This window comes from Lemur catta, chromosome 25 (assembly GCF_020740605.2).
Source record: "Lemur catta isolate mLemCat1 chromosome 25, mLemCat1.pri, whole genome shotgun sequence".
NCBI classification, from domain to species: domain Eukaryota; kingdom Metazoa; phylum Chordata; class Mammalia; order Primates; family Lemuridae; genus Lemur; species Lemur catta.
Genome location: NC_059152.1, coordinates 12,509,023 through 12,637,350, shown reverse-complemented (window position 1 = coordinate 12,637,350; position 128,328 = coordinate 12,509,023). Strand labels below are relative to the sequence as shown.

The following is a 128,328-nucleotide window of genomic DNA, read 5'->3' as shown; positions in this document are numbered from 1 at the left end:
TTGCTCTAGACCAGAGGGTCTTGACCTTGGCCTAGGGGTGGGCCCAGTGATTCCGTGGAGTTGCACGGCTGTCCCTCTGCTTAGAGCTTGCTCCAGTCTGACCTCGCAGGGAGCCCGACCGCACCGTCCCGCTGCTCCCGCCCCAACCCTGCTCTGCATTTTCTTCTTTCCGTAGCACTTGATATCCTTTGAGAGAGTACACAGCCCTCTCTGTGTTTATCCTGCACGCTGGCCTCCTGCTGGGACCTCCCTGTCATTAAGGGTCCCCAGAAGTGCCAGGCCCCTCACAAACCCTGGTGGGTACCGGCTGGATGAATATATGTCACAATCAGCAAGTCCCTTTCCCCGGCCTGCCCCCGTCACTGGACAGTGCTGCGGCCTTGAGGGTTTGCCCCTTGTTCTCTCTCCTCCCTCTGGACCAGGGGAGACCCTGTGTCTCGCTTCCCGCTGAGTCTGCAGCGCCGCCCGCGGGCACCTGCAGTGGGTGCTCTGGCTGGCGGCGCCTCCAGGCTCATGAGCTGCGCTCTGCTGCCCTCTGCCGGGGGAGCTCGGGAAAAGCCTCATCTCGGAGGACAGGGACAGATTCCGAAAAAAGGTGGCGAGGGCGGGGGTGGGGGGTGGGATTTGGTTTGGGAGGCCCAGGTAATACCAAGTGGTTAAGTATTTCCTTTTTGCTCTAACACTGTTGAAATCAGACAAAGCTGCGTACACCTCCGCGCTTTCCCAGGCCCTTCTTCAATTCATCCACGCTAGCAACAATCCTGGATTTTTATTTTATCATGAAAAAAAAAATTTTTAATAAGACAGTGTTTTTTATCGATACATAATAGATGCACATAGTTTCAGGGACTCCTGGATTGTTAAATACAGCATTTTGTTATCTCCATGAATATACCTCGGCTTGCAGGCCACGGATCTCAGTTTTGGGGGTGGATGATGCCCTCCTGGTCTCTACCCTCTGCTTTGCGGGGTGGTGACTGCAACCAAGGAGCCCCTGCTACCATCAGGCTTAGCTCAGGCCGCAGGAGGTCGGGCCCTGCTGAAGGCTGGGCAGCCGGGCGAGAGAGACTCTCGGGGAACAGCCTCACCCCGTCTGTTTCTGGGCCCTGGGGCTGGGCGGGAGGGAGCGAGGCAGAGAAGACCAGCCGACCACAGACTCCTGCCTGGGAGCACTTGGCACAGGGAGTCCTGGTCCGGTTACCTTTGGCTTCTGCAGGATCCAGAGCCACCTCCCTCCACACCGGTCACTATTCCTTTAAGCAGAAATTTTTAATGTGTGCAGACTCCGCATCCTCTTGCCCTGTAGCATCAGGGGCAGAACTGTCGGGCTGGTGCCTGTTGGCCCAAGATCCCCCCAGTGGCAAATCCTGGGGCTCTTTGGCCCCAAATTAGCCAGTGTCGTGTTGGTTTGCTCCAAGAAACAGGCCTGTTCGCCTCATGAAACAGCATTCGAGCCCACCCTCTCTAACCCCTGCGGGTCCCCATATCAAGTCCTTTCCGAATATTCTGTCCCTGCGTCAGGGCATCATTCAGCCCACGCGCCCCATGTGTGGCTGAGAAAATACGGTCATCATTCCTTGCTTGTTTACATACTGTCACTACGCTGGCCACATGGGGTGTTTGTGTGTGTCTCTCCAGCTAGACAGTCCCTGATGGCGAAGACTGTCCTTCCACCCGGTGTTTAGCGTAGGGCCGAGGGATTCAGACGAGCTCAGCAGAGGTTTTTCACGAGTGACTTTCAGTCCACTTGCCCTCTACCCTGCTCTCGCTCAGACCAGCACACAGCTGGTGGATTTCTCTGTGCCCCTGCGGGCCCCACAGCGGCCACAGCACTGGGACGCGTGATCACAGTGCAGCAAACGTGGCACAGAAGGCTGGGCCCCGGGGGTCAGCGAACCACGTCCCTGAGCACTGTGGGAACCCTGAGGCCTGAGACCTGCCTGCCAGACAGTAGGGTGGGGACACAGAGCAGCCCCCCGCATACAAAGGGGAAAGGCTGGGGACACTGATTATTCTGGGCTCAAGGGAATGTGGGGAGGGCAGGAGGAAGGGACCGAGGGAGGAGGGGGAGGGTGGGGGGGGGTAGAGGCTGGACGAGAAGGAGCAGATATTTGCAGAGGGAAGAGTCAGAGGCAGCTGTGGAAAGGGAGAAAGGAAGACGAAAGGAAGAGATAGAAAAGGTGGTGGCAGAGGGAAGTCACCAATTTTATTAAAGATTATGACATCAGGAGTAAAACAAGTAAAGGTAAATTTAGTGCTTAATAGCAGGTCTGGTGAACAAAGATTTGAAATCACTGAAATTTTAAAAGGATATTTGAAAATTATTTTTGACTTACAGCAAAACGTAAAGCCTTGTTCTAATGTGCTGTAAAAAGATTTGAATTCCTATTTTAGATTGAAGAGCACATGCTTCTCAAAATCTCATTCTCCTGAAATGCTGTGTTTAAAAAAAAAGCCCGGCCACAGAGCCAGTGTCATCTTGGTTTATGTGATGGTTTTCAGTGTTAATGAAAACCGTTCCCAGGTCGTGACCTTTTAGGGCAAGGCCATCAAAGCCAAAGTCACGTCCTTTTTCCCTTTGATCCCCAATCATGAAAGCCTCCCGCTGGGGTGGCACTTGCTGGGGACTGTCCACCAGAGGTGGGGGCAGTGGGGACGCCCCGTCACGAGTGGGCAGTGGAGTCTCTCGTGGCGTCCTTGACCCTGCACACACCCGCGCTCTCAGACGTTGCTTCCTCCTGTTTCTCCAGCTTCTGACAACAGCAGCTCACCCCCGATTCCAGAACCTTCTCAGGAGGGGAGGAGGACGGCAGAGGCCTGCCTGCAGGGCAGTGGTGCCGGCATGCTGGGAGGTGCAGGCTGCACAAGCCAGTCTCTGCCAGTGGGAGGAGGAGGGGAAGGGGAGGCGGGGGAGGACCCCGCGGGGCACAGGCCTGGGCACCGGGGACCCCTTTACCTGTCATTCCCTGTCTGTCTTCCAGAGGGCACCAGGGCGGTTCCCAGGCCCAGCCCCACCTCTGCCATCACTCACGTCGATACCAGAGCCCACCGCGTCTTTGCCCACACCCTCCTCCTCCCTCAGGAGCCCCCCAGAGAAAAACTGCCAGGGAGAATCCAGCAGAACGTACCTGACTGTATTTCAAAGTTGCTGATGTAAACAAACTTCGTTGAAGAACTAAAAACCACACAACAAGATTACTTAAGATACCTGAATTAAATCTTTTTTTTTTTTTTGGGCCACACTTTACATTTGAGAACCCAAGCTCAGCTCATGGTGTACAAAATTTGCAGAAATTTATCGCGAGTGTGGTCTTGGTGTAAAATCAGATATGCTCTGTGTCACCAGATGGGAATGTAGTTGTGTGACGTTTATGCAATTCTTGATAAGATTAGGAATTTTCTGTGGAAGATTCTTAAATGGAAATTGGGAGGGAAGACAAGGAAAAACAATGCAACAGTGGGAATAAGATTTTCAAACCGAGTAGCGGTCTTTCCAGATTCTTTGACTCGGATTTCCCTGCTGCGGCTGGCGGCTCCCTGGAGCTAGAGCAAGTGGGACCCTCCATCCTTGGGAGAACTGGGAGGGGAGGGAGGGCAACCCCTGGAGAGAGTCACCTGTGTCCATGATTTTGGTTCCTTCTTCATCTCTACTGGCACCTCCCCAGGAGCCGGGGCTTGGCCTCCTGGCTATTTCCTCCTCTTAGTTATGACAGGCAGTGCCAGCCAGGTGTCCTGCCCAGACCCACAAACTGGAGGTAGGGCCACCCCCTGCCCACCGAGAACCAGCACCTTCTGGGAGCTTCCCCTGGGGCGAGCTGGCTCTGGTGAGAGACAGTAAAGGCAGAGTGTCCCATTTTTGAGACGCCCCTTGCGACGCTGGGCAGCTCTAAGTGCTGGGACTGTTACCCGCCCCCAGCCGAAGGGGTGGGGCACCCAGCACTGACCACTGGGCCGGGGAGCCCCTCAGGCTAAGTCTGACTGCATGGGGGGGGCAGGAGAGCCAGGCGGGCTGCGTGTCCTGGAGTCCGTGCGTCCCCAGGAGAATCACCCCGTCCTTTCGACACCCCTTCATCTGGTTTCCACGTGGACGCCCCGTCCTCCATCTCCCGGCCCCTCCAACTGGCCACTGGTCAACACCTCTTGTTGCACATGCGGGCTTCACTGCAGCGCGGGGCCAGGGCTGCACACGCGTCTAGACCGCTGGGGACCCAGCAGAGTCTTGTTGCCCTCTGCACTGTGTGTGTGTATACATATATATATTTTTTAATTAAGTGGACACTGTATTTCCGTTGATGCTGATAAGGTGACGAACTTAAAAAGTCACATTATACTATGACATTATGTTGAGATGGATCAAAGTGACCAAAAAAATGCCTCAAACAAAAATCCTGAAACTCCAGATCTTCAATATATAGCAAAAAAATGTACTCAAATTGTTCTAGGTCCATCTTTCTAACCTGCTGAAATAACAGAGACCCCCATCCCCCTTCCCCGGCACCTGTTCATGCCTTTTGCGGTCTGCCCCCGGCAGGACGCTCTCAAGGGGGAGGTTAGATGAATCTTGAACCAGACGGCAACGTCCAGGGAAAGGACCAATCAAAAACCTAAAAACTTCACCTGCCCAATTACTGATTTTTTATTTTTATTTTTATTTTTTTTTACCACTACCTTTGCCAAAGCTGCGGCTCTTTCTTAGCAGAGAAAGGCAGAACATTAGACGTTGACTGGGGACAAGGACACCCAGCGTTACCTGGGAGCAGGGGAGCTCTCACACTGGCTGCCAGGCTGAAGGTCAGTACCCTGTTTCCCTGGGAAAACCAGAACCAAGGACAAGCCACTGGCGGAATGAATAAAATTTTGTAACTTCTATTAGTATATGTGAGATAAACTGTTCACTCTAGCTTGGGTGCGGGAGCGCAGGGACCACGTTTTCCTGGCCACGTCCATGATGTGCTTCTCCAAGACACGGACGTGGCCGGCTCGCAGGCCCAGCTGGCAGGTTGGCGAGTCCTGGTCCCCTGTGGTTGGGCTGTGGCCCCTCGCCGAGGCTCAGACATGCTTTGTCAGGAGGAGCTGAGCCCGGTGCACGCGGGCGGCCAAGGTGAGGTGTTCTCCTTCCGGAGGGTGTGGGTGCTGCTGGATCCGGCCCCTGCCACCTCCACCCCACACAGTCCTGGTCCCTCAATTTTATGTTGGTAGAGCAGCTAGTGAAGATGAGAACGTATGACCAAACATCTTATGGGAATCTCTTCTTCCTTTTTTTATTTATTTAAAAAAAAATTTTGTTTTTGAAACAGAGTCTTGCTTTGTTGCCCAGGCTAGAGTGAGTGCCGTGGCGTCAGCCTAGCTCACAGCAACCTCAAACTCCTGGGCTCAAGCGATCCTCCTGCCTCAGCCTCCCCAGTAGCTGGGACTACAGGCATGCGCCACCATGCCCGGCTAATTTTTTTTCTATACACATTTTTAGCTGTCCAGATAATTTCTTTATATGTTTAGTAGAGACGGGGTCTCGCTCTTGCTCAGGCTGGTCTCGAACTCCCGAGCTCAAACGATCCGCCTGCCTCGGCCTCCCCGAGTGCTGGGATAACAGGTGTGAGCAGCCGCGCCCGGCCTGGGCATCTCTTCTTCAGGGAGACCCAGACGTGGTGCTACATTGACGGGCAAATGTGCTTCAGGCCTGCGGGCTGTGGAGAAGCAGCAGGGGCGATTCACAGACAGCGGCCACCAGCGCCAGCCCCGCCAGCCCGCACCCGAGGACGCTCCAGGTCACCACTGGACAGAGGTGAGAGCCAGGAGTGTGTGCCGGGACTGCAGGGACACGGGGAGGGACACACACCCGCTAAGGGGTGGACACTGGTGGGCAGCTGCCGGCCAGAGGGCGACCGACACGTCCCCACTGTCTGCTGTTTTATGGCCACAGCTCCAAGCGCCACTTTGGTACCTGATACACTTATTTCTCATTGGGAGAGAATGACGGACTTAAAAGTTTTAGAAATACTTTCAAAGATGACACACACACAGAAGCCACCCTGAAAACAACGACTAAATAATGGAGTCAAAAGTGAGAAGTCTTGGGAAGACTCCTAATGAAGACAGGTGTTTGGGACGACAGCCAAGCCACACGGCTGACCCGGGGCCCTGACGGGACATTTCTTCAGACAGAGCCTTTCCAAAGCAGCTGCAGCGGCCACCGTGCGGAGGGGGCTGGGGCATGTTCCCAGGTAACGACGACATCGTGACCTTTGGACAGTTCTTTCCTCTCGTCCCCCGACTACGCAGGCCACGGCTCCCTACGCCGCGGCCCCGACGAGCCCTTGCTCGAGGGAGAGCCGGAGCGGGCACCGGGAGGCTGGCGAGCGGGTGGAGACGAGGAATCGAACTGTGGCATTTTGGGGAACAGCCACTCTGGCCCGGTCTCGGGGCGCCGTGGTGAGCTCCCATGGCTGGACCTCCCGACCCCCTCCCTGGTGCCGTGGGCTGTCTGGGGAGGGAAGCCCAGCTGTTCGGCTCAGGGCCACCGCAGCAAAGGACCTGTCCCCGTCCCGATGTCCTCTGAGATTGCGGCCCCCTGCCAGGTACACCCGGGCGTCATTAGTTGCGAAGGCCCCACACACCTGCTCAGTCTAGGCAAGAACGGGTGGAGAGCAAAGCCGTGGGGCTCACGGTCATTCGCAGTATTGGGATCTGAGGACGGGCTTGGGCTCCTTTCTACAAGGCTCTGGGAAGACGGAGACCCCCCCCCAAGGGCACTGCGTAAATCGGGGATGAATCGCCCCGTCCCCCTGATGAACCCGAGAGCCAGCGCCCGCGGTGGCCTGGGTGTGAGACCCTCCCCCTTAGCTGGCTCACCGGCTCGGCCACTGGACCCCACGGCCACCTCTCCACCTGTAGCCTGGGGGCGAGGACAGCGCCTGCCTCGTCGGGGTCCCTGTGCAGGAGAAAGGCAGGGGCAGGGGGACCGCTCTGAGCCTTCCAACTCGGCAGCTGTGGCCAGTGAGCTGCAGGGGCGCAGGCGACGTGTCAGGGAGGTGAGTACGGCACCCGCGGTCACCTCCTCCCTCCCCATCAGCGTGTCACTGGCTTGTTCTCACCCGTTTCTGGGGCCCGTGGGGAACGTTTTGCGCCATGAATGCAGCCTGGGAGAGCCAGAGGCCGGAGGAGCTGCAGCCCCCACGTCCACCGTGGGTCTGCTGGCTCCCCCGGCCTGAGGCTCGGTGCCCCCTCATGGTCAGACGCTACGGCTGGGTCCTCGAGGAGGATGGCGGTGCATGGGTCACACGCGAAGGACTCAGAACCTTCCGGGCCCTGTCCTGGGGGCCTGCGACCGTCTTGCCTCTGGCTGCTGCACAGTTAGTTCGATTGTGGTGGCCAGGCCTTGTCTAATGTACTTGCTAAACTGAACGTCTTTGCTTAGAAAGACTCAGACACCACGATTTCCCCATGTGACTCGCCTGATTTCGGAAGAGGACCCGAGCACAGTGTTCCGTTGGCCACAGGAAGACGGCCTTCAAAACTGAGGCTCTTCAGGGAACACAGTGTGGGGAAAGAGACAATGCAAGTCACAGGTGGAACCTGACAAAGGCGGCAGGAAACTGACAGAAATTCACTCGGCTAGGTTCGGCTAAGAACGACCTCACCCGACCCTGCACACGGCTGCGGCCACGGGGCTCACAAACCACGCAAAGCTGAGCGCAGGTGCGGTCCCCAGCAGTGGGGTCTAATGCGGGTTTTCTCCAGAGAAGCCTGGAAGCTTTTGTTGGTGTTTGGTTTTGCATAAGGGTTGGGAAGCTCATTGTTCTGTCTTTCTTTTCCAGGTCCTATAGCAAAGGCATCTCACAGGGGCCTAGTTTGTCACAGTGGCAGGACCTGAGTGGAAATGCCGTCACCAGCCATGGGGTGCAAAGGTGCCCACTGGCCTCGTACTCTTGGCCAGGGCCGTGCTGGTCCCTCTCATGAGAGCCACACGCTGGGTCCTCTCCGGTCCCCAGGGACGGCCAGCTAGTGAGCAAGCCAAGCAGTGCCAACCCTAGAGCCGTCAAACCTAGGGAGAGATACCGGAGCCAGATGCATTTCAATTCCTCAAGGGACTCCACATCACATCCGAAAGGTAAGGTTCCGGCCCCTGGAGGGTTCCCGATCAGTACACACGTGTGCCATTCCGGGAGGGGAAACTGTTTTCTCACAACACGCCCCGTGAGCCTGACACGGTCTCCCCTAGAGCAGCTGAATGGCTTTTTCTAGCACTTACCAGAGAACAGGTGGCTACCACTGTAGAGCACTGACATTGTGTGACTAATTACTTCGGCATGCAAGGTCACCCGCTGCCCTGTCGGAGCAGTGTCCCTTCGTGCTAATCTGGAACAACATGACACAGCCCAGAAGCAAAGAGGCTGGAAGGCAGGCCTGGCAGTTTTTCAGTGAAACAGGTGCCTCAATACAACCGCACTCACCCAACTGCAGCCTCAGCACGGATTTGTGAGTCAGCACTTAGCTGGATTCCTTTCATGATGTGCTCAGCGATTCGACATACCAAGCACAGTTAAGGGCACAGACAACAGATCATATAACCACAAATCAAGTCGTAAAAACAACAGCCTGTATTTTTGTTCCCTGACCTTTTAAACAAATTCACATATTAACAATCAATCAACATCTAAATAGATTTTTATTTTACTTGTTTGGACAGAAAAGAAAAATTCATCGGCTTTCATTAGAGCCTCCCTAAAGTTGTTGGAAACACATTAAACTCAGAAATAGTGAACCTTGTAGAAAAGCATCACAAATTAAAAATATATTTCTCCATGTGGTAAAAGTGCTTTCAATCCAACCTTAAAGAGCATAGCAAAGGTGTCTGGAAACACCTTTTCCAAAATTTGGCCTACAGTCGTGGCACGGAAATGGAACCCCAGGGCGCGGGGCGGGCCGTGAGCTGGAGGACGGAACAGCGGGCTGGGAGCATGCGGACAGCGACACTTCAGCAACCAGCGTGGACGGGGACAGTCCCAAAGCCTGAGTAGAGTAGATGTGCATTTGTAAAAACAAGGTGGTTACACAAAGTGGGTTGGAAGCAGAACAGGTAATTCCAGAACCACTTGTTTCTTGCCTGTGGGGACAGCCAGACCAGTCGGCCACGCTGGTGCTGAGGTTTCCCTCCGAGACTCGTGAACCTTGGTTGGCAAAGAGCCGCAGATGTTGCCAGATGACAGAGCCCTGGCTTCCAGCTGCTGGTTGCGCGGTGAGCAAGCCCCGGCCCCAATTTCAATCCCCTGCAGGTTCTTACCACGATCCCATCGCCAGACCGGCTGCACCATCCCGGGGGACACTCGGACAGCAAATGCCACCAGAGCCGGTGCACACGGTCCCCGCAGAGTCTGCCTATTTAGCAACGCTACATAGTTTTCAAGACAAGTAGTTCTGCCAGGGATGACAGAGCCTGTGACAAATGTCCACGGAGCGCAGCCACGTCTGTTCTGGAGGCGAGCCGCCCTCCCCGGCCTGCTGCACAGGTGTGATCATGCAAGGAGCCGTGACAGAGCTGGGAAGGTGGGAGGGGGGGACATCTGCCTCTTACATTAGATCTGAAGCAACAGTAAGAAAATAACCTGAAGATATATTTAAAAATAAAAAATAGCATCACCCTTCACTGTAATTCTTTTGGCGTTTCCCTTCCCCCCACCCACCAGCCACACAGAAAGAGGAGCAGGAAGGCCTCACTCAGTTCCGCATCGGCACTGTGCCCCCGGGCTGTTTCCTCTGAGAGACCTGCCAGAAGCTGCCGGAAGCCCCTGTGGCCTCCCCCCACACCAGAACAACCTTGACCGAGCAGAGCCAACCCCCGCTGGCTTCTTCCACCTTGAACTTGAACATGTGCAGTCCCCGTAGATCCTCAGGAAGCAGGCGTTTCTCTCTGGATGCTGCAGCTCACCCTGCTGCGGTACCTCCGCCATCGTCACCTGTGCTAGGAGCTGAGGCTGCCCTGCAGGCCTCACGGCGTCACAGAGACCCTGTGCTGGGGACCTGGGTGCGGCCCACACACCAGGTGTCTCCGCGTCTCTAACGGGGCAGGTCGGCTCGCCGGCCCTCCTCCTCCTCCTGCCCTGCCTCGGCCTGGGCCGGCGCCCCCGGCATCAGTGGGTGGGCGAGGCGTCCTCCAGGCCCAGCAGCTCCCTGACGAGTCTCTCTCCGAACTGCGCCCGGCTGTACCTGGTCACGTGGTAGGCGTCCGACATCTTGTACAGGATGTAGGCGTTGTTGACGGCGATGCTGACGGCGAACCAGAAGACCTGCTGCCAGGTCTTGCTTGGTTTGTGGGAGATGAAATACCTGCGGGCAAGCGGACGAGAAAGGCTGCGGGTGGCTCACGGGCGCCCGGGAGAGACGCGCCCCGGCCACTGCGATGCCACCGACTCTCCTCCCGCAGAGGGCGGGGCCAGGCTGGGCGGGGTGGGGGCTCTGGCGCGGGGCTTTGCCACCGTGAACTGTGTTCGAGACAACGGAAGTGAAAACAGCTCCTCCCACAGGATCAGAAGGGCAGACTGGATGCTGGAGGAGGCGTCAGGTGCTCCGTGGGGTGGTTTGCAGGCCCCAGCGTGAACGGGCCCGGCGGCCGCTCGGGCGTCCCTGCTTGCGAGATGCCCTTCCCAGGCTGTGCTCTGTGCACACTGAACTGCTTCCACCTCCCCAAGGTCAAGCCCTTCCTGGGCTCCAGGTCCCTGCAATGCGTTTCCTTGCCCCAGAGCAAACCTGCCCTGCCTCCGCTTCCCTTTAGATCAAGGTACGGAGGTCCCCGTTCAGGGAAGCTGGCTCGGACCCTGAAGACGCTGCTCCTCCCGGGAGAACCCACCTAGGACTCACTGTCCGTGTTCTCTGCCTGTGTCCTCGTCTCTGCACCCTGACTGTGAAGTGAGGACGGGCAGCCTCAATACGACCAAAATGCCCAGCGCAGGGCAGGCACCACGGACATCTGCTGAACAAACGTCACTTTCTTTGCAGCCTCCTAGAACTAGCAAGCGGCTGGTACGTGACAGGTGTTCAGTGAAGCAAGTGCTGGTGTCTTTGTAACGACCTCCTGGAACCCAGCAATGTGCCGGGACGGGGTGGGTGCTCGGTGAGACTTGTTCAGTGAGTCCCTAAGGAGCGGGCCTGCCCTGCACATGGCTGAGTGTTTCAGGGAGAACCAGGCCCCTGTTTTTCCTTCCTCACCATGAAAAAAGACCAGGAAATGTAGGTCAGCCCTCCTTGAGGGCTGTGTATATTTAACACGAGGCCATACCCAGACCCTGGGCGGCATCCGTATTTGAGAACACTGAGGAGCCAGAGCTGGGACACACACGGCTCAGGGTAAGACATGGGGCTGATGCTTGTGTGTTTCGGGCGTGGGGGGCTCGGGTCTGCGCTGGCTGTTGAGACAGCATGACATAGGTAAGCGGAGGGAAGACTTTTGGGCAAAGCGAATGTTAACCTGGAGCAGGGGGAGGCCAGGTGTGCACTCACTGAGCTGAGAAGGCCAGGATGAGGGCTCAGGATTCTGCCTCCCAGGGTCTTCATCCTTCAGTTCTCAAACTGGGGAGGCTAATGACCACCTACCAACTTATCTATCCCATGTCTGCGAGGCTACAAGACCGTGGTCACTTACTTGCTGTACTTGTCATCGTATCTGCAGATGTAGCTCAGGTGAGCGGCAAACGCCTCCACGGCCAGCGGGCAGGGGATCTCCCCACTCTTCCTCTTGATGATGACTCCTGCAGGGGACAGAGAAGGTGAAGCCCCTGGCCTGGACCGCTGCCTCCAAACACCCGTCTACACACCCACCAGCTTCATCCAGCCTGGCTGCCCCGACTCAAAATGAGGAACGGAAGGTGGGGGTGAAGACCCAGCAGTACCAGCCACCAGATGCTTCAGAGGACTCGAGGCAAACATCGAAGACGGGTGAGTGCAAAGGTGTGCACTGGCTGGGACAGTGCCCCAGGTCACAGGGGCGGTGCAGAGTATCCAGGGCTGTGACAGGCCTAAAGGTGGCTCTGAGCGGCACCGGGCAGGGGGGGGGACACAGGACTTACTCTCTTCCCCCCAACCCTTCTGCCAGGCTGGGGGAAGCGGTGCTGGAAAGAGCAGGAGGCGGCCGAGGTCAGGGGGCACCACAGAATCATTTCCGTCTGCTTCAATCGAAGCCAAAGGGTGGCTTTAGAGGCTCAGCAGAACAAGGAGCTTGCCCTCCCCACCCTCCCAGGACTTTGGGGTACGTGTGTGGGGGTCCCAGGGGCACAGCCAGGGTCACAGCAAGATACATGAATCCACCAGCAGGGCCTGGGGAGCCAGTGGGAATGGCTTAGCCGCCTCTTGCTGCGGCCCAGGGTTCCCAGCCTGCCTGACGCACGGTCCCCCGCAGACCACGCAGCAGACGGGGTTGGGGTTGGGCTGGGGTTGACCTCCCGTTGCTTCCGACAGCCCTCCCCCCACCCCAGCATGACGAGGTCACGGGCACGGTGCCATCTTTTGCATGTGCTTTAAGAGATTACTTCATAGGATTGTGAATTTTTACTTAACTGGACAAGGTCAAAGTTAAACGGCCATGTCTCTGCAGGCCCACATCCATCTGGGGCCAGCCCCTCCTGCCTCTCACTGAGGGACGCGGGTAGACGACCAGGGTCGCACAGGTGCGTGTAGAGCCGGAGCTGGGACCTTTCTTCTCCCCCCAGCAATCGTGGCGTTTCACACCGAACAAACACCCAGAGAGCCCTGGGGGAAATCCAGCGGCCAGCGCCTGTCCCCAGCGACTGGGGCCCAGGGCAGGGCCCGGGCAACGCATTTCCTTAAGTTCTCCAAGTGCCAGGGGACCACGACCCACACCATGAGCTTTAAACATTGGAAATGCCAACGAGAGGTTGCCTGATGGTTGTTGTCTTTGCTGACTTCACAACCGGCAATGGGGTGCACGTTGTCCACAGGTTCAAACGTTTATAGCAGCACAGGCATTTATACGCAGGTCTCTCGTGTCTCTCTCTCTGACACTGCAGGTCTACACGGCTGTGTCCTCCCATTCTAGCAGCTGTTCCACCACCCTCCTTAGCTTTTGGTGGCTTGGCTGACCTTCTTGCGGCCGCTCTGCACGTCTGAACGAACAATGGTCCAGACCTGACTCACATTCACATGCAGACATCTGCATTCTCATCGGTCTTGGTGAATCTGAATCTCACATGGGCAAAGAGGAGACAGACTCAAAACGGATTTTGGAAGGAAAGCAAAAGGGTCTGGCCCACAGTGGAAATGCAATGAATTTTTAAAAGCCCTTGTCTGTGCTCACAGTCTGTGGAAGAAGGTTCTGCTCCCCTAGAACCTGGAGTGAAGAATAAGAAACCACTTCCTGAATGTTCACACCCAGTTATCTATTTGCGAGGGTTGGAAATTCTGTGCAACTTCAAGCAAAGCACACGTGGTCATACTGGAACAGCACATAACGCAAAGCTGAGAAGCCGTCTTCAGAGTCTAGGAGGTTTCAGTGTATCCCATGGGTGACATTTAAGCTAAGCAGAGAAAGGGGGAATGGTTGGACAAAGGGTTCAGGCACAGCGGTGGGGCTGTGTGGTTGACCCCCCTGGCCACTTAACAACAGCGGGTCAAAGCCCACGTGATGCCACGTGCCAAGGTAATTTGACCTGGATTATGATGACGAGCACAAACTCACGCTGCAAAACAGCCAGTGAACGAACGCTCTCTGGCCTTGGCACCAGGCAGAGTTTCACAGCATGACAGCAGTGGGTGTGACCAACAGACCCGCCTGTGTGGAAAATGACAAGCTTTGCATGGCAAAAAATACTTATCATAGGTAAAAACAAAAGGAAAAGAAATACAGGAAAAATTGCTGTAGGCAGACAATTTGCTTTCAAATTAATGAGAAAAAGACAAATACTTCAGAAGGAAAAGCGTGAAGAACATGAAGAAACCATTTGAAATCAGCCAATAAACATGTGGAGAGATCGGCTCCGGCTGACCCACAGCCACGGCAATTTCTGTTTAAAAATTTGGAGCACTGTTACCTGCCATATTGACAAATTTAAACAAGAAAAAATGCAGTGTTGCTGAAGCTGGGGACGGCGGTCCCTGGCGGCCCATCGCAATGGCACGGAGCACAGACCCTAACCATGTTCCTCCCCTTGGCCTGGCGCTCCCACTTTTAGATTCATCTTCAGGAAACAGTCAAAGATGAACCCAGATATTTAGGTCTGAGGACACCTGCTATATCGCGTTCACACGGTGAAAACACGGATCGCCAAGAACGGAGTAGGAGAGATTATGGCACATCTGAAAGGAGGGAGTCCTAGGTGGCTTTTTGAAAACCACATTTTTACAGCACACTAAGAAGAAAACTCTCTTTACTAAAGAAGAAAAAGAACTCTAAGATGTGAACTAGAAAAAGGATTTCCAGTGTGGAGGGGCAGCTGTGAATCTCATCCTCCCCAAGGCGGTTCCTGCCTCGGTCCAGCCGCCTGGCCTGTCTCACCTGAGCCTCGACTTCCCCCAGGGGGCTTCCTGGAGGCACTGGGGGAGGCCCAGGGTCCCCCGGGGTGGGGAGCAGTGATGCTGCGGAAATGCTCCTCGGGATGTTTGAGGGCGGCCAGGATTCGGGACTCCACGATGTAAGTAGAGCACTTTGGGACTGACAATTGCAACCACATTCAACACCGAATTTCAGCGGATTTAGACATCAGCCCCAGCAGCTTTCTCTGCCCCCCCATCAGCCCCCGCTACTTGTCCCCCTGCTGTCTGCTTTGACCCCTGTCCTTCAGACGGGGGTGAACCCCACTCGGGGCTTCCTTCCAACCGTCCAGATGCGTTCTTTTCTCTCCAGGGCATTCTCTCACTAAACTCCGACGAGTGCAACGTCCGGCTTCGGGACACCTTTTCAGAGACCTCCCATAACTCAGTGGGAATCGGCTCTTGTCCCCAACTCCCGAACATGCTGCCCCCAATTCCCTTGCCCTGCACTGAGGCCCCGGCCACCAAAGTCTCGCAGTACAATCCAAACTCTGCCTTCAGCGTGCGAGGCCAACTCTGACCTTCCTTCTAAGGGCCTTGGACACAGCTGTCACGAATGCCAGCTTCAGCCAGCCTCCAGGCCTCCGCAGGGCGAGGACAGCCGCCTGCCGGAGTCCCTCGTTCGTGATCTCCAACGTAACGCAACGTGTGTGAGGGGGAAGGGTGGGAATAAGTGGACAATGTTCATTAAACATGCACACACCACACCACAGAAACATGCGCTCCATGCACACAACAGCACATACAACATACACACCACACCACAGCACACAAGACGTATATAGACACACACACACCGCTACTAGACACACACCTGCACACATCATACACATAACACGACATACTAAACACACTGTACCACATCATATACACCCCCCCATGCACATACACCTCAGACACACACCATGCAAACTTATACACCACACACACACTGCACACTTACACACACACACTGCACACTTACACACGCACGCACACACAGACACACCACTGAGCCCCTCGAGCACGGGCAGGCAAGACACTGCTCTCTACACTACGCAACTATAACTATTTCCAAAATGCCCCTCTGTCCTTTTAATTTTCTTTTCAGCACTTTCCCAATGTTTTTGCTGCAGGTTACTTTAAATACAGACTCCTCACTAAATAAGCCAGTCCCTTTGTTATGAATGGATTTTAAATCCCGAAGAAAATTAATGAAGAACTCAAGGGACCAGTCGGCAAAGCAGACAACCAGGAGCTGAACGTCCACGGAAGACACTGAAAGAGAAGAACGGTAGATTTCTCCCTCCCATCAGAATGGATTTTCGCAGAATCCCGGATGATAAAGTGAAACGCCACTCACACGCAGCCAACTGTCACTCCCCGTGTACAGCCCGGGCGCTCCCAGAAGCTGCGTGAGTCACCCGCAAGCCCGTCAGCCTGGCATCTTCCACAGCTCACGAGTGACGGAGAAAATGGCTCGGGAAACTCCGTCCTCCCCGGCCTGTTACTGGCGCGGACCCAGAGCTGACGAATGACCGAGGTCGACAGCGGACTTCCACCCCCCCAACATCTCGGCCAGGCTCACCGAATCTCCTCACGGGCCTGCGCTCACCTTGCTGCACCGGGGAGTAGGCGTTGGTCAGGAAACGGAAGTGTCCTTTGTTGTACCAGCAGATCAGGGACATGTTCCCCTTCGTCTTGATGTGGTACTGGCCCCGGGCCGGTGGGGTGGCCGGGTTGGTCAGCATGGACAGCGGGAGCCCGGTGCAGTCGCTCTTCCGGGGGCTGAGCAGGCCACAGCAGTAAATCTCTGTGGGGACAGGGACACAGAGTCACACACACGCCATCGTCAGAGATGCCAGCGGCTCCCTGCCCTGTGCTTCCCCAGGGAAAGGACCAGAGTGCCCCTGCCTGAGGCTGATGCTTGGGAGACGGGTCCTCTAGAAGTTCCTCTAGAGGAGACTGCCAAAGTTGTGGGGTCTTCTGTCCCTCTGCTGTCTCCCCTGGTGACAATCTCCCCGGGTTCTTTCATAAGCACACAGTGTACTAAGATTGTGTGAGGCCGTAGGATAAGCAATGGGTCCACAGCACTACAGTAGCTCTCGTTAGAGCGTTTCTTCATTAGGGGTCAGCACAGCACTAAGCACGTGCACCCATCACCCCATCTGCGTCCGGAAGCTTCTGCAACTCCAGAGGTTACGGCATGCACAGAAGGTGAGGCCTTCCAGGCTCACAGCTGGGAGGGCAAAGACGGGCACAGAGGCCAGGTGTGTCTTGATGTCCACACCTCACCGTGGCTGTCACCCTAACAGCCTCGCCAAGACCTGGCCCGCCATGGCCGGTCCACACAGCACCCAGGAAGCTGTGTCTGACGGAACCCCCTTCTCAGAAAGCGAAGTGGAATGCAAAAGCAGGAATCATCAGACAATATGGACGAAAGCAAGTGTTCCTTCCTCGGGTGGGCGGAGAGCTCCCTTAGGGACGAGGAGCTGCAACCTGGCCTCTCAGAGCCGGAGACTCCCGTGGAGTCAAAGGTGGGTCACAGGGACCAGTATGAACAAACCCAGCTAGGACTCACTAAATTCCACCCCGGACGCCCGCTTCGTGGGCCTGCCCCTGTCTGCCAGGCCACCAGGCAGACTGACTGCCCAGAGGGGGCGTGGGGACCCTGGGGACAGGCTCCTGCCCGCTCCTCTCGGCTCACTGAGGACCAACACAGTGCTATCAGTCACCTGAGCACACTGTGTGCGCCCCGCACACGCTTTCCACATTACTGTGTCTCCCCCGCACTGGGAGGACAAGTGGACGAATCCTTTCCCGATTCCTCTTCTCGGAACCCCTGCCCTGCGTGCAGCGGCCGGCACGCTCGAGTCCTGCACGCTCGAGCCTGGCACGCTCGAGTTCTTGAGTCCTCCATGCTCCAGTCCCACATGCTCCAGTCCCGCACGCTCGGGTCCCGCACACTCGGGTCTCGCACGCTCGAGCCCGGCATGCTCGAGTCTTGCTGCTGGAAGAAGAGGCCTCCCTGTGTCTCGTAGCTCCCCTCCCAGCAGTTGGATGGAACCACCCAAACTACTCTAATCTCAAGATCTAAAAAGAAGAATCTGTTTTTAAAAACAGGGAGGAGGATTACGTGAACAAGAATGTTTTGAATCGTGCATCTGGGCTCGGTCTCCTCTACCAGCCGCATTTTCCTGGGAGGGAGAGAACACACAGGCAGCACCCTGAGTTTTCCTGCATCCAACCCTACAGGAAAACGGGGGTCATGCTCTGAGTGTCCTTTCCAGCATTTATTTCACGTAGTCGTCTGCGTACACCCTTGGAGGGACAGCCAGACTCTTGCTGTGACATCTTTCCCCAACCTCGGCTGCCTGTTAGAACCCCAGGGTGGGCGCAGCAGCCCAACATGCTCCGGGACCGGGGGTGGGCGCGGCCCTCAGGGACCCCCACGTGGGCAGGATGAAGAAACCACCTCCCTCTGTCATCGCAGAGGAAGCACGTGACGCCATGTGTGAGGTGCTTAATAACTTCAGATGCCTCTAAAAATAGGCAAGGAGATCTTTTAAATCTATTACCTAACCTCTTGGGGAAAAAATCCAAATTCCACGTCTAATTATTTTCTTCCAGCTAGAAGATTCTCTATCTTTCCCCGAACTCCCTGAACTAGGCAGTGTCTCCTTCCTCTGGGAATCACAGGAGCAGCAGCCAGTTCTCTGAGAAGCAGGACTGATGGCCCAGGACTGTCCTCTGGCATCCCCACACTGCCTTCCTCCGGGAGCCCGTGTGCACGACATCACCTCCGCCCAACACACACATGTGCACACAATGAGCTGCCACGGAGCATACCACCCGGCTCCTGGCCTAGGGCGTTGGCCCCATAACACGCACGTCACCAGGGCCGCATCGCCATGCACGCTGTACCTGCACGCGGCTCACACAAGCAGCAGGAGAGGGTGCCAGCCCTGGTTCTCACCATGTGCTCGAACACGGAGAACCCACCGTTCTTCCAAAGTGACTGGTTAACGTGCACGAGGGCCAATTTTCTCTAACTTTACTTCCACGGTCCCTCTTCACAGAGTCTGATCTCTCTACGCTTGATTCTTTCAACAAATAAATATCGGGCTGTGCTGGGCACCAGTTTGCAGGTAAGTAAGATGCAGCCCAGGCCGGCAAGGAGCGCAGGGTCCCGGGCTGCTTCCCCACCGCAGCTGCCGACGCCCCGGACGTAAGCCATCTGCTCCCTGTTGTTCAGCGGGGTCTGGTTCTGAGGCCAGACGTCAGGTCTGTGCCGAGCCAAAGGGCTGCAACGCTAGCGACTGCCGTAGGTGAGAGGGAGCTTTCTGTGCGTCTCCTGCGTGGACTGGACATAAATCCCCAGATGCAGGACAGGGAGACGAACGCAGCTTGCCGCCACAGGGCTCCCTGACCTGGTCCCGATCCTCCTCCTCTGCAGTCACCAGTTCTGCCAGAGCCACGGAGGGCCTGCCCAGTCTCTTTGCAGTGAATGAACCAAGCATCTTAGAACGCAGGGACCCAAGACCTTCTGAAGCCGCTGTGTCACTCCCTGTCTTCACACAGTTCTCGTATGTCCACTGGGAGGGGGACACACTACAGGCGGTAGGTGAGTTCAGGAGACCTTCCTAGAGCCCTGCTAGGAGCCGTGCCCGGGAAACACAGGCTTGGCCACAGCTTTACGACAAAGGACACAAAGAAAGAAGTGCCCTGAAGACTGGGCCTCGTGCCAACACATCCTCCAGGCTGGGAACCCACGACTCTCACACCTTGACATTTCTAGTGCCGGAGGGTCCAGGCACGCAGGGTGGCACGTGCATCTGTTCCCTCGAGGAAGGGCCACCCGGCCCCGCCACACCTGCACCCCACCCAGACCTCTCCCACCACATCCCCAGGGGAGGCGGGGGCCCTGTTCCCACTGGCCCCGCACTCAACACACCTTGCTTCTCAAACTCTTCAAACAGGGTCAGGCTGGTGATGCTGGGCCCCGTGAAGATGATGTAGTTCTTGCCCGCCGCGTTCCGGCACAAGCTCCGGGCCACCATGCTGTGCAGCTGCGGCTTATTCTTCAGCGCATCCAGGCCGTCCGGGCCCCCGCCTTCCTTCAGGTGGACATAAATCTGCAACACACACACACAGGTCAGGAGCCCAAGAGTCTGGGAAGCACAGGGCTGTCTCAGGCAAGGGCTCGTGGAAAAGCCACCCCCCATCGTCCCCTCGGCTCACAGAGGCCTCAGGTCACCCCTAAGCCCACCCTGCAGCGCAGGTGGCTGGTGACTCAGCCCCAGAGGCTTCTGTCTGGACAGCCCACGGCAGAGAAGGAAGAGGACAAGCGGTTACAAGGACCCAGCAGGCCAGGTTGAGGGCGATGCAGACCCATCCTCTAGTTCTGCCACATGACAGCGACTTGAATTTGCCATAAATGAAATTACAGCCTAGCTCACCTGTTAGGAACACACTTGTCTGTGCACCTTCCATTTGAACACAGCGTTTTAATTCGCAAAGTGTGTTCACGGTGACTGTTTTGTTTGTTCTGTACGGTGACTCCACAAGGCAGGGTAGCAGAGAAGACAGGATTGAGGGTTAAAGATCCATGTGAGGGCTCAGGGCCAGCGAAGGGGACGTATTTGACTTAGTAAGAAATTGGGTCTTTTTGTGGACTTACGTAAAGTAAGCAATTGCTAAACCGTGTCCCATGCTGCCCCCATGAACATCAGAGGGGCAGACACGGGAAAGGGAATGGATTCGAGAAGCTCCGGTACTCCCGAAGGCTGATGGAGCCGTGAGGAATTAACCACGTGGGTATTAACTGGCACCTCCTTTAGGGAGAACAGCTGTTCTCATGGAATGTTCTGGGTGCCTTTGGGGGCAGCAGTCCACAAGCTAATAGTGCTCATCTGTGCCTGTCCCTGTGTTGGAGGAGCACACCGACCCTTGCAGGGTGTCACGGTGAGACAAAACTGTCCCGGAGGCTCAGACCGGCTACGTGAAAGGCTGCTCCGTGCAAAGCGCCAGCTACGCCTCCGCTGAGAAACACGGAGGTGGCCGCGTGGAGGACCCAGTTCACCCACTTGCACCTGTCCCTGGTCAAACGACTCTGGGGGATCGCTCGCAAAACACGGGCGACTGATGCTGTTAAGGCAGAGGAGGGCAGGCAAGCAACGGTCTCCTTCCACAGCAGCCCCCGTGGGAGGGCAGACCCTGTCCCTACACGCGCCTGGGTGTCCTCGGGGAGAAGCGACTCTCGGCCAGGCCACGGCTTGGTGGCACTGCACGTTTCTGGAGGCACCTCGGCAGATCCCAGTGGTTTATCTGGGTCTCTGTGCCTTTTCCAAACATTACCTCACTTCCCAGAAGGAATCTCTTGACGGAGATCAAAACACTGAGATTAGGAAGGCAACTGCCTCTGCCACACGACCCTCCCGTCTTCAAAGTCAGCAACGGAGACTCTTCCTGAACCCCTCCCGAGCGTGCCATCTCTTTCTGCCAGGAAGAGCCCAGTTCTTTCTAAGGGCTTACCTGGTTAGGTCGGCCCACACAGGGTGATTTCCCTGTAGCTGATTTAGGACCTAACACACTTGCAAACTCAGAGCCGGTTCACAGCAGCACCTGCGTCAGTGCTCACCAGCGGGCAGGAGTCCCGTGGGCATCTCCGAGTTCTGTCTCCCACGTGCTGGGCGTACTGCTGCTACACCGGGCACTTCTATGCACCTGAAAACCCCAGACCCACAGGTGACAGACGGAGTGCCCTCCCCTCTCACTAAAACCAGCTGTGTGGAGGCGACATCAGTGGTATTCCCTGGGAAACAGACTGATTTCAACGAACTTCCACGTAGACCAACAGTGAACACCACCTTCCCTGCCCAGACACCCGAGTTAGTGGGGATTTGGGGAAATGAGCACTGAGTTAATTTCATATAAACATGTATAATCTTTCCATAGGAAAATTTTCACATATGAATCAAAAACCTTAAAGTACGGTCATTGTGGAAAACAGTACAGAAGTTCCTCAAAAAATTAAAAATAGAAAAACCACATGATCCAGCAACCCCCCTTCTGGGAGATGAAATTGGTATGTGGAAGAGATGTCTGCACTCCCATGTTTACCGACACATTGCTCACGACAGCCACGACACGGAGTCCACCCGAGTGTCCACCAGTGAACCAACGGATAAAGAACCGTGGTGTATGTATGTACAATGGGATACAAGTCATTGACAAAGAAGGAAATCTTGCCATTTGCAACAACGCAGATGAACCTGGAGGACATTGAGCTCAGTGAAATAAGCCAGGCACAGAAAGGTAAATATTGTAATAACCCACTTCCATGTAGAATCTAAAAACCTGAACTCATAGAAGTAGAGAATGGCATGGTGTTTACCAGGGGCGAGGGGGGTGGAGGTGGGCTGGGAAAGATGTTGGTCAAAGGACACAAAGGTTCAGTTAGACAGGAGGGGTAAGTCCAAGAGATCTACTGTACAACATGATGACTTTGGTCAGTAACAATGTATTCTTGGAAGTTGCCAAAAGAGTAGATTTTAAGTGTTCTCATCACAAAAAATAAGTATGTGATATAACACATGTTAATTAGCTTAATTTAGCCATTTCACAATGTATACATATTTCAAAATGTCATGTTGTACATAACACATATAATTTTTATTTGTCAATTAAAAAATAAGTTTAAAAAATCTTAAAGATATTCAAGCTAGTTTACTTCTAAGTTCTACTTTTAGGAATTCAATCCAAAACAACGATCAGAGATGTGCCAGAGGATTTATATATATAACACCATGTCCATCCTACAGATTTTTATTATTGCAAAAAAAATTAGGAGTAACCTAATGAAGAGGAGACTGGTTAAAATTATATATACAGGTATAATGGAATCTGGTATACTTTTAAAAAATCATCCTGTAGAAAAAATATTTAATAACATAGAAAACATTCACAGTATATCCTTGGAAGTGAAGTGGCCAGATTATAAAATGGTTCAAATGTTATGTGTCTGTGTTTGTAGATGTATGGTGACTATATCTCGAGTGGCTACTTCTGCACAATAAGGTGTTTATTGGAATTATAGATATTCTGGGCTTTTTATGTTTTTGATGCTAAACATAGAATACAATTTAATCAGAAGAGACACCAAATATAATTACAAAAGAACTTCCCTATCAGGATGACCCCAGTAAAGGCATTGTTGGAACTTGCTGTACTTGCAGGATCTAGGTGAGACGTCGTTAATGTGCCCTGTGCATAGCACATGGCTGGAGACAATGACTCTCGGGGGCAGCCTCTCCTCCCCTGAGATGAACACATTTTCCCTGACGCCAGTGACGGCAGCTGAGGGCTCATGACCCTGGGGCATTCAGGCAGTCCTGTTGCGGGACCGCCTTCGAGTTACTCAGCCTCCTGCGTCCACACTGGCACGTCTGAACAAACACCGGCATTTTTCCAGACTCCAGCCAGTCTCTTCCCATGGAGCCGACTCAGCTGGGAGGTCACAGAAGGGAACAGTCACTGAGCCAGAGGCCTCCCTGCTCTTATTAGGGAACCTGGAAGAAAGCTGTGGCCAAAAAGTGGCACTGGTGAGAGTCCAAAGAGAGTCCCAAATTTGTGGTATACGTTAGTATAAAATAATGAGGTTTTTTAAAGTGAATATAAAATAGAACCTACATTTAAAATAAGTAACAAAAAACGGTAACCTTGAAAGTCCCAGCTGAGGAGCACGGTTAGAAAGCACTGTTAGTAGGAGTCCAAATCTGGCCAAGAAGGCTCAGCCCAACAGGTGCCGCATGGTCTGATGGTCACCCGGGTCCAGCACCCACGGCTCTTGGTTTGCTTTGAGTAACTTCAGCTGGTCTAGACGGCAATTTGTTTCCCTTAGGTAGGTGAGTGACCTCCAATGGAGTCTCACCCAACCAGGCACATTGCTACGACTGCTAAAGACAGACCAAGGGCTGCATCCAGTTTTGAGGCTAACCCCAAGAAGCCTGTCGGCAATCTGGGAAAAGGCAGCGTCGCTGGAAACCCACACGCACATTCAGACGCTGTGCTGGGTGAGTTCTATGAGAGCTCCCCAAAAACAATGCAGGAGGGAAACACCATTCGCCTGGATGTGTCATTGCTCGCCAGCCTGCTAGTCTGCTTTTTAAAAAGTTAGGTCTCTCCCTAGACACCTTTTCAGAGAGAACCATCATACTAAATAGTTCTACCAACACGCACAGACATAGCTGATCGCCCATCACTGGGCAGAACGGAGTTGGTACAGATACTTTCACCATGTGGGCTGCAGGCTCGTTTGACAAGTGTCTCATGGCAGGAGAATGTAGCTTTCGGTTGCCAAGTTTTCACTTTTCCTAAGGAAGCTTTTCTTGCTCCTGTGATTTCTTAATTTCTAAATACATAGATTTAGGAAAGTAGGGATGAAAGTTTACTGATATATGGTATTAAACTTTGCCCCGGGATGTTATTACTAATGTTGCATATTTTACACTGACATTACAACACAAAGAGTCTTAGGAAATACAGATTATAGTAGTTATACCCCGGGGGACACACACAACACACGGCATTTGTCTTAGCCCTGCTCCTGAAATGCCCCAAGACCCTGAGGGGCGGGACCCAGTTCATCTTTTCCCCCAACTTCTCAAGAAGACACTAGGGCCAGCGGCAGTAACTGAGGGACTCAGACGTCATCAAGACACATCGATGGATACTTCCACGAAGCTGTCACTAGAGTGCAGGTGGCCGGCCTCCTGACTCTAAAGAACTGGAGAAAACCCTGCTCAGCTGTACTGGTCTTGACCAGTGGCCCTACTTCTCTTCCAGCAAAGAGAATCCGGGGGAAACCCTGTTGGTACAGAGCACATCTGGGGACACGGACAGCACATATTAGGGACTGGGGGTCCTTTGCTTGGGACCTTCGTTGCTAGCTGTGCAAGGGGCCGTGGGGAAACAGCACGAGAGTGTGTGATCGGCATGCACTGAAAGGATGCAGAACGAGATCACGGAGACATGTGTGGCTGTCACCTGGGACAACTGTGTGGCACAGCCACGAAATTCAAATGATATTCACTCACCACGAGAGGAGCTGGAGACAGTGGGGTGAGTGTGGGAGCGGGTGGGCACGGCTCTGTCATTTACTGGCTTGTGGGACGTGGAGCACGTCATTTATTGCTCTGAGCCTTGGTTTCCTCGTCTGCAAGGACAGGAATATCGTACGGACCTCACAAGGCCACTGCCTTTAAGTGGAAGTTGTGCACATAGAAGCGATTTTTAATATAGCAGAGTTCTGCAGCTACGCTGCCCAGTGTGATCACCTCTAGACACATGTGACTGCTTTAATCTACATTTAAATAAACTAAAATGAAAAATTCAGTTCCTCAGTCACATCGGTCACTGCAAGTAGTCAACGGTCACATGAGGCTGGCGGCTGCTGTCGTGGAGAGTGCAGATTTGAAACACTTCCATCATCACAGAGAGTCCCACTGGACGGTGCTGCAGATGCCAGCCTCCCTCCCCAGCCGGGGTTTCCAGCAAAGTCTCTAAGCTGCCACCGCATTGACACCTTCGTCTCTCATGGCCCGTTTTCTCTCTCGCTGCCTCTCACCCTGACCATGACTGGGGAGAACCATGCGCTGAGTTCTTCTCGGCCCCCCTCCTCCCTAGCTGCACCGTCCACGCTACTCACCCCTGCGGGGCCTGGCTCCCCACTCGTCCCAGAGCTCAGTGCCTGGGGAGGCTCTTCCAAAGTGACAGGGTGGAGGAGGGCCAGGTGCCAGCACACCCGGGCTCTTCGTTTGCACTCATGTCAGTGCAGTTACAGAGTCTAAGTTCCCGGGGACAGGCCCAGGGTTTAGTCTGACCCAGGCAGGCCCTGTCGCCCTTATCTGGGCATTAATAATTTATTACCATCTTTGAACCCCTATTTAGTAAGGAGGCCTGGGAAGATCAATCCCCTTCGAAAGACCAGGGAAGAGGGTAATTCTCAGCTACTTGCTCAAGGACACACAGAGAGGTTCCCAGTGTTGTCCTGTAACCCAGCCAATTCCACCCGGGAACATCCCCACACCTGACGGGAACAGACAGGGTTTCACACCAGCATCCTCTGCGCTGCACCATGAGACAAACGGACAGGTGTCCTGCCCTGCCCGGCGTCCGAATGCACAAGGACAGTTCACGCTACCCAATCAGTTCTGCTCTGACCCTCACTTTTCGAGCTGATCCAGTTAGTTTTATGTCAGGAGCAAATGATCTCCTTCACTTCATATATAAAAAAGATTAAAAGTCAAATAAGGGGGGAAAAGCCCTGTTGTGCAACTTCACTAAATTCCCTCCACATAGTAAGTGCGAGGCTGTCCGGACAGTATCCACCCGCAACCGTCGCGTTACGTCAGCAGTGGCTGGACGCTTCCGGACAGCCCTGTGTGTCTCAGAGGAAGGGAAATCAGAGACAGCTGATGCTAGAACACTGTCCTACCAGTGAGAAAGCGATGTTTGGCTTTTGGTCTAAATTGGGAAAAGCTTCCTCCTTAGGGAGACAACACAGGTGAGCGGTCGGGGGCGTCAGGGCGGGAAAGACTGGTTTAACCCCAGGGCTGCTGCTCTACACACGTCACCTTGGCAAGGGAGTCAACCTCTCCGTGCCTCGGTTTCCTCACTGGGAAACAGGGGCAGTGACATCACCTACCTCAGAAGGCCATTGTGCATGTGCGTGTGGTGCTTAAGCCCAGTGCCTGGCGCACAGCAGAGCCCGTGAACCCTCCTCTCCTGAACGCTGGATGCCGCCACGATCCACAGACCAGGCTGCAGAGAGGAAAGGGGCTTCCGGATCGGCTAGTTTGGCCACACGGGGCACACAGACCCCTCAGAGTGTCCCTCACGGGCCGCCCAGGATGCCCGCAGCGGGCAGCAAGCAGGCTCCTTGGCTGAGTTTCCATCTCAAGATCTCCCTGCCGAAGCCCACGTGCTCCGCGGCATGCCAGTTCCAACAGCGAGCCCACACCCCTCCTGCGTCGCGCAGGCGTGCCACTCAGAATCGCTCTGCCCTCCAGGAAACAACGGCCACCAACCCTCAGAAGACAGGGCAGCTCCGGGTGCCTTCCCGGTGCCTGCTTCTCTGCCAGCCGCTTCTCGGTGCCGCCGGCCGACAGCCCTCGCTGGAAACCACAGGGCTCGCGTTACAGAGGCAGGCGCCGAGCCCAGCACAGTTGGACGGGAGACACCTGCTCCTTTAGACCATTCTTCTCCCCCCTGAGAATCTCAGGGTTCCATTCATCACCGAAGGTCGACAGACGCTCACTAACCTGCTGGCCGATTTTCCCCACTGGGTTCTCGATCTTCTTGACGCTGCAGAGCCTGAGCTGCAGCCTCTCCAGAGATGGTCCCTGTTCAGCCCCCAGGAAGGTCACGAGGCTTCCAGGACGAGCAACCCTGACATCTTGGACTAAGGAATGGCAGCCGCCCAATTACATGACTTTCCCCCAACACCGGAAGCTTCATCCTCTGTCTTGAACTCCTGGGTTCAAGTGGTCCTCGGTCTCAGCCTCCTGAGTAGCTGGGACTATAGGCGTGGGTCACTGCGCCCGGCCACTATACTGGAGTTCTGAACACCATCATCGTCATTATCTCTGTCCAGCTGTCACTTTGCAGCCTCCTCACCCAGATGCCTTTGTGGGACGAATTCACCCCGTCTGAGCAGCAGGTAAGACGAACGGGCTATTCTGAGCTCCTGCTCAACTTTCCTGCTGACCTCTTCTGGGACCACCGACCAATTTGCAGTTTCTTTTTCTCACTTACCCCTTGATCTAGAATCTTCCACGTGGAGCTAATCTCACTCTGGCCCTACTTCACAGGAACACAGTCGGGCCAAAGGTTTAGAGTCCTGGCAGGATGAAGCCACAAAGCTGACGCAAGACCTTGGTCCCTCCTGGCCCACCCCTTCCTGGTCTGCAATGGAGAGTAGCTGGGAGAAGCTTTCGGCCAGCTGTGTAGACCATAACCGTAGGCCCCTGGGTCGGTTATGGCACACACCGAACCACCACGCAATCTTTAACCTTTCACTAAACTCTTGGGATTTCAGAACTCAGGTGATGCTGCCTGGGCGTCTTCTCACGGCCAAGGCAGCGAAACCGGAGGATAACCATGCACGTGACCCTTCAACCTTCACGCACCCTGCATCTCGAGGCCAAGGCAAAACATACGGGCAATCTGCACGCTGGGGCAGGGGGCAGCCGCCGTCGCCAACGAGCAGCACAGTGGCCGGGAACACAGCCGGCAGCAGCTGCGCTGCTCCAGTGCAAAGTCCTTCAGAAGAGCTCAACGTATCTGAGAAACTACAGTCGTGAAAACATCCTTGTGTATGCAACCCCAGTGTAACACTTACAAAGAGCCACGGACTCTTGCAATAGCAGGGACCTCTCTGGGTACCTAATCCCATCCCCTCAGTTCCCAGAGAAGGACACCAAGATCTGGAGAGATGGTGGGGACAGCCAAGTCCATGGGAAGCAGTGGCAGGTGCTCCGGGGAAGGTGCCTTCACAGCTGGCTGTCAGTGGCTGGGAAGAAGGCATCCTGCACGCTGGAAGGCAGGCAGACTCCTCGCAGGGGCAGGGTGTGGGGAGGGACTGCCTGGCCACAAGTCTCAAAGCCACAAGTCCACAGTCTTGAGGGACAGCCTCCAGGGAGATTGGAGTCACCCCTTATGACTATAGGTTTGGGTGACGCCTCTGGCCGACGCTGCTAGGGCCTGAGGCTTGCGTCATTTACCCAGATGGGCCAGAGAGTGAAGGCACATGCAGGGGACACAGCCGATCATGGCAGTGGCCTTGCCAGGACTGGCTACCCTGCTGCCTCGGGGCTGGGGGAGGGGACAGCCCAGTCCCAACCCCCGCTGGCGCATCTGGGTGGACTTTGACACACACCAAAAAGGCCAAGTGACCGAGTTCTTGGTCACCGAATGAGCCCAAGGTCCCCTGCCTGCCTTCCCTGACCCTCCCCGGGCCCTGGGCTCACCTGGATGATGAAGCCAGTGGAAGAGCATTGTCTGACCCAGAGGCTGAATTTCCGCTTTTTCCTCTTCCGCAGCTCCCGCTCCGTGCACGTGGCAATGAACACGGGGTCCTCGTCGATCAGGGGTTCATGTAGCACCTACCGGGAGGGAAAGGCAGAGGCTCGAACGAAAGGCAGAATGAGCTCCGATCCAGTCTCTGCCTTTGAGCAGCTGTGTGACTTCAATTAAGTTACTGTACCTCTCTGATCCTGGCTCTCCTTGCCTATGAAAGGGTAGTATCAATACCTACACTGATGTTTTAGGGAGGATTCAGTAAGAAACTGTATGCAAAGTACTTGGCACAGGGCCTGGCATATGGCAGATATTGTCAATGGAAATTATTATTATTGTTGTTGTTGTTACTGGCCTAAGGTTCCTACTCCGACTCTCACTTGGTAGCGGGACCTCCGGCAGGGGTCCTCTGGCAGGACACATCCAGGGGTGGGCACCTGCTTCGTTTCAAGGAAGCGCTTTCCACTGCTGGGCAGCTCCAGCTGCTAGAAAGTTCTTCCCCGCACTGATTCAAATTTACCTGAATCTCACTGAAGCCTACTGATCTGGCTTCTGCCCTGAGAGAAACAACGAAACATACTTTCTAAAAGATTTTCGAGACAGCTCTCACGTCAGCCCACAGCCTCCCTCTTCCAGGCTGAGCATCCTCCTTCCAGAAACCACCTGTCAGATGACCCAGTTCCCGTGGCCTCGCCGGGACACACGGCTCCGGCTCCCCCCTGGGTGTCCTGTCCTTTCTGACCAGATTCCCGGGGCAGGTTTCAAATTTATCTGTTTCAAATTCTTCACAACATGGCTCATGACTTTTTCGATGGCAAGACAACAGAGTAAAAAGAAATGGCTTAATACAAATAGGCTCCGAGGGGCGTCAAAGTTTTATTTCTTCATGCTAAAGCTTTTTTGTGATATTTTCTGGTAAGTTTTAGGAATGTGCTACAATCCCCTCCCTAATCCTATTTCAAGCTTAATTATGAATTAGAGCACATGTCTGTAGTTAACTGAGATAAGGAGTTTAGGAAATGACGTGATTCCAAGAGCTCTACATGATGCGCTGGGTCAGGGGTCAGCAAGCCGCGGCCGAGTCTGGCCACCACCTGTCTCGTAAGCAAAGTTTTACTGGACACGGCCTTGTGCCTTCGTTTACATGTTATCTACGGCTGCTTTGGGGCTACAATGACAGAAGTGACAAGATGCAGCAGAGGTCATGCGGCCCATACAAAGTCTAAAATACTACCTGGCCATTTACAGAAAACGTGTGAGCAAACTAATCACCTGCGGATCTTGCTAAAATGCGGATTCTGATTGAGCAGGTCTGGGGCAGCACCCGAGACCGTGAGTGTCTGGCAAGCTCCCAGGTGAGGCCAGGACATGGCCTCCCGAGGGCAGGGCAGACGGTGACACTGACAGCTTGCGAGGTGGACAGTACCCTCCACTCTTCTGTCCATAATCCTTCAAGTTCCATTTTAAAAAATAACACCATATGGTTCGGTCTTAGTTGTGCAACTTGCCCCCTTCAGTTTTACCGCTGGAAGCATGGGGACATCACGCCTGGCCTCCCGCCTCGTGCTCAGGAAGGGAGGGCTGGGGGCTGGCCTGGCTGCAGCACCTCCCGGGCCTCATGCCCTGCGTTTGGCACTCGCTGGCTCTTGGTGGCTCATAACACATTCGAAGCCCCATTTGGAACCAAAGCCCCACGCGCGGAGAGGGGTGGGAGCGGATGGGGAAGGGAAAGTGAGGCATAAAGAGATCCTTCCTGCCTGCCCCTTCCCTCCCACTACCCCTGCCAAAGACGTGCATCCTACTCTTCCTCCCCTGCGGCCACGGTAAACGCAACTGCCTTCTTCCGTCCTCCTCTTCAGAAACAGCGCACACCTCGGCTCTGTTTGCGCCAAACACATCATCAGGTACAAACTGATACTTAATCACATGTCTCATCAAAGCAAGAAGGCCAGCAAGGGTTTCCAGCCCTCAGTGACGTGTTTTCCCTCTTCTGTCATTATCAGATGAACGGTGAAGGGGTTGTCACTAAACGCAGCCCATGGCCTGCTCCCCAAACTCCGGACGCTGCGTGCCACAGAAGCCACTCCGTCTCCCCAAGGCTGTGGGCTGACCAGCATTTCTGTTACCTGGCGGGGTGTCCCCAGTGCTCTTCTGTGTGACGAGCTATCTGGGGTATGGCAGGTGGTATGTACGATGGGGAAAGACAAAACATCATTTATTTGCATAATCCCTCCCCAAAATATTTCTCTAATAAATTTGGCTCTACTTTTTTTTTTTTTTTTGAGACAGAGTCTCATCCTGTTGCCCGGGCTAGAGTGCTGTGGCATCACCCTAGCTCACAGCAACCTCAAACTCCTGGGCTCAAGCAATCCTCCTGTCTCAGCCTCCTGAGTAGCTGGGACTACAGGCATGCGCCACCATGCCCGGCTAATTTTTCTATATATATTTTTAGTTGTCCAGATAATTTCTTTCTATTTTTTAGTAGAGACAGGATCTCGCTCTTGCTCAGGCTGGTCTCGAACTCCTGAGCTCAAATGATCCTCCCACCTCGGCCTCCCAGAGTGCTGGGATTACAGGCGTGAGCCACCGTGCCCGGCCAGGCTCTACTTTTGAGGAAATGTAGTGCCTTCCCATTGTGTATTTGTGTAAACACACACACACACACACACACACACACACACACACACACACACACGGGGCTCTGGTTACTGTCAGATCCTGGGAGTCCTCTGAAGACTTTGGAAAACTGAACTGATACCAAAAGGCTGCGTTTGACAGGATACAGGGCAGAGGGTGTGGGTGCGCGGTGGGGCACAGAGGGGTGGGGCACAGAGGGGTGGGGTGCAGAGAGGCAGCGTAAGAGGATGGGGCGCAGAGCAGTCCATGGGAGTCCAAGCAAGCCCACCTGCACACATCAAGGATCAAGACAAGAACCCTCTTCCTTCTCTAAGGGGCAGGCGTGTCTCTGAGAAGAGCAAAGATGCCACAGCCAGGCGGTTGTGGCCGATGCTGGCAGCCGAGGGAAGGCTCGTCCCTCAGCGGACGGGCAGGCCCTGCTCCGGGAGGACGGGGCGCTGGTGCCTTGCAGGAAGCCCCAGGACCACGAAGCCCCAGTCACCTTAAATACCAACCGCACGCTGCCGTTATGGTTCCTTCTCCTTCGGTTTCCCCGGCTCCCTACCCACTGCCACCAGCTGGGACCATGGGCCTCCTGCCCCAGGCTGTGAGACGGGAGCGCTGGGGTGCACCGGGTGTTTTCTGCTTATCCCCTGGGGCCACTTCTCACCACCCCGCTCCTGTGCCCTGGCCTGGAGGCCAAGTGTCACGACCTGCCCGGCCAGCTCCTTTGCCTCTAGCTGCTGGCTTGGGGGCCAATGAGAGGCAGCAGCAAAAGGCCACAGAGTGAGAGTGGGGTGAGGGCACCTATTCCTGCTCCCTGCCCGCTGGTCCCAGGCCTCCCCCCAGGACACAGCCTTCTAGACGGCTCCCTGCCTCCCCCTGGCCCACGGGGGCCGCGGGCTTCCCGCTGCAGCTGGCCTGGGGGCTGCACCGCCCTCCTGGTCTGCCTTAACCCGACCGCACCCGGCAGTGGTCCCTGCGCTCAGTCTTCACCTGCACTTCCAGAGCACGGCGCTAGTTTCTCGCTCGGATCTTTACGAACACAGAGGAGCACTGAGTAAAAAACGGTAGCAAAAAGAAAACATAACTTTGCAAATATAAAGGAAAAATAAAAGTTAAATACAAAGAAGGAGAAACAAAAAAGTAAAGGAGTGGGAGGGTAGAAAAATCCCCAAATGTGACCTGAGAGTCCGTCCCTACACTGAGCCACGTCTCAGACCACTCTTCTCCAAGCCCCGACCCCGTGTTCCAGGACACACAAACAGCACGGGCTCGGCACATACAGGAGACATGCGACAGACATGAGCACAATGCGGGTGAGGCCTGCCTCGGCTTGGAGCTGGAAGGGGCTTCAGCAGCCCGATCTCGAGGCTGTTGAATGGCAACCATCCAAGTAGCTGGTTGTTTGATTCTTGAGAGACACTGAGGCACAGCGAGCCTAGAGTCTTCTGCGGCAGCTCTTCAAACATGTGACCCCAAGGATGGTCAGAATGTGGTTTTTTCCCTTGTGTCCAGCCAACATGCCTCTGATTTGGATCATTTTCAACCAAGCATTCAGTGAAACAAAAAATAATGTGCCCAGGCTTGTCCTTGGTACCACAGGGCCTGTTACAAGGCAGGGCTCCTGGCCCCAATAGGCTCTGCCTCTTGTCAGGAAGGCGAGCGACACCCGGCTAGAGGAGACACGAGGGTGTGTGGCTGCCCTGTGTGAACAGTGGGGGATTCAAAGCACAGGGGAATGCGGGCCTCACACTGGGCCCCAGGGCCCGGGTAAACCTGCACAGCAGAGAGAAGAGGAAAAGCATCCTAGGCCAGAAAGCGTGCTGCAGACACCTGGAAGTCATAACGAGCCCGGCAGGTGCACGGAACAGCAGGGAGAACTATTCAGACCTGGTTTCAAGGCTCCCACAGACCTGAGACAGGCGATCTCTGCCTCCACAAAAACCCTGCGGTTTGCAGCCATGTGGGGAAGAGGCACCATCTAGACTTGGGGACAGGACGCAGGAGGGAACCTCGGAAAGAACTGCAGTTGTACTTAGAAGGTGCTTACAGGAAAAGCACAAGATGAAGAGATGGAATGATGGGTCTTTACACAAATAAAAGCAACGTTAGCATCTCTGTCCACATAGAACAGTCAAGGGAAACTGGGCTAAAGTGGCTAAGATCTTCCTGGTTTTGGTTAGAGAAATCTCTAGAAAGTAGCCAGCTCCTCAGTTTGCTAGACCAGCAGAGCAATTCTGAGGAGGGTTCTGGAATTCTGTCTCACCACGGTGTGACTGCAGGTGGTGCAGCTGCTGCAGGCACCGGCCGGAGGGAGCTGAGAACAGCCAGGGACGCTGGGGAAGATGTTAGGGACCCTGACCGTGAAGTTTGGGGTCTTCCAAACCCTCCTGCAAAGGCTCCGCCCCCGGGTGGCCAGGGGCACATGAGTAACCCCCGATAGATCCAATCACCTGAGAACGTTTAAATCCCAGCTCACCCCCCACCCCCACCTCCCAGGAGGCTTCTCGCCCGTATTCGCCAGCAACAGGTGAGAACGTACTCAGAAAACACAGTAAGAAACTGAACACCAGCCTGAGCAAAACCTAATTTGGAAAGAAAGTGTAACTAAAGGAGAGGAAGGATGGGGAGAGGAGGAGGGAAACTGTATCTCAGAGCAACGGGACTGAATTCTGACTTGTCTGTGGGATGGAGCTTTTGCTACCGTTACCCTCCAATGTAATTCGGATTTTATGGGTTCACAGAATGGAAGAATAGTGCAGGTGACCACAAAGTCACTTCAGAGGACAGGCAGGGCAGGAAAGGACGCCCCAGCATCCTGCCACCAGCCACGGTGACCCACGGGAGTGAGCCCCAGGGCACCCTGCTGAGCCCCGACCCTGCAGCTGGCCTCACCTGGGTTTGCGAAGGCCTGAAGGAGGAGTCGAAGCTGTGCTGCAGGGCGTCGAGGAAGGGCTGGACCTTGTAGAGCCCGTGCGTGGACTGGCTGGAGCGGAAGGCCACGACGTGGAAGTACTTGAGGATCTTCTCGAAGCGGGCCTGGCTCATGACGAGCGCCAGGCTCTGGTTGCTGTAGAAGCCGCTGCTCCAGATGCTGAGCACGGACTCGCAGTGGGAGATGCTGGTGGAGATCATGTAGCCCAGGAAGGCCTTCATCTCTGCCAGCGTCACCTCCGCCCAGGCCCCGTCGCTCCCAAACCGCTCCTGGAACTTCTTGGCGTACATGTTTGTCTGCACCACCATGTTCTTGAGGACGTTGTCGGGGACAAAGAGCTGGAAGAAGTCCACGGCGCTGGCGCTGGGGGGCATCTTTCGGGTCGGACCTGGAACCCAAAGACAGGCAGAGCTCTTCGGACAACGACCACCACCTCCCGAATCCACAGGGGAACAGCCGCATTTCGCCACTCCCGGCCCTTGCCCGGGGCTCCCGCTGCATCCAGCGCCACGGCCTCCCCTCCACCCTTCAAGGCACTGCAGCCGCTTGCTGCCACGGGTCCCCTGGGCTTCTGCAGCCGGCTCTGCCCTCTCCCGGTGCGGGAGCGCGTCCCCTCCCAAACACAAAGGGCACCAACGCCCCGACACCCGCGTGCAAGGCGCAGCCTGGGTCTCCACGCCAGGTCAGAGGGCAACGCTCGGTGGGTCCTCATGGAATGCAGGAACAGCACATCCCTGGGGAGTCCCTGCTCCCGAGAGCCGGTGTGGCACGGTCTGTCCCTCTGGGTGTCTCACGCACACAGGGCACAAGCAAAGACACAGCTAGAAATGCAATGTGCACACACAAATGTGTATTTTTAGAAATATATAACCTATGTAAATACGTATCAATGTATAATGTTAAAAATAAAATATACGTGTCTAGACACATAAATTAGGAGCACCGCCTGCCAGGCTGGGGCACATCTCCGTCCAGGGGGGAAGAAAGCGTGTCTACAGCTACCTGTATATGCACACGTACATACATGCACACATGTACACACTACATATGTAAAAATAAACATAGATATTACACGTAAGTACATAAACATATAAACAAATACATGAATATATATAAATACTGTGTTTTGAACGGAAGGTTCCAGCACGCCACCCCCGGCAGAGGCCCTGCCCAGTCACCCCCTGCTGCACCTGTGTCCCCCACACGGGCAGGGCGCACGTCCTCACGAGTCAGCACACTCGGTAAATACCGATCGGGAGAGAAAAGGACACATGGGGGGGGAGGAGATGCCAAGACACATGGAAATTTTACATGGGGTTTAGCTATGGCTTCCTGGCTTTCATTTTCTTGTAAGTTCACTGTAAATAAAGTGCTTTCACCACTTGGAGCCTGAAAACTCCACGCAGGATAGAGAGAGATTTTTATTAAGCATTCCCTATGTGGTAACTTTAAACTCATTAGCCAATAAATCTGAAGGGCTTGTTGAGATCATTTCACCAATGGGATAAAACCTCGCCATTTATAACTAATGCAGCCCTGTGGGAAAAAACATACACACACATTCACACACTACATGATGATGTTTCAGTCAACAATGGACCACATGTACGACGGTGGTCTCATAAGATCGTAACACGGTATCTTTACGGTGCACTTTCCATGTCTAGATACACAAGCACCACCTATTGCAACTGCCGTGGTATTCGGCACAGTGACACGCTGTGCAGGTTTGCAGCCTGGGCACAACTGCCCAGCCCATGTAGCCTAGGAGTGCCGCAGGCCACGCCATCTAGGCTTGTCTGAGTGCACTCTCTGATGTTCACACAGAGACGAAAGTTCCAAACAACGAATTTCTCAGATCATATCCCAGTCATTAAGTGATGCATGACAGGACTGTGTGTGCATTAATATATTTTAAAGAGCTGAGGCCTGCAATCCCACGCAGTAACTTAAGGCAGGCTGACAGTACGTACAGATTTATAGGAGATGAGATTTGCTTCCGCTGCCTCCATATAGCAATTTCTGGTAAAAGCTGTACACGTTCTTCACATTGAATTACCACTCCCCCATCCTTCTTTTACTACTGTCTTAAGACAGTTTCTGAAAAACAAATTTTCTACAGCAAAACTAAGACAGATAATGTACACAAGACAGCCCAAGTTTTAGAGTCAGACTGATGGATTCGGAGAGCTGACACCCTAAATTTATTTCTAGCTAACTGCACAACCTTAGATAAATTTCTTCATCTCTCCTAGCTCTAGTGTTCTTGCAAAATAGGCACAGAAACACCTACTCTGACAGGTTGTCACGCAAAGTAAATAAAGGAAGTAACACAAGTAATACACCCGGCATGGCGTCCGGCCCTCAGGGAGGTTCCTACGGCTCAGTAACTTCCACCAACATATTATCAACAGAGATCCGCTGACAGGCAGGCCCAGGGCTCTCCAAGCCACACTCAAATTGTTCCCGTTTTGTACAAGAAACAGAAGCCTGGAAAGCAAAGTGATCACCACATTCACTTTCACTAACCACTTTTTGGGCACCAAACTGGTCTTGGAGGAGCAAGTGGCCCCGGCTGGCATGACAACGAGGCCAGGACGACCGAGGGGCCCCGAGTGCGCAGGAGGAGCTTGAAGCTCTTACTGAGAATGGTTTCATTTCAGCAAGGCCTTGCAGCCTTCGGTGGGCGGAGCCACACACGGTTCAGGGACGGTGCTCAGACGAAGACCAGCGTTGTGATGGCCTCATCGTGCTGACTAAGCAGAATGGAAGTTTCTCTTCCTAGAGTTATGGTTAAAGTAATTTTGCCTCCCAGGCCATTTCGAAATAAATCCCCACAGCAAAGCCTAGCCGGCCTGGCAACTGCTTCATGCAGAAACCGGGGAGTAGCCGGCTGCCCCGCATCTGTTTGATCCTGATTGACAAGCGTCCCCCACGGCCTCATTTAGTGGCTGTGTTTTTACAGGCCACTCACTGTGAAGGGAGGGAAGGCAGGCAGGGCTGTTGGAAAGACTCAATCCCTACTGACAAGTGACTACTGTGTCCATGTACTAACGTGGCAGGACCCCCAGCCAGGGCGTTGGATCCGTCTATGGGGAGCTTTCCCTGACGTTTCTCACGGAATCCTCACAGCATCCCCCTGAGGCCTCGCCCCATTCGGCAGGTGAGCAAACAGGAGCTCAGAGGCAGAAGGACGCAGCCCGAGGTCATCTGCTCTGAATGGCTTACCACTGGGGCGACCTTTGCCCCTTGGCCCAGGGCCAATCCTAGTGCACCTGCTGCGTCAGTAGTAGCATCCCCTCCTGTGCCATCTGGACCACAGGGACGTGGCTCTCCTGCACACAGTGCACGTACACACACACACACACACACACACACACACACACACACACACACACACACACGGCTGCAGTCACATGGTGGTCTTCCCCCTCCTCCCCCCAGCTCTGCGACGCTCAGGTGTCACGTGGGTAAAGCCGGATGACAGTGCCCAGCCAGCATAACCCTGAAGGGGAAGGGAGCCATGTGGCAAAACACAAACACCCCAAAGGCAGACGGAACTGGGGGCAGGGAGGTGGGGGGACCTGGAGGAGGTGCCGCGGGGTAAGTCCCGGAGCCTGGGCTGCGGTGGCGGGTTCCACGTGCTGACGGTGCGATGCCGGCAAAATGCACACCATCCTCCCCTTCCCTCCCCACCAGGCCACCGCCACCCACCTGGTCCCTCAGACCCAGGGCAGCAGTCACTGGCTCAGGGATGCCCAGTCCCCCAAAGGGACTCCCCTTTCTCCCCACCCCCAAGAGAGGAAACCGGCCCCTCTCCTCAGCGACGACCAGAAAGGCAGACGCTCCGTTTAGATAGGGGATGGCAACACAGGGGCAGTGAGGGAAGCCACGTATCCAGTGGACGTCTGAGCCCCATACTGACCCTGAAAACAGAAGAGATTGAGACGAGACACATTCTCTCCCCAGGAGTTGGCCATGTGGTGAGAGGAGCAGGCAGCAGGTAAGCACTCAGACTTGGAGGAGAGCTATGCCCACAAGAGGGAACCGTGTCCAGACCTCAGGGGATGCAGGATCTGGGAGGCTCCCTGGAGGGGCCGTCTGAGATGGGCCTGGGCAAATGTCATCAGCCCTGTTGGGGAGTTACAGGGTATTTCAGACAGTGAGAACATCTTGTGCAAAGGCCCTGTGGCCAGAGAGAACACCTGAGGTTAGTGCAACTGTGCAAAGGTCGGGGGAGAGGAGAGAAGAAGGATGTGGGGAGGGAAGAGAGAGGCAGAGGGGCTGGAGGCATCAGTGGGGCTTGGGGTCTGGACACTGTCACAAGGCTTGGGCTTGTCCAAGGTCATGAGGAGCCAGTGAAGGACCCTGAGCAGAGCTACCACACTCGTGCTACTTCAGCAGAGCTGCTCGGCCGCACATGGAGTCCGGGAAGGATCTGGTGGCTGTCCCTCAACTCAGGTGAGACCTGGCAGGAACCTGACTAAGGGGGTGACCACAGCAACGTCCTCTGGGGTCTCCTGCCCCTCCATGCACTGTGCTGGGCTTCCCTGTAGGAGGGCGTGGCAGGTAGGACAAGGTGGGCCAGTCACCTCATCCACAGTGGCCTCATCCATCAGTCTCACTTCCATTGTACCAGGAAAGGAAAAAGGTTGATACCTACACTAAACATGTCTAGAGTGGAACTCCAGGCTCCCCACTGTCCCCAGTTTGTGCTCCCCCCTCCATTGGTCCTCCCCGTGGGCCACCTGTGAATTGTTCTTCTTCCCCCGACCCACACCCAGCCCATCCGTGTGCCCTGCCACCTCCCCCTCAAAATCAGGCCACCACCCACCCTCTGGCCTGGATGACAAACAGCCTCCCCCAAGGGTGTCCCCACTGACCAGCCCCCAACAAACAATTCACAGCAGCAAGGACAACAGTCCTGTTTAAAACACCGCCACGACTCCCACGGCACTTAAAGCAAAGGCCACAGTCCCTAGGACGTGCGCAGGTGCTGTGTGGCCTGCCCTGCCCCCACCCCCAGACCCACCCTGGGCCACTCTCCCTCCAGCTTGTGCAGGGGAGCTATGTCAGGCTGGGCTGTGGCGGGCTCCTTCTGGAAGGAAGGAAGCCCCCCAGGGGGCTCCGGCTTCATTGAGCATCGCCCCCTCAAGGCTCTCCGGACCAGCGGTCCACCTGGCAGACCCCCAGGCCGGCTCTCTCCACCTCGGCCCCACCTGGTGTCCTCCTTGCTCGGATCCCAGTTCGTGGTTGTTTTATCAGCTATTCACGCTGGTTTCTGGTCTGTCTCTGCTGCCGCCCTCTGACCCCAACTGAAGTGGGGTCAAGGCTGCTGTGTTGTCTGTGCCCTCTCAGCCTCAGCCCGGCCTGCTCAGCGCTTACACCTGTTGACTGACGGATGCAGAATGAGGCAGGGGAGGAGGGGCATCTTTTCTGAGTCCAGTGGGAGGGTCAGGCCTCTGTGGCAACAGTCCCTGTGTCAATGCCTGGGGACAGGGTAGGTCAGCCGGGAACGCCCGTGCACAGGGCTGAGTGGGTGGCTGGGAAACGCAGTGGAGACAGGGCCCACAAGGGTCCACTCTGCTAGCCTGGCCGCATGGTCCCCACCGTCACCTCGTCAAGAAGGAAAGGGTGGCTTTGTGTGCTTTCTAACTGTGACTTTTTAGAGACTCAGGCACTTCTGTTAGGGGGAGGAGAATGGCATTCTGCATACACTAGTACTTTTTGGTACAAGTTGTCAGCAGTTTTGTGATACAGATGAGGATCAATCAATTAATATTTTATTTTATTTTTTAGAGACAGAGTCTCGTTCTGTTGCCCAGGCTGGAGTGCAGTGGCACGATCATAGCTCACTGTAGCCTTGAACTCCTGGGCTCAAGCGATCCTCCTGCAGCACATGCCATCACGCCTGACTAATACTTGTTCCTTTTTTTAAAGATGGGGTCTTGCTATGTTGCCCAGGCTGGTCTTGAACTCCCGGCACCTCAAGCGATCTTCCCGCCTCAGCTTCCCAAAGTGCTGGGATTACTGGCGAGAGCCAATGCGCCTGGCCAATATTTTAAATGAAAGGTTTAAAAGAATGGAATCATTTATATCTCCAGGCTAAATCAAACAAGTACAAAAATATAACCAAAATATCCTGCATCACCACAAAAATATTCCTCTCTTTTGAGAAGTTGAAAATTACATTCTGTAAAAGGGTAATTACAGAAAATATCCAATCCCATTGTTCTCAGTGCCAGCTGCAGCTGGTCCTTGTCTTCGGCTAAACTCATCACCATTTCTCTGGCATCCTTTTTCCTTCCCTCATGTGGCTGATGTGCAGGACGAGCCTGTCATCTATCTGGTAGACACCTGGGGTCCAGGTCCCACTGCCTGGTCCAGCCACTTGGCCAGGAAGTGTTGCGAAGATGCCTTCCTTGTTTAACCTCTTTGTTTACAACTAAGCGACCAGCAACTAACTCGATTCTCAGCTGGACCAGGGCTGTTCCCACAGGGGTAGGAGCCCTCGGTGTGGGTCCTGGCTGCCCTCTGACACCCCTGGGGCTGGGCAGCCCCTCCTCTGGGCAGCCAGGCGAGAGCTCTCACACCCCCCACTGGGCAGCTGCAAAGCTGAAAGCCTCCCCCTTTCTGCACTGCTTACCCATGTACCAAACATACGTCCAAGTTAACGTGAAGCCCCTAAATGGTATCTTCCAACAGGCCACACGAAGCTACTGACCGTTCTCTAGAGTCCTTACGAAACACGCAGGCACCGTGCCAGAAAAACCCAAGTACAGCTTCAGTTACATAAACGTATTAGCTGCAGGGCTGATTATTATAAAAAGACGTAAACTGTGTGTGTGTGTGTGTGTGTGTGCGCGCGCGCGCGCGCGGGCACATGTGCAAAGTACTCCTCATGCAAAGGCAGCATGGTGGTTGGCAAAGAGGTTGGCAATAAAAAGGAAACGATTTTAGAACAGGCATCTGAACTGAAGCCGCTCACAGGAAATATGGACTATAGAAGAGTTACATGTCGTCTCTACAAACTAGAAAGAAGCCAATCAATTGGCTGATACAGACATTAAATCCACAACCTTGACCAGAGGTCATGTGACAAAGAGCTGATGTACAGAGAAGGGCGACATGCCCCCGAAGCCCACGGTATCAGACACTGAAAGACGGCTCACCCTCAAAACCACGCACTGCACACGGCACAGATACGCAGTATCGGAGAGAGATGTTCTCACCCAAAACGTAAGATTTCACTTCCGTGTGACGGTCCAGTGCCTGCCTCCCACCGATGACCTGCTTGGAAATCTCTCCCCGAGTGCTCTGCTGGGCAGAGGTGGCCCTGACCGTCCCTGAGGGCACCGAGTTAGGGGTGGAGTAGCTGAAACGTAGCAGCTGGCAGAGTGCCCTCGAGGTGAGGACTGTGCCGCCCCACGCCTGCCCCGCCCCACGCCTGCCCTGCCACACGCCTGCCCCGAGGGCCCTGCAATCAAAGCCCCACCACCTGCACCGGCTCATGCTGGGGGCACCACCTCTGTCTGGAGTAGCAGCACCCGACATTCTACGTCGTGTGGGCAAATGATCCTCTGGACCTTGCCAGTGGACAGAGAAGGGGTCATGCATGTGTGCACAGACTGCACAGAACATTTTACCCTCCAACCACATCTGGGTTTCCATGTAAACAGCAGCACAGAAAGGGCTGTACACATGGTGCCTCACCCGGGGATGTCTACACAGCAAATCCTCAAACGTCAGTTAAATGAATGAAAGGCACAGCCCCACTGTGACTCGATTCCCTCAGCAGCAACAGCCGAAAAGGCCAGGTGACAGGGCCACTGCGTGACAGTTTGTGAGTCCTGCTACGCCTCAGTGTGCCACGGCTGTCTTCAGTCCCTGCTGCCCACGAGGAAGTTCATCCATCTCCTCCTGACCAAGCTCACCCACTCCGCCTGTGCCCGAGGCCATGGACTGGAACCTTGGCCAGGCCCATCCGCTGGGGCACTGCCACCCAGACCGCAGTCCGGAGCCACCACACAGTGCGAGAGAGACATGAAGACGGAGCTGGGGTCACCTGCAGCTGGGGACGGCGGCATCCGGGCTCTGCTCCTGGTTCTTTCACTGCTTGGACCTCTGAGAAGCTGCATGTTCTCTGGGTCTGTTTTTTCACTGGTCACTCACCTACCTGCCTCGTCTTATTTATCTCCCAAGACTAACTACGTAAGACGATGGTGTGAGCACTTTGAGGACAGTAAACTGTCACACAAAAGGCTCACATCACTATCCTGAAACAGCTGCTGTCCAGCAAAGCTGAGCACTGGACGAGGCTCCGGGCCCACGGTTCACGAGGGAGTTACTCAGCCTCTCTGAGCCTCGGTCACCTGCTGGTGCAGTGAGGATGGCAACGGTGTCACCTTCACGGGGCAGGTGTGGGAATCTGCGAGCTGTCTTGCACGGAGCCTGATTTCCGGTAACACCCAGTCCACGGCCTCTGCGCACCCGCGGCAGCGCCTGCTGATCCCTGCTCACAGCTCCGGCCCTGCCTCCGGGAGCCGGCTGGCACACGGCTGTCGTGACACAGCAGTTGAGTTGCCACAGCTCATGATTCGTCTGGGGCCCGACCGACGGGGGTGGCGTGCAGAGAGGCCCCACCGCACACGCACCCGCCGGTTCGGATGGGTCCCCAGGCGGTTCACTGACTTCCTCCGTGACTTCGGAGCTTCTCCTTCCCCCTTGTTGCTCCAGCTACACCCTCTGTGGCTCCTCAACCACAGTCGAATCCGGTCAGCCTCAGTTTCCCACCCACCCGGACGCTGTGTCTTCCTCAGGCCTCCCCAGGCCTCCCTCCTCTTGTTCACGGACCTCAGCTGGGGTCACTGACGTCCCCACCTTGCCACACCATGTACCACGGCACACGCCCCCACCCTGAGGACCACCCCACTCCTCCCCACAGAAAAGGCAACAGAGAAACGGACCGTGTCGCCAGCCACGCGGGAGAGTCTGAGCAGTGAGGACGTGCAGTCGTGTAGGTTTAAGAACATTCCAGGTGTGGGGGAGGAGAAACACCGCGGCCTATCTCGTGGGGGGTCTTTGTCTCAGTCGCTGCAGCGAGCACTCAAGGGCGAGCCCAGACCGCCGGGCGGCCACACTGCAGGTGCGCCAAGGGCAGGGGACTTGCTCAAGGTCACGCACGCTGGGAAGTGAAGGAGCCGGCTGTGTCCTCCCCGTGCCACCCGCATATCGCACACCAGGGACAGACTCCCCAGACGGCCGGTCTTTCCAGCTTTGCGGTTGCTTCTGAGCCAGGCGCACTCTGAAGCCCTGAGCCCGCAGACGGGGCTGCGAGAAGGCAGAGGACGGAGAACAGGCTCTGGGGAGACGCTGACTACTTAAATATACATGAGCTGGGAATTTTTTTTCATGACTGAACTGATTCTTAGAAAGAAATGTGAGCTGCTCAAGGGAGACGGCTCCTCCCTGGAAAGCAACCGGGAAGGGCGTGGGGCCCCGCAGGGCGGACCGGGGAGTCTGGCTGCCATACCGCAAACACCAAACCTTGGGTAATTTTTTAGAGGAAGTCAGCAGGGATTCAGGCATTTATGGTGAATCCCCAGGCAGAAGTTAAAAGAGTGTGTGCGAGGTCCACAGGGGCAGGGATTTGTGTCCGTCTTGTTCCCAAGGCACCTAACAGGCTCCTCGCTGGTCCCCGCAGCACACAGCAGGCCAAACGCACAGAGGTGCTCCCTGGAGAACCACGAGGGAGGAAGGAAAAAGACGAAGCGACAGAGCCCACAGCGCCTGGGCCAGGTCTGGGGCGAGGGGCCCTTCTGAGCAGCCCGGGGCAGGGGCAGGACGCACAGAGGAGGTGTGGGGCACATGTGTGTGTGCACGAGCCCAGGCGTCACGACCCCCGAGACCCTGGATTTATACCTTTATGCACAAATGAGCTTAAACATATAGTCCAGGGATGCCCAGAATGGGTGAGACATAAAAAATGTGCTACCATTTTTGTAACCCTTTTTTGTTTCAAAAGTCTTAGCACCTGAAAAATACTATTGGGAGCCCAAAGAAGCAAACCGCAAGGAAGTGACAACGGCCCATTTTTACCCCTGGAAGCCCCTGGCCACAGGCCAGGGAGACGGAGAGAGTCTCTGGAGAAGCCAGAAGGCCCTGCAGGGCCCCAGAGGAGAGGGTCTGGCCCTCTGCAACCCAGTGAAAAGGTAAAGAATCCACCACAAGGTGCACCCAGATGGGCGTGGAAGGAAAGACCCGAAAACTGCTGCTCAAGCAGCAGCTCACACCTGTAATCCCAGCACTCTGGGAGGCTGAGGTGGGAGGATCACTAGAGGCCAGGAGTTTGAGACCAGCCTGAGCAACACAGCAAGACCCTGCCTCTACAAAAAATTTAAAAATGGAAAAAATTAGCCGGGCATGGTGGTGAGCGTCTATAGTCCCAGCTACCTGAGAGGCTGAGGCAGGAGGATCGCCTGACCCAGGAGTTCAAGGTTGCAGTGAGCTATCATCATGCCAGCCTGGGTGACAGAGCAAGAATATCTCAGGGAAAAAAAAAGAAAAGGAAAAAAAAGCAGCAGCCCTTTGGCAGCAATACCAAGGTTATACGCTGACATGATGGTTGTTAAGACAACGGTGAAAACGACATCAGTGAAATCCATGCCCACGAGACGGCACAGGGGGGGACGGCGTGTTCTCCGCTTGCCCCTCCACGCCCTGGGCCTGGGCAGCTGGCTCTGCCTGACAGTGCGACCCTCAAACACACACTCCGCCGTTGTCACCCCTTTCACAGACACGCCCGTCGTGGGCCAGTCACACAGCCCAGCCTCGCTGCCCCAGGCCTGGCTGTCTCCACATCGCACCCTCGGTGCTTCCTGAGTGTGTGTGTGTGCTGGGGCGGGGAAGGGGGGCAGGGAAGGTGGGGAGGGAGTCACACGATGGCCAGGGGCAGAGACAGTAGGGAGGGCCGTGGGCATGGTCTCTGGCGGGGTCCTCATCCACATTTCCAAACCCTGGAGTGCCGACGGCATCCCACGGACGGACGGTGCTGGCCCTGTCTCGGCACAGCTAGTCCAAGAAAAAATGAAGGCGGGGGGGGGGGGGGCTGCCTTCTTCCAGGACACTAATCATATCCCTGTAATTCCCGGCTTACCGCCCACCCCCAGTGGGCAAGAGAAAGCAGGATGAGAGAAAAGCAAGAGATAAGAAAAAGGTAGCTGGGAGGGAGACACAGAAGCCAGGATGAGGAAGGAAACACAGCGCCTCAGCGGGCTCTGCCCGGGGGCAGGTAGCGGCCACAGCACAGGCCTGGCCCCATCTTCCCAGGAGGGCTGGAGGGCTGGCGGGATGACGGAGAAAGGAGACCAGAGGGCCAAGGGCGGGGACGGAGCTGGCAGGGGGCAGGAGAGACGGTTTGTGTTCACATGAAGCCTCTGCCAAGATGGGGCAGGAACCTCCAGGCAGCACCAGCCCTCACTCCCCAGAGGCGGCGAGGCCCGGGGAGGCCGGTGCTGCAGGGACTCTACCTCCCGGTCCCCTGTCAAGGTCACACTTCCAGAGCCCAGCTCCAGAGGTGTTGCCAAGGGAAACACTCTATTTATTTATCAATAAATATAAACATGTTATTGATTTTATTTAACAAGCACAACACAGAGTATGTATTTATGCATAGGCACATGCTCTGTCTGCTTTAAAAATAACGCGATTCACGTATTGCTTGATGACAACCCTGTGAGATCTGTACTGCCATTCACCCCCATTTACCCAAGGAGGAAACTGAGTCACAGAGAGGTTAAGGGACGTGCCTGGGGTCACATGACGAGTAAGTGGTAGAACCAGAATTAACCCCAGAGGCCCAGCTCTGGAGTCTGTGCTCCCAACCACCACACCACGGCACACCTTACTGGAAGATTCTCCCTGTCCCAGTGCCCCCCACAGCACGACCCCACAGCCCCAGCGCACATGGCTGAGAACTGAAGGAGAACGCCGCGAAGACGAGACAGGAAGCCAAGAGCCCAATTCACAAGTGCCCACGAGGCCACCTGTCTGCGCTCCAGTCCCTCATATGAGCTAGAACGTGGCCACAGGCACAGGGCGCTCGACAAACGTGGCTGCCGGACATTACTTCCCTTGTCCCTTCTGAGTCTGAACAGGGCACAGCCCCTGCTCACGTCAAAAGCAGGATTTGTTATCTGTCCAAACCCTCCTCAGCTTACGCGGCTTCTGCCTGCGCCGGCCCGAGCTCAGTCGTCTGTGCGTTTCCTAAACCGCAGCTCAGGCTTTCAAACAGAGAAGCTGTTCCGACTGCCCCACCTCGCGGCAATGCTGTTTCTTCCTAAGCTTTAAATTACGCAGTTTCAGGATGGGGTTCCTACAAAGAGGAAAGCGGCACGAGGACAAAGTCAGTGCCCCTGGATGAGACCAGCCCCTGGGCAGGAAGCCGGCCAGGCCAGCCGCTGGCCCGTGGAAAGGCAACCAGCTGGGAGCCGAACTCTAAGGTAAACAAGGATGCTAAGAAATGCCTGTTGCTCGGGGAACTGACCACGTGGGCCCTGGACGCAAGCATTTCAGTGCTTAAAAGAACTTCAGAGTAGAAACCCAGAGCCAGCTGTTTTGTCCCCAACAGACTTGTACAAGTTGTTCAAGGGTCAGATTATCCCTTCAGGAAGGAAGCCTCAAAGTGTGTTCTTTAATTCCACCAGGCACCTAGCTTTGCCGTGTCTGGTGCGTGGAGGGAACCCTAACCTTAGCTCAGAGCTGATGGCCCCCCAGGAGTGTCACCAGGGATTTATGTAGGTTGACCCCGCCTTTCTTTCTTTTTTTTTTTTTTACACAGAGTCTCACTCTGTTTTCCGGGCTAGAGTGAGTGCCGTGGCGTCAGCCTTGCTCACAGCAACCTCAAACTCCTGGGCTTAAGCGATCCTTCTGCCTCAGCCTCCCAAGTAGCTGGGACTACAGGCATACGCCACCATGCCCGGCTAATTTTTTTTTTCTCTATATATTTTTAGCTGTCCAGATAATTTTTGTTTCTATTTTTTTTTAGTAGAGACGGGGTCTCGCTCAGGCTGGTCTCGAACTCCTGACCTCGAGCGATCCACCCACCTCAGCCTCCCAGAGGGCTAGGATTACAGGCGTGAGCCACCACGCCCAGCCAACCCTGCCTTTCTAAGGGAAATATACAGATAAGGAAACAGAATCCCAGAGCTTGCCAAACTGTTCGATGCCATCCACCAAGTGGCGGAACCTGGTTTTGAGCCCAAGTTGATGCTGCCCTACCATGCAGGCACACCACCTCCATGCAGGGACTTAAACGCTGATCAAAGCTGTGAACAAGCTACCTGAGCCCAGAGATGAGGCGGCCAGGTGGGAAAGGATGGGAAAGTGAAAGGTTCCCACGGGTAGGAATCCTACCCAACCAACACGCAGTGACCCATCGATGTGTTCCAATACGGCCTAAGTGACAACAAGCCGGTCTTCTATGCAGTGAGCGAGAAAACTGCCATGACACACAAGGCAATGGCATTTCTAATGTCCTAAGTCCTAGAAAAAGCAAGCTGAAGGCATCTATGATCAAAAAGGCAGGGTGCTCTGCAGCTCAGCATTCACCTTCCACCAAATCCAGTCACCCAGGTTAGACTACACGGAGAACACCCTGAGAAAGCCGCCTCCTCGCTGTCGGGTTTTTCTAGATTCCCTTCCTGTTGAAGGGGATCCCACGCTGTAGGGGTCAATTGCAAAGGACATACACAACCATTCTGGATCTTTATGCAAAAAGACAAAAAAATCTAGAGTGAACAATTAAAAGCGACGGCTGTTAGGAGACTCAGAACACTACAAACCACACCTAGCAAATGCAAGACAAACGTCCTGCCCACCATCATCCCACGGATGTTCCCTTGTTTGATAAAGAGCTTGCTCCGGGAGAGCACCCCCCAGAAATGCTCAGGTCACAGAGCACACCTCTCCAAATGCAACCCCTCCAACTGTGATGGATGCAGCAAGAAAGGCTGTCCCGCTTCTGTATAAATTCTAATTATCTCACATCTTCCTCAATAGACACTGTTAGCTAAATAGTGATGGAGACGGAAGCTATTTACTCTACTCACTCCCTTCATACCCGCGGGCGCTTCCTGGGCAGAAGTGGATCAGCAGACATGATGCCTGTTTCCCTTCCAGAGATCCTCACTGTGGCCAACCGAGGTGCCGGGCAACGGCTGGCCCTGCAGCAGGTGGTCCTGGTCCTCCTACCTCCTTCCCTGCCCGGCCTTTCTCTGCGGTGACCCCCCTTCCCACGTCACCCATCACTCACACTCTGCAGCTCTGCCAAGAGCTAGGTTGAGAATGAAATACGGGTGGATAAAGACTTCAGATCTGCCTCTTCCCAAGGGAGCTTTCGTTCTAATAATAAAAGCTTCATGAACATCAAAGGCTTCATCTTCCTCAATCACTCCAGTGGGGGAGTGAGAACAGGGTGGACACAAGCCACGGACAATGACAGCGAGTAAGGTTATGATCTGTGGATTTGGGTTCTTGCTCAGGTGCCCACAGAAAAATCACTTGGGGTGTTTCCAGAACCACTCTGTGCAGGCGCCAGCCCCGTATCTCCCACGCTTTGCACACTCACCCCTCTAGGACTGAAAACAGCAGAACTTTGCACAGCGCTGCAGATAGGTGCCAGTCCCTCACCCAGACACGGCAAATAGGTTTGGCTCCTGTGTTAGCCCCAGTCGTCAGGAGCTGCCTGCGGACGCGATGGAGGAGGATTGTGAAGCCCGTTGGGGGGCCGGGGGCCGTGGACCTGCCGTGCACAGTGGGGGAGGCAAACCAGGAAGACTCCACTTCTCCCCAGAAGTTTGGGCTTAAAGACCAGCCCCCAGCGCCACGTAGAGCTCAAGAAATGTATTCTGTGTTTGTGGAAGTATAAACAGGCACAACATTTTTAAGGGAAAATATGACTTTGCAAAATGTTCATAAGCTCTGAAGTTATTCTAAGTAAATAATCAAAGATGCGAGTCAGTTTTATAATAACAAAACAGTGCAAATAAATGAAAGGTCCCCACATAGGGAACTAATAGAAAAAAGCCTGGAACATCCATGATATGGAACTCTCTATATATTAAAAGGAATGGTCTTTAGCAATATTTAAGAATATTTAAAAAAAAAAACAAGTTCATGAGAACATCTTTACAAAGATTACAAAGCAATACAAACAGTATGATCCAACCTTGCTCAGAGTTTTCAAAAACTGTGCTTGTGAAACCACAGTAACCGAAAGGGTACCAGGCAAAGAGTTAACCACGACCACCTTCGAGTGGCAGCATCACAGGTGATCTCCAATTTGTTCTTTACGGTTTTCTGAATGATTTCTGCAAATAATTGGTGTCATGAAATATGTGGCTTTTATAGGTAGAAAAACACAGCAAGTGGTATTTTACAGAAACAGGCACCAGAGGTCCTGATATTCTAACTGTTTTCCAAGGAAGGGGCCGGTCTCATGTGGGAAACCACAGAGCAGGATCGGGGGTCTCTGATACAGTGTGCACGTGGCCTGTCTCATCCTTCCAGTAACCCTCATTCCTTAAATAAACTCTTATTCCTTAACGGGAGGCTACAAGAGTCCGGGAGGAGAGAGCAGGCTGGAGTCCAGCCCCTGGCCCTGCCACGGCTGCAGTCCTCAGCCCAGCCCAGCCCAGCCCCTCCCCCAAACACCCAAAGTAGCTCCCACACAGCCCCGGGGGTGAAAGTTTTTCAGAGATCTCCAAAGGCTTTCTTTTTTGGGATTTCCCCCTCCCCCTAAGTTTCCCAGAAGAAATAAGGAAGCAGACAAGTAAAAGCACCTGAATTTGTGGAGACTGAAAGCAGTACAGACCTGGGGATGAGGGAGGCATGAATTTTTAGTGAGGCTGAAAAAAAATAAAAGAATCCTCAAAATGTTAATATGGTAGTCAAACAATTGTGTCTGTTTTCCATTGGTTATAAACAGTCCTCTTTGTAACCAAGGGTGTTGCTTGTCAAGTCTTCTGGAAGGAAAAAGAGCTGTTGGCAGATGTTGACAAAATGCAAGCAAGGCCCCGCCCTTCTCCCCTTGCTTGGAGGGGTGTGTAATTGAGTGGGGGGGCCAGCGGCTAAATGCCAAAGAAAAATGGAAGTTACCCCCCCTACACACTGCACTCCTGTCTCCCAATTAGCTGTGAGTTGGTCTAAACCCACAATGCAAGTTGACATTTCCAAACTAGACACTTCAGGTATACAAAGGAAAATAACTGCATCCTTCAAGCCCTTATATCCAAAAGAAATACATGGTCAGGTTAGATTTTGAGTTTTTAAAGACACAAACTCATCTGAGCTTCCTATTTGACATATACATATATAAAACCTCACAATGAAATAGCAAAATATCCCGGAGGTCGTTGGCAGGCGGCAGGAGAGAGCTCTCTTCCCTCCCCGAGACAAGCACCAGTCTCAGCAGATGTCAGGAGCGTTTCCACAGAAGATTTGTTCTTTAAATCCTTCCATCCTCCCACGACCACTAGAGCGGCTGAGAGTGCAGACTCTTGCACCAACAGCCTGGGTGTGGATCTGCCCTCTGTTAGCCATGTGACCCTGGGCGAGACGCCTCCGTCCACCCACCCTGCAGAGTTGGAAGGATTAGACGTGTGAGCACGTCAGGATGCGCTCAGGAAATACTGGCTACTCTGACTGCTGCTGTTTTTACTTCCACTGTCATCCCATCTTTCACTGTCAGCCTCTTTGTCTGACGCGGAGTCAACAGCGAGCAGAGCGTGGGCAGAGCCATGGAGTGTCCAAACCGGGACGTGCCGACCCCTTACTTTCTAGGTAGGTGCGTTCCACAGGAATACTTTACAGAGAGGAGACGCTCTGTGTGATTTTATCAGCACACTCTGCTAAGGAGAGGATTCCAAGTGGACAGGAGGCTGCTCCCTAACTTATCTAACACGTTTTAAAGGAGTCCCACCTTCCTCAACCCAGCCTCTCTTCCCTGCTCTATCTGAGTTCCACGATTCTTGTACTCTGAGGTCCACAACGACTACAGAAAACAGAATCACCATCCAAACCCTCACTTGCAAGTGGGCAAGCTGAGGTCCTGGCCTCTGGCTTCTTGCTGGGTAGCCCCTGCCCTCTGCAGAGCTGCCCCAGGGTGGCCAGTGTCACCATTTAACGGTCTGTCCCCCTCTCCACTGCTCCGATTGTTCTAACCCAAGGCTCACTGCAAACACAGCTCCAGGGTCGGACTGAGCAGAGCACTGTGCTGGGGGCTGGAGCTGGGCGGGCAGCAGAGGTGAGTGCTCAGACAGCCAACGGGCCCAGCAGAGCAGAGGGGAACCGCGGGTGGAGACAAACGGGCCCCTGTCCACCTTCACCACCAATGACCAGCGTGACGCTGGGCAGACGACTCGGTGTTCTCTGTAGGATAAACGGGTTGGACTAAGAATAACTAAGGTTCTTTCTGGCTCTTTAAAAAAAATAATTGCTTTCCCTAGTCAAGCAGCGGGCCCTAGCTTCATTGCTACTGCTCCTGCAGTCACAGGACTGTCAGGAAGAGGACGGGATGGTATTTGCAAAATGCTCAGTACAGCACCCAGCACAAACTAAGTGCTCAATAAACAGCGGCTCCAATTACGGCCAGCTAGCAAGGGCCCACTGACGGAGGAGGAGCACTTCTCTGAGGGCACAGCCACCAGCCTTTGTCAGAGCATGAGGTCAGTCCTGGGCACAGGGGAAAGGCCCTTCCTAACTCCAAGTGCATAAGACCCCCCAGAGGAGTGAGAGCTTAAACACATAGGTGCGAGGTGCTGAGTTCTGACTCCCCTGAAGCAAACTCCTTGAGATGGGGGGAGTGGTGGTTTACCTCCAACAGCAGACAGGGACAAAAGTCCTGCAGCTGACTCCGTCCTGACTCCCACCTCGTGTGCCACTGTGCTCTGCAGAACCAGAGAGGCAGGTGAGCAGATTACCACAGGCACACAGTGGCAATCCGGGCAAAGTAAGGACGCCAACACCGACACGTGCTTCGTAAAGGCAGCAGCTGTGATGATGATGATGATGCCGATAATGCAATGACGAAGAGGACCTGGTGCCCAGAGATGTGAGGGCCTTGCCAGCACAGCTCTGCCTGGGAATGGATCACTTGTCCACAGAGCAGGTGCGGCCCAGGCCCCACGGAGTCTCCAAAGACGCGGTGCACGACGGGAGCTTGGGCTCTGCCGTCAGGACACCGACCTACCGGACAAGGTGCAACCCCACAAAGCCCTCACTTCCCCTCTGGGAAATGCAGGTGATCAGAGCACACACCTCGCAGAGAAACCGTGGGAGTAAGACACGGCTCTGCACATGAGGCACAGGGCAGCGCCGGGCACACCCTGAGCATGGGACGAGCACTGGCTGTGACTGTCACCGGTGCTGCCTGCCGAGCGCTCGCTCCGGCCACGGCCTCCCGGCGCAGACACGGGAATTGGGTTTGAGGCTCTTTCTCAAAGACCAGGGCGGCCAAGGAAGGATGAACTTCTGGCCTGATTCTGAGTCTGAAGAGGACGGATGCGACACCTACAGAGGCCAGTAATGAAAAACGTAGACTCCTCGTTGACATCTCTTTCCGGCTAAAGTCCAAGCACGGGGAGCTCAGCGGGGGCACGTCACAGATGAACAGACACACACCACACTCACTCTCACCGCTGGAACCAGCAACAGCAGAGGTCATTCTGGGCATCATCGTTCATGGGCCTTTGGGCTACGAGGATGATTTTAAACCATCACCTGGGAAATGGCATTAGACAAATTCCGCACCCACCTCCGCTCACCTCTCCATTAGAGACGGGATCTGACACAGCACTAAGGAATCACATCACCTCTGCAGGGGTCACAGTGCAATGGTCATCAGGTGGTTCCCTCATACGCAGGACTTGCCGTCAAGTTGATGCTGATTGCAAAGAAAATAAAATAGCCTCTCCCTACTGCCCATCTCCTAACGATTCCCTCTGCATTCAAGAATCTCCCTGTCACCTGGAGCCTCGTGGCCAGTTCACATGTGCTCACCTACACACACGAGCACGCCTTAGGATCTGGGGAAAAAATGGCACCAGGGGTCCAACCTGGAGTCAGGGGAGCTGGGATTTCTCCTGACTGTGTGTGGTTCTCTGAATGAAGGTGCTACCTCGCTCCACCCCACTTGAACCTCCCACCTGCTTCTTGTCTGCTCTCTGCAAGGACAAATGCCCCAGCAAAAGCTCTTCCCCTGAGCTGCGACACAGCCCTGAGCAGGGAGGCTTCCCCTGCCACCGGCCAGATCTCGGCACGGCCAACACTTTCTGACACTGGGCAAAGACCATGATGTCTGTGTGAAAGGCGGAGCCCCTTGCAGACCTTCATTCCTTCGATCTTTGCGATAACCCCAGGAATAGGGCTGACACTATTCTCCTTTACGATGACACCGATGAGTCAACCCAAAGACAGCAACTGTGTTCCAAGGTTCCCAGGTGACATATGTACAAGGTGGCAGGATCTGACGGTGAAGCCACAAGCCCATGGGGCTCCAGCTGCCCTGAGGGGGCCTTTTTCTGGTCCACAAAGCCAGCCCAAGGACTAGGGGAGCCCTGAGGGAACACATCGGGTACCTCATCACCAAACACGGCCTACGTGCACATGACTCTCAATTCTTATTCCAAGTCCAGCCACCGTCCTGAGCCAAGCCCTAGATGTCCAGCTCTGAGGGAGGAAGGATCACAGCCAGCACGCCAAACCATCACCTGCCGTCACCCGCCCAACCTGCTCTCCCCGCCTGTGACTAGCACCCCATTCGCTCAGCCGTTCAAGCCACCACCCTGGAACCCTCCTGGCAACCCTGCCTCTCCCTCACCTCCATGTCCAAACCTCTCCTCCCAGAACACCTGCTCCCACCTTTGCATCTCCTCAGGCTGACTGTAACAGCCCTCGCACTGGCCCTCCTGTCTCCACCCTCATTACTGAAATTAATTTTTAAAACACAATGCTCATCATGCCACAACCCTATTTGGAATGCCCCGTGGGCTCCTCACCAGCTACCTCCGCTTTCTGTACTTGTTATTCCAAGGTTTCAGCCACATGAAAACACTCATGCTCATCAGCAGCGACATCCTTCAGGCCCCCTTGCTCTTGCATCCCTAACTTCCCACCTTCCGCACATTCATTCCTACTTCAATACCCAGCCCAACTAGCCCGTCGGCACCCCTTCCTCTGCACTCCTGTAGCGATCGACCCATCCCTCTAATATGACAAACAGAGCCGGCAGTTGCAGAGCATGCCCTTGACAGCGCCAGGTGCTCTGCTAAGCACTGACACATACAGATAGGCTCATTTAATCTTCATCCTTCTCTGTAAGATCTTATCATCATCCCCATTGTATAAAAGGAGGAAACTGAAGCCAGAGATACCAGTGACTTGCCTAAGTGGCTGGATTTGAACTCGGGAAGTCTGGCACTGGTACCTCATTTCTTAATTACTAGCCTCAGCACACTTGATTATACTTACTGATTCCACGTTTATCTACTACAAGGCCAGGCAGTTCTGCACAGCAGGGGCCATGTGCTGCTTACGTTGCAGACCCAGGGCCCAGAAAATGACACACAGCTGACAGGAGCTGGAGGGGCGTCTGTCCAACAGCCGACAGGACGCCAGCCCCAAATGAGTGGGTCTGCTCCGTACTTCCCAAGTTAATTAAACCAAATGGGCTTCCCCTGTAATTGCAGGATGGAAAACAAAACCCCAAGTGGAAGAAACAAGGCAATACTTTCATGCCATTTTCCTTTAGTCAATTACATTGAGAAATTAACCCTGCTTTGAGTTCCTCATTCAGATGCCACCTCAGTGTCGCTGGCAGGTACAGGGAGCTCTGGGCTGCGCACACCTAGGTGGGGCCCGCACCCTGCAAGGTCCTTCCAGAAGTCCATTCTGAAGGTGGGTCATTCGTGAAGAAAACGGACACCCACCACCACCCTCTTGGGCAGAACTCCACCCAGCACCCCCTCCCCTCCCCTCCCCAGTCTCCAAGTCGACCTAAGCCACAGCCCCTCACTCTGTGGCCAAGAGTTTGTGCATCTGCAGAAAGAAGGGAGACGCAATGTGCCACCCACGCTGGGCACGGGATGTGGCTTTGGGCTTCCTGAAGAAAATCCTGCGAGCAAACACGCACCCAGAGAAGCAGGCAGCTGTGCAAGTCAGCACCCACAGCTGCACCCAAGACCCGGGCGCACCAGCTCTGCTCTCGAGACCTTGAGCCTCACGTTCAATGGCAGCTTGTGCAGGGCTCTGTCCACCAAGGGGCTCAACTGTCAAGAGGAAGAGAGACTTTAAGTGGGATAAAGATGAGAGCAGCTGAAGTGGCCCAAGAGACAGCAATGGGTCAAATCAACCCAGAAATGGGAGAAGGAAAAGTCAAGGAAGAGCGCCAGGCCCCCAGGGACACAGACAGCTCTGGAGGGGCCAGCTCAGGAGCAGGTGGCTGTCAGCAGTCGGTGGAGAGGAGTGACAAGGAGACAAACACCTTCCACGTGCACAACGCTTACCATTTCTAAACCGGGGTCACACACGCTGTTCCCACAACAACCTCTGAAACACCTATCGTTCTGCCCGCACCAGAGATAAGGAAACTGAGGAGACTGAGGAATTGAAGCCTGAGCCAGCACTAAACCTGGGCTGTCTCCAAGCCCAGAGCACTTTCTCTAGGCTTGGAGACAGAAAACACGTCCCTTTGTCAGACTGTGAATGTACTTAGACAAAGCACAATCCTGGTGTGAGCAGACTGGGCTCCTGGGCAGATGCCACCAGCCTCCTCTCTGGGCGTCCCTGGGAACAAAGCACACAGAGCTCCTGCCTGGAAGCTGGGGTAGCTCCCCCATCCTTGCCGCCTCCTTCCTGGATGGCCCAGCAGCCGTGCACCCCAACCCCGGGCAGACGCTGGTCCCTGTGCCAGCCGGGGCTCCCCCGTCCCTGCCTAAGCAGACTCCCTGGCTGGCCCGGGCACTTGGCAGAGTGGGACGAGAACACCAACCACAACTTACTTCTGTGCCGTCATGTCCTTCCTGCTAACCTGGCTGAATTCCTTGCTGTGTAAGCAGGGAAACCTTCTGTGCCTAGTCCAAACCCCGGCCACCTCCTCGCCCAGGGCCTCCTCCCGCACTGCCGTCTTCCCTTGTGACTCTGGGAACTTTTCTTGTCATCCACATCTTAAAAACAAACAAGCAAGCAAAAACCTCACTCCTTCCTCTGGATTCTCAAGCACTACACGTCTTTCCCCCACACAGTTTAACTTCCTACTGTGGACTCCCATTCCCGACTCTGGGACTGAAGCTGTGGTCCTGCCCGGTGCTTCCTGTGAGCCCGCACAGTCACTTCCCACCGGTTTCGGGACCAGCGGGAGCCCAGCGTGTGCCCGCTCCGCTCCGAGGCAGCCCCGCCCGTAGCGTCTGCTGCGGAACTACCTGTGGTTACTGGAGAAGGTAAACCTCACCGTTTGTTCCTCTACGTGAGCATTTGGAAGTATTTCAGTTTTCAACAGGACACAAGCATCTTGAACCAAAGGAATGAACTCCTAATGACAGGATTTCGGGAACGTCCACTCGTGGGGAATTTTCCACGTTCGAGGAAGGAGAAGCAGCGCTGTCCGGGCCTGGTCTGGCCTGGACGGGCCGCGGCGACAGTGCGCAGGGGCAGCTCTGGCTTTTGTATCCCGGACACACCTGATGTCACGCGGTTGGCTCATTCATCCACTGCTGCGAGGGGACAGGGTGACAGCTGTCCGGGCTTGCACGGGGTGGAGGGGTTTCCTTGGGCCCAGGGCTTTCCAGCTCTGAAGCCAGGACAGTCCTGAGTGGACTGGGACAGCTGGCCTCCCTGGCTTGTGCCTCCATTTCTGGCTTCCCGAACAAAACCTGTTCCGGAGGAAGGCGCGCCCTGCTCACGCCTTCGGACAGAGGCTGCGTGGGCAGCCGCGGTGAGCAGAGGACACGGACGCTGGGGGTGAGAGAAGCCAGGTGAAGAGGGCCGATCAGGCTCGGCGTCCCCGGTGACTGCAGAGATAAACTCGTCCCGGCCCGGCCCAGCTGAGAAGCTTCCCAACTTAAGCTAGCACGCCGTCTGCTGTGCGGACAGAAAGACTCCTGACTTCTCTGGGGGAAGACTTTCTGGAAAGAGCAACCCTCTTTCCAAAACTGGGAAACCGGGGAATGGCAACTGGGGAAGTATTGGATCACACAGTTCAACGTTTAGATTCCATTTAGAGTATTATTGAATATCACATTAAGAAAAACAAGAAACCGCAGTAGTCAAAAGAGGGAACATATGCTAGCACTTTCGATGTTCTAACTTTGGGTTGTTCGGTGAAATGCAGGTTTGGACTGCAAGGGAAGGGAGACAAGGGAGGGGAGAGGGCTGCTGAAGGATGCATGTTCCGGAAACTTGGCCAGACGCACACAGCACGCTGCAGTGAGACTGTGTGCAGGGACTGTGGGCACAGACCAACCCAGGTTCAAATCCCGCCCCTGGTATGTGGGCTGCACAGGGTCCTTGCACAAAGTATGATCCCTCCCAGTGGTGCTTGGCATCTGCCGAACGCCCACCCCACGCCGGGCACTCTGCCGGACGATGGCCACAGGTCAATTCAGTGTCATGAGTACGGGAGCTGGTTTTATTACCCACATTTCACAAATCAGTGGAAACTTAAAGGACAGAAGTAACTCATCCAAGGCCACACAGGTAGTGAGGGGCAGAACAAGGACCCCAGGCCTGACTCTCCCACGATGCCATGTTGCCTCTCCACCTCCGTTCCTGCAATACAGGTGTTGTCGTGATTATAAGCAATACGTTTTAAAGCCCTTAACACAATTCTCTGTACACAGGGGCTTGATTCAGTGTTAGCTGCCTGCCCCACCCCTCCCTTCCTCTTTTAGGAGGACGTAACCATTGCTCTAAAAAGCTGAGTCCAGAAATACTGGTCCAGCCCAGGGGCTGCTGATTCCCGGTTGTCATGGCTTGTTCACTCTTCCCGGAGCTGTCGTGAGGAGCCTGGTGAAAGGACTGTCTTTAATATGTTTTTAGTCATTGAACTCAACTCTGCTTTTAGCAAAGGTGACAGTAAAATTGCTGCCTTTTCTTTTGCCAGTCAGCCTAGCATGCCACATGGAAGAGGCTTTCTTTTTTTTTTTTTTTTTCCCCATATGATGTATACATGCCCAACCTTGGGGCTGAAATTCTAGCCTCCATCACATGGTATTTTAGGATTTCGATGCAGATTCCCCCACAACTCACTCTGCCTTCTTGTTTGCTGAATCACAGCATCTTCTGGCTGTGGGGCCTTGACTTTGAATTGAGAGACAGATGCTTGGTAATTACAAGGTTTCCTTCCTACAGCAGGGGATTGGCAAGTAATTGCCTTGTTTTTTAAGGGAGAATTTTAAGCAGTATTTTAAAGAGCCAGACACACAGCTTTTACGTGACAGGAAAAATGAAATGCATCCTTAAAGTACTTCCACAGCCCTCCCTGATGCAAAACGACCCACGACTGAGATTCCGCTGAAACAAAGCCAGGACGAGAAAGGCCTGTCTGGACGGGCACCAGGTGTCGCAGCTGTGCTGAGTCAGTGCTGATCTGCCTCCGCTCCTGTCCCAGTACACAAAGGTGGCTCAGTTATTGCAGAGGAAATCAGAAGATATAAATAAGCAAAAAGAAAATACCCTAAATCTCCACCACTCTCAGCTACATACTGTTTGCATTTTGATAAATATCTTTCCAGATAAGATGTAAGAGTATAAGAGAGTGTGCATGTATTTAGTGTTTCGTCAGTAAATACACATTCCCGTCCTCACTACTCAAAGTGTGGTCCTTGGGCCGGCAGCATCTGCATCGCCTGGGAGCTTGTTGGAAGTGCAGATTCTCAGGCCCCACGCCAGACCTGCTGAATCAGAATCAGCATTCTGACAAGATCCCTGGTGACTGTTATGCACTGTAGAGCTTCAAGAGTACTGAGCTACGTCATTTCAAGCGGCTGCCTCGTACTGCCTGCTGTACAGGTGCTACGATTTAGATACTCTCTTTCTATCTGAACACTTAGGTTTTACACGAGTTTTCACTCTTCTAATCAGTACTGTGATGGGCATCCTCACACCAAATGTCTTCCTGTCCTGCCCGATTACCTGCCTCAGGTACACTAGAAGAGGGTGCCCCGCTTAAAAGAGTTGATGAAAGCCGCTAAATTTTGCACAGTAGCCTCAATGCCTATTTCTCATGCCAGTTCTGAGAGTTACCCATCCTTGTAAATCTTTGATTTTTTTTTTTTTTTTTTGAGACAGAGTCTTGCTCTGTTGCCCAGGCTAGAGTGCCGTGGCATCAGCCTAGTTCACAGCGACCTCAAACTCCTGGGCTCAAGCGATCCTTCTCCCTCAGCCTCCTGAGTAGCTGGGACTACAGGCACGGGCCACGACACCTGGCTAATTTTTCTATTTTTAGCAGAGACAGCTGGGTCTTGAGCTTGTTCAGGCTGGTCTCGAACACCTGAGCTCAAGTGATCCTCCTGCCTAGGCCTTTCAGAGTGTTGGGATTACAGGCGTGAGCCACCGCACCCAGCCATCTTTGATAGCTTAATAGAAATAAATGGTACCTCACCACCAATGGTTAACTAGTCTGGTCACTAGTGTGGCTAAACATAAATTCATGTACTTACTGGCTTTTTGTTTGGATTGTATAAATGGTTCAGGTCCTTTGTTGGTTTTTCCTTTGAGGTTATTATCATTTCTCTTCTTGATTTCGTAAGAAATCTCTCTATATTTAGACATTATCTCTTTGCAATGTGTTACAGATATCATCCCAATTTCAAACACTGTGTCTTGCCCAGCACTGGGCTATGCTCCAAAGGCAGGAGGGGACTTGGCAAGGGAAGCCTGAACTGGGATGGTACATGCAACACAGAGCCCTTCCTCCCTGAACCTACAAACAAATCACTGCTTGCAGAAGTGAGCTCCAGCTCCTAACCTGCCAACTCTAAACCAAGACGCTCTGCCCCTGCGACCTCAGGGGCCCAAAGAACCTCACTGAGCTTTGAAAAAGGAGCACTTCCCACTTTTCTACTTTCAGATGCTGGTTTTTAGAGCACAGCACTAGAAGCACTTCTTACTTTTCTAATAAACCTTGGAGCCTAGCAGATAGGCAGTACTATGTAGAGTGTCACTGACATAAAAATTTAAACTTTCGAAACGGTGAGCAGGCAGAGGCACACAAGAAATGTGCCTTAGAGCTGCTCATGTTTCTAAATGGCCTTACTTATAACCTCATTTCCAGGATTCATTATTCCTGAGCCAACAATAAATTAGGCTTACTGATAGTACCTTTCTCTCTTGACCCTGATTCAATTACTTATTAAGGAGTCACTGTGGTTTAGATTCAGAATTAGAATAAAGGACACAGTGAGCAGAATACAAGACGGCCCAAAATGGCCCGTGGACTCCGCGGAAGCGCCTGCAACTTCGCTGAGCCATGCGCGTGCAGGGCGGCCCGCAGGCTGTGCCGGGGGGCCGGGCAGGCCCCTGGTCAGGGGCTGGTGGGGAAAGAGGCTCACCTGTTCTTTTGGCAGGTACCTGGCTCTGCCCTCAACAATACTCTGCGCCTCTTCAGAGACCCAGAGACAGGCCGCAGCCTGTAGAGGGTGGTGGGCAGGGCCAGGAGGCCCACAGCCCCCCGGGAAGAAGTGGAATTGCTAAGGTCTCATCAGCGCCTGAACTGTCCCATGACCTTATTCCGAAAGTTCCGACAAGCTCCTAGGGTAGGGCTCGGCATGCAAGTGTGTCCCAAAAGGTCACGGGGTATTGGCCAAACAGAGCAGGTGGTGGAGGGCGCTGTTGGGCACAGGCAGTAGGCTGGCATAACCGGAGAAGTTATGAGGAGGGACGTAGCAACAAGGGAGGGGTCGCAAGTCTTGACTTTATTCCAAAGGCCAGAGGGAGCCACTGTGTGCCACCAAGGCTGCCACTGCCCACTGCCCACCACACTGGACACAACTCCGTGTGGCGCTCTCCCCGCTGCGCCCAGGCAGGGCATGTGGATTTCCAGCAGGCCGAGGACAAACCTGGCCTCCCGCAGGCCAAGCAGCGACGGCCGGGCTTGAGGGGCCAGCCCTGCTCCCACGCTAGAATGTCCACTGCATTGTCCTCTGGGCTGCATGTGAGGACCATGGCCGCCTCCCCTCCTCGGCCACATTTTAAAATGCCTAAGGAGGAACCGCGGAGAGGGTGAGGCTGCCGTCTTGGGGGCCACCTGTATCGCCCCTCAGAGAGGCCGGGACCCCCTGGAAGGAAAAGCAGCAGAGGAGCTTCCACCAGCTTGAGCTCTGGTTGAGCCAGGCCACAGCAACAGGAAAGGAGGAGAGGCCTCCTGGGCTGCAGGCTGGAGGGCAGGTTCTGGGGCCCCAGACACGGGCTCTTGTCGGGCTGGCCCTCTCCCGGGCCCACTCAGCCCCTGGGAGCACCAGGCAGATGCGGCTTGGGCTTGGCAGCTGGAGCAAGGAGCCAAGGCAGCGTGGGCCTGGCCCTTGACCTTTACGTGTCACAAGGCTTTGACACAAACCTCTGCTGCTAGGCAAAACCCTTGGAGATTCCGCAAGAGCAGAATGACATTTTTCCTCTTACAAACATACATATGCACATGTGTTACGTACAACTTTCCGTAAAATATTAAGGGTTCCTAGGACTCCCCAACCTTGTCCTGGACTTGTAAGAACCCACGGCCTTCACCTTGTCTGCAGGGGGAAGCCGGGTCCTTTTACCCCTTGGGAACTTCGCGCACCGTGTCCAGAAACTAAAGCTGAGAAGGGCCCGTGGAACTGTGCAAGCCCGGAATACGGTTTTATTAACTCTGCAATACAAAAAGTAGATTGAAAAACCGAATTAATAAATATTTGCTTAAAATATATAAAGTTTAGCCTTACGCCAACTGGTCAACAGCAACCCAACTCACACGCTATGTAGAATTCACACGTGGCCTGGGGTGTGGGAGAACGCAGTGTGTTTGCAGCAGCTTGGATGGGCCCCGAGGACATCAGCCCTGCCCAAGGTGAGAGCGGCCAGGGCAGAGAAGGCATCATCCCAGCCCCCTCCCTCTTATAAAGGGGGAAACTGAGGCCCAGAGGAGACACGACTTGCCCAAATCACACAGCCAGGAGGTGGGAGGGTGAGAAACCAAAACACAGCCTTGGAATTCACAGCTCACAGCCAGGCTGGGGTAGGCGAAGTGAGTACAAACAACGTCCCAGAATGCAGTGACCATCAGAGACCACTCTGTGACACGACAGGACACTGCAGGGAGAGACCACCCTGCAAATGTAAGAACTGAACACCCCTCGCACTGTCCACAAGTGGGTGGCCACTGCTTCTTTACTGCTGCCCATCAGCTCCACGGTGACCCTCTCTCTGTCAGGTGAAAAGGACCCAGATGCTCTGTCACCACTGGTGCCCCTGTGTCTACACAGCCTGCAGTCAGAACTGGCCGTGGCTTCCTCACACCCTGCCCCGCCCTCCAATCATCCTGCAGAAGCCCCACCCCTGTGCTCAGCTCTTCCCGGCCCCTCGCTCCTGGACACCCCACTGCCCTCCCGCTGCAAGTCCTCACCTACGTCTGTTTGCGAGCAGTTGTGTTCCTGGTGTCTTCTCCAGTGAGGGCAAACCCAAGTCAAAGGCTGGGCGTCTCCCCCTGAGGGTGGGGGTAGCATCGGAATCACCGTCTCCAAATCCCACCCGTCCGACCGGCCCACTCCCGGGCCTGGCTCGCTCCCGCAGCGCAGAAGCACCGGGCCAGAGGCTGGCTGTGATGCGTCAGCTGTGGGCTTTCACGGGGGCTCCGTGCCCGTCTCTACCCACCCCCAGTTCACACTCACTGTCACAGGACTGGGCTCCGCCCGCCAGGAGAGCCCTGGCACAGCGTCACACGGACAGCTGGCCTGGGCAGGGTAGCTGCTCGCAGCCTGTCACAGTTGCTGACAGTCCACATCTGGAACCAAACGTGGGGACTTGATGGCAACATCTCCACGTGAGGGTCCAAGGCACAGTCCTGACTCACCCACTTTCGAGTCACCAAAGCATGTAGGAAGGAATCAGAATCGGCATGCGGCAGGTACTCCAGCTTAGCAACTTTCCAATTCTGCCTCCTCATTTTCTCCCCTGGGAAAAAATACAGGTTTGCTGTCTCCTTCCCTGCAGGGACGTAACAGAGCTTTTACAGACAGAGAACTTCTCAAGCTGCATTATTGCTAAACGGTACATACCAAGGTGCCACTCATGTACGGTGCTGGGACCCGGGCAAGTCTAGCATTCTCTGCAAACGTAACATCACACGCCTTCTCCTCACCCCCTCCTCCTCCTCCTCGACACCCTATAGGCTAAGAAATGAGCATTTGCTTCTTGCAGTAAAACAATTTCTAGGACCAAGCCGTGAGATGCTCTGAGGACAGAGAGCTGTATTTGTTCATCCATAAAACGCGGCTCCTACCGTATTTCTGGTGCAATTAAGAGAACGTGCTATTTCCAGAGACAGGAACCTCATTCCACCATTTCTAGTAGCCAATAAATAGATGAGGCTTCACAATCAACGAGCAGCCCGAACGCTGGGCCCTGATCTTTGTCAGACCAGACAAAAATAAGCCACGGGCTCCGAGCCTTTCTTCCGCGCTCAGCCGCGGCCTGGGCCTGCCCGGAGAAGGGGGCCAAGCAGCCCTTCTGCCCCCCAAGGAGCCCGACTCAGGGGTCCTGCTCCACATCCGTTCATTTCAATCATGTGGTTGGAAAGGAACAGGAGATGAAATAAACTTTTTATAGGAGAAGGCTGGCCTGATGCTACTAGGACTGTGAAGCTTCGCTCCCAGATCTCCAGATCTCACTTGCTTTGATTTTTTTCCTCCTAAAGTGCCTTGGTGAGCAGCTCAGCGGCCTCAGCCTCCCGGCCGGCCCGAGCAAAAGCTGCGCCGAGGCCTGGGGGGAGGCGGGTGTCACGTGGGGATCAGGACTGACCCTGCCCCCGTCAATAAAAGCCCTCCAGGATACGAGGATGCCTGCGGCCCACTGCCCCATGCTGTCCCGCAGGGTGACAGTCACGCTGGGACGGCCAGAGCCCGAAGCCTGACTGATGAGACAGAGGCTTTGATGACAGCCTGTTTGACGGGAAAGCTTCAAATGTCACTGAATTCCAGGCAGCTCTTTCCCCCTCCAAAGCTGAGTTAAAAAGCATCCAGAGCTTTGTCGTGTTATCTCTGGCTCACAGGAGCCCTGGGAGGGCAGCGCCTTTGGGACTTCGAGGCTGTTCAACCCTTTCATCCTCCTGTCTGTCCTCCTTTCAGGGCTCATCGGAACCGTGTCCTTTACCAGAGTATCGTCTAGATTTCCTACCTCCAAAACCTCTGCTCCACGGGCCCTGGCTCCCACTGGGCCCACAGAGCACACGGGTCCAGGCGTGACCCTGTGTACCCCGCTCAGCTCACAAGTCCAGGTGTGACCCATGTGTCCCCAGGACCTGGATGGCTCCTCATCAGCCACTGTCCCCTCCCCACATTCCAGCTTGCTCTGGCTGTCATCTGTGGAACTATCTAACAAGGCCCGGATGGTCACCCACGATGCCAGATGCTGGCCCACTGTGCTGGCTCTGTGGCCTGGGAAGGGGCAGCACCACAGAGGAAAGTCACCCTGCCTGCGGGCACAAGGCCTGGCTGGCAGCACTGACGCTGTGGCTTCGCCAAAGGGCCTGGAGCAGTGGGAGGGGAGACAGCTGCCCCTCCGCTGTGGAGGAGGAGGGGGAGGAGTCACAGTTGGTCCCCGGGGAAGTCTTCAGGGGAAACCTCTAGCTGGGGTTCGTGAGGGTGACTGGGCAGGCTTCACTGTCCCTCTGCCCTGGGTCGCAGGCCCGACAGGGGAGGGGCTGCCTGCATAGAGATCACCCCCAAGGGGCAGGTGCTCTGCAGGGAGATGGAAAGATAATAAGCATTATCTTAGAATAAGCATCATCTTAGAATAAGCATTCTCTTCCTCCCCGTCCCCACTGGCTCCTGCTCTAGAGTCTACCACTGTGGGCAAGGGGGCCACAGCCGGCCCTCACCCGGCCCACCAGCCCCAGCACAGAGTCTGCTCTCGCTGCCTCAGCCTCCACCTCCCTCCTGGCTGGCTGCCTCCGACCGGGCTATGCACCTTGCAGAAGCCTGGACTTCTCCTATTCAGGTCTACCGAGGGCTCCTCAAAGAACATCTAGCTTTTCACCAAAACATGTAGAACAGTCACTCACACCTTGAAATCACGCTGCCAATCAGAAGGGCTCCTTAAAACTTCCACACCTACGGGCTCTTTCTAGGGGTTGGGAGTCACACCCTGGGGTCCTTCCTAAGGACAGCTGGGAGGCACACTGGTGCCACTAGAAAGAGCGTCCCATTTTGGTTTGTGCCAAACCCTCACCTCTCCGTGGAATCAACGCTCCGTGGGGATCTGCCGCCCCCACCGTGCCACCTGCACGCGAAGACCGTGCTCACGCTCACACCCAACCTTCGCCCGAGCGGCTGCCGACGAACCCCCCGCGCTGCTCCAGCCCGGGAATCCGTGCGGGAGGGAACCACCGCGCACGCCGCACCGACTGGTCAAGGGGAACCACCACGCTGGCTGTGCCACCCGCCCTGGTTACATTTTTCTACTTGTTTCCCTGACTCTGGAATTCAAAGCAAAAATTCTGTGACACCATTCAAGTAGAAAAAACACAAATTTTATCATCTGAAGTTCTAAAGCATAATAAAACCAATTATCCAGAATCAAATTTTGATCCTTTCCTCAAATTCACCCAGTCGTCTCATTCCCAGTTTTTTGACATTCTGAGGTGACATTTTTATGAAGGAAGAGGAATCTTTAAATGACAATTAATCCAAGCAACAGAGGGGATTTAAGAATATTTCTCAAGTTCATGGCTATGAACAATGACATAAAAATTAATTATTCACTGCCATAAAAATAGCTCTAGGCTATTTTTTTCCAAGCCTCCTCCAGGAACACATGGGCACACACATGCACATCGCCGAGCGTGACTGCAGGTGCTGCACTTGTCTGCAGGAACACTGTGGCTCAGAAAACAACGCAGTCAGACCTGCTCAAGGAAGATCGGCAGTCGCGTGGCTTCCAGGCAGGATGACATTTTCCTTGCGTGACTTGCCTTCTGTAGCACTCAACCACAAGATCTGCCAGGGAGAATCTAGCTCTAAAGCCGTGAACACGTGAGAGCACGGTCACCCTTGGGGGCAGTGTCCCCAGCACAGACACACAGGCTCCCCGGCTCAGGAGCCATCACTGCTCAGCGGGTGGCTGTGCCCCCGAGAAAGGCTCGCTCCGCGCCCACGGGTCTGCAGGGGCAGCCTCCACGGATCACCTTCAAGTCTGACGTGCCACATCTGGCCCCAGAAACTGCTCTGGGACCCGGAAACAGGGCCAGCTGGCCAAGAGCTGGGCGGCACACACAGCTGAGACCACTGCACCTTCGGCCCTGGCATCCAGCCTCCCTGCCTGGCTTTCTTGCCTGGTTTTCCGTGTCTGCAGGACGGTGGGTTAGTTTGCTAAGCTACCATAAACAAAGCACCACAGACAGGCTGGCTTAAACAACGGGACTTCATTTTCTCCCAATCCTGCAGGCTGGATGTCTGAGATCAAGGTGTGGGCAGGGCTGGTTTCTCCGGAGGCCTCTCTCCTTGGCTTGCAGATGGCGTCTTCCCCCTGTGTGGGTCTGTGTCCTCATCGCCTCTTCTAACAAGGACACCAGTGACATGGAATTGGGGCCCACCCATGTGACCTCATTTACCATAATATCTTGTTAAAGAGCCTACTTCCAAGGAAGGTCATACTGTGAGGTACTGGGGGTTAGAACTTTAGCATCGAAATTTGGGGAGTGCAAATTCAGCCGTGACAGATAGGAGGTGATGTTTAGCAGAGCAGATGCTCAGGATGGAACCAGAAACGCGGGTCTTGGGCAGAGCCACCTCCCCAGCAGGGCAGACCCTAAGCCCCTAGTGGGCAGAGCCCACCCAAAGCCTCTGGGCTCCTGGCACTGGCCCAGCCCAATGGCCCTTGGGACTAGTTTATAGGGGCTGAAGACCTTGAACCTGGGTGTGCTGTTCTTAGTCCTCAGCAGCACCTCCCTTGGGGCCTACGTGCCCATGTCCAGACCTGGCCGTGGGCCAGCGTGGAGTCCCCGGGGCGGCTGGTCTGAGGGCGGAAGGGCAGGACGCAGAGCGCTACAGTGAGCGTCCAGCGTCGGGCTCCGACTCACAGCTCAGACAACAGGGAGAGACAGATCCGGGAGCCCGGCAGAACCTTTGGCTCCTTCAAAGTCCTGTTTCTCGGCAACCCTGACAGGTGACTCAGGTGCAGCTCATCAACGAACAAGCCTACACCCAGACAGTGGCCAGACTTAGCAAATTAAAATACAGGATGCCTAGTTCAATTGGATTGCAGATAAACAACAAATAATTCTTTCATATACAAGTATGGCCATGTGATATTTGGGACCAGCCAACATAGAAAGATTACTGTTTATCTGAAATTCAGATTTTACTGGTGTCCTGTGCTCTGTCTGGCAACCCTACTCGGCAGGGCCAGCCCTCCCTGCTCTGCTGACGCACACCTGGCACCTTTCCGGGCACCTGCTTTCCCACAGGAGCCACCCGCTCAGAGCAGCAGGTCCCGCCAGGGATGGCCTGGGCTGGGGAGCCCATCCCTGCAGGAGGGGACCATCAGCAGAGGTAACCCCTCACCTTGGCCCCACCCCCCTTCTAGAGCCTTCCATGGGTCTGGTGACCCCGACCTACGCTCACGTTACGGGAGAAAGCAGTGATGCCCCGTCTCCTTGACGCCCCTGAACTTGGCCTCCACGGACACGGTACTCCAGGCCTGCTGGTCTGGCCCTGCAGACAGCTGTGGCCAGCACTGCTCCCACCGTCACCGGCGAGCACAGCGAGCAATGACACACAGTAGGTGCAGGGTCATGTGACGCCGCTGAGCTCCTGTACGTGATGCCGAACCCAAACTTGGCAAAATGATGCCTATTTCTCCTGCCCACGTTGCTATAGATGCCCCTAACATGCAGCTGCCAAGGCCGAATCACTCGGCCCGTCAGGGTCCTCGGCGGGTTCTGGCTTCAGAACACACCAAGAATCTGAACACTCCTCACTGCTCCACCATCTCCTGCCAGACCACGGCAGCAGCCACAGCCCACGCTTGTCCCCTTCTGGTCCGTTCTCAACCCAGCACCCGCGGCTTCTCTTTAAAAGATACTGGGGCCGGGCGCGGTGGCACTCGCCTGTAATCCCAGCACTTTGGGAAGCTGGGGCAGGAGAATCACTTGAGGCCAGGAGTTTGAGACCAGCCTGAGCAGCAAAGCGAGACCTCATCTCTAATTAAAAAAAAAAAAAAAAATTATACTGAGCTAAGTCACCCCTTTGCTAAAACCCACCAAAGACTCCCCCACCTCACTCAAAGGACACGCAAGTCCTGACAGTGGCCTATAAGGCCCCCCCGCAGCTCTCCAACCTCCTTCCCCCGCCCGCCCCTCACCCACCAGGCGCACTCCTGCCCCGGGCCTTGCGCTGCCCGCGGCTTTGCCTGGAGGGGAGGGATGCCCACTCCCCACATATGAGCTGGTCCAACCCCCTTGCCTCCTCTAAGTCTTTGCTCAGATCTTACCTCCTCAAGAGGCCTGTCCACCCTATTTAATCCTGCACCTGACCCCTCTCCCCACTCCATCACCCTCACACTCCCTGAACCCTATCTACTGTGTCTTTCTTCCACAACCTTCCTTCCTAACAGCTGTCTGTTTACGGTGTTCACTACGTGCTGCCTTGTTACACCATCTAGAACGCGTGCTCCATGCAGGAAGGAACCTGTGCTGTTCAGTGATGTACTCACTCCAAGAGCCTAAACCGGAGCTTGAGACAGAACGGAGCTCGATAAAGACTTAATACTTATGTGCTTCGTCGTTCATCCTGTGGACACAGAAGAACAACAGCACGAAAAGTGCCGACATGTACTGCGTGCCAGGCACTATGAAAGAGTCTTTATCAATGCTGCACAATTTAAGCCAGGTGCAGTGGTGCCACTCAGGGGACTGAGGCAGGAGGATTACTTGAGGCCAGGATTTCAAGGCTATCGTGTGCAATGATCACATCTGTGAATAGCCCCTGCACTCCAGCCTGGGCAGCATAGTGAGACCCTGTCTCTAAAAACAAACGAACAAAAAAGTTGCACAATTTAATGCTCATGATCACCTTGTAAGTCAGGCTGAAGTTTCTCTGCTTGATAAACGAGAACACTGACTCAGGACACTCAGGATTCTGACCCAGGTCTAAAGCCCATGAGATTCTAGCACCACCCTGAGAAGCACACGTACTGTCTGTGGTTACCTAGGGAGTACCCTGCCCCTTCAGCACTCACTGTCCCTCCCACCTGATACCTGTATTTCCCAGCAGGATGGCCCTCTGCAGACGGGCAGGCAGGGACCGGGCCGCACTCATCCTTAGGGGGCTGTGTGGCATGAGTTAAGGATGCTGGCTCTGGCACCGGGGTCATGGGCACACATCTTGGCTCCACCTGCCACCCCCTGTGGCACGTGGACAACGCACACTGGACACAGGTGATGCTCGTGGCTGGCCAGGGTATGAGAACATGTATGACACAGTGTCCGGCATGCAGTGTGTGCTCGATGATTTGTTCATCCACGTCGCGGTAGCTCTTCTCATGGGATGCTCCTGACTTGTCACATGAGGTCCCGACCTTAGGACCAACTGCCTGTTGCTCAGGGCAAGAGCGAAGGCCCAGCAGCAACAGCCCTAACGCAAGCTCAGAGAACGGACCCACGAGCAGACTCTTGTCCCAAGCCAGGTTCAAAAGGCAGCAACACCCAGAAGAAAAAAAAGGGTCTGTACGAAATCTTCCCTCACCTCTGACTTCCAGAGGGTTAAAGAACCGTTGGAAACACATTAGTGAATGACCAGGTTTCACACGTCCTAATCTTCTGGGATTGCTGCTGTCTGGGCTTTCCCCAGATTAGAGACCTCACGCCTCTGGCCACTTTCGCTGACCTCTAGGCACCAGCCTTTCATCCCTGGGGTCAGGTTTCACCTGGGGGGGCCTGTCTGTCTGGAGGCCCCATGACAATAGGGGCAGATGCCCCCAGGTGGCACACCCCTTGGCACACGGCAGCTAGCGTGGCTGACCGGGAGAGGCAGGCCTGCCGGCCTTTGAAAGCAGAGTGGGCTCCAGACAGGAATGTGAGCTGGGGGAGGGAGGGGAGGGCTCTTGAACTGCCTCCCTCTGGGAGACAGCTGGACCCTCAGATGCCAAAGCCACCGCCAGGAAGCGAGGACGTGACAGAGGACACGTGTGTGTGTGTGTGTGTGTGTGCACGCACGTGTGTGCATGCGGGGTGGGCTTCTGCCTTTCGGTCCAGCTGAAACCTTTCGAGTCTCCGATTTTCCCAGTCTTTCCTTAAAAAAAGAAATGATACCAAACGTTACTAAGCATGTTCTATAACCACACTTCTTGTGAGCTCCGGATCCCATGATGCTAAATGAAACCAACAACCACATCCCCACGAGTGATGGCCCTAAAGGGAGGGAGCCTCAGAGTCCACTGACTAAGCAACCACATCAGCCCGTGTGGCTTGATGACGTCCCTCTTTACCCTTAAGAAAGGTTCGGCAAGAGTTCAGGGGACAGAGAGAGGGGGGGAGTGGGACTGCACTCACAGAGGATTTGCTACACACTAGACATTATAGATGCTTCCTAAACATTACGTCATGTGACCCATCTCCACAAGGCTGTGAGGTATTTATTTATCACTCCCTCATTTTACAGATTAGAAAACTGAGGCTCAGATTAAGTTACTTTGCCAAGTAAGGTAGTAGAGCCTAGGAAATCTGAGAATTCAAAGGATTTGGCTGGACTCAAAGCAGACTCACGAATTTTGACTCAAAAGTCCATGTCCTTTACACTCTCAACCCTAACCCAGGATAAAGTCAGAAACTGCCTCAGCTCCCTGGCATCTGGCCCCATTAACCTATCTGGCTGATGTAGACACGTGGCTGGGTGAAGGTCACCAAACCAGGCCAAGTCAAAACTTCAGAAAACCTTGGCCACCTCCTCGTGACTTTGAGGATTTGGTCTCTTAAGCCCCAGGGAGAAAGTAAGAAACTATCTTAAAAGCCTTTAATGATAGTGACAGCAACATTTAACACATCTCAATTATGACACGTTTAGCCTAGTAGAACACAGGTAACTCTCTGCCAACGTACAGTAGCTTCGAGCCACTACTTGCATGGCCACTGGACTTGGTATTTCAGAATGAGGTTTATCCGGGACACGTCTGCCCTTAAGGGCTCCTGGTCTTCATCCCAGCACGTGCCAGACCAAGTCTTTGTTAGGAACTTGGAAGAACGGAAGCTCTGCGTATGACCCCCCCATCACACCACCGCTCTTCACAGCCCCCGCAGGTGCTTGGCTGTGAGGAAGCCGGAGTCCCACACGACATCACAGCGCTTGCTGCGTGTGCCACGCTCACCTCCAGCCTCTTCTCCGCCAGGCACAGGCGAGCGGCTTTTCAGTACAGTGTTCAATTCCCGGCTCTATCACTAATACTCACTGGGTAAATTACTTAATCTCCCAAAGTCCGTTCCATTTGTATAATGGGGGTGACAATACATAAGGATGAAATAAAATAATTTAAGTAAAGTGCTACCCAATAAATATTTTTGCCTTGAGGTCAAGCCTTTTACATGTCTCTCTGGGTGAAGGTGGTGACCCCAACATTGCACCTTTCCCTCCACTTGTCCCCACTCCGTCTCTCCAGTGCTGAGAACGAGAGGTGGTGGGGTGCACACGCTGTGGTTCCCAGCAGAGCTCTGGTGTGGGGCTTCAGAGCCGCCCAGTGCCCCAGAAGGGGGATCTTAGAACCACGGGTCTCAGGAGAGCTGTGGACCCTTGAGGAAGGCCGTCCCCGCTGGAGGGCTCGTCTAGGTTCCCAGGCTCCGAAGGCAAAGCAGCAGCTGGGCCGGAGGCGGAGCGCCCTGCCCCAGGAGGGCCTGGCAGGGGTCCGCCGTGGACACAGGAGGGCTGGCTTACTATACCACCATGGCAGGCCGGGCAAGCCCACCAGTTCTCCACCAGACGTAGACCCTGTGAGCCTACACAGAGTGATAACCCTCCTTCTAAGGATCTCAGCAACAGAGACAGGAAAACAGCTCAGAAGAAACACAACACACACCTAGAAAGAGAGAGCTACTGGAGGATACAGATGACGGCTTGAATTTTAATTAAAATAATTATAGTGCTCAAAGGGATTCTATTGCAACACACAGGAGGGAAAAAAACAGCTTTCCTGTAACTAGAAAACATGATTTCCCAACTAAACAACTCTTCAGTTGTTTAGAGAAGCTGAAGGTGGTCATATAGGATTCTTGAATCCCTAAGCAGATTCAAGACCAAGGAATCACACAGCAGAGAGAAGCACGAGGAGGTGGAGGGCAGAAGGGACACACTAGGACACTGAGGCTGCATCCCGAGACCCAGGAAGAGAAGGGACAGATGACGGGGGGTGGTGACGGGCACCGAGTTCTGCACGTGCTGTAAGAAAACATACACAGAAGCACACACTAGCAGAGGTTCTGAACCTAAGAATAAAGAGGAAAAAGGCAATCTTTCAGGCAGAAGGAACTCACACCTAAAAAGGAATGGATACAGACTAGCTGAATGGTGGGACCATGGCACTCCAGCGTGGCTTCCCCAGACAACGTATCACTCAGCTATCAAGATAAAAGACACTTGAAGAAAAGAATTCAGAGTACAGCTGACCTCTGATCAAAACAGGTTTGAACTGCACAGGTCCACTTACACGTGGATTTCCTTCTGCCTCTGCCACCCCTGAGAGAGCAAGACCCACCCTCCTCCTCCTCCTCCTCTTGGGCCTACTCAACGTGAAGACAGGGAGGATGGAGCCCTACACAATGATCCACTTCCACTTAAGGAATAGTAAGTACATTTTCTCTTCCTTATGATTTTCTTAATAACATTTCTTTTCTCTAGCTTACTTTATTGTAAGAATATAGTATGTAGGACATATACCATATAAAATATGTATTGAGTTAAAAGTTACACACAGATTTTCAACTTGGAGAGGGAGTCGGCACTCTTAACTCCTGCCGTTGTTCAAGGGTCAACTGCATATATCAACGGGCACCACAGCTGAGGACAACAATAATGGAAGGTCTCTAACAACACATGGACCAAAACCAAGACTCCATGGTGAGAAATGAGGAAAGAAAACTGAAGACCATGAGCCAAAAGGTCTTGGGTCTTCAATGTCATTTCTGATGCCCTTGATCTGATGGGTGGTCAATGTCATTTAAGCATGTAGATTTCCGTCCTGCCTAAGCATTTTAACTATCTCAATGATATGCACAAGACATGCAATTCACTTTTTAAATTAATATCTTTCACATATAATTAAGCATTCTAGATATAACTCAGACTGAAAATATACTTATGTGCTTTACAGGTTAAAATTCTATAAGTTAAAGTATAAATGTTTAGTTATTATTACAAGAGTAAATGTTATAATAATTAAAGATTCTAATAGCTGCTAATTTTAAAAACAAAAAGTATTAAGAAATTAAGGGCTTTCGACTACATAAACTGAGAAACAGAATGACAGTTAGTACAAATATGACAAATACTCTGAGTATGTTGCCCAGATAACTTTTTTGAGTATTTATCCTTTTAGAACTGACAGTTATAAAATTTAAATAATGACACAAGGCAGAATAATGGAGTTTAGTTTATATCATAATGATAATCTTTGTAGAATTATTTCATGTCTTAGCTTTCGTAAACTAAGCTAAATAGCCCTTAAGAAATTTAATGTAATCTTACAGTCATTTAATTTCATTCAGGCTATAACTATTTCAAGAAAATGTCCTAGTTGGGAATTCTCCACCTAGGGACAATGAATTAAAAGCAAAAAGTCAACAGTGCCACCTCAGAAATTCAGGAATAGATAAAAATTTCACAATCATGTATGACAACATGCATAATGAATCACTTCCAATCTAGACCTAAAAGAGAACATATAGAGCATGAAAAGAAGAAAGTATTATAGAAAACCTTTGTTTTCACAAATCAAACTTTACAATAACAGACTTTACAAGAATGCTTTAAGAAAACAATTTCTTTTTTTTTCTTTTTTTTTTCTTTTTTTGAGACAGAGTCTCGGTCTGTTGCCCAGGCTAGAGTGAGTGCCATGGCATCAGCCTAGCTCACAGCAACCTCAGACTCCTGGGTTCAGGCAATCCTTCTGCCTCAGCCTCCCGAGTAGCTGGGATTACAGGCATGCGCCACCGTGCCCGGCTAATTTTTTCTATATATATATTTTTTTTTTAGTTGGCCAGATAATTTCTTTCTATTTTTAGTAGAGACAGGGGTCTCGCTCTTGCTCGGGCTGGTCTCGAATTCCTGACCTCGAGCGATCCTCCCACCTTGGCCTCCCAGAGTGCTAGGATTACAAGCGTGAGCCACTGCGCCCGGCCAACAATTTCTTAGAGTTTTAAGTCTATGGAGACTAATACTACACTCCAAATGAACATTAAAACGATTGCCACAGACAAATTGCCATCTTCAGTAGTTAGAAGATGAAGAATTGCCAAGATTTGCTCAAACTACGAATCCTGGTTGTTAAGTTCCTCCTGGAAAATGTGTTACTGAAAAAAAATTTGCCCTGAATTAACGTGCCCCTTCTGTGTCTTGTACAGCAGACAAGCTGTGCAAACATAGCCAGGCCTCTACGGCCTGCTGGATTACTGAGGAGCTCAGCCGTGTTTCTGCCCTGCTGGTTTGCTGGCCAGGGAATCCTGGGTAACCAAACTCAAGTGTCAGGAAAGCACATGTGTTCTGTATGTGGTATCTGTCGTCTCCTCAGGGAAGACTCCAAACCTGATGCTCGTATACCGGCATCTGAGATGCAGACAGAAATTCCAAAACAATTTTGTTATCCTGAAAGAAAAATAAACTGTTCCACTGCCGCATTCCTGGTTTTTCTCAAGTGACTGTAGGAAGTAGCCACTGCATGCAGAAATGTTAGAAGGAAAAATCGTAAGTGAGGGCAACATATCAAGTTTACTCCTAAAAATATCCAAAGAACACATTTAAGTGGTGAGCCAAGATTGAGTTCATGGGTTTGTGTCAATGAAATTGCAACATCTTATGAACTGACCAAATCCTCGAGTCTAGGAGACAAAAAGAAGGTAAGCCTTTACCTTCAAGAGCTACTATTAGGAAGGTGAGGACATCACTGGTAGAAATACCCTATATTAGTGGATGCAGTAAAAGATGCCTTGCCCAGTGCCCAACCTGAAATGAACACCTCTTCATTTTCACAAACGTGTGGTAGAGTGTCCACAGGTGCAATCAAGCCACTGACAGCATGAGTAATTATTATTTCTGTACTACACTGTCAACCTTTGGAATTCTGACTCCTAAAATCTTTAATAAAGTATAAGATTTTTTAAACAAAACTTTAGACAGTACTCTTGTATCCTGTAAGTTTATTCTACAGTTGGGCTTCAGTCTGGACTTCAGTAGCCATTTGGACAAAATGTATACTTGGTGTATCTCGTGTGTGTGTGTGTGTGTGTGTGTGTGTGTGTGTGTAATATAAAAAGATAGTAAATCTGTGGGATTGAGTATGATAAAAAGTTAAATAAGGATTCTTGATATAGAAGGTCTTGTTCTGAGAAAAACAGTCTTAGTTGGGGAAACAGCATGCTATTTTCAAATGACTATAGAGAAATATACATTTAATTATGAGGTGGGGAGGAGAAAGGGAAAAATATTATAAAAATGGAAAATAAGTTATAGTCAATTGATTTTTGACAAGGGTGTCAAAACAATTCAATGGGGAAAAAATCATCTTTTCAACAAATGATGCTGAAGCAACTGAATACCAACATGCAAAGGATAAAATTGCAACCTTACCTCACACCATATATAAAACATACCTCAAAATAGATCAAAGACATAAATGTAAGAGCTAACACAATAAAGCTTTTAGAAGAAAACATAGGGATAAACTTTAATTATCTTGAACTTGTCGATGATTTCTTAGCTCTGACACCAAAAGCACAAGCCACCAAAGGAAAAAATAGGTATTGGGACTTCACAAAATGTCAAACTTTTGTGTTTCCAAGGACACCATCAAGAAAGTGAAAAGACAGCCCACTAAATGGGAGAAATATTTACAAGTCATATATCTGATAAGAAACAAGTCCAGAATATATAAAGAACTCTTATAACTCAATAAAAAAAGACAAATGACTCAATTTAACAAATGGGCAAAAGATTTGAATAGACAGTTCTCCAAATATGATATGCAAACAGACAATAAGCATATGAAAAGATGATCAAAATAATGAGTCATTCAGCAAATACAAATCAATGAGATACCACTTCACACACTAGGATGGCTAGAACCAAAACTCGAGACAAGTGTTGGCAAGAATGTGAAGGATCTTGAACCCTCATACATTGCCAGTGGATTACAAAATGGGACGGCCACTTTGGAAAAGTCTGGTAGTTCCTCAAAATGTTGAACAGAGTTACCATATGACTCAGCAATTCTACTTCTAGGTATATATATATATACAAGAAAACTGAAAACAATGTTTACACAAAAACTTACATATGAAGGTTTTGGCTATTATAAATAATAGCCAATAGGTGAAAACAACCCAAATGTTCATCAATTGATAAACAGACAAATAAAATACGGTATATAATGTGGTACAGCCATTCAATGGAATATTATTCAACAACAAAAAGGAATGAAATACTGATACAAAAGCCAGCCACAATGACTACATATTACATGATTCCATTTATATGAAATGTCTAGAATAGGCAAATCTATAGAGACAGAAAGGAGAGTAGTGGTTGCCTAGGGGTTGGGGTAATAACTAAAGTTTCTTTTGGGGATGATGAAAATGTTCTAAAATTGATTACGCTGATGGTTGCACAAACTGGGAATATACTAAAAGCCATTGAACTGTATCCATTAAATAGGCGAAGCCATTTGAATTATATCTCAATAAAGCTGTTACTAAAAAAATGGACAGAGAACTTTCACATTATCAAGTAGAACAACAATAACAAAAAAGGATGAACAACTACAACTTGATCAGAACATCAAAAATGGTTAAAAGAGGCCAGGCATGGTGGCTCACACCTGCAATCCCAGCACTTTGGGAGGCCGAGGTGAGGGGATTACTTGAGCTCAGGAGTTCAAGACCAGCCTGGGCAACATAACAAGACACTATCTCTACAAAAAATTTAAAAATTAGCCAGGCATAGTGACATGCACCTGTAGTCCCAGCTACTTGGGAGGCTGAGGGAGGAGGATCACTTGAGCCCAGGAATTCAAGGCTGCAGTGAGCTACGATCGCACCACTGAACTGCCTGGGCGACAAAGCGAGACCCTGTCTCAGAAAGAAAAAAAAAAAAATGGGGAAAAGAGAAAAAAAGCTAAATCAATAAGATAACAAGGAAGAAATAAAATCAAGCCTGTTCATCATTACTTTAAGTGTGGACAGATTGATCTGTCCAACTAAATTAAAGAGCCTATCAGGTAGTGTTAAAAATATAAATCCATCTTTGTGCTGTTCTAGAGCTACACCTAAAATGACAAAAAGGACTGAAAATAACACACTGGGCAAGGAGATACCAGGCAGATGCAAAGAAAGAAAAGGCAGGAATGGCAAAATTAATAGCAGACAAGCTGGACTTCAGGTCAAAGAGCGACGTTATTAAAGGCACAGTATTGGAGGAAAATATAAAAGGTATAAATATGTATGCACCAAACAATCAGCAACTAAAAAACTCTTAATAATGCAAGAACACAGTCAAAATTTCTCTTTTCAAATGAGAGTATCTCCCAGAGAGAAAAAAATAAAGACAAAAGGAATATAAATAGATTAACAGATACCCTTACCTGCCTCAAATAAAGAACACACATTTTTTTCTTATACCTATGCCACATTTGTAAAGATTAATTACATATTTGGTAACAAGGAAAACCTTTACAAAACTTTCAAATTAAAGTCTTAAAGGAGACTTCTGTGATCACAATCCAATAAAATTAGGATTAAATAATCACGAAACAAAAAAATCTTCAGTACTCAGAAATTAAGAAACACACTTTTAGATCAAAGAGTAAGTCAAAAGAGGAACTGAAGGAAACCTTGAAAGCAATGGAAAAGAGAACACTTGCATCAAAACTTACAGAACACACCAAGACGTTATACTCCAAGGAGATTTTAGTGTCAAATGCCTTAAATAGTAGAGAAAATATTTTAAAAATAAAAAGGAACTTTGTACTAATCTTAAGCGATTAGAAAAGGACAGCTCAATAAATCAAAAGGAAGAAGTTATTTTAAAAAGATAAAGGTTCAAACTAATAAAAAACATAAAAAGGACAAATAAACTCAAAGCTGGGGCACTGAAGAGATCAATAAAATAGAAAAACACGTCCTGTGCCCAGTTAAGGACAAGATACAGCCAAGGTGGGCGGCGGGAGAGAAGGAAGAGAGGAGAGAAGACAGGGTCTTCTGCAAAAACAGACAAGATCGCCATTGAGGACAGACAGAGAAACGCAAACGCAGCAGAGATTGAAAGAATCATTAAAAAAATACCGCATGGACCTTCATGTCAACAGATTTGAAAATTCTCGAAGAAATAGATGATTTCTCAGAAGAACAAATCATCCAACTGACTGGAGAAGTAGAAAAATTCAGAAAAGGCACCAAGACCACGCAGCTTCACACCTAAGTCCTATCTAGCCCATAATTCTGTTACATGGCAACAGGAAACTTAAAAATAAGCTGACGTATTTATAAAGCCAAGTGGAATTTTAATGCCCAGACCTGACAAGCCTGAGAGATGAGAAATTATTAACAAATCAGGCTTATGATGGCTTAGTTACAGAAACTCTGAACTCATATTAGCCAACAACAGAATTCAAGCGTATACCAAAGAGACACACACTGAGACCAGCCTGGGTTTATCCAAGAACTACAAAGATAGCTCAATACCAGGAAATCAATAAAATTTACTTCCTCAATAAATTAAATGTGGAAAAAACTACAGAAACGTAGCAATAAATGTTAAAGAGGCATTTGACAAAAGTTTAGCAGGCATTCCTTATAAAAATTAAGTAAAACAGAAACAGAAGACGGTTATTCATGAAGTATTGAGCGAGAAGAGATTGATAAAAGGTGTACAAAAGGAGCCCTTGTTAAATGACACTGCCCACCAAAAAAAAAACTATACACGTATGCGTATGCACAAACGTGTCGGCGGGGGAGGGGGTGGTGGGGTAGGGAAAAACAAACAAAGGCGTCTGTGTATGAGCACCAAGTTGACAACTGGTTACACAGACAGAGATCAGAGAGAAAGAGAAGGGAGGGGAATTCCAACGCAAAAGGGAAAAGGGTAAGAAAAGGACTCCAGTCAAGAACTCTGTATAGTATTACTTTAATGCTTATCGTTAAAATTATAGCTGACCTTGAACAACATGGGGATTAGGGCATCAACCCCTAGAGTAGTCAAAAATCCACATCTAACTTTTGATCCCCCCAAAACTTAACTACTAAGAGCCCACTGTTGACTGGAAGCCTTGCCAATGACACACACAGTCTAGTAATGCATATTCTACATGTTGTACGTATTATGTATTCTTACAATCCAGTAAGCTAAAGAAAAGAAAATGTTATCAAGAAAATCATAAGGAAGAAAAAATATGTTTACTATAAATTAAGTGGAAGTGGATCATCATAAAGGTCTTCATCCTCATCATCTTCACACTGAGCAGGCTGAGGAGGAAGAGGAGGGGTCACTCCTGCTGTCTCAGGGTGGCAGAGGTGGAAGGAAATCCACATATAAGTGGACCCATGCAGTTAAACCTGTGTTGTTCCAGGGTCAACTGTATATGTTTTGACATATATAATTTTGAAAAGATCGCACACAATATTAAAACTGCTGAGAAAAAAAAAGTATTCCTTTCTTTTCTAACTCCACGGCCACCACGTACCTTCCCAGTCCAAATTTCAGGGACAAAAAGTCCTCACTTAATGTCATCAGTGGGTTCTTGGACATTGCGACTTTAAGCAAAATGACCTATAACAAAACCAATTTTTTTTCCTCATCAACATTATAATGAAACAACATTATCCAAGGGCCTGTTCTATGTCATTTTGCTTCAAGTCACAGTTTCAAAGAACCTATTGATGTTAAGAGAGGACTTACCGTACTTTTTTGTAATATTACCTACCCTCAGTTCTACTCCTTGATGGAAATGTCAATCAGAGTATTGGCTGCAGGTCAGAACTCAGGCAGAGCCACCGACACCCCCATCCGGAGCAGGCTCCCGGCTCGCCAAGCTTGCTAGTCTGTCTCAGAGGGAAATGCTCTGGACACATAAAGGAGCAGGGTTTGCAGCAAACCACCCTTTGGCTTCCCTGGGTACCACCTGCATCTACCACGCTTACTGTGGCCCTAAAGAAGTTTTCACGCTGGCTCTTTCTGGGGGTTCCCTTAGGACCCAGGACACCCTTCTTACGACACCACTTGTTACACTGCATCACAGTTATTTGTGGACCAGCTGCCTGTCTTCGCCACCAGGATTTATGCTTGTTTAAGGGCTGGGATCTCTTATTAATTTCTCAAGCCCCACTTTCTAACACAGTGCCTGGCACATAGTAGGCACTCTATAAATATCTGCCAAATGTATGAAATGTACTCAAAAGAAGATGTGAAGTCTATGCCCAAAAACTTTTATTTTCAGGGCTGTTTTGCTTTAGTTTCCCAGGCAATTTCACTTTAAAATTTCTACCGATAAACTGACAGGGTGAAGGAACGTCGGCACTCCCCACGCTGCACACGGCTTGGGTTTGCCTTTTGACATTGGCCCTTGGGAGCCGGGCAGAGACCATGGAAAGCGCACTTAGTTGGAGGCTTCCTGTGCAGGACAGCTGCCCCTCCAGGAGAAGGTGATCCAGGGGCAAAGCTGGGACTGGCATCCAGGGGCACCTGTCTCCAAAGCTCTGTGCACATCACAGTGCCTTTCTGGGAGGCAGAATCGAAGGCAGATCGTCACCCCTTCCCACCAAAGCATCCTGCACACAACCTTCAGAAATGTGGGCTGTACTCTTTCAACTATTAACATGCTCTCATTTCCCTGATATAATCTGCTGTCTTCCTGAATTTATTAAAATCTTGTCCGAAATCTTTGTATTTCTTATCTGCTATACTTCTTAAACAGAATGAGTCTACAGATTTACAATACATAGCGTGAATTCGCCCTTACTATCATTTACCTAAAATTTACCTCTTTCAATCTTAAAGAAAAGCAACTGTTGTCTCTGATTTTCAAATAGGTTCTGTTCCAGGACTCCACTGGCATTCCGAATGCACGATGTCCTAAAACGCCATAGGTTGTGGTCAGCACCGCAGCTCACCTAAGAAAATGCAGCCAAGGAAAACAGGAAATTCTGGAAGGAGATGGACACTGCTTGTCCTGTGCATTCAGACAGAATCTCAGATCTTCAGGTAATCACACACACACACAAACTCAGCAGTGCAATCCTGGGAACACGTATTTAGGACGGCACTGGTGGAAGATGTCGCTTCCTCAAGGTACAAAGTGCTCGAGTAACCAGGACTGTCACTAACCACCCTGTGGATGATCCCACCTGTTGACATTCTCTCCTCCCAGAAAACTGTCCTCTATACTGATCCTTTCTATTCTCATTGTAACCCTGTTTCAAACTTGAGAAAACAGGTCTCCATTTTCAGTTGCTTTTTGCCATGGAAGCTTGTTAGAGGCTGTTGGGGGTTTTTGGGGGGGGTTTTTTTGTTTTTTTTTTTGAGGTGGGGTCTCGCTCTGTTACTCAGGCTAGAGTACAGTGGTGTGATCATGACTCACTGCAGACTCAAACTCCCGGACTCAAGTGATCTTCCTCTGCCTCAGCCTCCTGAGTAGCTGCTGGGACTACAGGTGTGCACCACCACGCCTTGCTATTTTTTTTTTTTTTTTGGTAGAGACAGGGTCTTGATATGCTGCCCAGGCTGGTCTCAAACTCCTGGCCTGAAGCCATCCTCCTGCCTGATCCTCCCAAGGTGTTGGGATTACAGGTGTGAGCCACCGTACCCAGCCCATGTTGGAAGCTTTGAAATGTCAAAATTATATTTTCTACTGGTTTCCTGTCCACCACCTCGGAGAGGATGAGACCAGGCAGGAGGGAGTGCAGTGACCACTTCTCACCAAGGTCTCAGCCACCTGCCCACGGGGTCTCTCTTCCATATGTCTGCTCACTTCCCACTGCCCACAATCCAGGCAGTAGCCCCATCTCACTGCAGGGGCTGGGAAGGTGCTGACAAGCCTGGGCTGGGAGGCACCCAGGGGAGACAGGTTTGGGAACAGTGATCATCTGTGCTTCACAGCCCCTTGCAAGGGACTCATTAATTAGCCAGTCTGACCTGCATAAACTATGTCTCACATTCACCGATCTGCTCATTGGTCCTACTCATTGATCCTTCCTAGTACCCTAATCAAAGGGCCCAGTCTACCCTATGTCACTTAACCACTCTGTGACTCAGTTTCCTCATTTTAAAAACAGGAACAATGATAGTACTCAGCTCCCAAGATGGTTATGAGGATTACATAGGTTAGAAAGTGCTTAGAACAGCATCTGGTACATAGTGAGTGATACACATACCAGCAGCTGGCTTGTACCCTTTCTGACAGGACCCTAACAGAGTCCTGTCTTGGGGGTCTCTGGCCACTAGCAAGTAGGCAAGTGGTAGAAGCCCAAGGATTGGGTTGTTCCCGAAAGTTCGGTCCTCTACCCAAGACAGAAATCTCCGTATCACACACCGGTGCTTCCAGGATAAGGAATTCAGTCCTCTGTGAAGCTGCCTTATCCGCTCTTCTGCTATTTGGGGTGTTAGAGATGCTCAGCTCCTTGTAAACATTCTTTATCAGTGCCAGTTCCCAGATGCATTTTAAAAATCTGCTTCGGCTATCTATTCTTTTGTTCATTCAATCGTTCAGCAAAAGCTGAGCACTGACCGTGTTCTCACCATGACCACAACGCCCACGGTCTCTGCCCACGTGAAAAGTGAACTAGCTGACGGTGGATGGCAAGGGGTGCTGGGAGGGACCAGAGGGAAGGTGGTGCTTTTAGATCCATAGAGATAGTGACACCGGAACCAAGACCAGACCAGCAAGCAAGGGCTGCCATTCAAACACCAGCAGGAAGAACGTTCCAGGTGAGGACCTGGCAGGCACAAAGTCTCTGAGACAGACAGAGGATCAACTTAATGGTAGGACAAGTGCCGCAAGGTGACACTGGAGAGGAAGGCTAGGGTGGGCCTGGCGACCTGGAGGCCACGCTCTCGCGAGCCTGCAATTCCCTTTGGCTTGGATGGGAAGCCGTGAGAGGGTTTAAGCAGAGAAGGGAGTGGACGGACTCATGTTTGTGAAACATCACTTCTCCCTCCACCACGGCCTGGGGGAAGAGAAACGGGACTGGGCGGTGGGCACGAGCAGAAGCTGAGAATCCAAGCAGGCGAAGGCTCCAGCCGCCCGGCCAAGGGGCAGCGTTGCCCTGGTTACAGCCAGCAGCAACGGCAACGATGTCAGAAGCAGAAGGACTTGTGATTCTAAGCTCCTTAAAAAAGTGATTTCTTAAATATATACCTAAATTTGGCCAGCTGTTCATCCTTTTGTAATAATTCTTCCTGGAACTCACAAATAATGGGGAAGAAAGCTTTTTATACTACATTCGAGGCAAGGCAAACGCCACCTTTCCACAGAAGGTATTTTAGGTATTCTATTATTCTTCTGGCATGACATCCTCTCATGCCTCTCCAGAAGATAATACTGTATTTCTTCTCACCAATAAAGGAATAAAGGTTTTATCACAATTCTTTTTGTTGTCACTTTCTGTTTTCCTTCCTTAAAGGAAGGACACTTTTCCACGATTCCACCCAAAGTACTCATTTCTCAACAAACTTGCCAAAGCCCCCTCCCCACGGGATCCAGCATTTGCTAGGTAAATCTACATCATTGCCTGAACCTGGAGTTTGGATTCCTGCTGCAGCTACTTGCAATGGTAACGATTACAAGTGTTAAATTTCAAAACCTTTTCACCTAGAAGATCCTCAAGAAAGGAAGCTCAGTTTGGTGGGGAACAGAGCTAGCAGCTGTCCATGAGCAAAGAAGGTGTCCATGACATGCCTTCTCCTCCCCCCACCCCCCATGCCTTTGCCCAAACTGCTCTCTGGTAGAAACACTTTTCCTTTCTCTTTACCTAATTTTTATTTATTCTTCAAAATGCAGCTTAGGGGGCTAGAAACACTGCCTCTTCCCTAGCCTAGCTGCACGAGGTGTCTCACTCTGGAATCTTGTAAAAATCCGTGTTTACCCTGATCATAGCATTCACCAGAGACTCTTATCTCTTTTTCTTCATTTGGTCTCTCCAACTGGACCCCAGGGGGCATCTCTTACTTACTGTTTTACCCCAGCAGGGTTCAATGTGCTGCTGAATTAATGCCTGGCACACCCGGCACCTTGTTGGTGGGAGTATAAACTGGAATACTGTTTGGCAGCATCTACTAAGCAGTGGTTCTCAACAACTGGTGATTCTGCCCCCCAGGAAAATGTTGCAATGTCTGGAGACGTATTTGGTTGCCACAACTGGGGAGACGGGGTGCTAGCGGCATTTACTGGGCAGAGGCCTGGGATGCTGCTACACACCCAGGATGGCCCCCCAGAACAAAGAATCATCTGGCCCAAAATGTCAGCACGCCCAGATTGAGAGACTTTATACTAAAGGCAAACATACACCTAACCTATGACCCAGCAATCCCACTCCTATGTACATACGCCCAAGGGAAATGACGTGTACGTCCATCAAAAAAACGCGTGCAAGTATGTTCACAGCAGCTGTATTCATAAAAGCCCCCAAACTGGAAACGCAAAAGCCCACTGATAGGATCCTGGATAAACTGTAGTATATTTGCACAATGGAATACTACACAGTAATGTAAAGCTATGACTGCTGCATGCAATAATATGGATGCATCCTGCAGATAAAACAATATAATGGGCAAAATTGACCCATGGTGATGAAACTCAGAATAATGGCTGCCTCTGGGAGCAGGGAGGTACTATGTGGGAAGGGATGAGGGGGGACCTTCAGGGTGCTGGGAATGTTCTTTACCCCGATCTGGGTGGTGGTGACCTGGATGTACCCATGTCAGAATTCACTGTGCTGTGCACTAATGACTCATGCACTATCTGTGTGCTACACCCCAGTAAGCTTCCTCAAATGAAGCATCCTCTACGAGCCACCCTACTGGGAATCACACATTGGTTTGCTGCCTCATAAGCAAAAAGATGCTCTAACAGATCCTCCAGCACACTGTTGGCAGAAGCATAAGAAGGTACATTTCTGGAAGGCTCTTTCACAACAGATATCAAAAGCCTCAAAAAATGTGCAAAATCCTTCCTTCAATTCTATTTTGATCATTTCATGCTAAGAAATAAAGGATGTGTACACAAACTTAAGCTTCAATAATATTCATCATAGCATTGATTTAATAGCAAAAAAAGAGGGGGGGAAAGTAGGGTAATAAACTCAGTCCTAACCAAAGGGAACTGCAGAGTATCACAGATTCAGTAAAATATCTTCTTAAAATTTAAATGGAAAATGTTCACAATATATTAATTATAATTAAAAATCAGGTAACCCAACAGTATGTAACCTAAGATACATGAAGTATATGTTCAGTATATCAACTGTGGTTATCTCTGGGTAATGAAAGATAAATGGTATTTTTAAATTTTTTATCATTTTTCTTTTCTAAAATAAATGTATACTACTTATTAATAAGAAAAATATATAATCACAGCTCTTAAGAGGAAAGGTGAGTTTCAGATGCTAAAATTGTGAATTAGGGCCCGGCGCGGTGGCTCATGCCTGTAATCCTAGCACTCTGGGAGGCTGAGGCGGGTGGATCGCTAGAGGTCAGGAGTTTGAGACCAGCCTGAGCAAGAATGAGACCCCGTCTCTACTAAAACTAGAAAGAAATTATCTGGCCAACTAAAAAATACATATAGAAAAAATTAGCCAGGCATGGTGGCGCACGCCTGTAGTCCCAGCTACTCGGGAGGCTGAGGCAGGAGGATTGCTTGAGCCCAGGAGTGTGAGGTTGCTGTGAGCTAGGCTGACACCACGGCACTCACTCTAGCCCGGGCAACAGAGTGAGACTTTGTCTCAAAAAATAAAATAAAATAAAATAAAAATTAAAAAATAAAATTGTGAATTAGACCTCAAGTAAACCACTCTGCTCCAGTGTATTCAAAGCCCCACCTCCTGCAAAACAGCTCTAAGCTCCCACTAGCAGGGCTCAAGATTAGCAAGGATTAAATAAGGAGCTAGATAAAATTCTAGAATCTTCTCTTCTGTATCCTCATTGTGGTGTTGATTACACAAATCCATTCATGTGTTAAAGCTCACAGAACTATATACCCTTCCCCCCCAAAAGTTAAAAGCAATCATTTTTAACTATGAAAATAAATCTTTTTGACTGAAAAAAGTTCTAGTTAAAAAAAAAAAAAAGCATTCCCTTTCCTGACTTACTGAGTCTGACTAGTTGGGCAGCGATCACTTAACCAGGTAATCTCAGCACCCCCGGACTCTGATGAGAGAGACACCTCTCCATCTTTCCTCTGTGAAGTGGAGGTGGCAAGTACTCCGTATGGAGTCCTAGTGAAGATTAAGTGTGACAACGCGTGAAAACGCAAGTGACAAATGAGACTGTTGTTAGCAGCGGCAGCAACTCAAGTGTCACCCCCACACGGACAGACTCCTGGGAAAAGAGCAAAACAGCTCTCCCAGGAAGCTGCCTTCTCTGAATTCTCCGTGGCGGCTGCAAGATGACACCGGCTTGAGCTTGGTTACTCCGTAGCATTGACTTGGCTCACCAAGATTCAGAGATCTCCCTGGAACCACAGAACATGGCACAGAGCTAAAGGCAGGAGCAGCTGCTTATACTTCATGCCACAGACAGGGCTCCAGGTCTCTGAGCTTACAAACCCCTTTTTCTCTTCTTGTCAAAATGATTTTAAACCACATAAATCAAACTCTAAAGATAAAACATTCAACCATGCCAATCTCCAAAGCCACATGTTCCTCTCCAGCTTCTCAAGGTCATGCCTCCCCGCTGAACGATTAGAGGGTTGCTAATGTAGTGCTCGGGCAAAAAAACAAAACAACAACAACAGAATCAACCTCTTCTATGAAGCCCAATCCCTAACGGAAAGAGCGAACAGCTCGGATCCCAGCCAGTCACGACAAAGGACGGACAGAGCCAAGCAGACAAGAGTCCTTGAGCATCTGTGAATCTGTCAGTTCCTTTGCCTCCTCCGAATCACAAGACTGCTCAGAATAAGAAACCAAAAGGGCAGAGACTCAAAAAGCAGCCGGGCCTGAATTTCATGCTGTTTCTAAAGAGTGAGCTCCCATGCTGTGCTGGTTATCAGCAGTGGGCAGGCAAGGCCGACAGCTTGAGGGGCTATTCTAGAAGAATGTGCAGCAAGTCTGGTTCAGGGAGAGTCATGGGTTCCGCACTCCCAGTAAGCATGTCAGCTCCCAGGCTGACCCCCATCCATGCAAGGGTTAAGAGCCTGTCAAGCCAGCCCTGTAAGCACAGGCACTGTATTTAAGTCATCGCAAGGGGACCCAGACCTCAAAGCACAGCCAGAACCTGGGGGAGGTGAGAAAGGAGACAGAGGGGTGGCAGAGGCCCTTCTCCACCAGTAATTGCTGGTTGCACTTCCCGAGAGGCTGATCTAGGAAGCAAAATATGCTGAAAACAGAAGGAAGTGGCTGGGAACACTGGAACAGCCTGAGGAATGGCTGGGATTTCCAGCCTTAACTACAGAAATGCTGCTAGTAGGGCTGGCACAGGATCTAGCACTGCTGCATCCCTCCCCCTCCTCCTCTCTGGTGGGCACCAAGTGCATCCCTACTGCACGCACACCCTCCACAAGGTGGGGCATATGGTGGCTCCAACTACAGCTCAATGCACACTGGTCCTCAGCGTCTACCTCCCTCCTGCACAGCACTCTCTGCAAAGGTTTCTAGGTCATTGAGAGCTTAGAGACAGCAGTTATAATCTTTTGCTCATAAAAAAAAAACCTACTTAGCCCAAACTAGCACAAGCAATACACGTTTACATACGATACAGTTACACATACACATTTACTTACATGCACATTTACATAAAATACACATTTACACACGTACACATACACCTGTTTTCACAGTGGGAACAAAGCAAGAAGCTTCCTCTATAAATCTAGAATCCTGTGCTTTCCTCATTTGATTCCAGAAGCAATAGCTATTTGGATTACATATTTTCTATTACAAAGCCTGATTGATTACAGATGGAAATGCCACCAGCTTACTGTCCTCCCCACCGCACTCTACCCACCCAGTGAGATCTGTTAATAAACTGGGGCAGAAAGATGGAAGAGAGATCCAGGCTGCATTCCTTGCAAGTACGGAACGCTTGCTTGCTGGAGTGTCTTAGATACGGCACTCTGGCAAACCTAGCAGGCTGAACCTCTCGGCTCGCAGAGCAGCCGGGGTGCAGCTCTCAGCCTCCTGACAAACACATCCATCTCTCTCCACGCTGGCAGGTGCAAAGATTTTTCTCTGACCAACCCCATACTTCTGCATCTATTTTCAGCCCCCATAAGTCATATTCCAGTGTTTCAGGGAAGACAATTCAAACTTAACAAGCCATCAACCTCATCTCTCCACCCCTCTCACCCCAAATTTCCCTCAGGGAGAAATTTGCAAAGAAGAAATTCTAAATTAGAACTGGATTTAAAAGGCAAGCTCCCACACAGAACGGGAAAACGAAACTGGGTATGAAAAACAAATAACCACTAAAGTCTTTGGTTAAAGGGCTTCACTGTGATGCTTAGGTCCAGGTGTGAACTCAGTGGGCATCTGCAGGAAGCAGAATTTGAGCCTAACACCAAATGACACACAATATTGTTCTTCATGACCATAAGTGCTGCAGTGGCCAGATTAAATGTCTGTGCTGCAGAATTTCACCGATTTAAAGGTTACCAAGAAATATAAAATTGCTTTTAAACGTATTTCAGTGTGCTCACCCTTTCTGCACCAGCACGTTCATGATTCTTATTCATAACCAGGCTTAACCTAGCACAAGTTCCCTATTTTGCCTCGAGATACAAGCAAGCAGACTTGCTATATTCTCCCAGGTGGACTTGTATCTCAAATGTTCCAAGATCAAAACTGTACCACAGATACTCAAGGCATAAAGTCTGCCAAACCAGGGCTCTGAACTGATACAATTCTTAAAGAGCCAATATGGAAAACAGCTGTCCAGTGCAGGAGGAACTTAATCACATCCTGGAAAACGTATGGTGGTATAAAAGGACCATACAGAGTGATTCTGAAGATTCCCAGACTCTTAACCACAGCCCAAATGCACATGCTTTAAAATGCACCCACCCCACAGCACTGCACAGCTAACTCCGACTTTGCAAGCCCAGCTGTAGCTCCGTGCACCTACACCGCAGTCTGCAGAAGGTTTGCAAACCACTCCCTACCGACAGAGTCCACCCAGCCCTACCAGCCTCCCAGCAGGCTGCAGCATCATGTCCAGATCCAAGTCCCGGCACTAGCCGGAGGTCCCTTGGGCCTGCCTTCTGTGTGCCATGTTCCTGACCGGTTGAACAATAATCACAGAAAGCCACAGGAAAAGCCGCATGAAGCCCACAGAGGCCACTCCCTGGCCTTTATCAACACTGGTTGCATGCACTTCCACGGAAGAACATGGTGTGCAGGAACACGGGCCTGCCACAGAAGGCCGTGGAGCAAGGAAAATAGCTTCAGAGGGTGGCTGCAGACGCTGGTCTCCACCTTTCAAAGAAGGCAGAGGCTGCTGAGCTTAAGTTGAGTACTGATCTTACAAAGCCAACTCCCACAAAAACAAGCAGTAAGGAAGCCTTGGGGCAGCCACAGCTGCCTGCACTCAGCCACCTTCTCCAGGTGTTCGGGGCTCGGCTATTACCAAAGTGGTAGGCAGAGCACACGGGACAGGACCTGCTGGGACAAGAGCATGCACCTGCATCAACGCTGCTGAATCCGTCCCTTCCTTCCTCCCGGTTCTCAGAAAGGAAAGTTTCTCAGATTAGCAGAACGCTAAACCCAGTAAAGACGCCATGGGCGGCCCCTCCCTCAGCTCTCACTGGGCCGCGCTCCACCTGCTACCGGGTCACCTGGGTAAGGCTTGCTCTGGAGCCATCACTGCAAAACACCTCCCACCCTCTCTCCCCGACCCCAGCCAAGCCAGGCTCACAATCCCCGCAACTAGGGCAGCCTAACTTTAAGCGGCCCCTAAAGTCGGACCCCACAGGTGTGACTGGCTCCCAGGGCAGCACGCGGGGACACTCCAGCGAGGGAACGCAGACCCCCCTCGTCGGCGAAGCGCTGGCCACGGCCTCCGTCTCATCCCCTCCGCCCACGGCTGTGGAGCCCCTAGGCCAGACTAATTTCGAACTAAATCCCCGCTCCCGAAACGCATTTGCTTCCTACAGGCGCAGCCGCCGCAGTCAAGCCAGCCCGGGGGGCATCTGGAGTCCGTCCGCCCGTGCCCACGGCCCTCCGGGCGCAGCCTCCGGCCGTCCAAGCGGGGGTCCCGGCGCCGCGCCCTTGCACCCCGCCCCGCAGGCCGCCCCTTACCGCCGGTGTCCTCGAAGCGCGGGGGCGGGCGGTCCCGCAGCGCGTGGCTCCAGCCCGCGCCGGCCTCGTCGTCCTCCGGGCCCTGCGCGTCCGCGGAGCGCGGCGGCTGCGCGGCGAGGGCCCCCAGGGGTCCGGGGCGCTCGCGCTCGTCGTCCGAGGAGGCGGCCGAGGAGGAGCGCGAGGCGGCCGAGGTGCTGTAGAAGGGGTTCCCGCCGCTGTCCGGGCCCGACTCGCCGAACACGTCGTCCGAGATGTGCAGGCTCTCGTAGCGCGCGCGGGCCGCCTCGAGCAGCGCCGGCGCCCTCCTCCGCGCGCCCGCGCCGCCCTCGGCCATGGCCCCGGCCGCCGCCCGCGCGCCCGCGCCCCACAGCGCCTCCCAGCCGCACGCGCCGGGCCCCGGGCCCGCGCCGCGGCCCGCCGCCCCCCACCAGCGCAGCCCACAGCACAGCGCCCGCCGCCCCGCGCCCGGCCGGCCCGCCGTCTTGGCCGCCGCGGGCCCGGGGCCCGGGAAGCGCCCTCGGAGCTCGGGCACCGCGGGCTGCGCGCCGCGGCGGAGGCTGGGGCTGGGGCTGCGGCCGCGACCGGGCGCCGCCGCCGCGTCTCCTGGCACCGCTGCGCTCCGCGCTCCCTCCCGCAGCAGCGCCGGCCGACCCTCCCGGGCGCGAGCCGCCAGCGCCGGGCCCACCTCCTCGCTCCTCCGCCCGCGGGCCAATGGGGAGCGCGGCGCGGCACGGCGGGGAGGGGCGGGACCTGCGGCGGGCCCGCCTCCTCGCTCCTCCGCCCGCGGGCCAATGGGGAGCGCGGCGCGGCGGCGGCGGGACGGTGGGGCGGGGCCAGATCCGGGCCCGCCTCCTCGCTCCTCCGCCTGCGGGCCAATGGAGAGCGCGGCGCGGCGGGGAGGGGCGGGGCCTGCGCCGGGGACGCCCGTCTGCTCCGCGGGGCGGGGCGGGGCGGGGCGCGGCCAGGGCCGGCGCGGAGGCGGAGGCCGCGGGCGGTTCTGTGGGACGCGCCACCCGGGACGGCCACCGCAGGCCCCGCGCTGCCGCCGGGTCGGGAGGGAGGCCCGGGAGGGCTGGGGAAGCGGATGCTCGGCGGGGCCTTCGTGCCGCCGGTCCGCGGCCCCGGGCGCGGCCCACCCAGCTCTGCGTCCTCCCGCAGTCGCGCCCGGCCGGGGAGCTGTCCGCGCCGGTGGTTCTGAACCGGGCGCCGCGGAGACGCTCCAGGTAGGCGCGGGTCCCAGGGTCACCTCTCCCGCGGCTGCCGCTGCCTCCCGTGGGTCACCCCCGCGGCGCCGCGCGCTCCTGTGAATACCGGGGCTGTCGGGCTCCCCGGAGTCTTGCCCTCATTAGGAGCCGGCCTCGCCGGTCCATTTCTGGGGTCAGATGCTAAGTCAGTCTCGCTTCAATAACCACGTAATTTAAAGGTGGCAGCAACGCAATTAGGTATAGAGTCATTTCTCATCATCTTTGACGTTTGACATCTCTTGAACTCAAAATATTCATTACTGCCACATATCGATTACTCGAAAACATCTATTGAACGTCTCCTTCACACACACACTTGACACACTCGTCTGTTAAAATACTGCACGGTCACCCGGGCTCCAGGGCTTTGATGAACAATGGAGCAGAAATGTTCCCTCCGCCCCTCTCTGTTGGGCAGGAACGTGTGGTGGTCATCCTGTCGATGGCCCAAACATCAATCAGACTCTGTCTTCGTGCTGCCTCCGCTCCCCTCAAATAGTGCAGTAAGTCACGTTAACGGTAATTGGGTCATAAAGTCATTTTCACTTTGAAATAAAATAAATCCGTGGAGATGTAAAGGGCTTACCATTAACTAAATAACAATGACACAAAAGGGAGAGGCATGTTGCTACTTCTACACAGGCATGAAAGGATGAAGGACCATTCTGCCACCAAGTGAGGTCAATTCTAGCGTCAAACAGGAACCTTCACTCATGCCCCCCCCAGTCCCTGTGGTTCCTCCTCCCAAACCAGGCACGCTGCACAGGCATGCCTTCTTGATAATCACTAACAGACAATATATTATCAGAAAAGGACTCACATACATTGCTGGCTATATGGATTGGCTCATAAATGAGAAAGTGTTTGCAAAGCATTTCAACTCCCTTGGAAGAACTATGCCACAGAAAAGGGCTGGTTTCCAACATACCTGTATACTGTGCTAACCATCCTGAAGATTTTGAAGACTTATCAGAAAGGATCACGGTGAAACGTAGCTTGAAGATGCCAGGAGCAAAATAAGACTCCATAGCTTGAGTTCAAATTTTGCGATTAGGAATTGGGTAAAACTCCTGCAAGTTTTCATGTTATCTATTAAAAATAACTGAACGTGATCCAGAGAGTTAAAATCTATATGAATGAGTTTCTTCTTCTCTTCTCCAGCTAGCCAGTGAAAAAGTCAGCAGCTAAGGTGCGTGTTTTAAAAACAATGAATTGCTTTGCTACCCATAGCAAGCAGAGAGCAAAGCAGTAACAGTGAGAAGGATGCACCATCTTCCATTGTCCCTAATTTGCACTTGTCTGGTACCAATCCCAAGGAAACTGTGGTGCCTTTGTGTTTCCTAGGCTCACAAACATTTGTAGTTCACACGGGATGCAACATTGAGAAGAGGATTATATGGTCACAAAAGAAACCCACTGATAAACCAAACTGTTGCTTCAAAGCTTGTCAAATAAAAATTAGATGGCTATTTCAGCTTAGAGTTGTTTAGCATGTTACTTTATTTAAGCAAGCGTTTCCAAACAAGAAAAGTAAAAATATTCCAACCTGTGAAGACAGGTGACTGCTTCTCATTGTGATGAGAGGAGAGGAGAGGAGACAAAACAATTGGAAAACAAAAAACTTTCTCATCTGGCTGGCATCCTCCTACATGATGTTGCCATTATCATTCTACATCATTTTTATTAGTAACGTTGTGAGGATAATTGTAGAATCCATGTTACACTGAGGTCTTTTAACTTTGAGTTATTTGAAAACATTTTCCAAATAATTTAACTATAAAATATAATTAAATAATTTTAGGTTGATATTGAGCTTCTGGTTTATGGTTTTCCCAAAGAGCGCTAGGTAATAAAAGCAATTCATTGTGTAGTAGATTCCTTAGGTTTTGTTAAACCAGTGGTTCTTACTTTCATATTACTGGGCCTAATTGCCATATTTCATTAAGCCTAAGCCTCCTTTCATGGTGTAATGCACAATTGTTTTATGTATCACTAAGAGAAAAAATGCTACCATAGAAAACTGTGATACAGTGTTTTCTTTTTACTTCTAATTTTAATTTAAACTTATTGAGAAAGCTCTTTGATAATTAGTTGGACAGATTTTTATTATGCGTCCCTCTAATGCATACATAAATATAAAAATGTAAGTTAAAGTAATTGGTTAAAGTTTTGCTAATTGTGCACTCAGAATCTCACTATCCTTATTTATTTTCTAACTCAGAGTTGTTGATGCCCAGGTTTTTCCCATAATGTGCTTCTCTGAGTCACCCAGAGCTTTTGGGACGCCATGTCTCTTACTACAGTGCTCCTAGGTCATCCAAGCAACTGGCCTCTTATTATGCATGGCCTGATGCTGGTGTTTTGTTTTGTTCTGTTTTGTTTTACCTAATCCAAGGTTTTTGCACAATAACTAGATTTATGTTCCTTCTTCCAAGAGACCTCAGAAGGCCTGTGGCCTGGCACATCAATGAGTGATGAGGCCAGGCATGCCTTAGGAATAATGATGTACTGCACAGGGATTTCCACCTGCCCAGAACCAACTGTAAGACAATTCTTGGCTGGGCACTGTGGCTCATGCCTATAATCCCAAAACTTTGGGAGGTGGAAACAGGAAGATCGCTTGAGGCCAGAAGTTCAAGGCCAGTCTGGGCAACATAGCAAGACCCTACCTCTACAAAAAATAAAAATTAAAAAATGAGCTGGGCATGGTGGCATGCTTCTGTAGTCCCAGCTTACTTGGGAGGCTGAGGTGGGACAATCCTTTAAGCCCAGGATTTGGAGGTTACAGTGAGCTATGATCATGCCACTACACTCCAGCCTAGGTGACAGAGACTCTGTCTTTAAAAGAGAAAAAATATGAAAGAGTGAGAAGATGAGTTCAGAAAAACTCCATAGGTTTTTTTGCTTGAGCTGCTGCAAGAGCAGTAGGATTAGAGGGAGGAACAACAGTGTGGCTTTGGACATGTAGGGTTTAACACATCTGGGTCTAGAAAGCAGGAGACTGAAGACAGGAATCTGCAGTTCAAGGACCAGGTCTGGGCTGGAGATAAAAATGTGAGTGTCATCAGCAGATAGATGGCAGATACATAATGGGTGAGACCCTCCACCCCCACCCCAGGGACTGAGCACAGATAGGGAGGAGGTCTGAGGATGATTCCTGGAGCACATTGTGTTTAAAGATCAGGGAAATGAGAAGAAATCACTCAAGGAGACAGAGAAGGTTGGATAACTGGGAACAAAGTAGGGTCCTAGAGGATAGAGAAGTATTTCAAGGAGGAAGGGAATAACTAACTGTCAAATGCTGTTAAGAGATGTAGTAAGAGGGCTGAGAATTAACCACTGGGTTTGTCAACGAGAGGATAAAACTACAATTAGAGTGGATTTGAGAATGGGAAAAGAAATGGGGGAATTGAGTAAAGACATTTTGAAGAGTTTTGCCTCAAAGAGAAGAGAGAAAGGGGAGGTTTCAAAGAAGATAAGGGGTGGAGGAAGAGATTTTTTTCTAAATTGGATGTTTGAATGGTTGTTGGAATGATTCTGTAGAGAGGATATAGGAGAGATGCTAGTGAGAAAGGGAACAGTTGCCAAAGCAGGTCCCTGATGGCTGGAAAGGCGGTGAGCTGGCACGCACTAGCGGAAGGTTTGGTCTTCGCGCAGAGGAAGCAGAGTAGACTCTGTGCAGGCACCTTCGTAGATCAGTGGAAGTCTGCAGCATCCTTTCCTCCCTGATTTGGTTTTCCCAGTGAAGTGGGAAGCAGGGTCATCAGCTATACCCGATGCAGGGGGACAGGTGTTTAGCTTTCGGTCCTGGCTGTATGTACCTCAAAACCACCTGGAGAGTCTTAAAAGCACACTCACACCCAGGGCCCGGTTCCACATCAGCTAAATCAGATTCCCGGGGGTGGCCCCTGGCAGTGGTGTGTTTTCAAGGTTTCTGAGTGATTCAACAGCATAGCCAAGTTGAGGGCCCCTGGGCTAGGAGTTTGAGGAAAGGAGGTGAAGAGCAGTGAAAGTGGTTATCCAGGAGTGTAAGACTTAGATGGCTAGAGAAACACATCTGGACTTATAGTCGAGAATTTAATGTGAAATGGGCCAACATCGTTGTGTTTGTCTCCAGTTATAGTCAGTCGTTAGGGGCGGACACAGTGTCAACAGAAGGCTGGGTTTTACCGAAGTGGCGTTTCGACAGGAATATACATGGTAGAGCAGGAGAGTACCAGAGAGTGACCATAGTGATGGGCGTGGAATCTACACCAGCAGCGGGGGACGTGAGAAATCAGGGGAAGGATTAAAAAACATTAAAAAGGAGGTGGGTAAATAGCTTCTAATCACAGGAATTTTTTTTCTCTTCCAGTGATAATTAACATTTCCATGAATTAATTTCAGGCAGCTAGACCCCTGCAAAGCAGCACAAACAACTCTGATTAATGTTCCAACCTACCTTTTTTCCCAACCAGTGAACATCATGAGATGTTTTGAACAAAGAAAAAGATACACATGGGAAGTAAAATCTTCTTATTCTTAGCTCATAGGATACTTTAGTGAGTCAGTGTTGTTTCCAAAGCCCTTTCCACAGTTTTCTACATTGGTCTTGTGTCTCTTCCCTGCTCCCTTGGCAACATCTTCCCTCTGTAAGCACACCCACCCCCACTGCACTAGCTCTCCACAGAAAAGAGGGGGGTCTGATAGAGTACCATCCCGGAAGGGCATTTGCCTTTAAAAGGGAAACTGCAGGAGGAGGTCAGTGTTTAATACAAATGAAAGGATTGCTTAGTGGTAGAATTTCAGGTATTTTAAAAAAGAGGGAGCACAGCTCCCTGCTAGCTGGGAGGCCTTCTCAACCTTCCTAAATTCACAAACCCGTGCTGGCATGGACACAATTTCAAGTATACACTAGATCTTCAGGGTCAAATTCTATCTAAATTATAGAACTCATATGTTGTTGTAGGTTTCGTATAAAGCCACATCTGTCCTTCAGGTTTCTTACTATGAGAATGACAGAAGAATGGTTCTTACCAAATTGTCTGTGAAAGGCCAGTCACCTGCAAAACTCACATAGCAAACCTGGAGCCGTCACCCAGGTCGAAGGCCGTCTGCATGACCTCTGTAGGAGACAGAAGAGAACCAGGAGGACAAACACTAGTATCAGGACTTTAATCAAATGTAGCACAACCTCCAACCATGTTTCTATCTTTATTACCGAGAAACAATTCAGTAATTGTTTTTCATAAGCATTAATGTTGGGATTAAACATGCCGTTGGTCACGATGAGCAACTTAATTATCAGAAAAACATTGCTCTCTAATGTCTGTTCTAATTGCTAAAGCAGCACTGCTAATAGAGGTTAGAAAATTTCCACAAGGTTGAAACAAAAAGAATTCCTCACTTCGACACAGATAGAGATCTCTTCCTCGTGACATTCCAAGTAGTGGATATTTTTCAGAAACAACATTTGGTTCTTTACTGAAGGCTAAAAAAAATGGAGAGCCATAAAAATAATAGTCAGCTTTTATGTACGCCTTCTGTATGCCAGGAACTGTGCTCAGTGGTTTATGTGGAGTATCCAATTTAATCCTTGCAACAAACCCTGCGAGGTTAGTATTTTCACGATCCGTTTTGTAGATGGCAACACATATGCTTAGAGAGGTGAAGTCAATTTTCCAAGGTCACACAGCTCGTACACAGTGGAGTCAGCACTCAGGCAGTCTCCTTCCAGACTGAGCTCTTCATGTTGGTTGCCCACAGTTTTTTGACTGTCATCTGCTCCCGAACCTATTCCCATTTAAGGACAGCCAGCAGCACTTAAATCGCAGGGGCTGTGCACGACGGGTGTCCGCTGGCTTCCGTGATTCAGACCCTGGTGGACGGGCTGACGCATATGTTCTGCTTCAGCGCTTTCCTCTGCCCAGGAACGAATCCACCCTTCAAGCCATTAGCATTAATGAGATAGTACAGGAGGTGGACTGTGGCTACCTACCTGAGCCTAAAGCCACAGCTTCAGTCTGCTTACAATGCTGAACAAAAGCTTTGAACTGATGAACACCCAGCTTCACTAGAAGGTGGCCCTGCTGTCTCTAACAGGACATGGCAACCATTGGAGCAGGGGTCCACCGGCCCCAGTCAAGGCCAGCACAAACTGGTTACTGCCAGGATGAAGCCAAAAGTTGACCGTTAGCAGACACTTTGCCTCATTTGAATGCTAAAAATCATGCCCAGAGGTGGAGATTTAACATGCTAATGAGACGTGATGTATGAAGAAGCATGATCGCCACATGGGCAGCTGCCAAAAAAACTCCATCTCCACATGCTCTGATTTCAATGCTGACATCAAACTTTCTCTGTCCCTTTCTCTGCAAGGTTTGTGCCTTGGCTGGGGGTACCCTGCGTCCCTGTTTGGCCAGAAAACTGAGAGTATAGTATTACAGTCTGAGTCTTGTCTGGTTGAACTAACAATTATTAATAATAAGTCATCTACATGCTGCAGTAAAGTTCCCTCTTTAACAGGTAATTCTCTTAATTCCCTAGCCAGGGATGTGCCAAAGAGATGAGGGCTGTCCTTAAATCCCTGGGGAAGTATGATCCCAGTGTATTGGGGAGCCTATTTTCTGGCAAAACAGGGACACAGGGTACCCCCAGCCAAGGCACAGACCTCCCTTCAAGAGGTCCAATACCTGGGGTTTGTTGTGACACCAGGAGCCCACACCCGGCCCCAGACCGTCGGAGAGCAAACCCTCCCTAGCCACCCCAGAAACTAAAAAGCAACTGCAAGGATCAGGGGCATGTCAGATTTCTGCCGTACGTGGATACCAAACTACGGCTTAATAGCCAAACCTCTGTGTGAAGCCCTAAAGGGAGAAGACAGAGCCTCTGTGCTGGACCAGAAAATACCAGAAGGCATTTGATACCGTAAAAACTGAGTTGGGACATGCACCTGCCCTGGGGCTCCCCACTTTAGAAAAGCCACTTGCTGTTTATGTACATAAAAAATTGGGATTGCATTGGGCATTTTAACCCAAAAGGTGGGCCCAGTACCCAGGCCAGTGGCCTACTTCTCTAAGCAGCTGGACTCCGTGGCCGAAGCGTGGCCTAGTTGCTTGCGAGCAGTGGCCGCCATTGTTTCCTAGATAATGAGGCCTCCAAGTTGGCTCTGGGACAACACACTGAGGTGCAAACACCCCACCAAGGACAGGCGGTGCTAGAAGCTAAGGGACATCCCTGGCTTCCTGGGGGAAGATTGACCAAATACCAGGCACTCCTATTAGATACCCCTGATATGGCTCTAAGAGAATGCCAGACCCTAAACCCGGCCACCCTTCTCCCAAGCCCCAACCAAAAGAACCTGGAGCACCAGTGTGTGGAAACCATAGAACACACTCCAGCAGGTGAGGTTTTAAAAACGAACCTCCCGAAAACCCTGAGGCAGAATGGTATACTGGCAGGAGTGGTTTTATGGAGGAAGGTACCCGAAAGGCGGGTACGCAATCCTAGGGTCACGTGACGTAGTGGAGGCTGGAGCCCTTCCCCCCACACTTCCACCCAGAAGGTGGACTTAGTGGCACTAGTATGGGCATTGCAGTGGGAAGAACAAGGTCCTACATATTTATTTACACTGATTCCAGGTACGGGTTTCTTATACTCCATGTCCATGCGGCCACATGGAGAGAAAGAGGGATGCTTATGGCTAAAAACTCCCCTATCAAATATATAAATTTAATTCTACTTCTCTTGCAGGTGGTACAACTTCCTAAACAGGTGGCTGTAATCCATTGCAAGGGCCACTGACTCAACAAAATGGATCCTTAGTGTGCCGGGGTAACAAGCGGGCTGGCAAAACAGCAGAGTTGGCAGCCAAGATGCAAACTTCCACTGAAATTTGAGAAACTCTTAAAGTTATGGCCCTGGTATTAAGTCCCCAGCCAGTCCCTCTGTTTGCCCCAAGAGAGGCAAAACTCAGAAAAATTAGGATATATTCTCAGTGAGGAAGTGTGGCTCACTGAGAGTCACAAAGCCCTTATTGCAGAGGCTGAACAATGGCAAAGTATTAAACATGTACATGAAGCCACTCATGATGGGAGGGATCCACTCTGGGATCTTGTACAAAAAGCCTTTATTGGGAAAAGCCTTAGCAAGGAAGTGCAACACGTTGCTTGGGTTTGCCAGTTGGGTCTGCAAAATAATCCCCCAAACCATCCAATTCCCGCTTCCTTAGCCCAGCCGGTCCAGCATAGGGGATCTACCTGGGAGAGCACTGGCAATGGATTTCGCTCAAATCCCTGCCCCCAGCAGGGTCTAAATATCTCTTGGTGTTTGTAGACACTTTCATTGGATGGACTGAGGCTTTCCCTTCCAGAACCAAGAAGGCAATGGAAGCTTGTAAATATCTCTTAAAGGAAGTAATCCCTCAGTGTGGACCCCCAAGTATCTCCAGAGTGATAACGGAGCTTCTTTTGCAGGCAAAATAACCCAACCACTTTCTTCCTGTCTAGGAATTACCTACCGACTACCTGCTTCCTGGCATCCTCAGTCTTCTGGGAAGGTTGGGAAGGCAGATCATACACAAATCGTACAGGAACTTCCGCTAAGCTTTGCCAGGAGATGCCCGGATCTTGCCTTAAGTTGCTCCCCACGGCCCTTCTTAGAAAACGAACCACCCCTAAGAGCAACTTAAAACTAAGTCCTTTTGAAATGCTATACGCAAGACCTTTCCTTACTGCAGATATTCTGGTAGATGAGGAACTCAGGCAAAGCTGCAATGTGTAAGCAATTTGGGACAGGTTCAGCCGGCTCTTCTAAAACATTGGAACCAAATATGACCTGGCCTTACTCAAGATTAGAACACTCCCCCACCAATGAAACCAGGATACTGAGTATTGTTACTCACACCTAGAGAAAAGGGTCATCACAAGGCCAATTATAGCCTAAGTGGAAGGGACCCTACCAGGTGATCCTAGTGACCCCAACAGCTGCCACCTGTTCAATGCAAGGAAACCCCAGCTGGCTCCACCAAACTAGAATAAAGCCAATCTCACCTGACTTTTCACAGGTAGCATCTGCCACCCAGGCACACCTGTGAGCTGGCAAGAGACCTTAAGTGTTTGTTCAAAAAGTCCCCACTGACCAGCTGGACCAGCCAGAGCCGGCCCATCCCTGTGAGCCTGTGAGGCTCCCCAGGGAAATGGGCCACTGTCAGATAAGTGGAGTGGCCACTGCTTTGGGGATAATAATAATAATATTTGTCATGCAAAGCATCTTGCTATTACTCTGTCACCTCGCTTAACCTCCTCCCTTGGGAAAAGAATCTTTTTGCCCCGCTGGACATAAGGACTGAAGTCCTTTGTCACGATGCACCCGATACTATTCCTTGCCCACCCTTGCTTAAATATTTGGAGTCCCCTATGTAGGCTCTCAGCACACAGCTCGGGTGAGGGGACTTATAATGGAGACCCAAGAACCCCCTTTGAGCCCTGTTCAGGGAGACCCAAGTCCACTCACTGCTTTAGATCAGGCAGAGAGAGATTTTTATAACTTCCAAAACTAGGCAGGGTCGATGCCTTAATGTTAGCAGGAAGCAGACACAGAAGACAAGACCTCTGACTCTATTCCCCCAAGAACAAGGAGGATAAAGTCTCTCAAGGGGGAATGAGATAGTATAGGAGGGGCCTGAGCTGTGAGCCACAGCTCCAGTCTGTTTGCAACAGAAAGCTTTGAACTGATGAACCCCCGGCTTCAGTGGAAGGTGGTCCTGCTCTCTCTAACAGGACGTGGCAACCCTTGGAACAGGGGTCCGCCTGGCCCCAGTCAAAGCCAGCACAAACTGGTTACCGCCAAAATGAAGCCAAAAGTTGACGGCCCCTAGACCTTTTGCCTCATTTTAATGCTAAAAATCACTCCCAAGGGTGAAGCTTTAACATGCTAATGAGACGTGATGTATGAAGAAGCATGATCGCAGGTGGGCAGCTGCCAACAGAACTCCGCCTCTGTGATTTCAGTACTAGCCTCAAACTCTCTCTCTCTCTCTCCCTTTTAAAAGTCCCCCAGCCCTTTGCTGGGAGAGCCAGTCTTGCTGCTCCTTAAGGAGCTCTTTTCCCTTTTGTTCTTGCAAACTGCCCCCTGCCCCCTGCCCCCACGAAGCCTTGCCTGCTTATGCCTTTTTCAGTCTCCTGCCAATTTCTATGGACTCAGGGACCAAGAACTGTGAGGTCCGTAACATTAATTGTTGTTCAGGGATGAATTAAGCTGCAGGGGTCACGCAGTCTACTGTGCCATCCGTATTCTTTCAGAAAACCTAAGCGGCATAGCACTCAGAGAGAAGGAAGGATGAGGGAGGTTAAGAGGAACTCCCGGAAATATTTCTAATCTAATGATCGCCAGCCCTCACATTAGCATTGGAGTCATTCTGCTGGTGCCTGAAATGCATTGATTTGTCCTGGGACTACCTGCCCCTCGTAACCATCAAAACTCCCAGGATGGGTCCATATGTTATGCCACTTGCCGTGATTCTGCGGTTGAAATACCCTTTCCAGAGAATGCCGTCCAAGGGGAAAGGGACGAGTGGGCAGAACGATACCAGGTGAGAGGCAGCCTCTGACACTTGTAGGGTGGAGAAGCCCATGCTCCCATTTCCCAGGGATGCTCCCCACCCTACCCAGTTCCGAGAGTTCTGCTCTCAGGCTCCTGCCCAGTCGGGACCAGTGGGGATGCCTCCTCCTTCGGTGACCGGACTCTCTTTAGCCCAAGAAGTCCAATTAAGACCTGCCCTCAACTCCACCCCAGTGTGTCTGTCCCTCCCTCCCTCTTCCGGCTTTGTCCCCCTGGCCAAGGAGACCAAGCCAACCCCCCCGTGTGGGCTGCTAAACCGAAGTTAGAGGACACGTACCGGGTGTCTGACCTCAGGCAAGTGATTGGACCTTGCTGAGCCTTAATTGCAGTATCTCAAAGCTGGGGGTGTTGTGAGGCTTAAGCGATGTTAAGTGGACATCACAGAGTTGGGAAGAGTGCTTTAGATCAGGCACGGGTCCCAGCTTGCCAAAATAGAGGGCAAATCAACATTTTAAATAATATTTATATTTTATATTTACATAGGTAAATATATAAATATATGTAAATATAGATATAAAGGTATGCATAAAAAGCTAACATACATATTTATATGCATCTCAAGATGCAGCACCGCCCTCCCCAACAGCGGTGGGTTTTGCACAGACTCGGAAACGGCCCGCCGCGATTGAAGGTCCACCTTGCGAGACTCCATGAGCTCCCCCCCGCGGTGCAGAACCAGCGACCCGAGGGAGGCATTTTTCTGCCTCAGCACAAAGAGCTTTCACCCCTGGGGCACTCACACAGGGCTACAGCAGATGGTGAAGGACATTTTTAAAAATTTTTTTCCAGGCAACTTGACTCATCTGAAAGTATCCCTTCTCTGGGGACAGACAGGTGACCTTGGGAGAAACTTGAAAAAACGCACAGTGTGAGATCTTCACAAGACGGAATGACTCTGGCCTCCTCCCCTCCCAGCCCTGTCTCTGCTCCATCCCCCCAAATCAGCGTTGACCTGGAAGGATCTACGCATCCCCAAACCATTCTTCCCAGAGACTGCCCAAGGACAAAAGCAAGAATGATCTAGAAGGAAACCTGAGAATGGAGAACAAAGCTGCTACGTTCATCGTGGTCCTCTCCCTCTTCGGTACGAGGCTCGTGTCTGCTGGGAATTGATTGTCAGCCTGCCTGGCTACGGGGCGGAGAGCCCAGGGGACAGTCACTGGACCACCGCTCGGGCGCATGTTGCTGGTGGCACCCTCTGCACCTCTCCCTTGAGAAAGCAGGTCCCAGAGACCACACAGAGCCCGCCGAGTGCAACACAGAGCAAGCAGCAAATGCCCCCTTCTGTAAGAGACGGCCTGGGGAGAGGGCTCAGAGAAAAGCCAATGAGTGCGGTGTTCTGTTGGAAGGATGTGTGACCTGTGCGACCCACCACTGTCCCCTCCACCCACACACCCTGTGCGGCTCCTTCATCCTGAGGTTTCGTAATAACTTCTTCCCCTTGAGAGACCAGTCCAGGAGTGGACGGTGGGCTTTGACCGGGAAGGGAGCACACACAGGCGTGCATCGTAGAGGAACCCGTTCAGGCTCACCTCTCATGCCACCTTCAGTGTGCACACTTACGAGTTGTACTAGTTTCCTTTTGCTGCTATGACAAATCACCACACACTCAGCAGCTTAAACACAGCATGCGTGTTCTCTTACAGTCCTGGAGGTCAGCAGCCCAACGGCAGGTTCGCTGGGCTACAGTCAAGGTGTGGGCAGGGCTGGTCCTCTCTGGAGGCTCCAGGGGGAATGCACTTCCCTGCCCTTTCCAGCTCCCAGTGGCCTCCTGCATTCCCGGGCTTGCGGCCGGCCCCTCCCTCCGTTGGCAAAGTGCCTCACTCCAGTATCTGCCACCATCACCATGTCGCCTTCTCCTCCCCTGCAGGCAGATGTTCCTCCGTCTCTCTCATGCGAGGGTCCTTATCACTGTATCACGGCGCAGCTGGATAAGCCGGCATAATCCCCCACTGCAAAGTCCTCAACTCAATCACATCTGCAAAGTCACCTTTGCCATGTGAGGTCACGTGCATAGGTTCAGGGCATTAGGACAAAGACATCTTAGAGGGTCATTATTCAACGAACCACACGCATGTTCCAGAATTTTCTCTGTATCCTGGCTTTACCATTTGTTTTAATTTAAGAAAATATATTTCAAATATGCTTTTACCTTAAGTTACCTTCAGCCTGTCATGTGTGGCTGTTCTCTTACCACTGTGGTCTTTGTGACAAGCACCATCTTGGACGACCCTTGTGGACTCCCCAGGCTCAGCCCAAGGAATAGGGCCTATTTCCAGGGGAACCTCTGATGGCTGCCTTCTAGGGGTTCCCCTCCAACCCCCATCCTCCCTCTGCTTGGGAATTATCATATTTTCCAGGCTGGATTGAGGAGACAACTTTTTTTTTTTAAAGAGACAAAGTCTCCTTGCCTTCTTCCTTCTTGCCCAGGCTGGCCTCAAACTGCTGTTCCAGTGATCCTCCCACCTCAGCCTCCTGAGTAGCTGGGACTAAGGTGTGTGTCACCGCACCAGCAAGACAACAACTCTTAATCAACATGTTTTCTTCCGAATCTCTTGTCTATGTCACCACTCGTTTCTATCTGCTTAAGAGCCTAAGTTTTGAAAACAAAAGCTGAGACTAGACTGTTCCTCTGCTCCCTGCCCTCCCCTCTATTCCTTCAGTCCTCGAGCGCGCGATGTCCTGTCTTGTGCTATTACTTAAAGGCAAAACCTGGGCATTGGGAGGGGGTTGAAACATACTGAGAAAAAACTGTCAATTCATATTGAAAACACACATCTCACCGCAGTAAATCGACTGGACATTTCTGTAGTTTTGATTCTAGTCTCCAGGCCTGATGGTGGCTGGGGAGGAACAGGAGAGGCAGGCAGGGCCGGCTGCACCGCAGGGCACCCTGGTCACACAGAGCCCTGTCCCCGGAGGGGCCCGCAGCATGGTTTAATGCTCCCTGGTGGATGTCTGGACACTCCCAGTGATTTTACCTTTGAACCTGTGTTTGGAGTGAAGTGCGGGGGACAGGGGAGCATGTGCCTGAATAGAGGAGGGAGGGAGATGTGTGTCCCGAGTTCCTCGCGGTGAGTGCAGCGTTCTCGGACCCACGACGCCGGAGAGCAGCGGGTGCTGGCACAGTGAGTTGCAGCTACGACTCAGTAACACGGGCAGGGACCGCGAGAGGCCACGCTTTCCCTGCACACCGGAAGGTGCACTGAACTTAGAAAGAAGGCCATGGCGTTCTAAGATGCAGGAACAACCAAAACCCCATTGTGTCCTTCTTCACGCACGTGATGTCCCTGTGTTAGTCAACCGCTTGGGGTTGCAGTGGTGACACGTGAAGGAAAGGAGCCACCGTTCCTGTCCTTCCAGCCCTTCCTCGCTCATCCATCAGTCAAGGCAGGCACGTTGGTAGAAGGTGTGGGCATCAGGAGCTGAAATAAAAGTGGCTGAGTTAGTTTTGTGCAGGGTTTACGTAGCAAGAACAAAACACATACGCCTTTTCCTGCGTGAAACTGACTTGCATAATTCTGGTGGGTCCACATACGAGTGATTAAGAACTAGCATCGTAAACTCTGAAGATGAATGGTAAAATTCACGCTAATAATTAAAATTTAAAATTGTTCTTTACTTAAAATGACATTAAATAGCAAATAAAAACCACTATAACAAGCCAAGAGAGAGAATTGCAGAAGAAAGTAAAGTGCTTTCTATTTTGGTACTTTTAACAGTGATTTTTTTCATGCCGTTTGAACAAAGGACCTCCTGTTTTCGTTTTGCACTGGGGTTGCAGATTCAGTGGCCAGCCCTGGGGACAGCTGTGCGGTGGCTGGATGGCCCAGTGGAGCAGACACGGTGAGCTCCTGCCCGCCTGGTACCCAGGCCCCCACACTGAAACAAAACCTTAGATAAAGGGAGGGACCCTCAAATTGAGAGAGACCGTTTCTGAAGCAGAGGTGTTTTATGCTGTAAGGCTGCCAGGACAGTTACAGGCTGGGGGGCTTAAACAACCAAAATTCATTATCTCACAGTCCTGGAGGCTGGAAGTCCAAGACCAAGGTGTCAGCAGGGTTGGTTTCTCCTGGGGCCTCTCTCCTTGGCTTGCGGATGGCCGTCTTCTCCCTGTGTCCTCACGTGGTCTCTCTCTGTGTGTCCCAATCTCCTCTTCTTATAAGAACATGGGTCATATTGGATTAGTGCCCAACCTAATGACCCCATTTTCACTTAATTACTTCTTCAAAGGCCTTGTCTTCCAATATAGTCACATTCTAAATTTGGGGGATTAGGACTTCAACATATAAATTTTGGGGGGACACCATGCAGCCCATAACAGTAGGCAAAATTGCACTTGAAATAGAAATTTCAACACATTTTAAAAAACTGAAATCATATTTTTTGTGCACCTTAGTAGATAGACTGAGATTATTTGCAACCTTACAGGGAAACATCCTTTGGAATATACAAACAGCGCATCAGTATAATTCCACACATCCGCAATCAAACAAACGCCAAACCTTCCTAGTGTGGGATTTGGCCACCTTCTGTTCAGTAGCAACACAAACCTCCCTCGGGCTTTTCTTTTGTTCTAGCAGAAAATTAACGGAAAGAGGAATCGGGCATTTGGGCATCTCGTTAGTGTTTGTTTTTAATCATACTCTACTCAATCATCCAAACCTAATTAAGCTCTTGGCTTCATAGAGCTGATCAGGTTAATTACGTGTCATTGGCCACAATGTGCCTTTTGAAATTATCATTACTATTTGTGTTATTCTTAGATATAAGAGACAGGCTTCATTCAAAAGCCATAATTTATCAAATAAAATATATTTCTTGAGCATTTTCTATGTCCAAGGCACTGTTAATTGGCCAAATAACCATTTCCTCATTTCCTTTGAAAAGAGAGTATCTCTCCACTTTGTCTCCCCTGAGAACGTTTCTTCAGGAAGCATCCAGCAGTTCAGAAAGGGTTCCAGAGAAACCCGCTGGCTGAGTCACTCTTCCCAACAGAGCAGAATTCATCTGAAAACAGGTTAATCTCGGATATCCAGCCAGAGACTTTGCCTTAGAGTCATGTCAAACTATGGGCTCCATCATGATTATGTGAGTCACCATGACCGTAGCGCCCACAGCTGCTGGTAGGGCCGGCTCTGTCCACCGAGGGCTGCTGAGCTCCGACTGGCGGACCTCACAGTCCTCACAGCAGCCCACGGGGGATGTGTTGTTTTCACCCCCATGGTACACACGAGCACTAAGTTTGTGAGAAGTCACACAGTTCTCCCAAGGGCCTGTAGCTACGGAGGGACCAGCTGGCATCTCCACCCACTCTGGTTCCAGAGCCTATGTTTGCAAACACTGGGCAAAGCTGGCCTTTCAAGATGTGGGACCCCTGGTGGAGGCGGAAGTGAGAGGGAACGCCCACCTGGCCTGCCCCTGTCCTTATGCACAGCCTGCAGGGACGGCCTGAGTGGCAGTGGGTGCCGAATGCTGCACGGGACACATTTCAGGGAGCAGGTGTGGTGGTGAAGCCGTTCTAGTGACTCACACCGGGGACAGAGGGAAACGGGGCCTGGGGAAGTTATACCTGGGTCCACGCTGCAGTGTCTCCAAACATTTTTTATCGTGCACCTCTTTCCAAAAAGACTTTTGTTGAGAATATACCAATAATGTAAGCATATTTATTTATGTATGCATATTTGTGTTTTTATAAGTTATTGACATACTGCTGCACTAAATTATTATATGCCTTATAAATGACATACAAAAAATATTTAAAAAGATGACATGAAAATTAAATAGAAACTTAATTTATAAATTTATAAATTTATAAAAATTAAGTTTATAATTTATAAAGTAAATATTAATTAAAAATTATTAATTATAATTTATAAATTAATTTACATTAAGTTTATAAATTAATTAGAAACTTTTCTTCCTGCATCTCATCGGACTATCTTTCAAGGCTCCTCTATTTGCGGGACACTTTTGAAAACAGAGATATGGCACTTTGATTTTTACCATTAAATCCTGGGATTTATTTTTAAAGTGGGAAAATAGAGATTTTTTTTTTTTTTAAAGAAATGCCTTCATGATGATCAGAGAAGGCAGAAACCAGTCTTCCCAGTCCCTTAATCCGCGATGCGGCTCCACGGGAGGCTGGAAGCGACATCTCTAGGACCCTGACTTCTCATCCCAGACTCACCAACGCAAAACTTTGAAAATATATTTCACTTAAAATTACTATCATCACATACTTCAGTCATCAGTGCACCAGTATTCAAAGTACATGTTTGGCGGCTCCTTCCAGGTTAACAAAATGTTACCAAACCCACAAGGGGCTTCCATCCCATGTCCAGTGGCTTTCCGAAATCCCATTACCGAGACAATGGGGACTGCCAAGGAGGAAAGGAATTTTTGCTGTTAAAGCTGTCAGCCGGCAGCACAAGAGGGGCAGACTCAAATCTGTCTGTCCGGCTAACCGGGAGCAGGGGCTTCCATAAGGGGTGAAAGTGTGGCCATGTGCACCTGGGCAGGTTGTGTTGAAATTAAGGAGGGGCAGGTTGATTCACAAGTTACAAGGGATGGTGAGTCCTGGCGTCAGAAAGTCTATGGCAGGGGCCTTCGGAGTCTCAACTCCTTTATCTGCAGACATTCCACCATTTCTGGGAAACAACTCACAAAGGTCAAGCAGTCAGTCAAAGTTACCAGGTTCGGTTGTTAAGCCCTGCCAGCCCCGGAATGCAGAGCATAAGAAATCGACAGGAAAAACACGTGTGGGAGTTCATCCTGGGTTTGTTCATGGGGCAGGTTACAAAAAAAACCTGCCAAACCAACCTTTAGGGGAAACACATGATGTTTTTACTGCATTAAGAGGAGGAAGAAGAATGTAGCACGATAACAAGATTAGTTTTAGAGAACTGTTTGTCACCCAGAGAGCTTACAACAGAGAGTAAAACAAAGAGATGCAGTGATCAAAACTGTTTGAGTTTCAGAATTTGACACAATCAACTTCCCAGTAATGGTTGGATGGGACCCGGGGGAGGGGAGAATGGGAGGCCCTCTCTCCTGTGGGGGGAGAAGAGAAAATGCATTTACTGTTCTGTAGAACTTGCAGATTGTGAATAAATTTAAGCATGCTGTCTTAGCCCATTTTGTGTTACTATAACAAAATACCCGAGACTGGACAATTATAAAGAAGAGAACTTTATTTCCCACAGTTCTCGAGGCTGGAAAGTCCACAATCGAGGTGCTGGCAGGGTTGGTGTCTGGTGAGAGCCCGGTCTCCACTTGCAAGACAGGTCTTGCCTGCTGCACCCTCTGGAGGGAAGGACGCTGATGCTCACATGCAGAGGGGCAGAGGAGGGTGAACCCACACCATCTGACCCTTTTATAACAGCATAATCCAGTCACGAGGGTTCTGCCAAACACCTCCCAAAGGACCACACTTCTCAACACTGTTGCATTGGGGATCAAGTTTCCAACACATGAATTTTGGGGGACACAATCAGACCACCATGCATGCCAGTGAGATGGGTTGGGAAGATGTCTGGACACCTGAAAAAGTTAGGGAAGTGGGCTTTGAAGTAACCATCCTGCCATGTTGTCAGCGTCCAGTTGAACACCTGCCATGCACAAGGCTCGCTTTTAATGCAATACCAAAGGAGTGGATGTGTGCGCCTGGTCACCGGCCGCCACATAAAATTGTTCATGTTCTGCACTGCACAAGGCCCCACATCTAAGGAGGTGCCCTTAACATTAAAGCCATCTTTATTATTTTGAAATTTTTTTCTTCAAATATTACTAATTAATTGACTCCAAAAATGGGCAATTTATTGCTTATTATGGCATTTTTGGGTCAGATGGCACAAAACTACCTTCTTTTTTAAAGTCAATGTGTTACAGCAATTTTCTGAAAGATGAAAATAAAGTGCCTCTTTCCAGCAGGGTGGATACATGTATACACTACACATTGGTTTCACAGTAGACCCTTGTGTTTTTTAAAAACTCAACTTTTGTAAGAAAGGATGTACTTATTTCTCAATACAAAGATTTTAGCTGATGTTTGTAGGGAAAACATTTCCAATCTTGGGCCAGATTGCAGATGAAGCCTTAACAATCACTGAGAAGCCGTAACAAGGAGTTTTTCTATATACAATACATGGTTATGGAAGAAATTAACCCTGTAATCTGTGGCTGATTTTGAAGGCTCTAAAGAGGTGGTGGATGTCCAGGCAAAGCCATGACTCCTGCAAAGGCAGCAGGTTTGGAGGAGAGAGTGAAAGTGACGTGGGAAGGCTCTTAAAAATCTCAAGCTGAGGGACCATCAACCACTGAGTTTGCGGAAGACTACAGTGAGGACCTGGAAGAACATCGTATCAACCCCCAATACACCAATGGTTTAAAATCATGAAAGCTACCCTATCCCTATTCTTGAAATGAAGTCATAGGATGGACAGTCTCACTTTTAAGGATGGCCTCGTGCCTCTATTATACCCTACAAAGAAATTTACACCCATAAGTGCTAAGAGTGGAAGCAGAGATCCTCTTGGCAATTGTTTTTCATCCTGTGGTGTTGCCACCCCCTCTGATGATTGATCTGAATCCAGGGGCATCCACAGCAGCAGCTTCTCAAGTTTTGTCAGCTCCAAGTGTCTATGTCACTTAGTGAGTAGCATTATAGGTAATTTTCTTAATTTATGGTAAGCTGCATCTGTATTTTCCCTAGTAGAGCCACTTATGGTTGTGTGTCACGTGCTTGCTGCATTGCTAATGTAATATTGCACGCAAGTCCCACCCGCTGGTGGATGTGGAGCAAGTGTTGGTGAAAAATGCATTCCGTGTTTTGTGATCAAGAAGCAATGTTTTAGCATTTTGTATCCCTCCATGGCTTTGTTACTTACATATAGGCATTTCACTGTGTTTTAGTTTGCCTTAGTAAGTTGCTTAGAGATTTTCTGTCGGCACTTGTCCACGAGGCCGAATCAGGAGAACGAGCACAAGTGGTTTGGGGAGGAGGAAAGAGTAGTTTTATTACTTTTCCAGCAAAGGAGGAAAGATGGTCGATCTTCTCAAAATCCAAATTTCCTCCACAATCACCCAGATACAGAGCTTTTAAAGGGACGGCTCTCAACTTTAGGCAATTACTGTTCAACTACAGTTGATGATTCTGATCGTCCCATCTCTGCTGAAGACAATCTCGTGACCCCCACCCAGGACCTCCCTTTACCAGGTCAGGCTGGGCCATCTCCTGTTGCACAAATGAACAAAAGACTGACCCTGCCCCTCCCAACCACTGGCCTGAGGCAGGGATACGGGCTTTAGGTCTCAGAAAGGATGCAGGATGTTTTAAAGAGACAGAAAATATTTTTGCCTTTTTTCCAGACCATTCCCTCTGTTACATACTCCTCACTCTCAATATTTCCCTTGAGTATCTATGGGAGCAGGGTGATTACTCTGTTACAGGCATATAACGTAGAATAAATTTTCTCATTTAAAATAATGGAAGAAGGACTATGTTTTGTTGTTCAGAACATCTGAGTTCCAAGAATGCATTAACTAATGTTAGGTGAGATGCCTCTGTATTGTTCTGCTTTGATTATAAAAAAGAAAGCAAGTTGGATAAAGGAAAGACCTTTTTGCTCAATTTCTAAAATAATCTTGCATACAAAGAGCTGCTTTTCTGACTCATGTACTGATTGGATCTTAAAAATAAAACACTATTGTGATCCTTCACATTAACAGAATGAAAGATAAAAACCACATTATCATCTAAATTGACACAAAAATCATTTGATAAACTTTAGGATCTTTTCTTGATAAAAACTCTTAACAGTGTAGGTACAGAAGAAAAGTTTCACAACATAGTAAAGGTTATTCATGAAAAACTCACAGCTAACATCATAATCAAGGGGGAAAACTTTTCCATTAAGATCTGGAACGAAGCATGGGTCCCCACTCCAGGCTATTGCCAGGCATGGTCACTGCACACCACAGCCTGGAACTCCTGGGCTCAGGGGATCCTCCCACCTCAGCCACCTGAGTAGCAGGGACTACAGGTGTGCACTGCTGTGCCCTGGTGATGTAACTTGATCACTTGATTAAGGTGGTGTGTGCCAGTCTTCTCCATGGCAAAGTCATACTTTTCCCTTTCAAAATTCAGAAGTATTTTGTGGGGTGGTACTTTAACATTATGTAAATATTTTATTCCTCTTCCAATTTACCATTTATTAGTTTTTATATTTGTATGGACTTATATTTTCTTATTTTTAATGGGTTCTAATCTGTTCCCATCATTATTATTATTTTTTTTTTTTATGAGACAGAGTCTCACTTTGTTGCCTGGGCTAGAGTGAGTGCCATGGCGTCAGCCTAGCTCACAGCAACCTCAAACTCTTGGGCTTAAGCGATCCTCCTGCCTCAGCCTCCCAAATAGCTGGGACTATAGGCATGTGCCACCATGCCCGGCTAATTTTTTCTATATATATTTTTAGTTGGCCAGCTAATTTATTTCTATTTTTAGTAGAGACGAGGTCTCGCTCAGGCTGGTCTTGAACTCCTGACCTCGAGCGAGCCACCCGCCTCGGCCTCCCAGAGGGCTAGGAATACAGGCGTGAGCCACCGCGCCCGGCCCATTATTTGTTTTGATACTTGTGTTGTGCCCAGCTTGGGGGACAGATTGGGGGTCCCTTTTGTGCTGATTTCTGTGTTCTTTCAACAAGCCCCCATCATTCTTTGAGCACTTTGGCACCTCCACAGGCTGTTCCAAGTCTATCCTGTCTGTCCCTGCCCAGCCCTGAAATCAGTTACTTCTCCCGGGTCCCTTAAGTGGAGAATGGAACTCAGAAGCCAAGATCTGAACCTTGGAAGTGCTCACTGCTATGGGGATGCCACTGATCCCAGGCAGTGCAATGCACGGTGCTGAATATGTATAAGCATGTATTGTGTACATCTGTCGGTACGTGTGTGTCCTACATCCATATTTATTTCCCTGTCTCTATGTATTTTGAACTTGAGTTTATGCAATTACTTTCCACTTGAATCCAACATACAAGGTTCATTCTAATTAGTCCCCTCTTTCCCTATTTGTAACTACCTTCTCCAAACCGGGTTAACCTGGTTCCCATTACCCTTATGTACTTACATAGTTTGTCACTTCCCCTGTATGCAACCAGCCTTGCGTCTGCCCTGCCAGATGCCCTCTTTGCCCACACAGGGTCAGATTCTCCACACTGCATTGCTCCACCCACGTGGACAGCCTCCTCACCCTGCTCGGACTCTGACCCCTGCCAGACCTCCCCTCAGCACACCCTCTCTGACGGCTGGTACTGGGTTGCTGCTGCCAACCCCACCTGGCAGGGACACCCTTCTCAGAGGCACTGGGCCAGGCTGCCCTGACAGAGGGGTACCCTCTTCACTCTACTCACGTCAGGTTCTGTGTATTCTTTAAACTCGGTAGGAAACGATGCAGCAAAAAAATTTTTTAAATCTTTTGATACCACTGACATTTTTTACTGTATCCAAAAACTATATGACTATTTTCAACTTCAGTGAAATGTTGAAGTGTATTGAAAACACATTTACCAAACATAAATTTAAAATATTGTTGAATACACACTGGGAAAGTTGAGCTGATGTCTTGATGTCATGAAACCTCAATTGCTGTATGCAAATTTGTTTTAGAAATTCTTAATATTCAAGCCAGGTGTGGTGACTTATGCCAGTAATCCTAGCACTTTGGGAGGCTGAGGCAGGAGGCTTGCTTGAGGCCAGGAGCTCAAGCCTGCAGTGAGCTATGATGGCACCACTGCACTCCAGCCTGGGCCACAGGATCTGTCTCTAAAAAACAAAACTAAAAAAAAAAAAAAAAAGAGAGAGAGAGAGAAATTCTTAATATTCAATAAAGATATAAATTCTAGATTTCAGCCAAAAGTATACTTTTTGAAAACTACACTTTTGGATTTATTTGCTCAGTACTAATTTGATTTGATGTGTTAAGTAAAACTAATATCATTAGCAAAGAGTTACAGGATCCAAGATTCAAGGTACATAATGTTGCAGGAAACATTGAAGGGATTCAGAAATGTTTTGAAGAAAAACTAAGAGACAATATTTATAAAATATACATTAGGGATTCCAAACAAATTGCAGCCTCTTGGCTTTGATGTGGAAAATATTTTAAAAAGATAAGAAAAACTCATTTTTAAAAAATCCCATGATTAGCCCAGCTATGATCCAAAATTAATTTGGAAGTAAATTTCTTTTTTTTAATTTGTTTCAACAGTATCATCTTTCAAAGACAGGTTTATGATACTGAGCGTCATAACCTACCAGTGATCCAGATGCCAGGTGTTTGAGAGTTATAATGCACATGCAGTACTCTACTATGTGCAAATTTATAAGACAAACAGACTGTACATAAATAAGCCATGTGATGTTGATGGGATATTAACATATAAGCAGTAAAAGCCTCAGGTTACTTTCTAAAATCCAGTATGTTGTCTGTGAATGTATTTTACTATATTTGCAGCAATAGCTTTATCAGAGGCCTCTCTACATACTTCTTTTTTAAAAAAGTGTTTGTCTATCACTATACCAACTTTAATTTTTATTATTTTTATTTTTTAGAGATGGGATCTTGCTAAGTTGCCCAGAGTGGTCTCAAACTCCTGAGCTCAAGCGATCCTCCAGCTTCAGCCTCCTGAGTAGCTGGAATTACAGGCTTAGGCCATGGCACCTGGCATCTCTTTACATACTAGCTCCCAGGATACATTCAACTTTGCCAATATAATTTCTCAGAATTCAAATTTATTCAAAAAGACTTAAGCCTGTAATGTCCTAAGAAAGGCAGTCAAGTCTGGCGATGATTTCTACAGAACACAGGACACTGGGGCAAGTAAGCAATGGAGGTATCTTGGCAATGTTGTCAAGGGAGCAAGATGTGTAATTATTTTACAGTCTGGTGACCTTGAGTTTCTCATTATTGTGATTAAAATGTCCATTTTCTATAATTTTATGTCCAATAATTTAATTTGCAAAATCTATACAGATTGACTTCATTTTAGTAATTATTATTATTGAAAAACCAATAATGTGGTAATTACAATTTTTCCCTTATGGAAGAAGCACTCTTTTCTAATTCACTGGGAAGTGTCCTGGAAGCCCACACAGGCCTGTGTCCTGGGTGACCTCTACCAGCCACTGCCTGTACAACTGTACAAAGTCACAGGAAAGAAGTGATAGGACGGCCTTGCTAATGAAACTATCTAGCAGAGAAAAATTAACAGAAGAAAAGAGGAATAAGCTCCCAGCACATAGTTGTCCCTTTCTAGAAAAGATCACAGCACGACAGCCCCTTGTTTGATCAGCCACCTGGTGCTTAACTCGTGATCTCTAAAAGTTTTATTTTAACAGACTTGAAGAGAATAGAAAAAAAAGGAAAAACAGACACAGCCATTTCACAGCCGTTTTCTGTTATCAGCTGGCAACAAATCACTTGTTTTTCCCTCTTGAGCCCCATCAAAAGCCCAAACCACTTGTCCTCCGGGCCAACATTTCCTCTTTCCTTCTTTCTTGTGTCCACCCCTTTTCCTAGCTCTCTAAGGAAAAATAAAATAAACTTTCTTTCTCTAAAACTATTCTAATCTCTGTGTCGAGAATTCTTTCCCATCCTGCACTACGAGTCCCCACCCTAACGAGAAGGGGTCCCCAGAGCCCCTCTGGCTGCTTTTGGGTCAGGAGGTGCTATAGTTTGACCCCCCAGTTTCAGGTTAGCAACTTCCTCACCCCTTTAACCTAGAAAATTATTACTCAATCCATGGACTGTGGATTTATGTGCGTCCCTGGGGGCCTCCCTGACTCTTAGGCCAGCTTGGGGCTCTGTTCTCTGCTCCCAGAAGACTCTGTCCTTAGCAAGCAATTACATGGCGATGTTAACGTAAGTGTGCTGCAGGCTGGGTCTGTGGCCTGTGTGGCCTTGTTATCTCCATAGAGTTTGCCCAGTTAACTGTGAATTTCACATATGGGACATACTTAAAAAATATTCATTGTTTATGTGACATTCAAATTTAACTAGGTATCCTTTTTTTTTTGTCTTTGATATTTGGTTTGTTTGTTCTTGTCATTTTTGCTGAATCTGGCAACGCTTTCTCCATGGCAGAGTGTAGTATTTGGGTGGCAGGGGGAGCTTGGAAATTCTCGGTCAGCCTGATTCTGAGAGAGCTGCGTGAAGGACGGGCTGAAAAGACACAGGGTGAGGCCAGGCGCGGTGGCTCATGCCTGTCATCCTAGCACTCTGGGAGGCGAGGCAGGAGGATCGCTCGAGGTCAGGAGTCTGAGACCAGCCTGAGCAACAGCAAGACCCCCTCTCTACTAAAAAATAGAAAGAAATTATCTGGACAACTAAAAATATATAGAAAAAATTAGCTGGGCATGGTGGTGCATGCCTGTAGTCCTAGCACTCTGGGAGGCTGAGGCAGGTGGATTGTTTGAGCTCAGGAGTTCAAGTCCAGCCTGAGCAAGAGCAAGACCCTGTCTCTACTGAAAATAGAAAGAAACTAGCTGGACAACTAAAAAAATACATAGAAAAAATTAGCTGGGCATAGTGGCACATGCCTGTAGTCCCAGCTACTCAGGAAGCTGAGGCAGGAGGATCGCTTGAGCCCAGGAGTTTGAGGTTTCTGTGAGCTAGGCTGGCACCACGGCACTCTAGCCCAGGCAGCAGAGTAAGACTCTGTCTCCCCCCCCAAAAAAAAATAATAAAATAACTCTTTCTAATGGCTTTAAAAGCCTCTGATGGGTCTCACAACTCAGGTATGTTTCCTCGAGGACCTGGGAGCATCTTTTTGAAATGCCACACCAAGACAGACAGCAGCCCCACGTCCCAGTTCCTATGGCAGGGGGGAAGAACCTAATTGGGGAGGGTAAAGCCTAATTTCAGGGGGCTCCTTGCTTCAGTTTGCAAAACTACCCCCGTCATAAAGATGTGAGAAGTTTGTTTCTCCTCTGGCTGAAGCCAGCACAGGTAGACTCCCTGCTACCATGGTAACATTAGCAGGAACCATGTGTGACAATAGATGCTGCCAAGTCCTCTTACTTTGGGGATGAGTTCCTGTTTCTCTTGAAGTACGTAAGTACGGGCTTGGTTATATAAGGGGTCAGACTTGTTTGTCTTCCTAATCTCTTAGCAGATTATGAGACGCATCACATTCTGGTTTATTCAATAACAAAACAGTTTCTGTCTCTGCTACCTTATGGAGAGGATTTCTGGGTTGGGAGATTTTATTTCGTTTAATCATATTTCCCTAACACCCTGCAGACTAGGTGTTCTCCATGGACCCTGCCAGCTCTAAGAGATTGTCATTCTGTGGCTCTCTCCCTGCTCAGGGAATAATGAACTCATTTGCAGAAGGAGGAAGCCATGAACACCTTGTACATACCACCCTGGAACCTTTTTCTCAGATGACAGCAAACGATTTTCCTAATGCTAACCTTCAGCCCTGAATCTCTGCCTGCCTGATGGGTCACAGGCAGGTTCTGTTTGCTGTTGATGTAAGAAAACTGAGTCACAGGGAGAAATCAGAATTTTTCAGGATTTGAGAAGAATTCTTCCCTTTGTTCCATCTCTTTTGAAAGGAGATCTAAGAAAGGGTGACATTCTGTGACAGAGGGGGCTCAGGAGTGGCAAACAAAACTTCCTGGGGGAACCAACACGACTGAGACCTCCTGTGTCAGAGCGCAGCGTGGAGGGGACATTGACGTGGGACCATCACTAGGAGAGAGCAAGGCATCAGAAAACACGGGATATGTCACTACGCGAGGAATCACAGCACAAGAACTGTCGAGCAGCTACTCTGAAGGCAGTGAGCCGACAGCTGCAGGGTGTCCCAAAAGTCTCCCCACAAAGGAAAAATTTTGTAAAATTTTGTAACGAATAGTTTGTAAACAGAGGTACATTTAGCTACAATTTCCCATTTTCCCTAAGTATGGCGACTTTGGGGACACCCTGTATATTTGTTTCTTCATATAATCCTTAGGACAGCCCCACTGAGGTAGGTGTGCTCATCCCCATTTTATAGAAGAGGAAATTAAGGCCTAGAAAGAAAAACTTGCCCAAGGCCACAGAGGCTCCGTACCTCTCACCTTAACCTGTAAATAGCCCCCACGGCACGGACGAGATGGAGAGGAAGTGGGGTCCCACGTCTCTGCCCTGTAATTCCCATACGATCCCGTGGTACCCGGCCACCGGGGAAACAGGAAGGTTTCCTGGAACTGCTGGTACGGTGCGAAAGGGACCAGCAGTCAGAACTAGGAAAAGGGGCGCAGGTGGCCTTAGGCTGCTCCTCCTGGTTCCAGAGTCTTGCTGTTTGTTGCCGCCTGGCTACTCTCTGCTCACGTCTAACCGAAACAACATGAGGAAGATGTCGCACCTTCCAGGTGGATGCCACTGTCCGGGCAGGACTTCCTGGGCAGAGGCTTGGAGGGTGGAGCTGGCTCGTTGGGCACTTTTGTCCTACGCCCTATAAAGCCAGGCGATCAGGACACCTCTGTTAGGCCTGGGGAGGCGGGGATCAGATTCCTGGCGGGCTGTGTCACGGTGTCCCTTGGGGCAGTGAGTTCAGGGATCCACAACATGGCTCTGACAGTCACACGGTCCCTGGAGCAGACTGGGCTGTGACTACAGAGTAGCAGGAATCATTAAACGGGTCAGTCATGCAAAGTCAACCGATGATTACTCCCCTTTTCTACCACAATGAAATGACAGCACCAACCAAACCCATAATCTTTAGCAGACATTTACTTTGAGAACCAAAATGACGGTTTTGAAAGGTTTTGTCAATGTTCCTTCAATTCACTTCCTTAAAAAAAAAAAAAGAAAAAAAGATCTGAAGTATAGGGAACAGATTTCAGAACTGACTTTTAACTTTGCCATTATCTAAATTGATTCAATTTGACCCAGTTTTCCTTTGCTTCAAGGTCAAAAGCACTTGTGGTATTATAGACTGAAGTTTTCAATATTTAAAGGACACAGACATGTTCAGAAAATTGCCAGTGGGCAAAAAAAAAAAAAAAAAAAAGAGAGAGAGACGAAACTTGAAGTTGTTGGAATAAAGCAATCAGTGTGGAGAATTGTCTTTTATTTTTAATATCAAGACAGAGAATTAACATTTATGAATCTCTTATTTTTTGCCAGATGCTGAGCATATTGGACACCTTCTCTCACTTGATCCTGATAAAAATGTGGTTAGGTCAGCTCTATATTCGTCACGCTACGCAGGAGAAAACACAGGTCACAAGATCCCCCAGCCAGGAAACGGGGCGCTAGTTCATTAGATCACACTGCTTTCCAAGAGAAAAGAAACAATTCTCCAACTCTTTTTGGCTAAAATTTTTAAAACAGGGCTTTTTTTTTTGCAGGGACGGGTTGTTTGTTTTTAAGAGGTAGAGTCTTGCTCTGTTTCCCAGGCTGGAGTGCAGTGGTGTCATCACAGCTCACTGCAGCCTTGAACTCCTGGGCTCCAGCGATCCTCCCGCTTCAGCCTCCCCAGTGGCCAGGACTGTAGGTGTGCACCCACATGGCCTGGCTAATTTTTAGATTTTTTATAGAGATAGGATTTTGCTGTGTTGCCCAGGCTGGTCTTGAACTCCTAGCCTTAAGGGATTCACCTGCCTCAGCCTCCCAAAGCACTGGGATGACAGGTGTGAGCCACCGCATCCAGCCAAAAACAGGTTTAAAAAAAATTGAGATATAACCTATATATAATAAGATGCACATCTTTGTCTTAAATGGCCCATTTGGTAAGTTTCAGCATTGTTTACATTTCTGTAACCACTACCCAAAATAAGTTAAAGGACACTTCCCTAAGCCCAGGAAGCTCCTACAGCCCTGCCAGTCAATGCCCAAGCACCCCGGGTGACCACTGCTCTGATTTCTCTCACCATAACTTAGCCTTTTCTGTTCCTTGACATCATATTAAATGGAATCATACGGGATGTATCTTTTCGTGTCTTGCTTATTTTACACAATACAAGCTTTGGGGATTTATGCATACTGCTCTTTGTAGCAGGAGTTTGTTTCTTTTCATTACTGAGTGCTATTCCATTTAAGGGATACACCACAATGTGTTTATCTATTCTCCTTTTGATGGACATTTGGTTGTTTTGCAGTTTCTGGCTATAAGGAATAAGGTTATTATGAACACTCGAACAGGACTTTTTTTTTGGACACGGGTTTTCTTTGCTCTTCTCTTCTCTTCTCTTCTCTTCTCTCCTCTTCTCTTTTCTTTTCTTTTCTTTTTTAAGACAGATTCTCACTCTGTTCCCCAGGCTAGAGTGCCGTGGCATCAGCCTAGCTCACAGCACCTCAAACTCCTGGGCTCAAGCGATCCTCCTGCCTCAGCCTCCCAAATAGCTGGGACTACAGGTGTGCGCCACCATGCCTGGCTAATTTTTTCTATATATATCTTTAGTTGTCCAGCCAGTTTCTTTCTATTTTTAGTAGAGATGGGGTCTCGCTCTTGCTCAGGCTGGTCTTGAACTCCTAAACTCAAAGGATCCACCCGGCTTGGCCTCCCAGAGTGCTAGGATGACAGGCCTGGCCTTCATTTGTTTTAAGTAACTACTTAGGAGTGGAATTACTGGGTCATAGGGTAGATGCTTGTTGAACTTTTTAAAGAACTACCAAACACACCAAATTGTTGTGCTGTTTTGTTTAAATATTAGAGCTCACTCAACAAACATTTATCAAGCAGCTATCATTTCCCAGACACGGTTCCTGGGAGATAGCAGTAAACAGAACAGGACAGAAATTTCTGCTCGTGGGGACAGTTCGTTGAGGAAGACACAACAGACACATAAACAAGTTAAACACAGAATGTCCAATGGTAATAAGTGCTAAAGAGAAAAATAAAGTTCCAAGGACAAGGAAGAAGCATCAGGTACGTGCTTTGTGAGCAATTAACGTTAGCTATTATCTTTTTCTTTTTTTAAAGATACTGGGTTCTGACTCTTTTGTTACCCAGAAGTCAGATCATTGGATTTTGCAATGGGCTGGTGACCTCAACAAGAAGAGTGTTAGTGAATCCCATGACTTTTTAATTGGCCGTGAGTCATTCCTGCCACCGGATGCAGAAAAAGGGACTATAGGCCGGGCACAGTGGCTCAAGCCTGTAATCCCAGCACTTTGGGAGGCCAAGGTGGGAGGATCCCTTGAGACCCGGAGTTCGAGACCAGCCTGGGCAATAGTGAGACCCCATCTCTATGAAAAGTAAAAAAAATTGGCCAGACATGGTGGCATCCATCTGTAGTCCCAGCTACTCGAGAGGCTGAGGCAGGAGGATCGCTTGACCCAGGAGTTTGAGGTTGCAGTGAGCTATGATCTGTGATGGCGCCATTGCACTCCAGCCCAGGAGACAGAGCCGAGATCCTGTCTCAAAAAAAAAAAAAAAAAAAAAAGAAGATTGTGAACCATTGTAGAGGAGTGTGGGGTTCTGGTGACAGGCAGTCTGGGCTCAGATCCTGGCTTGGCCACTTACAGAGTGCCCTGGGGTGATTATCACCTGCTCTCAGTCTCAGTTTTCCTATTTGCAGACAAAGATAATGATGAGTCCCGACCTCATAAGGTTATAAGGTGGAAGGAGATAATGCTTGTAAATTGCTTGGCACAAAGCCCAATAAACACTCAATATTAGTTGTCAACATTTTTAAAAAAGAGACTGGGGTTTGGTTTCTTATGTGACCTAAGACTTCTACATATTCCCTGGAATAGATATTCTCATGCTTAACCTGCCTTTGAACGGCTGCTTCTGCGGGACCCTTTGGAGATCACTCCTGTTTTATTTCCTGTGACTTTCTTTTTCTCTCTGCGCTGAGCCAGATGAGGAATTCAGCTCCTTTTCCTTGATTTTCACCTAAAATTTTGATTTCAAGTGAAGCCATTAGGTAACGAGTAGCACAGAAAGACGGGCAGGGGTTGGTGTGTGACAGCACCCAGAAGGCCTTGCAAGTGGCTCCGCGCACCATGAAATTGGATCTTCTGCTCCCTCTGATGCTGCACCGTACTGCTCAGCCGTCCTCGGTTTTGTCCTCCCTCTTCCTCTCCTCCCCTCTGTTCTCAGCCTTCGGCTCCACCCCAATTCCTCTTTATTTCTCCTGGGAGCAGTTCAACAGTCTCATTCCTGTTTTGTGAAACTCCTGCTCTCGGTCCAACCTGTACCACCGAGCAGCTCCTTAACAAAGATGGGTTCTTCTCCAAGATAAGTTTGCACAGCACTTGTAACTTGATCAACAATATATGGCCCATGAGAGCTCCTTCGTCCTAGCTGTCCTTACGTGCGAGAGGAGATGTATAGTTTGGGGCACGGATTGGTGTTTCCCCACAGTCTAAGCGCCTGTGCTTTCTCAGATGATGTCTCAGCTTCTCAACGTGGCTTTGTGACCAGTGGGAGAGACTTGGATGTTTGTCAGACTCTGCTTGTACCTTTCTCCTCCTCCCTTTCCTCCTCGCTTTGCCTGGGGCCTTGCCGGGGTGTGGTGCAGGGCAGATGACACGGGCTCTGGCAGCCTGGCACGCTCTGCTCTCTACAAAGTTTCCTCCATCCTTGAACTTGGTTCTCAGGCTCTCTCTGTGAGTCTCGGCTTGTTTTCCACATGCTTGTTTCACTGAGGAAGCCTCTGGGGTTTTCTTCATGCCTTTTTAGCAAACTGTATTCTGTTCTTTTGCTGTTTTGCATTTGGAATTATGCCTTAAATTATGCAGCTTAATTGTTCTTCTTTTACTTTATTTCTCTGTAATTGCTAAGCTGTCTAATTTTATTTTCTCTTAAAAGTCCTCTTTCCTTAGCACCAAAAAAGAAATATTTAGGTATAAATCTAACAAAATATGTACAAGACCTATGTGAGAAAAACTCCAAAGATCTGATGAAAGAAACAGAGAACTAAATAAATGGAGAGAGAGTCCATGTGCATGGACAGGAAGACTCAATATTGCCAAGATGTCAGTTCTTCCCAACTTGATCTATTAAAATCTTAGGAAGGTATTTTGTGGATATAAACAAATGGATTCTAAAGTTCATATGGAAAAACAAAAGATCCAGGATAGCTAACACAACATTGAAGACGACAACAGTCGGAGGACTGACGTCGTCTGACTTCAAGACTTGCTGTAGGCAGGACGCCGTGGCTCACACCTGTAATCCTAGTACTTTGAAAGTCCAGCAGGAGGCTTGCTTGAAGCCAGGAGTTTGAGACCACCCCGAGCAAGAGCAAAACCCCATCTCTACTAAAAATGGAAAACTTAGCCAGGTGTGGTGGCGTGTGCCTGAAGTCCCAGCTACTTGGGAGACTGAGGCAGGAGGATTGCTTAAGCTCAGGAGTTTGAGGCTGCTGTGAGGTATGATTGCACCACTGCACTGCAGCCTGGGTGACAGAGAGAGACCCCGTCTCCAAAAATTAAGTAAGTAAATAAATAATAAAATTCCTAGAAGATAACATAGGAGAAAATATACTTGATCTTGGGTTTGGCAATTGCTTTTTAGATCAAAAAGCACAATCAATGAAAGAAAAATTGATAAGTTGTATATTATATTAAAAACTTGCACTGCAAAAGACACTATTAAACAAATGAAAGACAAACTACAGACTGGAAGAAATATTTGCAAAACATATCTGAAGAGAATAGTATCTAAAATATACAAACTCAACAAGAAAACAAACAACCCAATTTAAAAATGAGCAAAAAATGTGAACAGGCACTTCACCAAAGAAGATACACCAATGGCAATATGCGTATGAAAAGATGCCCAACATGGATGTCCTTAGGGAGTCGCAAATTAAAGCAACAGTGAGGTACCATTACTGTGCTATGATAAAAAATATATTTGGACTTTGTCCCCAGCTCCTGGCACAGAGCTTCTAAGACCCTTGGAACTTCCTGAGTGACAGGAGTGTCCTTTGTTATTCACAAGGGGCCCTTTTGATTATAGCTGGGTTTATAATGAGGTTACTTAGAATAGGGCTCCTAGGTAGTCTCAGGATGGGGCTGGTCACCAGAAAGACCAAGTGACTAGAGGGTTGAACTTTTAGCCCTACTCCCTGGCCTCTGGGAGGGGGCGGGGGAGGGGCTGGAGCTCAGGCTCCGTAAAACCTCTGGAACATCAGCTTCGATGAGCTGCCAGCTGGGAGGGTGCAGCTGGCACCCTGGAGAAGGCATGGAGGCTCCGTGTACCCTCCCTTTCCCCTGAAACTTGCTCTGTGGCGACTTCTGTGTTGTTTCCTTTACAATGAGCTAGTAAATGTAAGTATTTTCCTAAGTTCTCTGAGCCATTCTGCAAATTATTGAATCTGGGGAGGAAACTATGGGAACCCTATGCATTTATAGTCCTCCAATCAGAAGTCCCAGTGGTTTGGGGACTTTCAAATGGCATCTGAAGTTGGGGCAGTCTTGTGGGACTCAGCCCTTAACCAGTGAGTCTGATGCTAACCCCAGACAGTGTCAGTATTAGGTAGAGAGCGAGGGATTCCAGGTCTCCTAGGGACAAAAGTGGGTGCCTTGCCTTGGTGCTGCCTCCTGCCATTGCCCCACCTCGGAAGAAGGACAAGGGTGGTCTCCAGGCCCCAGTCTTGGTGCTGCCCCACCTTAATCCTGTCCTGAGCGACTGCCACACCTGGGGGAGGAGGGAACACCCTACCAATCTACCAGTCAGAACTTAGCGGGCCAACTGCAAAAGAATGCAGAGGGCTCTCTAGCCCATGGGCCAAGTGGCACAGGTACAATACAGTCAGTCTGGAAGGTGACTTTGGACAACCTAAGGCTAATTATCATGTCATTGGCTTAAATCTATGTTGCAGTTCAACACCCCCCATGGGCTTTCAGCGAGGCTCATGAGAGATCTGCATGTGCAGTAAGACTCAGGTCATAGAAGTCCCAGCTGTCCATCAAAATGGTTCCATGATGACATCTGAACCACGGGGAGGTCCCTATGCAGACACTATAAAACAAGACCCAGACCACAACCAAGGGCTCTTTTGCTATGACAAGGGGTCTGGTCACATCTGTGCTGTATGTATCTTGCTCTATAAACCTGTATTTTGCTCTTGCTCTAGAATCCTCTCCTGCTTCCCCTCAATAAATGTCACCTTGCCTTACTTTAGTGTGTCTGGTCATTCTTCGGCCAAGCCCACAGAACAAGATTGCCAAACCAGACATCAGGATTGAATTGAATTGTCTTGGGGGAAGAAGCCCACACCAGGTGTCAGAAGTGCAGTGTTGTATGAGTGAGCATAGAGAAATAGTTTTTTTCTCAGAATGTACTAGAATAGCTAAAATCCAGAGGAGCGACAACATCAAATGCTGGCAAGGATGTGGGACCACAGGAGCTCTCCCTCATGGCAGGTGGAAATGCAAAGTGGCACAGCCACTGTGGAAAAGTATGACAGTTTCTTACAAAACTAAACCTAGTCTCACCACAACCCGGCAATTGTGCTCCTTGGTATTTACTCAAAGGAGTTGAAAACTATGTCCACACAAAATCTACAGAATGTACAACACAAGGAGTGTACCTTGATGCAGACTATGAACCTTAGTTAATAACAATGTATCAATATTGGCTCACCAATTATAACAAATATATCACACTGATGCAAGATGACAATAATAGGGGACACTGTGTGTGTGTGTGTGTGCACCCAGGCGCATGCACCCGTGTGCATGTGTGTGTTGGGCGGGTGGTATGTATGTGAGGAAATTTACAGGAACTTTCTGCTCAATTTTTCTGTAGACCTCAAACTGCTCTGTAATTGTCTGTCAGAGCTGCTGTAATCACGTGCCAGAGGCTGGGTTACCTGAAACAGAAATTTACAGCCTCACCGCTCTGGAAGCTAGATGTCCAAAGTCAAGGCGTGGGAGGGCTGTGCGCCCTCTGGGACCATGGACAGAATCCTTCCTGCCTTTTCCCAGCTTGGGGTGGTGGCTGGTGTCCTTGGCACCCCTCGGTTTACAGGTGCATCGGTCCAGTCTTTGCCTCTGTCATTGCAGAACCGTCTCCCCATCGTCTTCCTCATTCATGTCCGTGTGTGGATCCCAATTTCCCCTTGTTAAGGACACCACTCACCTTAACGCCCTCATCTTAGCTTGATCATGTGCAAAGACCCTATTTCCAAATAAGGTCACACTCATAGGTACCAGGAACTTCCAAATATCTTTTAGGGGGAGCCACAATTCAACCCATAATACACTTTAAAAAATAAAGGGCATCTATTTTTTAAAATCCTCTTTCTTCCTGTGATAGAAGGAAGATGGGGAGAGACAGGAAGAAATGACTTTCAGGATTTGGCATAGATATTTCACTAGTGATAACTATAAATTCTAAAACCTGATGGTATTAATAGAATGATTTTATTTCATTCTTGGTATTCTATTGAAGTAGGGGAAAACACTTAAGTGGAAAGAAAAAGGATCGAGTTCTTCTTTTATATGACATATCTAAAAGTGAAGAATACCTCCAAATACAGGTTATAATGGGTATCAATGTCTAGAAAGCAGCAAATTAAACATGTAGAGATGTAAAGACAATTCCTATGAGAATGGCATTAGGGTAAAGATGTCAGGACTGGGGAAAGCGGGGAATACAGTTTGTGACTGTGTACATTATTACACGTAGACTGTGGCTGGTTAGCTTCCTTGGTTAGAATATTCTGCTAATGAGAACACAGGCTCAGATTTACTTAAAAGTCAGAAACATCCCTCTATTCCAAACCCTGAGCTGTGATCTGAATTCCCGCCATCTCTCTATCTCATGAGTTGAAGCGGTATCATTAGGACCATAAAATTCATCTGTGCCCAAGATGAGCAGAAGCCTGCTGTTCAATATCCATCCTCCCTCCCCTCTAGCTAACCCAGCACCAACTTTGTCCAAGAGACAATGTGCCCCATTTAAAAACATTCATCTCAGCTGGGCACGGTGGCTCACACTTGTAATCCCAGCACTCTGGGAGGCCGAGGCAGGAGGATCACTCGAGGTCAGGAGTTCAAGACCAGCCTGAGTAAGAGCGAGACCTCGTCTCTACTAAAAATAGAAAGAAATTATATGGACAGCTAAAAAATATATATAGAAAAAATTAGCTGGGCATGGTGGCACATGCCTGTAGTCCCAGCTACTCGGGAGGCTGTGGCAGAAGGATCACTTGAGCCCAGGAGTTTGAGGTTGCTGTGAGCTAGGCTGACGCCACGGCATTCACTCTAGCCTGGGCAACAGAGTAAGACTCTGTTTCAAAAAAAATAAATAAATAAAAAATAAAAACATTCATCTCCATGGACTCCCTGGGTGTTCCAGGAAACCTAATTCTGTTTGAGTGGTTGGAAGTCCCTGAAAGCAAAATCTCTCAAGAATTTTCCATTCTTCCTTCCTGGACATGGATAAATATCTGGA

At 50.6% G+C, this 128,328-nt stretch overlaps 1 protein-coding gene across 1 annotated transcript; it reads right to left on the bottom strand.

The window, feature by feature from the left end:
• Positions 1-8,653: 8,653 nt before the first annotated feature.
• PGBD5 (piggyBac transposable element derived 5) lies at positions 8,654-91,410 on the bottom strand. Its single transcript, XM_045537032.1, has 7 exons — positions 91,077-91,410; positions 34,108-34,535; positions 28,545-28,679; positions 19,469-19,649; positions 16,130-16,327; positions 11,636-11,741; positions 8,654-10,323 (listed from the first exon to the last, which is right to left on the bottom strand). The coding sequence occupies exons 1-7, from the start codon at positions 91,408-91,410 to the stop codon at positions 10,128-10,130; spliced, it is 1,578 nt and encodes a 525-aa protein (XP_045392988.1). The 3' UTR covers positions 8,654-10,127.
• Between the last annotated feature and the right edge of the window lie 36,918 nt (positions 91,411-128,328).

Excerpts from the sequence above, each read along its gene's own strand:
- PGBD5 (XM_045537032.1), bottom strand. The coding sequence starts at position 91,410 with ATGGCCGAGGGCGGCGCGGGCGCGCGGAGGAGGGCGCCGGCGCTGCTC. Across the intron at positions 19,650-28,544 it reads CCACTGGCTTCATCATCCAG|ATTTATGTCCACCTGAAGGA; the intron begins GTGAGCCCAGGG and ends TGTGTGTTGCAG. Across the intron at positions 10,324-11,635 it reads TACGATGACAAGTACAGCAA|GTATTTCATCTCCCACAAAC; the intron begins GTAAGTGACCAC and ends GCTTGCCCGCAG.